The sequence below is a fragment of the Salvia miltiorrhiza genome, chromosome 4 (genome assembly GCF_028751815.1).
Source record: "Salvia miltiorrhiza cultivar Shanhuang (shh) chromosome 4, IMPLAD_Smil_shh, whole genome shotgun sequence".
In the NCBI taxonomy this organism is placed as follows: Eukaryota; Viridiplantae; Streptophyta; class Magnoliopsida; order Lamiales; family Lamiaceae; genus Salvia; species Salvia miltiorrhiza.
The window spans coordinates 53,014,608-53,156,459 of record NC_080390.1 but is presented as its reverse complement, the minus strand read 5'-3'; the positions used below and the strand labels follow the sequence as shown (position 1 = coordinate 53,156,459).

General features: G+C 34.9%; 17 protein-coding genes and 1 non-coding gene across 47 annotated transcripts in view; 9 read left to right on the top strand and 9 right to left on the bottom strand.

Annotated features, from left to right (window-relative positions):
* Positions 1–4,684: 4,684 nt before the first annotated feature.
* Positions 4,685–7,606, bottom strand: LOC131020545 (29 kDa ribonucleoprotein A, chloroplastic-like). 4 transcript variants are annotated; one of them, XM_057949436.1, is made up of 5 exons: positions 7,055–7,606; positions 6,417–6,518; positions 5,766–6,065; positions 5,311–5,409; positions 4,685–5,070 (listed from the first exon to the last, which is right to left on the bottom strand). In XM_057949436.1, the coding sequence occupies exons 1-4, from the start codon at positions 7,406–7,408 to the stop codon at positions 5,347–5,349; spliced, it is 819 nt and encodes a 272-aa protein (XP_057805419.1). In that variant the 5' UTR covers positions 7,409–7,606; the 3' UTR covers positions 4,685–5,070; positions 5,311–5,346. The 4 variants fall into 4 exon arrangements, with proteins under 4 accessions (XP_057805419.1, XP_057805421.1, XP_057805420.1 ...); XM_057949438.1 differs by having other exon boundaries at positions 4,685–5,046; positions 7,055–7,528; XM_057949437.1 differs by having other exon boundaries at positions 4,685–5,409; positions 7,055–7,528.
* Positions 7,607–25,052: 17,446 nt separating this feature from the next.
* Positions 25,053–26,212, top strand: LOC131020544 (uncharacterized). The gene has a single exon (XM_057949434.1). The coding sequence runs from the start codon at positions 25,062–25,064 to the stop codon at positions 26,178–26,180; it is 1,119 nt and encodes a 372-aa protein (XP_057805417.1). The 5' UTR covers positions 25,053–25,061; the 3' UTR covers positions 26,181–26,212.
* A 3,016-nt stretch (positions 26,213–29,228) lies between these two features.
* LOC131020543 (F-box/LRR-repeat/kelch-repeat protein At2g27520-like) lies at positions 29,229–30,687 on the bottom strand. Its single transcript, XM_057949432.1, has one exon. It carries the CDS (start codon positions 30,637–30,639, stop codon positions 29,416–29,418), a length of 1,224 nt encoding a protein of 407 aa, XP_057805415.1. The 5' UTR covers positions 30,640–30,687; the 3' UTR covers positions 29,229–29,415.
* A 6,810-nt stretch (positions 30,688–37,497) lies between these two features.
* Positions 37,498–41,586, top strand: LOC131020542 (synaptotagmin-3-like). 3 transcript variants are annotated; one of them, XM_057949431.1, is made up of 13 exons: positions 37,498–37,751; positions 37,859–38,004; positions 38,326–38,424; positions 38,499–38,549; positions 38,628–38,751; positions 38,895–39,013; positions 39,374–39,475; positions 39,600–39,674; positions 39,980–40,056; positions 40,203–40,452; positions 40,661–41,029; positions 41,110–41,238; positions 41,317–41,586. In XM_057949431.1, exons 2-13 carry the CDS (start codon positions 37,891–37,893, stop codon positions 41,443–41,445), a joined length of 1,638 nt encoding a protein of 545 aa, XP_057805414.1. In that variant the 5' UTR covers positions 37,498–37,751; positions 37,859–37,890; the 3' UTR covers positions 41,446–41,586. The 3 variants fall into 3 exon arrangements, with proteins under 3 accessions (XP_057805414.1, XP_057805413.1, XP_057805412.1); XM_057949430.1 differs by having other exon boundaries at positions 37,499–37,751; positions 37,832–38,004; XM_057949429.1 differs by having other exon boundaries at positions 37,499–38,004.
* An 11,571-nt stretch (positions 41,587–53,157) lies between these two features.
* Positions 53,158–56,343, top strand: LOC131020540 (phenylalanine ammonia-lyase). Its single transcript, XM_057949428.1, has 2 exons — positions 53,158–53,777; positions 54,413–56,343. Exons 1-2 carry the CDS (start codon positions 53,398–53,400, stop codon positions 56,160–56,162), a joined length of 2,130 nt encoding a protein of 709 aa, XP_057805411.1. The 5' UTR covers positions 53,158–53,397; the 3' UTR covers positions 56,163–56,343.
* Positions 56,344–57,759: 1,416 nt separating this feature from the next.
* LOC131020538 (3-isopropylmalate dehydrogenase, chloroplastic-like) lies at positions 57,760–61,335 on the top strand. The gene is made up of 7 exons (XM_057949426.1): positions 57,760–58,108; positions 58,995–59,315; positions 59,401–59,562; positions 59,652–59,726; positions 60,166–60,275; positions 60,347–60,419; positions 60,806–61,335. The coding sequence occupies exons 1-7, from the start codon at positions 57,926–57,928 to the stop codon at positions 60,995–60,997; spliced, it is 1,116 nt and encodes a 371-aa protein (XP_057805409.1). The 5' UTR covers positions 57,760–57,925; the 3' UTR covers positions 60,998–61,335.
* A 1,099-nt stretch (positions 61,336–62,434) lies between these two features.
* On the top strand, positions 62,435–65,581 carry LOC131020539 (adenosine kinase 2). The gene is made up of 12 exons (XM_057949427.1): positions 62,435–62,669; positions 62,946–62,999; positions 63,465–63,511; positions 63,606–63,637; positions 63,717–63,818; positions 64,118–64,182; positions 64,269–64,345; positions 64,421–64,518; positions 64,592–64,662; positions 64,749–64,815; positions 64,934–65,117; positions 65,212–65,581. Exons 1-12 carry the CDS (start codon positions 62,587–62,589, stop codon positions 65,352–65,354), a joined length of 1,023 nt encoding a protein of 340 aa, XP_057805410.1. The 5' UTR covers positions 62,435–62,586; the 3' UTR covers positions 65,355–65,581.
* Positions 65,582–67,236: 1,655 nt separating this feature from the next.
* LOC131020537 (uncharacterized) lies at positions 67,237–69,154 on the top strand. The gene has a single exon (XM_057949425.1). It carries the CDS (start codon positions 67,481–67,483, stop codon positions 68,876–68,878), a length of 1,398 nt encoding a protein of 465 aa, XP_057805408.1. The 5' UTR covers positions 67,237–67,480; the 3' UTR covers positions 68,879–69,154.
* Positions 69,155–69,793: 639 nt separating this feature from the next.
* Positions 69,794–69,865, bottom strand: TRNAH-GUG (transfer RNA histidin (anticodon GUG)). Its single transcript has one exon. It is a non-coding gene; the product is annotated as a tRNA-His (tRNA).
* An 817-nt stretch (positions 69,866–70,682) lies between these two features.
* LOC131020533 (uncharacterized) lies at positions 70,683–76,241 on the bottom strand. 20 transcript variants are annotated; one of them, XM_057949412.1, is made up of 9 exons: positions 76,009–76,234; positions 75,166–75,343; positions 74,259–74,311; positions 73,155–73,242; positions 72,746–73,021; positions 72,258–72,613; positions 71,264–71,767; positions 71,125–71,181; positions 70,683–71,041 (listed from the first exon to the last, which is right to left on the bottom strand). In XM_057949412.1, exons 2-9 carry the CDS (start codon positions 75,329–75,331, stop codon positions 70,832–70,834), a joined length of 1,710 nt encoding a protein of 569 aa, XP_057805395.1. In that variant the 5' UTR covers positions 75,332–75,343; positions 76,009–76,234; the 3' UTR covers positions 70,683–70,831. The 20 variants fall into 20 exon arrangements, with proteins under 20 accessions (XP_057805395.1, XP_057805396.1, XP_057805392.1 ...); XM_057949413.1 differs by having other exon boundaries at positions 75,166–75,334; positions 76,009–76,233; XM_057949409.1 differs by lacking the exon at positions 76,009–76,234 and adding an exon at positions 75,801–75,998.
* A 454-nt stretch (positions 76,242–76,695) lies between these two features.
* On the bottom strand, positions 76,696–80,056 carry LOC131020536 (uncharacterized). The gene is made up of 7 exons (XM_057949424.1): positions 79,687–80,056; positions 79,303–79,399; positions 79,113–79,228; positions 78,307–78,351; positions 77,635–77,660; positions 77,175–77,310; positions 76,696–77,017 (listed from the first exon to the last, which is right to left on the bottom strand). Exons 1-7 carry the CDS (start codon positions 80,030–80,032, stop codon positions 76,902–76,904), a joined length of 882 nt encoding a protein of 293 aa, XP_057805407.1. The 5' UTR covers positions 80,033–80,056; the 3' UTR covers positions 76,696–76,901.
* A 6,638-nt stretch (positions 80,057–86,694) lies between these two features.
* On the top strand, positions 86,695–89,727 carry LOC131020530 (serine/threonine-protein kinase PCRK2-like). Of its 2 annotated transcripts, XM_057949400.1 has the most exons (6): positions 86,695–86,902; positions 87,024–87,107; positions 87,680–88,034; positions 88,604–88,861; positions 88,937–89,059; positions 89,129–89,727. In XM_057949400.1, the coding sequence occupies exons 3-6, from the start codon at positions 87,699–87,701 to the stop codon at positions 89,612–89,614; spliced, it is 1,203 nt and encodes a 400-aa protein (XP_057805383.1). In that variant the 5' UTR covers positions 86,695–86,902; positions 87,024–87,107; positions 87,680–87,698; the 3' UTR covers positions 89,615–89,727. The 2 variants fall into 2 exon arrangements, with proteins under 2 accessions (XP_057805383.1, XP_057805382.1); XM_057949399.1 differs by having other exon boundaries at positions 86,887–87,107.
* A 418-nt stretch (positions 89,728–90,145) lies between these two features.
* Positions 90,146–91,092, bottom strand: LOC131020532 (transcription factor TCP14). The gene has a single exon (XM_057949401.1). It carries the CDS (start codon positions 91,055–91,057, stop codon positions 90,236–90,238), a length of 822 nt encoding a protein of 273 aa, XP_057805384.1. The 5' UTR covers positions 91,058–91,092; the 3' UTR covers positions 90,146–90,235.
* Positions 91,093–95,450: 4,358 nt separating this feature from the next.
* On the bottom strand, positions 95,451–105,405 carry LOC131020529 (actin-related protein 4). Its single transcript, XM_057949398.1, has 20 exons — positions 105,188–105,405; positions 104,978–105,069; positions 103,908–104,054; positions 103,757–103,830; positions 103,479–103,559; positions 103,007–103,067; positions 102,844–102,893; positions 101,587–101,641; positions 100,738–100,815; positions 100,583–100,636; positions 100,066–100,119; positions 99,933–99,993; positions 99,260–99,311; positions 98,604–98,670; positions 97,863–97,925; positions 97,725–97,787; positions 97,294–97,356; positions 96,727–96,791; positions 95,856–95,924; positions 95,451–95,757 (listed from the first exon to the last, which is right to left on the bottom strand). Exons 1-20 carry the CDS (start codon positions 105,198–105,200, stop codon positions 95,712–95,714), a joined length of 1,308 nt encoding a protein of 435 aa, XP_057805381.1. The 5' UTR covers positions 105,201–105,405; the 3' UTR covers positions 95,451–95,711.
* Positions 105,406–106,691: 1,286 nt separating this feature from the next.
* LOC131023611 (salviol synthase-like) lies at positions 106,692–107,548 on the top strand. The gene is made up of 3 exons (XM_057953153.1): positions 106,692–106,850; positions 106,968–107,102; positions 107,297–107,548. The coding sequence occupies exons 1-3, from the start codon at positions 106,692–106,694 to the stop codon at positions 107,546–107,548; spliced, it is 546 nt and encodes a 181-aa protein (XP_057809136.1).
* Positions 107,549–119,931: 12,383 nt separating this feature from the next.
* On the bottom strand, positions 119,932–122,581 carry LOC131020528 (50S ribosomal protein L3-2, mitochondrial-like). Of its 5 annotated transcripts, none has more exons than XM_057949396.1 (4): positions 122,360–122,581; positions 121,566–121,781; positions 120,879–120,979; positions 119,932–120,228 (listed from the first exon to the last, which is right to left on the bottom strand). In XM_057949396.1, exons 2-4 carry the CDS (start codon positions 121,770–121,772, stop codon positions 120,168–120,170), a joined length of 369 nt encoding a protein of 122 aa, XP_057805379.1. In that variant the 5' UTR covers positions 121,773–121,781; positions 122,360–122,581; the 3' UTR covers positions 119,932–120,167. The 5 variants fall into 5 exon arrangements, with proteins under 5 accessions (XP_057805379.1, XP_057805376.1, XP_057805377.1 ...); XM_057949393.1 differs by having other exon boundaries at positions 121,566–121,777; XM_057949394.1 differs by having other exon boundaries at positions 119,932–120,225; positions 121,566–121,777.
* Positions 122,582–126,853: 4,272 nt separating this feature from the next.
* LOC131020527 (small polypeptide DEVIL 16) lies at positions 126,854–127,572 on the top strand. Its single transcript, XM_057949392.1, has one exon. It carries the CDS (start codon positions 127,149–127,151, stop codon positions 127,308–127,310), a length of 162 nt encoding a protein of 53 aa, XP_057805375.1. The 5' UTR covers positions 126,854–127,148; the 3' UTR covers positions 127,311–127,572.
* A 12,180-nt stretch (positions 127,573–139,752) lies between these two features.
* Positions 139,753–141,852, bottom strand: part of LOC131020526 (cell division control protein 48 homolog E) — a 4,625-nt gene continuing 2,525 nt past the window's right edge. Inside the window, exons 4-9 of the mRNA XM_057949390.1 lie at positions 141,618–141,852; positions 141,312–141,533; positions 141,135–141,206; positions 140,745–141,026; positions 140,298–140,657; positions 139,753–140,212 (exon numbers count right to left, since the gene is read on the bottom strand). The exon at positions 141,618–141,852 is cut by the window's right edge and continues 532 nt beyond it. Coding sequence (XP_057805373.1) covers positions 139,913–140,212; positions 140,298–140,657; positions 140,745–141,026; positions 141,135–141,206; positions 141,312–141,533; positions 141,618–141,852 — 1,471 coding nt within the window. The 3' untranslated portion in view covers positions 139,753–139,912. The remainder of the gene's footprint in view (positions 140,213–140,297; positions 140,658–140,744; positions 141,027–141,134; positions 141,207–141,311; positions 141,534–141,617) is intronic.

Genomic DNA, 141,852 nt, shown 5'->3' with positions numbered 1-141,852 from the left:
TTTACAAAATGAATGTCACAAACTAAATCAGTGACAATAAAAAGAAAATCGAGCATGCAATAGTCGTTTACATAAATAAAATAAATATAGCTCATAGGGCTAGTTCAAAATTGAATAAATAATTATCATATATAAATTTTAAAATTTGTAACATTATATGAAAAATATGATTATATTGCTTAATTTTTGCTATAAAAAATTCGTAACTTATGCTCAACTAATTTTATATATACATGGTAATATACACAATAAATTTACAGCCGTTGATCATGATTCTATATATGAAGGATGCAAAAATCCAGAAATGATATAAAGAAACAAATTGTATTAGACAAGACAAGCTATATATATATACAAATCCCACAAACGACACTAGGCAAGCTATATACAAACCACGCAAATCGCACTAACCAACTCAAACAATTGAGTGACTTAACGAACGAACTGCCCTGACCCCAAATATACAATTCATTATCACAAAAATTAATGTGAAATCAATTTCACGGTGAAATCGATTTCACAATGACACTATTTCAACATATAAATGACACTATAACATTTTAAAATGTCATTTATATGTTGAAGTAGTGTCATTGAAAATGTTAAAGTATCATTTATATGTTGAAGTAGTATCATTCGGAAAACTGGTTTCATCGTGAAATCGATTTCACGGGAGACCATCTCATTCATTATAATTCTTTTAAAATGTCCCAACTATATAAACTTATGTTTGTGACTTTATGGGTACGTTACGAGAGATTTGTATTTGATTCAATCATATATATATACACATTATAAATTTTTTATTTAATCTATAAAATAATTGAACTTGATCTATAAATTATTTGCACTTTAGTGGTTTTAGGTTTGAATCCCCAAAATTATAGTGCAATTTAGTATCGCGAAAATACAATTACTTTATACATTAAGTGCAGTAATTCTATATGTTAAATGCAAAGTTTTTAGTTTTTATATTAAATAAATTTATACTGAAACTTAATCCTATATATATGTGTGAGTTCTAATTTGAATTTCTTCTTATATAAACATACACAAAGACAATATCTATAATTATTCTCGAGTAAATTTCATTTTTATTCAATAAAACTACTAACTAGACAAATTATGCATAAGAAGTCATTTGTATCGAAAGAATTACGTAGAACTTGTGCAATATATTAGTGAAAATATTGAAGAGTAAGAGCAACTCCGATGGGGCTTGCTGGGCCGGCTCGAGCTGCGCTCCAGCGAGCCCCCTACCGCTAGAGAGCCACCGAGTTTGAGAGGGAGCTCGATCTGCGAGCCGGGCGCCGACAAAGGAGTTTGAGGTGCGTGTTGTGCACGGTGCACCACCCAATAACGATATTTTTCAGAAATGTAAATCTTTTAAATTCTGTGTTATTTTATTTTTTAATTAATGTTAGGTTGAAATTTAATTTTAATGAATTTTTTGTTATCTTAAAATTCAATATTTATTTTAATCTACAAATACATTTAAATTGGAAAAAAATAGAAATTAATTTTATAGAACTCGATTTCAGAGCTCCCACACATTTTAAAAATAACTCCAGTGTATACAAAATACTAAAACTAGCTAAATCATTTTATATTTCCAACCAAAAAATTTAAATGAATCAAAATCTTTTTCAATTTAGTTAATCTACGACAATTACCTCTTACAACACACGTGGAAGGCAAGGATTGGTGGATGATGAGCAATAATCTAGGAGTAGCATTTGCCCTAATTTTGAATGGTGGGTCGACACGTATAAGGTTGTCGGATATGCATAGCTTTGATCAGGTCTCATAAAGTTGAAACACTAAATTGTGACTGCTTGTCACACCCATACACAAAGCACCATTATTTTCTATTTTTGGACCATAACTTTCCAATTCCATCTTGCTACATTAGGAAATCTATAATCTTATCCTCACTTTTACCCAACTTTTATTTCGCACCATCAATCATGATGATAATTCCGTGTGTTGTTGTTAGGTTTGGTTTTTTTTTTCAACTAAAGCTAAAGTCAAATTAAAATTAGTAACGTTTCAATATGGAATGAGATTAGTCGCATCTTCATTACTACTTCTTACAATGGGCTAAAGTGAACGGACATGGCGCATTTTACCAAAATATGTGTAGTTTAGAAAATATAGTAATTAGTGTACATTTATAGATCATGTAAGTGTGGATGTATATATAGATATGATTATATTGTGCAATCTTATCTTGCCGAATATCAATATTGATGATATTCTAAACACTATTTTTGCATTATTAGACTATGTTTATTCACAACTCCACCAATCGATTATACTAATAAGACAAATAACTTGATAGAGAAAAGAAAAAAAAAAAGATAAAATATTTTATTGTGAATAACCAATTGTAGGAAAAAGATGTGCAACAATGGGAGGAGCTTTGTGTTGGTCTGGACTTTGGGGGGCTCAATTTTAAAGATTTGGGTGATTTTAACTCGGCCCTTATGGCCAAATGGATCTGGAGATTTTTGACAGAGAAAAATCTGTTGTGGGTGAAGGTGTTTAAATCTTGCCATGGGGACTTGGAGAGGGATGGAGAGGGTTTTAGGGCTGAGGGAAATAAATTGATTAAGTCGGCTTGGTGGAGGAAAGTGGTGGGATTGAGTAGGGGCGAGGGTGGAAAAGGGGTGAGAGATAATCTTGAGCGAGTGATTGGAGATGGGAACTCGGTGAGATTTTGGACTCACATTTGGGCGGGGGAAAAATCTCTGGCTGATTTGTTTCCGAGACTTTTTCGTCTCAACTCCAATAAAGAGGGTGTGGTTAGTAGTATGGGGGAATGGATTGAAGGAACTTGGGAGTGGAAATTCGAATGGGAAAGGTCTTTGAGGGAGAGAGATCTGGAGCAGCTTCGTGCTTTGAGGTCTTGTGTTAGCAAGATTCGGCTGAATGCAAGTTCAATAGACGCTTGGAGATGGAAGGCAGCCGGTAGCGGTGTTTTCTCTGTCAAGACAGCTTACGAGACATTTTTTAAAAACAGGAGTTTGTCGAATGTTTGCGGAGTCCAAAAGGAGTTGGCCATGATCTGGAAAGCTCAAGTTCCAGCCAAGGTCATCGCCACAACTTGGAAGGTTCTTAAAGGAAGAATCGCAACGGTGGACAACCTTCGGAGGAGACAAGTGGTGACACACTCAGCGGCTGATTTATGCGCCATTTGCCAGTTGAAAGAAGAAACCATTGAGCATCTCTTCTTCCTTTGCCAAAAAACTGATGAAATCTGGAATGAAATCTTACGTTGGACAGGTAAACAAGCAGTCTTTCATTTTAAATCCAAAGCACATTTCAACGCTTTCGTGAATCTGGGGAGCAAGAAGGATGTGGACTTCTTCCTTGGTGTTTGGTTGTGTGTGATTTGGAGCATTTGGAAGATTCGAAACAATTGTATCTTCAATCAAGAAAGTTGGAACAAAGAAAAAATGATGGCAGAGATTAAGGCGAGATTGTGGGTTTGGTGTTCGGATTTGAATCTACCGACGCAGGAGCAAGAGTTTCGAAGATGGTTTTTTGCTGTTAGAGGTCTTGACTGCTAAAGCTTGGGTTTCAGCTGCTGATCCTGCTCAAGACCGTCCTTGTTCGTTTGTTTTTTATTCAGCTGAGGGTTGGAGATTGGTTTGGAAATTGGGCAGTCCGATTCTTGGAGATCCTTTGTGGTGTTGTACTGATTGGGTTTTTTCCTTTTGCCCAATCCCTTGTTTTTTCACTTATGTTCTGTACACTTGGTACCTCTGGTACCTGGTGTTCCGTTCTGATTTTTCCTGAATGAAATCTCTTTTCTCTGATCAAAAAAAAAAAGGAAAAAGATGTGCACCAACCTATTCCACAACCTACTTTATCAAATAGAAGAATGCCACTTAATTGGCATTTTGTTATTATAAAATAGAATAATAAATAATGATGAAAGAAAATATGTTTAGGTTGTAATGGATCATTGATAAAGTTTAAAATAATATAACTGAATTGAGTTATAGGTTGTATATGTGGAGGAGATAAAATTAAATTTTTTATTAGAAAATTGGATTGGTGAGAGCCAATGATAAACATAGTCTTACCATAGTATAATCGTATCTATTCAAACTTATTTGTCAAATCAATGTTATTGTATTCGTTCATCATGTATCTAAAAATTGCATGTACCTTATTCTTTTGTTTTTCCATTATTGAGAAAGATTGATTTGCTTGGGCTATATAGCCCATAATTGTGTTTTTATTTTTTTTTGAGTTATAACTCACATGCACCCATACTTACGAGTACTAGATAACTCAAACTCATGACCTATTAATAATAAGGAAATATTTATTCAATTTAGATGTACTTCATGGTCGTCGATAATCATATTTAAGCCCTTGTAATACCCAATCCATCAACCTAACATCATCTCACTGAGCATCTTCCTCACCAATCTTAAAAGATGTCACTTTGCTGCAACATTAACTATTTTTTCAATCCAAATTTCATCTTCAATAGTACTACCTAAAAATAACCATATATGAAAAGGCTCATTGCCAAATTATTCTGATTTATTCCATACATTTTATCATTTAAATTAAATATGCTATAGTTAAAAATTTAGAAACGCATTGAGAAACAGTAATTAAAAAAAAAAAAGCGCCAAAAACACAATGTCATCTTTGATTCATCAGGTTTAGAAAGAAAGCATATATATAATACTATTGTTTCAAATTAAGGAATCAGAGGGTTGCCATAAAAAGAATTGAGTTTCATCGTATACAAACTTCTTACAAGGGGAAAGTTGCTTCGTGTCGGAATCTACAAGTAAGCTAACCTGCTTATTCATCACACAGCCACAAAATTTCTCCACAATGCAAAGCCAACTACAGAATCACATTGCAGAAACACACTCAAAACAACATCGATGCAACTCCAGATCCTCTTGGTCTGAATGCAGGAGCCGTATAAGCCTAAACGCCACCACTGCAGATGATGATGCAAGTAACAAGATCTTCTATTTCTTGTCGAGAGCGCTAGAGGACGAGACCTTGGGACTGCAACACATGAGCCTTTACATTCTGATGCAGAATTCGGATAGGAGATTAGGAAAAAAGAAGAAGTCTCCTTTGATTGATATAAACAAAATCAGAATGTTCAAAAACTTGAAAATGGGAGATTGTTCCATTGCTTGAAGATATGATTACCGCTTCAAAAAAAATGTCCAACTACAATTTTAGTGTGCTTAATATAGTAATCCCTCAGAATATAGCTCTTTTATCATGCCAAAATTTGTGAGACGATTAAGTTGAATAGAATACCTCCACATATGCTATCCCAGCTGCAAGATTAAGCCATTAGTATTCACGCTTTGGACGGGCTTCAGCTCTGCTAACTCGAATAGATCTACCATTGAGATCCTGCTCCAACAAATTTCAATGAGAATTCAAGATTCTATAAGAGAATTGAGGGTAAAGTATACTTATGGTGTAGAAAAACAAGGAAGATTTATTTCACAAGGAAAATAAATTGGAAAGGCATATTCCGCTAGTTCCAAATCAGATAAGCTAGATTTTATTGCTAATATTCACCCCCTTACTTTGCAGAAGAGGAAAATAACGAGATAAATATTGCAATTCACACACCAAGTATAGCAGTGAAAATCAACATAGACAAACAAAAAAAATCCGAAGAAAAATAGTACATATAAAAGCACATATTTACATACGTATACGGAAGTATTCACCCGTACGTACATACAAAATAGGGTACTCACCATGCCATCCAGTGATCTAATAGCATTGTCAACCTCTTGAGCCGAACCATACGTCACAAAACCAAAACCCCTTGACCTACCACTGTCTCTGTCATAGACAACTGTTGCTTCCTTAACCTTCCCCTGCTCACTAAACAACGTTTCAAGTGTAAGATTGTCAACACCCCATGCAAGGTTACCCACATAAAGCCTGTTGGTGTTATCGATACTTGACCCTCCCCTGGGTCCTCGTGACGAGAAGTTTTCATCCTTGGGAGGCGGTGGGCCGGAACTCACCCTCAAAGCTCTACCGTGAAATTCCTGCAGAAAACAACAAAGTCAGGCACATATGCTTTCAAGCAGCATAAACAAAGCTAGCAAAAAGTTGACAACAAATCAAGATACAATGCACCACAAAGCTCAGTGACACATAATTCTTAAATACATAGTTTCAAGCAGCCTAAACAACACCAGCAAGAAGTTGATAACAAATCGAGATAGGATCAGCCCAATGCTCAGTGTTATAATTCTCACTAACAAAGCACTGCTATCTACTTAATACCAACATTTGTGTGTGTGTGTGAAAGAGTTATACTTCTCACTAACAAAGCACTGCTATCTACTTAATACCAACATTTGTGTGTGTGTGTGAAAGAGAGAGATGAAGCTTACATAACCATTGAATTGTTGAGCTGCAGCTTCTACTTCCTCCACTGTAGACATAGTCACGAAACCAAAACCTCGGCTTCTTCCTGTAGTCTTATCATAGATAACCTGCAGAAGTTCAAGAACACTGTGTTAACAATGTGAACATTGTATATCGTAACTTTTCAAGATCGACTTCGCCCCCTCTTCAACATTACCTCAAGCATAGAGAGAAAAATGAAATAAACAAATTCAATCCCAAAACAGCATGCAGTCAACTCAACTGAGCAGCAGAAATACATTCATTCATTCACCACAGCTTCCTTAAGCATTTCAAAGTGCAAGTGCATCAACATTCATGAATATGTCCAAACATAAATCACTTCGATTCAAGACCCACAAATAAACGCAAGAAATCACCTAACGCTCGAGGAAAATTCAATAGGAAATAAAGAAAAGGAAAAAAGCCCTTGGGCAATTACAAACCTACCAAACCTAATTAAATACATTTGGATAGTAGTACCTAACAATGTGTATATGCATAGAGAATAATTTATGCTAGCTTTTGAAATCAAACAAAAGCAAAAGCAAAAGCCAAACTAACAAACAGAAACATAAACAATAATTAAAAATTCAAACGAAATCAGGATATAAGTAAGATATACCTCAACCATCTCAACATTTCCGGCTTGTTCGAACAGCCCAGCAAGCCGAGAGCTGTCGACATTGAAAGGCAAATTCCCCACAAAGAGTTTCAACTCCGGCGAGAAATTCGGCTGCGGGGACGTCCCTTCATCCTCTTCCTCCTCCACCTCTTCGCCCAGTTCAGACGAAATCGCGACGTTGCGGACGAATTTCGAAGCCGGGTGGGAGTAGCTGCCGATGGTAGAGAGAGAGAGAAAGTGTCTCGGCATTGCGAGGGGTTTTAGAGAAGAAGGAGCCATAGAAGACGCGGCAACGAAGGATAGGGTCTGCGGAGCGAAGGAGAGGGAAAGGGAGTGGAGCAAAGCAGCAGCCATGGTTAGTGTGTGTAAAGATAAGGTTTTTGCTGAGGTTTCTGTTTTCGGAAATGAGCATATAAGAGAGGAAGAAAAGCAGATATTTTGCTTGTCAAAAACAAAAGAAAAGAAAAGAAAATAATACTAGTAAGATATCTTGTGGTGATAAAATTTAGGGTGGAAATGGTAAGACACTAAATTTCATATTTTATCTATGAAAAATAGAAACATGTTAAATTTATTCAAATAATACGAGATTTAAGGGGGTGTATTCGTTGTGGATTTTCACAGACTTTAAAAAGTCCGTGGAATTTAAATTCCATGGAATTCACATAGATTTCAGACGACTTTCAAAGAATTCGTGATTGGATTTCACCCCGATTTTCAATGATTTTCGAAGAATTTAGGGGATAATTCTGGAATTGAAATCCATGATGCCAACGCCCGCTGAATCCCAGCACCGCTGAAAACCCAGCGACCGCTGGGAATCCAGCGAGCGCTGGAAACCAAGCGAGTATATCCAGGGTAATAGTAGTTTCAGCTTTGAATATTCTCCATGCTGCAAAATCTATATAATCAAAATATTACCAGATATCTCAGTCATAAAGATAACCACCTAAATTGATATCATAAATTGGTATCTACGGAACCTAACAGAAACCTCAGTTGAACAGTGTCAAAATTACTTTTTTGTAGTACTATTCTTACTTGCAATAACAGAACCAACTAGAACATTTCATTCAAACTGAAGATTTTCTAACAGAAAATTAGTAGTTGTCAACAAAAACCAAGCTTCACAGTGAGAACGTGAAAAGCAGTTCTGAAAATCTATCAGACAGCAAAAAAAAAAGCATAATTTACTCATTCAAAGTCCATATACTCTGACAGAGGAATTAAAGTTTTGACACTTCATACACAATATTTTCATGTCAATGATAAATGACCGAGATTACGGAGATGTATTCACGCCCAAAGACATCAGAAAAATTTAACCAGGACAAAGAAATTAAAAAACTCTTCAACTGTCGACTCAAACTATTACTACTCAAAACTACAATCTGTTTTGTCTGCAAGAGCAGCACTCAGGATCAAGCATCAAGGAAATGATGTTAAACTTATTGAAATTTGAAGATAACTTAATCATAGTTGACCTCCACTAGAGAAATTAGTGCCCAATCCAAATAATTGTATAATTCATATAATGCCGATTCAAGTAATATGAAAAGCGGAAAAGTATAAATTAGATCTGAGAAAGTTCAACATCATTTTTCACTCACCCACCAAAATCCCTTCAACTATATGAGTTTGAGGCCGCTATATGAGCAATACTCAATGAGATTTGGGAGATAATCCAGCGCAAAGCAAAAAAGGGAAGGAGATATACTTGCCAGCTACAAAGAAACCCTAGATTTATGGATCCAAAGCTGAAACCCAGCGGCCGCTCAAATCCAGCGTATGCTGGACTCTCTCAACGCTGGCTGAGTTCCAGCGCTCGCTGGTTTCTTGGCCGCGGGCGCTGGAACTCAGCGCTCGCTTAAAACTTCATGGATTTCAATTCTCGAGGTTCTTGGCCGGATTTCGTCGTGTGTATTTTTTGGATGAAATCCATGAAAGTCATTCCGGATTTGAAGTCAATGGAATAACGAATACACCTAGATTTGTATGGATTTTAAAAAGTCTGAAACGAATACACCCAGATTTATATGGACTTTTAAAAGTCTTGAACGAATACACCCAGATTTCTGCAGACTTTTAAAAGTCTGGAACGAATACACCCAAATTTTTAAAATCCATAGAAATCTATTAAACTCCACAGCGAATACACCCCCCTTAATATCTTAATCATATTTATACTTTGCTAAAATATTTCTTATAGTTCTTACACATTTTAAAATACTTATTGTTCATGAAAATGTGAATCTGTGTTGTGAGACTAAAATTAATCATATTAAAAAAGATGATAACTTTAGCTTTTTCAATCTTTCTTCATTTAAATTATTTATTTTTGTGAATCTCTTCATGATGTAATGATCATATTACCATTATTCACTGACTCTGCCGTAAGCGTGAGTTTACCCCTCTTTAAAGTAGATTTTAATTAGTGCAATATAAATAGAATGTGAATGTATGTTATACTTATACACTAATTTTGTAGTTCAAAATGGATTCTTTCTTAATTTGAATATAATTAGATGATTTTATATTTTTATTTTATTTATAATTATCGTTGTGAATTAATGTTACTCGATTTAATTTAATTTATTTTTAATCATTTTGTAAAAAAGAATAGAAATTAAGGAAAAAAAAGAAACATTGGGATTATTGAATATTTACTTTTACCTCTTCTTATAGTCTGGTCAGATTGCCTCCGTCGGCCATCCGTCGGTGATTGAAAATTCCGTCGCTAATCGCCCAATTTCTTGTAGTGATAACTTTAATTACTTTTTACAGATTTGCATTTAACAACATTTTTTTTGATGCGTTAATTTACTTTAAATCCACAATCTATTAGTGAATTTTGGTATTTTTTCAACTATATAAAGTTGTAATATAAATACATAAACTTTAGCCCATTTCGAAATTTGTCCTGAATTTTAATTTCGTTCAAATTAAAAAATATATGACAAAATTAAAGATGATATAATATATACACATCGTATTAGAGCATCCACAGTGGGGGTGACTTGATAGCTGACCAAACCTGATAGAGGAGGGGCCACATTGGGTCAAGGAGACTGCAGTGGGATGACATGATAGCTGACGTGATCTTTTTTAGTTTTGATTTTTGTATTTTTTATTTAATTTTAATTGCACACATTTAAATAACACAAATTACTTCAAATTAAACTTCCTAAAAATTACATTAAAAAAACCTAATGACATAATTTAAAATTACTTAATTAAAACCTAAAAATATAATTCAAAATTACATAATTAAAATCTATCTAGTCTCCACTGCCTCTTCGCCGAGGTAGAATCTCCGCCACCCATTGCTTGTACCATTCTAGCTGCTGCGGTGTCATACTGCATGCAAGAATGGAAAAAAAATTGAAGTTTTTCAAGACTGAAGTTGATCTGCACAATCACATACGTGTGGTGCACAAAGACCATATATGGAGTGGAATGGACGACTACAGGTGTAGGATGTGCGGCACCATCTGCCTAACCAAGGGTGATTTGGAGACACACCGGGAAGACAAGAATACCATCTACAGGTGTGCTACTTTACCAAAAGAACTAAAGGAAGACATGCCGGCTCGTATGGCTAAGGAAAAAATCTGGGCTAAAGAAGTTTTGGAGGAATGGCCAGATTGCTAAAATGGCCAGATTGCCTCCGTCGGCCGTCCGTCGGTGATTGAAAATTTCGTCCCTAATCGCCCAATTTCTTGTAGTGAGAATTTTTAATTACTTTTTACTGATTTGTATTTAACAATATTTTTTTTGATGCGTTAATTTACTGTAAATCCACAATCTATTAGAGAATTTTGGTATTTTTTCAACTATATAAGGTTGTAATATAAATACATAAACTTTAGCCCATTTCGGAATTTGCCCTGAATTTTAATTTCGTTCAAATTAAAAAATATATGACAAAATTAAAGATGATATAATATATACACATCGTATTAGAGCATCCACAGTGGGGGTGACTTGATAGCTGACCAAACCTGATAGAGGAGGGGCCACATTGGGTCAATGAGACTGCAGTGAGATGACATGATAGCTGACGTGATCTTTTTAGTTTTGATTTTTGTATTTTTCATTTAATTTTAATTGCACACATTTAAATAACACAATTTACTTCAAATTAAACTTCCTAAAAATCACATTAAAAAAAACCTAAAGAAATAATTTAAAATTACTTAATTAAAACCTAAAAACATAATTCAAAATTACATAATTAAAATCTATCTAGTCTCCACCCCCTCTTCGCCGAGCTAGAATCTCCGCTTCCCATTGCTTGTACCATTCTAGCTGCTGCGGTGTCATACTACATGCAAGAATGGAAAAAAAATTGAGGTTTTTCAAAACTAAAGCTGATCTGCACAATCACATACGTGTGGTGCACAAAGACCATATATGGAGTGGAATGGACGGCTACATGTGTAGGAGGTGCGGCACCATCTGCCTAACCAAGGGTGATTTGGAGACACACCGGGAAGACAAGAATACCATCTACAGGTGTGCTACTTTACCAAAAGAACTAAAGGAAGACATGCCGGCTCGTATAGCAAAGGAAAAAATCTGGGCTAAAAAAGTTTTGGAGGAATGGCAAGATTGCCTCCGTCGGCCGTCGTCGGTGATTGAAAACTCCGTCCCTAATCGCCCAATTCCTTGTAGTGAGAACTTTTAATTACTTTTTACTGATTTGCATTTAACAACATTTTTTTTTATGCATTAATTGACTGTAAATCCACAATCTATTAGTAAATTTTGGTATTTTTTCAACTATATAAAGTTGTAATATAAATACATAAACTTTAGCCCATTTCGGAATTTGCCCTGAATTTTAATTTCGTTCAAATTAAAAAATATATGACAAAATTAAAGATGATATAATATATACACATCGTATTAGAGCATCCACAGTGGGGGTGACTTGATAGCTGACCAAACCTGATAGAGGAGGGGCCACATTGGGTCAAGGAGACTGCAGTGGGATGACATGATAGCTGACGTGATCTTTTTAGTTTTGATTTTTGTATTCTTCATTTAATTTTAATTGCACACATTTAAATAACACAATTTACTTCAAATTAAACTTCCTAAAAATTACATTAAAAAAAAACCTAATGACATAATTTAAAATTACTTAATTAAAACCTAAAAATATAATTCAAAATTACATAATTAAAATCTATCTAGTCTCCACCGCCTCTTCGCCAAGGTAGAATTTCCGCCACCCATTGCTTGTACCATTCTAGCTGTTGCGATGTCATACTGAAAAAAATTGAGGTTTTTCAAAACTGAAGCTGATCTGCACAATCACATACGTGTGGTGCACAAAGACCATATATGGAGTGGAATTGACGGCTACAAGTGTAGGATGTGCGGCACCATCTGCCTAACCAAGGGTGATTTGGAGACACACCGGGAAGACAAGAATACCATCTACAGGTGTGCTACTTTACCAAAAGAACTAAAGGAAGACATGCCGGCTCGTATAGCTAAGGAAAAAATCTGGGCTAAAAAAGTTTTGGAGGAATGGCCAGATTGCCTCCGTCAGCCATCCGTCCGTGATTGAAAATTCTGTCGCTAATCGCCCAATTTCTTGTAGTGAGAAATTTTAATTACTTTTTACTGATTTTAATTTAACAACATATTTTTTCTGATGCGTTAATTGACTGTAAATCCACAATCTATTAGTGAAATTTGGTATTTTTTTCAACTATATAAAGTTGTAATATGAATACATAAACTTTAGCTCATTTCGAAATTTTCCCTGAATTTTAATTTCGTTCAAATTAAAAAATATATGACAAAATTAAAGATGATATAATATATACACATCGTATTAGAGCATCCACAGTTGGGGTGACTTGATAGCTGACCAAACCTGATAGAGGACGGACCACATTGGGTCAAGGAGACTGCAGTGAGATGACATGATAGCTGACGTGATCTTTTTAGTTTTGATTTTTTTATTTTTCATTTAATTTTAATTGCACACATTTAAATAACACAATTTACTTCAAATTAAACTTTCTAAAAATTACATTAAAAAAAACCTAAATACATAATTTAAAATTACTTAATTAAAACCTAAAAACATAATTCAAAATTACATTATTAAAATCTATCTAGTCTCCACCGCCTCTTCGCCGAGCTAGAATCTCCGCCACCCATTGCTTGTACCATTCTAGCTGCTCTGATGTCATACTACATGCAAGAATGGAAAAAAATTGAGGTTTTTCAAGACTAAAGCTGATCTGTACAATCACATATGTGTGGTGAACAAAGACCATATATGGAGAGGAATGGACGGCTTTAGGTGTAGGATGTGCGGCCCCATCTGCCTAACCTAGGGTGATTTGGAGACACACTGGAAAGAGAAGAATACCATCTACAGGTGTGATACTTTACCAAAAGAACTAAAGGAAGACATGCCGGCTCGTATGGCTAAGGAAAAAATCTGGGCTAAAAAGGTTTTGGAGGAATGGCAAGATTGCTAAAATGGCCAGATTGCTTCCGTCGGCCGTCCGTCGGTGATTGAAATTAACGACGGAAATTTGGCGATTAACGACGGAAAATTCCGATTAGGGGGTTGACACGGTCGACAATCTGTGTCCAATACGCCTCTCCCTTTTGATCGGCCCCATGGATGGCATCGTTGGTCTCCTCCGTCCAAATTTAGACGATGAGGTCCGGCTCCTCGAGGGTGTAGGTATGACGGATAGTCCTTCCTTCCTCTGCCGCCGTCGGCGCCTGCTTGTCATGCTTGATCTTGCAGGCGATTTCCTTCCTCCGATTGCCTTTCTTCGATTTGGCGGCACTATGGGCTGCCGGTGGCTTCAACTCGCTGGTTGGAGGATCATCCCCCAAGTTACATCCCTCCATATCGGGATGATAGTCGCCTGAGAGATCGTGGCACCAATTTAGATCATAGTAGTTTGGGTTGTGTGGATCCATGAAAATTGTAGAGGGAGGAAGAAGATAGAAAGTTGAAGTTGAATGAAGAAAGTGAGGAAGAAGATAGAAAGTTGAAGGAAGAAGATAAGAAAGAAGAAGAAGGAAAAGAATAGATAAAGATGAGAAACAAGAAAAAAAAAATTAAAAATATCAAACGGTCAAAAAAGGACCGCAAATCGAGGCAGTCAAAGCTGCCACATTTTTCAATTTTTTTTAATATGGCTCGTGTAAAACACGTTGGAACATGTAGCCTTCGAGTGACTCAAGGCTGCAACGCCCTACACGATCTCACCCTTACTCGAGTAGGGTGGATCGTGTAGGTGCGTTACCAATACTCTAAAGTATTATTAGTGGTGGAGTAATATCCTAAAATGGATAGAAAGTTATTTGGGGACGTCTCAACAAAACAATATAGAAAGTTATTTAGGGAGGGAGAAAGTAATAATTTCTTTAATTTATTCGAATCAATCCCTAATTTTTTCCTAGGATGATTAATTAGAATATTATTATGATATACTTCCTCCATCCCTGAAATAAGTTCCTCTTTTTCCTTTTTGGGACGTCCCTCAAATAAGTTCCTCTTTCTTTCTTTCCATTTTTGGACAACTACCCCACTACTAATAATACTTTATTTATTCTTACTTTTCACTTTTTCACCACTCTCAATACTAATTACTCCCTCCGTCCACGAAATGAGTATCCATTTGTGGACGGCACGGGTTTTAAGAAATGTATGGAGTGTAGTGTAAATAGTTTAAGGGTCCCACTTTTTGAGTGTATTAATTAAAGAGATGTGTGGGGTACACTTGCCAAAAAGGGAAATGTGTACTCATTTCGTGGACGGACGAAAAAGGAAATATGGGTACTCATTTCGTGGACGGAGGGAGTATAACATTTTTTCACCTTTTCACCACTCCCAATACTAATTATACCCCCTTCATCCCGTTATTCATGGCACGTTTAGTGTTGTTTTAATTAAACTTGAATTACTATTAATTAAATAATCCTTTCTATCTCCCCCATGCTAAATTCAACACAAACAGTGAAGCATCGCCGGAGCCGCCGACTTTCCTTCGTCTCCGGCGCTGCCAACTTCCCAAAATCCAGTACCCCCCTCTCGAATCCACATATCCATAAACCAAAATCCCCCAAATTCCCAAATCCACAAAAGCAAAAAAAAAATCAAGAATAATTCGATCTAAGATCCTCCTCTAAAATAATGACGCTTGAGATCTCAGAGACTGCTCCGGATGCCATTGTGATGAAGGTCTTTTATCCTCGCGGTTGGAGATGAAGGTCTGCCTCGTGAGCCATCTCCTTTGTGTTGTTGTCGTCTGTGATGAAAGGCAACATCTCCAGCGGCGTGGGTGGAAGAGGCGACGGCGTAATAGAGAAGGTAGCGGCGGGGATAGTGCAGGGGCGGTGGAGGTCGGCAACGGATAGATCTGGCTGTGGACGGCGGCGGACAGATCTGGCGGCGGAGAAATTTGGTTGGCCGACGGACGGCGGTGCCACTACTAGGGTTCGGACGGCGGTGGCTGCGAGAGGGAAAGGTGTGAGAGATGAGGAGAAAGAGAGACCGATGGGTGTGGAGAAGGATAAGAGAGAGAGAGAAAGAGAGGTGATGGGTAAGATGGGAGAGAAAGTAAAAGTGTATTGATTAAGAATTTTAATTAAGCCCTAATTATGGCCCAAAAAGGAAACATGCCATGTTACTTGGGACAACTCAAAAAGGAATACAGACCATAAATAATGGGACGGAGGGAGTAACACATTTTTCTCCATTATTAATACACTTTACCACTTTTCCTTAAAACTCGTGTCGTCCCCAAAGAGGAACTTATTTCAGGGACGGAGGGAGTATGTAATTATGTATGGTACACCACACTATTACAACCTTGAATGAAGGGAATACAACGTATCAAAATTCTTATGGCTGCATACGATGTTGTGTTATTTGATGATATTATATATATGCCTCGTGTAATTAACTAATTTGAGTAGCTATCTAGGTGGGTGTTAGTCCTAAGTTTTGATGACCTAAGGACTGAAAATGATTCTTATTTTATATCTTAAGAAGTGTACTTAATTTAGCCCTCCCTTATATATATAGATCTACGGTTGATTCGTAATTCTGTTGGATGAATTTATGGTCCTGAGTTCGAATCCCAAAGGTAGCAAAAATTTATTTTTCACAATTCATACCTTTATACAGCGAATTCATACGTGTTCTACATAAAATTCATACATTAAAAATTGCTCTTATTTCTTATTTTAAGATGTGCTCTCACGGTAGCCCACCCCTATATATATATATATAACCTTTTACCTTAATTAAAACTACACACTTACAATTAAATAAATTGTACAATCTGAAAAGGTGAGCATGAAAAAAGGGCAACAGGGTTGGAATTAGGAAATTATTCTTTAATAAGTTTAGCCATTAATTAATTAAGGGCATTAATTCAGTTATTTCATTATAGGTAAGTTAGTCATGTTATGTTCTTTTATTGGCAAACCCTTAAATATTATTATTATTATTTAGGATTGTGATTACTTTTCTTGTTTGGCAAGAATTAAAATCTAGATGAATATTGGAAGTTTCTTGAGAAGCAAGCCTGCGTTCTTAATTAATGAACATTATTATAAGTGGGCTCTTCCTCTCAAAAGACCTAACCGCAGTAGGTCAGAATGTGGCAGCGTGGTTGATGCTTCCACCGGCGCGGTCAGGGAATACGGCGGCGTACAATTTATACTCCCCCGTGAAGGGACAAGTAGTGAGCTTCAACATCAACGGCAACGACGAGACAGCAGAGGTAATGCAGGACCCCGCAACTAAGTTGGTGGGGTCGTCGCAAGGCTGGCTAGCTCTGTTCAACCCCCGCCGCAGGGCCTTTTTCCTGTCGAATCCCCTCTCCGGCCGCCGCGTAGATCTTCCGCACCCGCCCACCGACTTTATCGTTCCTCCTCTCAAGGTGATCGTCTCGTCCTCTCCCGACGACGACGACTGCCGCGCCTTGATGATGTTTAAATCGAATGCACATTCCTTTGTCTGCAGTCCCGGCCGCAGCGCATGGACTCCCTTGGGCAGATTTTCTTACGCAGATTTCGTCTACTCCGCCGCACGGAAACGATTTCGAGTTTAAAATTATTGAAGGCCATTATCTTAGGGCAATTTGCAAAAATAGGCCACTATTTTACGGACTTGCAAACATAGGCCAATTATTTTAGATTTTGGCATTTTTAGGCCACATTTGAGCTCAAATCAGCATTTATATGCCACTTTTTGGGTCAAAATGTGGCCCAAAATAGCCTGATTGGGTACACATGTGGCCTAAAAATATCAAAAATTAAAATAATTGGCCTATTTTTGCAAGTTCAAAAAATAGTGGCCTATTTTTACAAATCGCCCTAAGATAATGGCCTGAAATAATTTTAAACTCAAACGATTTCTGTGCATGCTGGAAGATCAATTTATGCATGATTCCGACGGGGAGGAGTTGGAGCCGTGGGACTTGGAGTGCTGGAATGTTGTACAAGAGCCGGAACCAACCATCGACTGGAAGGCGAAGTCGTTGGATTTCGAGTTTCTTCATAAGCAAACGATAGAGGTTAGTCTCCGCTACGAGCGCGGACGACCGCGTCGCATGCAGGGGCGTAGCCAGGGGGGGCTAGAGCCCCCAAATTTTGATTTTTTTTTTTTTTTATATAATATGTCTAAAAATGTTGTTATTATTATTATTATTATATTTGTATTTTAGTAAAAAATGTCTAAAATGTATTGAATGCCCCCAAAAAAATTTTAGTAAATGTTTTGAACTATATTATCTATGAAAATGTTGTTGTTATTATTATTATTATATTTGTATTTTAGTAAAAAATGTCTAAAATGTATTGAATGCCCCCAAAAAAATTTTAGTAAATGTTTTGAACTATATTATCTATGAAAATGTTGTTATTATTATCATTATATTTGTATTTTAGTAAAAAAATGTCTAAAATGTATTGAATGCCCCCCAAAAAAAATTTAGTAAATGTTTTGGACTATATTATCTATGAAAATGTTGTTATTATTATTATTATATTTGTATTTTAGTAAAAAATGTCTAAAATGTATTGAATGGCCCCAAAAAAAAAAATTCGCGGGCTACCGCCCCCGAACCCCCGTAACAGTTCAGCCCCCCCAAAAAAATCCTGGCTCCGCCACTAGTCGCATGGGATACCTGGTAGCCGACGACCCCCGCGGCCGCATCTACCTCGTCATGCGCTATTTCAGCTGGTTCGAAAAATTTAAATATGAGAAAACGGTTGGATTTGATGTGCATAAAATCGGCAAGGGAGACATGGAGGGGAGCTTGGATGGGCTCGTGATGTTCGTCGGAGTCAACGAGTCGTTTACGGAGGCGTTCCCGGAGCTGCAGCCGGATTCCATTTACTACACGCACAACACCATGTACGATGATGATGTGTATGGCGGTCACGATCTTGGCGTATTTGACTATCGTAACAAGACTTTCTCTCCTTGCTATTATCCCTGCGACTTTTCAACTTTCAAAAAGAATATTCATCCGCCACCTATATGGTATACTCCCCAACCCACCACTATATAATTAATTTTCATCATTTTGAGTATCGCGCGATTCTAGTACTATGATGTTTTCTAGTTAGTATTTTAATTTTTTATCTTTAGTTGACGTAGCCAGGATTTTGATTCGGGCCCAATTTATAATAATTTTAAAATAATATGTATAATAATTTTAAAATAATATATATATATATATATATAAATTAAAAATAAAATTATTTTTTTTATCAATTTATTTTATGTACAATGCATCGTTTTAGATTAATAGCTAGGCGTAGCTATATTATAACATATAGTATTTTTTTTTACATTTAGTATTCTAAAATTATAATATAAAAACTTCATTGTAATATTTAAAATAAATCTCTTTCGATGTGGAATCAAAAAAATCTCTTTCAATTTGAGGTACTAAGATTAATCAAAATATGTCCTAAAAATTAACTTACATAACAAAATTTAGGATTATTAATAATAATTAATAACTTGATATCTGAAAATAAAAGTAATAATTGGATTCATTCACTAACGCACTACTTCACATAACTAAAGAAATACTAAATCCTCATTTTAATAATGTAAACACGAATAACATATATACAAAAAAGAAATGAAAGCTAATTCACTAGCATATGGTTTGAGCTAATAACTGATATGAACTAGGATTAATTACTTAATATATTAACTATAATATCTAATATTAAATGGGAATTTGAGTATCTAATAATACATAATAAAATCAAGTTATAATTAAAAAATATTATTAATAAAGAAACTAAAACAAACAATCCATAACATAATTTAAAAAGTAAAATAAACATGGAAAGTAAATTGCAAGGTGATTATACAAAAAGTTACATTTAAAATTCAAAATTTACTATTTTCTGTATGATGGTTCATTATAGATAATTCAAAATTCAAATTTACTCTTTCAATAAAAAATAATAACAAACAATATAAAATAACATCGACCTAAATTAAAAAATATTGTGAATTTATGATTGTTTTAAGGAAAAAAAGAGATTTTTTTTTAGAATTAAAAGTACATATATTTAACTAAAAATTTAAATATTACTCCCTCCGTCCGCCAAGATTATGGCACAATTACTATATCGGGCGTCCGCCAAGATTATGTCACTTTCCTTTTATGGCAATGGTCCCACCATTTACTTTTATATTTTATCCTTACAAACACTCTTTATTTACAAAAAACCCACCCTAAATTCAATCTCAACCACACATCTCATAAAGTGGTGGGACCCTTCCTCCACTACATCAAAATCATCATCAATTTTATTAAATGTCGTGCCCAAGCAATTTGCCATAATCTTGGCGGACGGAGGGAGTACTATATACTATACTAGCAATTATTTTGAAATTTTCAGTGGGGCCCAGTGCCCCCACTGGACCCCCCCTCCCTCCGTCACTGTAAATTAGTTTGCGGATTCATAATACTGTTATTTTTCTCATGTTTAGTGTTCGCACTCTCATTTCCTATATATGTTTAGTGTTGCACTCTCATTTCCTGCTTTATGAGTTAGTTTGTGTAAACTTTTAGGCTGAATTTTTTTTTCTTTCTTTTGAGTTGACTTTTCTTTAATTGATCCAACATATTGGCTACAATATTTAGACTGCAATATTTAGATCGATTAGATTTCTCCATCCATCACCCTAAGAAAATATAATTGTTAAAATTATGTAATATTTATAATTTATAATTTTGGGGTAATATTTAATATTTAATTTTGCGGTAATTATCCCTAAATACATAAACTTTCTCCAAATTATGGAATTGCACATCACCTTTAAAATCAAACTCCGGCGAGTTCACGTGTAATTCCGGCGTCCACGTCATTTTCAAATTTGGGGATTTTTTTTGTTAAAAAATCATTAAAGGTATATTTGTACATTTATATTAAAAAAAAATACTAATTTTTTCATATTTTTATTTAGAGGGACACTTTTTCTTTTTCTTATACAAGAAGGGCTAGTTGAGCCATTAACTCAACGGAAAATAAGAGATACCCACGAGACGGCACCAAACAAAAAACGAGGAATGTCGTGCTGAATGGATAACTTGAAATACAGCTACAGACTAGCCATCACCCCGTGCCCAATCATGCCAATGGCACCGCAAATAAAGAGCAACAAATCAAGAGGCTGGAAAGATGAACCACAAATTCCAGCAAAACATCATTGGAATGGTGTGGCGTCCGACGATGAGAATTCCTCGTCATCCATGTTGAACGTGAAGTCGTGAAACTTTGTTTTGAAATCAATATTATTTCATATATATTTCTATTTGAAATTTTTAATTTTCGCTGCGTTTTACGGTTCACATCAATATGATGTTATAACATGATTTAATTGTTGATTATGCTAAATTTGCAAGTGTATTAAAAAATATTTTTGAAGCATTTCATCGAATACATGGTTTGCGTTGAGAGAATGAACTAGTACGACTAAGAGCATCCAAGTCCAGCCATGGACGTTAATGACTCCTTTAAAAAAGTGCATGAGAAATCCAACAGCTATGAAGAAAGAAGTCTGACCTGGACCGACTCGAATTTGTCAACATGGTTGTAAAGGAATGCTTCAGGCTGCATCCATTGTTGGTATGCTAGTGCTAATGGCTACACATACCAAAAGAATCAAGAATAATCATTCACTGGCAGTTGCCAATGGAATTACAAGGGCCAATCATCTCAGGGCAATCCCTACCTTGCCAAATTCTACCATCCTTACATACAGATTACAACTTGAACATAATGTATCGTTGAGCAGAGCAAGATAAGTTCAAAAGCATAGTGAGAAGACATCCCATTTATGATTGCATACTAATCCAATCACTTGTTATTATTTGATTTACTAATAGAAAATAATCGGGACAAAAGGCGTGCAAGAAGTCTTATAGTTTGTTGCTTGAAACAAATAAGAGGCGCCAAATCCGATGGTGATCATGATCTTTGCTGGAAATTTTCTCAGCAAAGTTAATTACTACCTACATACAAATCACGTATGCAAATTTCATCTGTAAATTGATATCAGTGGAAAATTAAATGCTGCAGCACAAGTTTAAGAGCTCACCAAGTATGAGCATAAAAATCATGAGACAGCCTCCAGTTGGACCTATTGAGGAATACAAGAAAAGTTGTTGAGAACTAAATATATCTCTACACTTGTGCTATTCTTCTTACTTAATGTACATGGATCATATCAATTATCTTACCTTTAGGTGGTCGGAAGAATTCCATGATGTAGGCTGCAATTTCCAGAAGTATCAGCAATAGAAATGGAATTCTAAGCTTGTTGGAGCAATGAACTTACCACTTGTAATAAAGATCAGAATGGTACTCGCCACTCGGCAGTTGGATGACAAGTCTTAAACCACAAGGTCAAAAACCATATCATTCACAAACATATAAGAATTTGCTTCCTGAAAACAATCTATGTAGATTGTAGAAGAAAAACGAGACATGCTAAATAAGTGCTGCATGCATCACAAAGCCATGAGAATTATTTCAGATTTAAATTCTACAAGTTCAGGATAGCCTAGAATTCAAAATGAAAGCATAAGTTGTTGATCTGAAATTTATAACCATGCATTCTTCTCCAACTATGTTCAGCACTCAGCAGTCAGTTTATCCAGTCATATAAAGGAGATAGAAAGAAGCATTGATTTGTGGAGCATAAGAGTGTGCAGTTGGCTTGAGGAAAGAGCCAGCACTTGAAGCAACCAGAGTGGCAGTAGAGTTGTTTTTACAAACCAAACACTAAGAGTTACTTGCAAAAAGCATAAAAGAAATCCTATCATCTACCAACAAACTAGGCAATCTCATTCCAACGCGTAGTAGCACGCGACCTGGCCATTGCTGTGGTTGAAGCTCGACACGAAGAAGCCATCCATGTCACTGAACTCGGGCTTTTGCTCCTTGTTGCTCACCTCCGCGGGGGTCATGCCCCTCACATAGGCCAAGCTCTCATCATAAGCGAAAATCTGGAACGTACACCCTTTCCCTTTCTTCAGCTTGCTCACATCAATACGTCTAGTCTTCGTATCTAAGATGAAGAGCTTCCCATCCGTGCAACCACCGAGAATCTTGCCGGAGCTCGAACAATCGAGGCACTGATCCACCTGCAAGGGTCGATTCACCTTGAACCTTCTCTTGATGCTCCATTCACCACCCTCATAACACCAAACATCAATCCCCTGCAACCAGTTGTCATCTTTTTTGGTACAGGAGAGCACAGCAATAGACCCCTCCCAGCTTACAAACGGCCACGGCCCTTGCCCCAATCTGTCAACCCTCGGCAACGACACAACTGTGAATCTCATGTTAGTGGAATCAAATCTCAGCAAAGCTTGAGACACCTCAATCTCACCATTTTCTCTTTCCCTCCCGGCGATGAAGGCGAACCAGTAGGGGTTTCCATTCACAATAACATGATTCTTAGGGTACATGACTGTGAACTTAAACCCCACGTCCTCGATGGTTGTCCATGAACCAGACTTTGAGGAATAAACCTCAACCACAGTCTTCATTTTCCTTCCCTTCATACACGCAATCCTCACCACCTTGAAGTCGTCCCCATCTGGGATATAAAACCTGTGACGAAGACCCCGTTGATGAAGATGCCATGGATTTGTTCTTGGTCTAGTTTCTCAATCTCTCCAACTTCGAATCCTCCCTCCATCTCTCTCGGTTAAATTTGTGTGTAAAAAAACAAAGGAAGACAAGAGAATAGTGAATATATATATATATATAACAACAGAATACATGACAAATAGGAAAAATCGATACAATCGGGCTTTATGTCTATAGAATCAAATTTTTTGGAAAGATACACTCTAGATACAATACAAACATTGGAAACCGATAGGGCTCGGCCACTTTTCGAGTTTTTTGGAAAGATACACTCCCAAATCTAAATACAAACAAAATAAAGTGGTCAATTTTTGACTCAACAAAATAAAGTGGTCAAACCGATAGGGCTCGGTCACTTCCCAAAAAAATGACTCATAATAATAATAAAAAAAAAACTGACTCGGTTGCCCATTAACACTTTAAAATACCACTTCCCAAAAATATACCACCTCATTTTTTAATTTTAACATTGGAAATCTTAACAAAATAGAGTGGTCAATTTTTTGAACCGATAGGGCTCGGTTACATTACAAAGATTTGACTCATAATAAAAAAAAAAAAACTGACTCGGTGCATTTAACACCATTTAAAATAGTGTTAATAGGCAAACAAACATTTTTTAATGCACTTAAAACAATGATATCGGTCAACATCCCTAATTTTTGTAAAAGAATGCATCAAAAGTAGTGGGTGTGGCTGATTGTGTAAGAAGTGTCATATGTTTAATTTTGATGTTGACCCAATTAGGGATAATTTAGTCTTTTAGGGCATAAAATACTTAGTTTTATAACTTAGGGCATTTTTACAAATTAAGTTAAGGATGTGGGCATTTTTGCCCATTAACAATTTCCTTTTTGGTGCGTCAACCAAATGAGTACCCATTTCTTTTTTTTTTTGGTAAGTGTACCCCACATTACTCACTTACAATAAAAGTGAGCCCCTTATTCCACTCACACACTTAATCAATTTCTTAAAATCCGTGCCACCTCCAAATATTTTTAAAATAATAGATATAAGCATGAGACACAATAGTACACATAAAATTGTGGGACACTAAATCTCATCTCAATGAATAGGATCCACTAAAATAAGATTTTAGGTTAAGTATATGATAGAGGGCGAAGGCTAAGCACTCAACAAATGTTGTAAACTTTTATAAAAAAAAAAAAAAAAATTAGAGAAGCTTGTGATTGATTGCTTGTGTGGAAGGGTGTTCGACGGTTTGTGTGTGGAAGGGTGTTTTGACGGATAATTCACGGCTAGTGAGAAAGGAAATTAATAATAATAAATGTAAACACTAGTATGCAATTTTAATAATTTTTTTTTTGAAATCAATAAAATAAAAATATTAAATATGTAATTAGTGTGAGAATTCTTGAGAATAGAAAAAGTAAAATCTACTATAAATCGAGTTGAGACGGAGAAGAGTAAGAATATTAAGAAATATTTTATGTGGAGGTCTCCTGTACAACTGGTTGTATGATATAATCGGGTCACCCAACATCAATATCCTTATCCACTTGAAGGACCTAAACTATCCAAACTCAAATACATATAGCAAGTGAATTGAATCTGGATAGGATAAAAATCGATTTTATTATGCAATGGGTGATTGTATAGAAGATTTTGTGATATTTCATTAGTTTCCGTTATTTTAAAGATTGTAATTACTTTTCTTGTTTGGCAAGAATTAAATCTAAATGAATATTGGAAGCTTCCTTGAGAAGCAAACAAGCGCCCTTAATTAGCATTAACATTATTATTAGTGGGCTCTTCCTCTCATAAGACCTTAGCACAGTCTTTTAATTAGGTCAAAATGTGGCTGAAGCGTGTGATCCCCCTCTCTCTCTCCCACTCCCACCAGCAATCTCGAAGACTCTCCAGCAGCAGCAGGGGCGTCGGAGGAGGGCCATGGTTGATGCTTCCACCGGCGCGGTCAGGGAATACGGCGGCGTACAATTTATACTCTCCCGTGAAGGGACAAGTAGTGAGCTTCAACATCAACGGCAACGATGAGACAGTAGAGGTAATGCAGGACCCCGCAACTAGGTTGGTGGGGTCGTCGCATGGCTGGCTAGCTCTGTTCAACCCCCGCCGCAGGGCCTTTTTCCTGTCGAATCCCCTCTCCGGTCGCCGCATAGATCTTCCGCACCCGCCCACCGACTTTATCGTTCCTCCTCTCAAGGTGATCGTCTCGTCGTCCTCTCCCGACGACGACGACTGTCGTGCCTTGATGATGTTTGACTCTGATGCATATTCCTATGTCTGCCGTCCCGGCCGCAGCGCATGGACTCTCTTCGGCAAATTTGCTTACGAAGATTTCGTCTACTCCGCCGCACGGAAACGATTTCTGTGCGTGCTGCAAGATCAATTTATGCATGATTCCGACGACGAGGAGTTGGAGCCGTGGGACTTGGAGTGCTGGAATGTTGTACAAGAACCGGAACCAACGATCGACTGGAAGGCTGAGACATTGGATTCTGAGTTTCTTCATAAGCAAATGAGAGAGGTTAGTTTCCGCTTCAAGCGGTACATGAGATACCTGGTAGCCGACGCCTTCGTCGTCACGCGCTATTTCAACTGGTACAAAAAATATGAGAAAACGGTTGGATTTGATGTGCATAGAATCGGCAAGGGCGTAGCGTCGCGTTACATGGAGGGCAGCTTGGATGGGCTGGTGATGTTTGTCGGAGTCAACGAGTCGTTTGCGGTGGCGGCGTCGGAGTTCCCGGAGTTGCAGCCGGATTCCATTTACTACACACACAACAGCTTCTACGACGATGGTGATGTGTATGGCGGTCACGATCTTGGCATTTTTTATTATCGTAACAAGACTTGGTCTCCTTGCTATTATCCCTGCGACCCTTCAAGTTTCAAAAACATTCATCCACCACCTATATGGTATACTCCCACCCCCATCCCCACCACTATATAATTAATTAATTTTCATCAATTTTTCTTTATTAATATAATTTATCACATATATATATATTATATATATGGTGGTGTTTTGAGTATCGATTCTAGTACTATGATGTTTTCTAGTATTTTTTTATCTCATAATATTGTATTATTGCTACCATATATATATGATGACTGGCACATATTTATTTTTCTCATGTTTAGTGTATTGAACTCTCATACCTTAGTTTGATTTCTCGGCTGATTTTTTTTTTCTTTTTTCTGCCTTTTAAATATTCAATTGATCCAACATTCATGATCCAATCCAACATTTATGTCGTTTCGCTTCTTGCATTGACTACAATATTTATTTAGATTGATTAGATTTCCCCATCCATATGGAGTAAGTCATAATACTAGTAATATTTAATTAATTTTATAATAAGCTATTTAAAGTAGTAAGTCTTAAAATCAAAAAATCATAATTTATTGAAGAAAAATATTTATTTATAGAGCATCCTATATTGAAGAAAAAACTCTGAAAGAAAAAAGAAAAAAGAAAGAGGGGTGTGAGCAAGGAGGGGCATAGTGGGCTCGATCACTAATATTCTCAGAAGTTGAGACGCGATTTTTGGTAGCAGGGCACAAAGCTAACCCAGTCGGATTTTTCTGCACACCCAAACAATTTGGTTTTGGTCCGCTGCAATCAACATTCACAATTAATTACATATATATGATTAGGATTATAGTAATCTAAATACAATGTTGTGAAAGAAAATATAAAAACCCGTTATTAATATAGGGTTATTGTAACCGATGGAGATTTTAAATTGTCCTAATTATTGGGATTGAAGATTAGCATTAAAATGAACAAAAACGTTTGTTCATCTTCACTTATATAATAATCTTCATAAATCTGTTTTTTCTACTCATTTCCTGTTGATTTTGCATTCCTGATATTAAGTATAGAGAGAAGTAGCGATCTACTCTACACTAGATTTGTTATTTAAGTGTGGAAAACTTTTGGATCCCTGCGAGTGAAGGACTGTCTTCTATCTTGCACATCATGTTGAACGTGAAGTCGGGAAACTTTGTTTTGAAATACATATTATTTCATATATATTTCTATTCGAAAATTTTAATTTTCGTTGCGTTTTATGGCTCACATCAATATGATGTTTATAAATGTTATGACATGGTTTAATTGTTGATTATGCTAAAATTTGCAAGTGTAGTAAAAAAAATATCATTGAAGCATTTCATCGAATACTTGGTTTGCGTTGAGAGAATGAACTAGTATGGCTAATAGCATCCAAATCCCGCCAAGGCCACCATGGACGTTAATGACTCCTTTAAAAGGTTTGAAATTCTCATCGCACCGAGACTTGGTTCGATGAAATACTTGTGCCCATAGCAGCAATTAGTTGCTGCTTGCCTGCTATGTCTACTAGATGTTCCGTGTTCGACAGAATGTCGCAAAGAACATATGGTGTTGTAGCAAGTGTGATAAAAAGGGAAACAAAGTATAAATAACTATGATTATAGTGCTGAATTTAAGGTGTCACCAGGATGTCTAAAAAAGGAAGCAGAACAGATATTTGGGATAAATTTAAACAGAGGACTATCTTTGTACAGCTAAATTTATTGATCATAATCACATTTTTGGGGCAATTTTGGGGCAAAGCTCAATTTTGGGACGTGGATTCTTACAAAGCCGATGCTGCCAGTTAAGACTGAATGGCAGATAGATTCAGCATGATCAATACCAAGATTTTTAAAGAGCCTAAACCTATGTAACCCTTCTATCAAGATGAATTGCAGATAAATAATTACATAGTCTACATGTCAAAGCTAGTTTATACCTTTGGTTAATTAGTGTTCTTAATCTTGAAGCCTTGAATGCAGGCAATGTGAGCTTGTCTCGGAACAACGGATTTGCCTCCATAAGCTTTTTAAGTTCAACTAGCATAATGTTCCGTGCAGACTTTGTGTCTCCATCATCATACAAAAAAGTGTATGAGAAATCCAACAGCTATGAAGAATGAAGTCTGACCTGGACCGACTCGAATTTCTCAACATGGTTGTAAAGGAAAGCTTCAGGCTGCATCCATTGTTGATTCCTCAGTATATGTGCTAGTGCTAATGGCTACAACATACCAAAAGAATCATGAATAATCATTCACTAGCAGTTGCCAAATGATATGTCACCAATGGAATTACAAGGGCCAATCATCTCAGGGCAATCCTTACCTTGCCAAATTCTACCATCCTTATACAGTTTTGATGTTTATACAGATGACAACTTGAAATATTGAAGCATAATGTATCGTTCAGCAGTGGGGCGGGCACCTACCTGCATGATTGCAAAATAAGTTCAAAAGCAGAGTGAGAACACATCCCATTTATGATTTGCCTACTAATCCAATCACTTGTTATTATTTGATTTACTAACACAAAATAATCGGGACAAAAGGTGTGCAAGAAGTCTTATAGTTTGTTGCTTGAAACAAATAAGAGGCACCAAATCCGATGGTGATCATGCTCTTTGCTGGAAATTTTCTCAGCAAAGTTAATTACTGCCTACATACAAGTCACTTATGCAAATTTCATATATCACTGGAAAATTAACTACTGCAGCACAAGTTTAAGAGATCACCAAGTATGAGCATAAAAATCATGAGACAGCCTCCAGTTGGACCTATTGAGGAATACAAGAAAAGTTGTTGAGAACTATATATATCTCAACACTTGCTGCTATTCTTCTTACTTTATGTACATGGATCATATCAATTATCTTACCTTTAGGTGGTCGGAAGGATTCCATGATGTTGGCTGCAATTTCCAGAAGTATCAGCAATAGAAATGGAATTCTAAACTTGTTGGAGCAATGAACTTACCCACCTGTAATAAAGATCACGATGGTACTCGGCAGTTGGATGAGAAGTCTTAAACCACAAGGTCAAAAACCATATAATTCACAAACATATAAGAATTTGCTTCCTGAAAACAATCTATGTAGATTGTAGAACAAAAACAAGACATGCTAAATAAGTGCTGAATGCATCACAAAGCCATGAAGATAACAAAATTAGCCATATCAAAGTTAAGAAACCGTGAGTTATAATGGCTACTCTGCAGCGCATACAATAGGAAATATCCAGCACTTGAAGCAACCAGAGTGGCAGTAGAATTGTTTGACAAACTAAACACTAGAGTTACTTGCAAAAGCATAAAAGAAATCCTATCATCTACCAACAAACTCGGCAATCTCATTCCAACGCGTAGTAGCAAGCGACCTGGCCATTGCTGTGGTTGAAGCTCGACACGAAGAAGCCATCCATGTCATTGAACTCGGGCTTTTGCTCCTTGTTGCTCACACTCACACCCGCGGGGGTCATGCCCGTCACATAGGACAAGCTCTCATCATAAGCGAAAATCTGGAACGTACGCCCTTTCCCTTTCTTCAGCTTGCTCACATCAATACGTCTCGTCTTCGTATCTAAGATGAAGAGCTTCCCATCCGTGCAACCACCGAGAATCTTGCCTGAACTCGAACAATCGAGGCACTGATCCACCTGCAAGCGTCGATTCACCCTGAACCTCCTCTTCATGTTCCATTCACCACCACCCTCATAACACCACACATCAATCTCCTGCAACCAGTTGTCATCTTTTTTGATACAGGAGAGCACAGCAATAGACCCCTCCCAGCTCACAAACGGCCACGGCCCTTGCCCCAATCTGTCAACCCTCGGCAACGCCACAACTGTGAATCTCATGTTAGTGGCATCAAATCTCAGCAAATCAAACTCACCATTTTCGCTTTCTCTCCCGACGGTGCAGGCGAACCAGTAGGGGTCTCCATTCACAATAACATGATTCATAGGGTACATGACTGTGAACTTAAACCCCACGTCCTCAATGGTTGTCCATGAACCAGACTTTGAGGAATAAACCTCAACCTCAGTCTTCATTTTCCTTCCCTTCATACACGCAATTCTCACCACCTTGAAGTCGTCCCCATCTGCATTGCAACCAAACCCTAGCGAGACCATCTGCGCAGCCCCAAACCTAGCACTGGAATCCGGAAGAATTTTCCACAAATTAGTAGCAGGGTTCCAGAGAACAATTTTTTGGGTGTAGGAAGGGCGGGTCATGCAAACCATGCCGTTGCAGTGATCTAACCAGAGGTCTGGTGCATCACTTGGGGCAACCCTGTTGGGGTGGACGCTTAAAACAGGGCAGTTGAGGAGATGGGTTAGAGCAGCTCTCGGCCTCGGGGATTCTAGAGAGAGAGTGGTGTGGAGCTTTATGAAGCTCGGGTTGAAGACGAGGCAGCTCCAGGGCTTGCAGACACACCTGAATCGGAAGAGAGACTTGACGGGCAGTCGCGTCAAAATGGCGATCATAATGTCGTGAGGAAACAAGCAGTCAGCCATGGCGTTAATCTCCACCGCTTCTTTGGAGCGATTGGGGTTTCTTTTCGGAGGCATTTTTGATTTTGTGAACAAGCCAACTAGCCAAGTGTGGAGGGAGGAGGGTTTTGGGAGGGTTTGGAGGGAAAGGAATTACAGAAGAGCACAGAGGAAGCGTGGTGAAGACGAAAGAAGTAGAGTCTAATTTGATGAAACACGTTTTTAAAGAAATTGCTATGCGCTTTTAAAATCGAGTATATGATGTATGATACTCAATAGTTAGACTTGACTGAGAACAGGCTACATTTTACGTACATCAAAAGGTTTATATTTTTCAATGTTACGAATTATAATCACAAAAGAATTGTGATTCCACGCCATATATATGATCACGAGCATGGTTGGATTTCATTTGATTGAATTCAATGGGTGTTTTCTTTTGAGAATTAACTTAATACATAAAAATGATACGTATCAATTCATTGTTTATTAAAATTAAATAGATTGAAACTTTGAAATTGAAAATGAAGAAATCTTAATAATGAAGATAAAAATATTCAATTGTATATTTTATCAATCATGAAAGGTAAACTTCTCCGCCATTTTAACGATGAAACTCAAGTGATTTCATTTGATTTAACCTCAATTAATAGTCACATGAAAAAACTCGAGTTTGTTGTCAATAAAGTCATGTATACTAAAGCTTGAGATAATATATGTGTATGAATTTGTGAATTCTGAAAGTCTATCAAACTTTTGGTTGGCGATAGAAAATGTCTGGTTTATTATTATGTTATGAAATATGTGTATTTTGGTGTGCATTGGTTTTAAAACTGCATATATAGGGAGGGATGGAAACCCGTACGTATTTAGTTATAATGATGGAGAATTCTTTTTGATAAATTAACATATTAAATAAAGAAATTTAAAGTCCAGTTTCCAAAAACACAAAATTGTACTAAAAAATATAATGATGGGGATTTTTTTTAATAAATTAATATTAAAAAATGCCTAATATGTATGAAATGCTAAAAAAATTATAATGTATTGAAACTAATTTGTAATATATAGAAAATATATAATCTATGAACATGTTGTTTATTATGCTTGCCTTTTAATAAAAAATATCTTAAATATACGGAATGTCCAAAAAAAGTTTTGTGATATATTAAACTATATAATCTATGAAAATATTGTTCGTTATTATTAGTATTATGCTCGTATTTTAATAAAAAAAATACCTTAAATATACAAAATGCCCAAAATTTTTTCTCGGGGGCTGCCGCCCCCGAACCCCAGCACAAGTTCAGCCCCCCCGAACTTAATTCCTGGCTCCGTCCTGCCAGCGGTTATAAGTTGTTAACGAAGGAATCGGTTTTGAGTTATTTATTTTCTGTTATTATTATAGAATATGGAAAACTAATTTATCGTACAATATTTATAATTCTTATTAAAGTGGAAGATGAATTAAATTAACACGAAGATATTTTTCTACCACCTATAAACAAAGGAAAATTGGCGCAAAAACACACGTGTGCATGCATGTGTGTGCATGTGGAGAAATCCTGATAACTCGTTTGAATCGAATTTTTAATCAATTATTTTATCCAATCTTATTATTTATTTTACTTGAAAAAAGTATGCAAATCTCAGATTTCATATCCAAATTGCCTATTTTTAATTAAACTTTTATTTAGTCGGTGAGGGAAAAAATAATCGTAAGAGATCTAGTATTGAACTTTGATATTCAGAATTTAAATAATTTCAGTATATTAAATAGAGTAGTTTGTTAAGGGACGAATTGTGAAACTTGTGCTAGAAGATATCTAAATAATACTCCTACCTATCTTTTTTATTTGGTCCGTCATCAGTTAATCTTAACCACATGCAAGGTAATTATAAAAATGGTTAATTATGAGCTTTTAGAATCTATATTCATTTTATCAATTTTATTTCATCTTTTAAAACTTAATAAAATTTATCTCAATCACTTCAATTTAATTTTTTTTTTTGAACCAATTTAAATTAATTTTATCATTAAAACTCATCTTCAGCGATTAAATTGTATTGTGGCGTGTTGAAGGATATCAAAGCTTATCTTCAGCGATTAAAGTATATTGTGGCACATTTTATTTTAAAAAAATAAAGTATATATATAAAATAGCATGTCATTATCACGAGTCAATCGTCAAATAAAAGTTTCAATGATAAAATTGTGATAACTTTGATAAGTTTTTAAACATTGAGATATAAATTCCATAATAATAAACTCTTATAACAATCGTAGTTCCTACGTGTCCCAGTGTGGGGGCACGTGCCCCCACATTTTTTTTATTAAGTATATATATATTTATATACTTGTATATATTTAATTAAAATATATAATAAATAAGTAATCTTTAAACTCTCAATCCTTAATACATTACGTATTATGTACATAAGAGTTTTATTTACCCATTTTTATTTGTCTACGAAAAAATTCACTTCAGTACTACTTTTTAAACTATTAAGTATATCTTATATCTATAAATTGTACTTTTATTCCAATTTTTAACTAATAATATACATTTATTCTATTTTTTGTATTAGTGCTACCCCTATAAATTTTACACTTATTTTATATTTCTACTTACAATAACTTTAACAATTTAATTAAAATTTGTGCCCAACACACAATGAAACTCTTTTCCGTGGACAATAAATAATTTTTTAACATAATTTATATTTATAGTTATTTTGTGCCTCCATAATAAAAAAATTCTAGATCCGTCCCTGTTCTTACTACGATTGATCTCTTATAATTTATTGGTTTTTATTATATTTTCATCCGAACAACGTAACGACTTAACGAAATTTTAAGTAAAACTAGTGCGTAACCCGTCGAAATTCGACGGGAAATTATTTTAAATTATTAGTATTTAAATTGTATAATATTATTTTTGTATAAACAAATATTTATATATAAATTATTTTTAAATTTATTTAATTTGAGGTAATATAGTTGAAATTATATTAATCTGAATCATATTCCTCAATTAAATGTTAACTTTTTGTTAGAATAATAAATGTTCTTTTTATATAAATTTTTATTTATTAATGTTTTGGAAAAGGTCGATATTGAAGATTTTATTTCATCTAAGCATCATCTCGTCTGAACCTATAGGATCATATTATCATCTAGACTTTTGAGCATCATATCGTCTAGACCTTAAAATACAAAAAATGAACTTTTATGCGTCAATTTTTTTAACATCACTATTTGGAGTTTTAAAAATCAAAGTTGACTTGTGGAGATTGTATGATTTGGAGCTTCTAACATCATAACTAACTTGTAAACATCATTTTGTATGGAACTTGAAAAAATCTTGACAAACTTTTATGCATTATTAGCTTCAAATATTATAATTGGGTTCCAAGAATCATCTCATTTGGAGTTTGAAAGAACAAATTTAACTTGTGAGTATCATCATTAAATTGGGTTCCAAAAATCATTTCGTTTGGAGCAATTCAAATTGTATTAGTCTCAATCATTCCGCCAACTAAATGTAGCTTTTTTATTTGGAGAGCAAGAGCTTCTTCTTGTATAAGTTTTATTTTGGAGAAATCTTATAAAAAAAAAAATCAATGTGAAATGAGGTGATTTATATGAATTCTTCACTCGATTGAGATTATTATAAGTTTGATACATGATTAAAGATTTCTAATATATTTTAACATCATATCCTCTATTGTTCTTTATCTAAATTCTTCATTTATGCATTACTAATTTCATAATTTGTCTATTATTATTATTATTATTATTATTATTATTATTATTATTATTATTATGGACGGAACTGAAACAAATAAAGTTTTTAAATATGAAAAATATATTTTTCTTCCCTATACAAATAAAATGTACGAATATATTTTATAAAAAATAAAAATAAAATTTTAATTATTTTGATAGACGTAAAATAAGATTTTATTTTAAAGTAATCAGTTTATAGAATTTGTGCCTTATTATGCAAACATGTAAATCAATGACCGAATCCGTTTATAATATTATATATATATATATTCATACAGTATAATATACTGCAACATATACATATAATATATACGCTTTTTGAGAAATATAAAATTAATAACTGATTTATGCCTTAGTGCTATTAATTTTGGGGATTTAAAGTTATATTTTGGAATCAAATTTTACTAGACTATGAGTATTTGTGACATATGTTTGACATTTTGCAGGAGAATGTGAATTGGAGGAGAATTCTATTTTTAGGGAATTAAGAGAAAAAGGGGAAATAAAGAAGAAAATAAATAAGGATCGGCCGAGCCTTGCTCCCCCTAGCCGAGCTACCTACCCTGTCGAGCCAAGCATCCCATCGCTCCCAAAACACAGCTCGCCGAGCCTTCAGCAACTCCTCGCCAATCTTCCCAAGCAGCTCGCCGAGCTCAGCACTTCTCCCATGCACAAGCCATCGCCGAGCCCAGCAAGGCCCCTCGCAGCTCCAGCTCTCCACCTTGCCCGAGCTCCAAGCTGCCCTCGCCGATCTAAAGCTCCACTCGCCGAGCTCACCTTTCCCTCACCATGCTCCATCGCCGAGGCAGCCCCTCAGCTCGCCGAGCTCTTTCTTCCCAAGGCCGAGGCATCGCCGAGCTCCAGTCCCTCCTTGCCGAGCTGCGCCTGCCTCCGTGCTCGAGCAGAACGTCGAGCCCCAACTTCTTTGCCAGAGCAGCTCGCCGAGCTCCCACAATTCACCTCGCCGATCTCTATCACTCCATAGGCGAGCCATCGCCGATCCTCTCTCTCGCCCAGCCAAGATCCAAGATGTCTCACACTTCAATCGCCGAGCTCCTCCTCACCTCGCCACAAGCCTAGGCCGAGCTCTTGCCTTCTCTCCTTGCCAACTCCATTTCACCGACCTCTCTATCTCGCCGAGGCAACCCAAGTACTAGCCGAGCTCACCATGGCCCTCGCCATCTCCCATCGTCGAGTCACACTTCCCACGCCAAGTATTCTCAAGTTTCTGCTCCAATTATAATTCGCCACGTGTCACAGTTCGGGAATTAAGAAGCTAAAGGCGTGTTTTATTTTTGGAGTATAAAAGGAGCAGAACTTCTAATTTTCTAGGGTAACACGCACACACAGTCTCAGATTTCTAGTTTCGGAGGCGCAGTTCCAGTTCCAGCGCCATAATTAGGGTTTATCGTTTTCTTTAGATAGATTTACTGTTTTCCATTTCCATTTCTTCGCCTAGATAAACATTAGTTAGAGATTTAATTTTCAGCATCGTCATTACTGTAAGTTCTATTTCTTGCCTAGTTATTTGATTTATGGTTTTACAGTATTTATTCTTCATCGCCTCCGCTATAGATAGATTTATTCTGCGTAATCATTTCATTCTCTGCCTAGATAGTAATTTCGTTCACTGCTTAGTTAATCATTTAATTCTCCGCCTAGAAAATAATTTGATTCCAGCCTAGATAATTTTATGTTCTTTAATTCACGACTAGATAAATTTACATGCTTTCTGTTAATTCCTCGTTAGATAATTTTTACATGCTTAATTTAATTCACGCCTAGGTAAATTTACAAGCTTTATTTAATTATGCCTAGATAGAGAGAGCCAGCCCATATCCGATTAGAGTGTTTAAGTTTTAATTCTGTTTTTGTGCGTAACACGAGAGAACACCCTGCTAAGTCTTTCTTAAGAGACGACTTGGGTTAACTTAATCCGCTACAATTGACCTCGTACGATTGCGAGTCAATCTAGCTAGTGTTTAGGTTGAGTCAATAACAAATATACATCTAATCACTAACATTCAATTAAAATCATTTATCGTATATAAATTATAGTAATTTTTTTCTTGTCAGACATGTAAATCTAATTTTTATCGAGATAAAATAAATAATAAAATTTATTAATTTAGATTATATGTAAGTTAACATTATTATTAATTATATATATATACATTTATTATTAATTATATTTATTAAGATTAATGAATCTTTATATGGAATGTAATAGTTAATTAATTAATAAATGATGAAGATTATATATGGTAAATTATTGAAATGGAACAATTCTAAGCATGCCACATAGGTTAAGTCATAATCCTATTATAAAGAAGATGGGTAGAGTTGTAATGAGCTTTTAAGTTATACCCATTTAATTTTGAGATGGTCTATGGTAAAATCAGTTTTTTTGTAAAACCAAGTTTCACAGGATCCATATAGGATCAGGGTCATTGAATACGGATCAGGTAGGGCAGGGTCATTGGATACGGACAACCTCATAATTCCATCACCACTTGCACAATATACAATAGTTATATTTTGTTGTTTGTTGTATTTAAATTTTAATATTAATAATATTATTTCGACGTGCAACGTAATATATTACTCCCTCCGTCCCGTGAAGCTTGAGCAGTATTCTTTTTCGGGTGTCCCGCGAAACTTGAGCACTTTTCTTATATAGCAAAAGTTTTTCTCTTCATTCATTTTTTTTCACTTTTTTACCTATCACATTTAACACATAAAATACTAACTCTTTAAAACCCGTGTCAAAAAGAAATTGCTAAAGTTTGAAATTATTCAAGTTTCGCAGGATGGAGGTAGTAATATATATGGACTAAAAATAAACGAAATAAGATTGAACTGCTGTTAAGTTGCACCAATACACTATACGAGCACCGACTATTATATATAATCATATCAAACAATATTATTATAAATAAATACACATTACATATATCGATGAAATTAAATAGGAAAACAAGCATAAAAGTATAAGGAAAGAATCAAAGCCTTTGCAAATCCAGCTCGTGCATTGAAGTAGTAAAATGTCATCGATCAATAAAATAAATATTTCAATTTTCAAACCCCGCCACCTGTCTTAAGTCTTAACTTCTCAATGCAAGATTTTCAAACCCAAATCAAAGATTTTGGACCAATTCTTGCAAGCGATCAATCAACCATATTTGTGGCATATTCTTGCGCAATCCAACCACCAACGCTCAAAACATAAAACAAAAAAAAATCCCTCAAACTAAACCTCCATTGCTCGCCACGTTCGAGTTCGTTGTCGCCATCAACAAGCTTCCAAATTCTTGAAACCAGTTAACGTCAACACCCGCCTATGAAAAACATCGCCGCTACGCCAGCTGGGAGGTGGAAAAATCCAGTCTTTTGATCAAACGTATAATCCAAATTAAGGATTTTCCTTCTTCTTGCTGTTAAATTAAGTTCTTGATTTTCACAATTTTCTTTCTGGTTAAGGATTCTCGATGACCATTGAAACAGTAGTTTTCCTTCTGATGTTTCGATGATTCGAGAAGATGGGATTTCTTGATAGTTTGTTGGGTGTGATAGGATTTGGGTTTGGGATTCCGATAGGAATTGTTGTGGGATTCTTGGTGTTCATATACTTCGAGCCCACAGATGTAACCAAGGTACAAATGCAAACTCCTATGTTGCCTACTGCATTATGCATACTTTGATGACTTTGTGGAAATATTTCTTATGTATCAGTATGGCCATTTTCCAGTTCAAGATTTTTTTTTGTGTGTGTGTGTGTGTCCCATTTGGTTATTTCTAATTAGAAATTGCTATCAAGTGTACATATGTTAGAATATATCTGATTCTAGTTACTGTGTGATTTGCTGATTGTTCAAAGCTATGTGGTAAGGATATGGTAGAATGAATCTTTGTTCAACTGATATTCGACTAGAAAATGTTGCTTATATATACGCATTTCGTGTTTGACTTTGCAGGAGCTTGTAATTCAGTCGGTCAATGAATTTGATTCGAACTCTATAGTTGATATCGTGCCTAAGCTTCCACTATGGGTGATGAATCCAGATTATGAGAGAGTGAGCTACTTGGAATGTGTTTGTTTGAACCAAGTTTTTGGTTTCCCAAATGATTTATGCTTTAATTCATGCAGGTTGAATGGTTAAACAAAGTAATCCTTGAAGCATGGCCATATTTTGATAAGGTTACACTATATATGTTCATATAAGTTGTATCAGTTTTCTTCCTCCTTGGCCTTTCTGATTTCGGGTGTTGCCTTCAGGCAGCGTGTGGGATTATTAAGAGCACGGCAGAAGCTATCTTTGCTGAGTATATTGGGAAGTTTCAGATAAAATCGATCAATTTTGAACGCCTTACTCTTGGAAGCCTTCCTCCCAAGATTCATGGTAATATGAGAACAGAGTGGTAATTGTTTCAAACAATGAAATACCTTGCTATTGTTTGTGAACATGTAATTATAAGCAATCCAATGATATTTATTTATTCTATATGATTCAATGTTGTTCTGCAATCCGACCTTTTACAACAGGTCTGAAGCCCCAAGATTCTAATGAGAACGAACTAGTTCTTGATCTCGCACTGAGATGGGCTGGGGATGCTGACATTGTTCTGGCAATAAAACTATCGTCTCTCCAACTAGCTATCCAGGTTAGACGAACATCCCTATCTCTGCACTTTTTCGGTTGATGTGAATAGGTTTGCACCGATATTAGCAAACTCAAGATCAGAATTGTAGTTTGTTGTCTTCTGTTGGTATAATCACATAACCATGCCTTTCTGTCCTGCATTTGCTCACCTTCATTCAGATTGAAACGAACAACTGAATTCCGTGAGGTCAATGAAGATTGTCTTCATTTTAACAAGATCTTGCATTAAGAAGTTTCAGAAATGGATTTCTAGAAACGTAATGTAGACTGCACAAGCGATGCCATAGCTTTTATCTGGTTTAGTTTTTTCAATGTATCATTGCACTGATTCTGAGATCAGACAACGTTGTTTTAAGGCCAGGTTGTAGACATTCAAATATCATCAGCAACGAGGGTCGTTTTGAGACCTTTTGTACCATCATTCCCTTGTTTTTCAAGCATTGCCGTTTCCCTGATGGAGAAGGTAAGCAACCTGAATCTTGCCATTCTCAAGTTTCAGGGGTTCTTTTTTTCTATATAGACTTTCAGTTCTCAAGTTTTGTAGAATTATTTCGAACTCACTCGACGCATTCGTTGCAAGATTGCAGCCAAAGATAGACTTTGGACTTCGAATCATGGGAGGCGATATCATGTCAGTACCCGGTGTGTACCAGATCGTACAGGTGCTGCTATAGCTTTGAACCCGTCTGCGTATGAAAAAAACACGATATATGCATGATATGATGAATGCATGTCTGTGATGCTACTCGGCATTGAGCCTCATCTTAGAAGAGTATATGCAAAGATTATAAGATGGCCCATCATATTGAGATTTTTTATAGCATTGCTTAATTGCAAGAAGTTTAAAATTAATAGCTCAACTTAGCTGATCAATCAATAGTTTCACCAGCACTGAATATATTAGTACTGAATTCCAACAAATACGTTTCTTAATTTATCGTGATGTCTGAACTTTGGTTTCTTGCAGGAAGTTGTGGCGAGACAAGTTGCTAAGCTTTATCTCTGGCCCCAAACGTACGAAATAGATATCCTTGATAGTTCAATGTAAGTTTGAAAGTTGATCTTCAATGCAAACTATCACGATGCATTTAATTTCTTGCTCTCACCCTCTCAGAAACTAATAAATGTGCTTCGAATTATTCGTTTACCGAAATCTTTGATTCTGATTAATTGTAATATTAAATTGTCAGAGGAGCTACAAAGAAGCCTGTGGGAATACTGCATGTCAAGGTTGTAAGAGCACACAATCTCTTAAACATGGATTTCCTGAGCACCTCTGATCCCTATGTTAAACTCAGCCTCACAGGGGAAAGGCTCCCTCTAAAGAAGACGACGGTCAAGAAGAATAATCTTAATCCCGAATGGAACGAGGCCTTCAAGCTGACCGTGAAGGACCCCGTGTCCCAAGTTCTACAGCTGCAACTCTATGACTGGGAAAAGGTATCCATTACTAACAAGGTGTTCATTTAGCTATGTGCTCGTTGAGTTCGTATCAGATTATGTTGTCTGAAACCACATGTTTGCTCAAGCATAATCTGTACTCTTCACACAATCAGAGTACTGCTGCTTCTTCGGTGTCTCAGAAGTCGTTCATTCCAAACTGATGTTCCAACGAAAAATGATATTCCTTTTCCTATTCGAATGACAGGTTGGAGCTCATGATTATCTAGGAATGCAGGTTGTTCCACTGAATACGCTCGTTCCATATGAGAAGAAAGACATCACTCTTGATTTGCAGAACAGCATGGACCCGAACGACCCTCATAACAAGAGGCCACACGGCCAGATTACATTAGAGACGACCTTTGTTCCTTTCCTCGAAGACAGCAAGAAATTCAGTGCATCATCCGGTTCTTCAGGAAACGGAAGTTCAAGAACCGGCCATGAAAGCATGTCGTTGAGTGGAACGGGCCTGCTCCTCGTTAACGTCGTGGAGGCTAAGGATGTCGAAGGGAAGAGCAACCCGAGCAACCCTTATGCCACAGTCCTCTTCAGAGGCGACAAACGGAGAACTAAGGTGAGATTTTTCACTAATCCCACTTCAATACTTGTTTTAGCTCAACTTAGACATAACATTCAAATGTGCATCATCTGCAGACTGTCAAGAAAACTCGGAACCCTTATTGGAACGAAGAATTCCAGTTCGTGCTAGACGAGGCTCCCGTGAAAGATTACATTAAGATTGAGGTTGTGAGCAAGAGACGGCGCATGGGAGTCGCGTTTAAGGTACAACCATCACTCCCATCTCTTGATCTTGTCTGTATTGATGATGATGTTGATGCTTGATCATGATGTTCGACGTAGGAATCGTTGGGGTACGTAGAGATTCACCTGGCCGACGTAGTCGAGAATGAGCATATCAACAACAAGTACCATCTGATCGATTCAAGAGACGGAATCATGCATTTGGACATAAGGTGGAAAGTTATATAACTGTTTTGTTGATTCCATATGGAGATTTTTGTTTTCTTTGAATACATACATACATGTGTAAGTTATCACAAAGCCTCTGAAATCTATATATATAGATATAGATATATATAAAAGCTCAACCAAGTGCAAATATTTCTTCCATATCACTATTATCAATTTCTCTATCACCATCTCCGTTCATTCATTCTCAAAATTCTGGGATTTCGTTTATAAAATTATATCGGAGTAATCGTTCTTCAATTTTTATTAAAGTTTTCTCTGGCGTTTTCTGTATATTTATTGCAAAGACCCTATTTTTACGGACATATTTTTATTGTTATAACATATAACTAATAAAATATTACTATAATTGTATTATACTATTGAATTTTGTCTTCGTATTTGAAAGTTTTAGTTTTTCTTTTTTACCTTTTTTGAGCGGATCGTGATGGTTTCTCATTAGTCTGTGATGACTCGAACCTCCGATTTATTGATTGAAAATGAAGCGTTTTATTATTTGACATATGCTTCATCGTCATTTAAAACTTCTACTTGTTGCTTTTAATATTATTAATTGGCCCTCCAATAAGTTTTGGGCTATGTCACTGCTCTTAATTATATATATTTGTTCCATACTATTTATGTAGATTTGTTGTATGTAAAACATATATAGAAACAAAGCTTGTCACAGATTATTTATTTTCATCGTAGCAGTAACTACTATAGTAAAATAGAAAAATGAGAAGCGAATCACGGAGTAACTAGAGGATATAATTAATAATTTGAGCATGAATTATATTCAATTAGGCCAAATAATGTTACGATTATTAATTATTACTATTATTATCATCATTAATTTTTCAAAGGATTGTCTTTGTCCATTATGTTTACGAACACGATTGATAATCAATAATGATTTTACGTAACGTAACTAAAGTTGTTAATTCACACAAATATTAGTATTTTTCTTGTTAGCAAGTTGTCAATTCACACAAATATTAGTATTTTTCTTGTTAGCAAGTTGTCAATTCACAAGTTTCAGAAAATAAAATCTTGTTTCGAAATTGTGATTAGGACATAGTTTCTTGATTAGGACATAGTTTCTTGTTAGGACATAGTATTTTTCGGAGTATTTTTCTTGTTAGAATCAAAGTTGTCAAACCAAATCTTGTTTCGAAATTGTGATTAGGACATAATAATGCGATGGGATTATAAGCGAATTGATTGTAAACATAGTTTCAGAAAATAAAATAAAAGAAAAAAAAGAAAATATGAAACACAAGTTTTTTATGTTCTTTTGGTAGGTAGGTAGGTACAAGTAAGTTTTCACCAGTGATTGGGCCATGAAATTAAATTAAAAATCAAAATTAATATTAAAATACTATTGATATGAAACTTTTTGTAGAAAAAAATAGATATAAAGCTCTCTTATCCAGTCGAGCTAGTTTATGCATAAATCGGTAAATAATTAGGAACGCCATATATAATAAAATGAATTAATCTTACTAAGTATTTGCTGGTTTATATATTACATTTTCCTAATGAGGCACATTTATGTGAAAAATCTTAATCCTAATTGAGATATTACATTTTCCTAATGAATCTTCATTAGTATTTGCTAGTTTATGTCTAACTAATTAATTAAATCTTAGTTATGACTAAAAAATTACAGTAAAAAAAAATCCTAATAACTAATAATCACGGCAGTCTGCAGAACACGGTATAAGGCCATACAAACATTTAATATTTTTGAATGGTCGCATTAGAGCACCCGCAATGGGGCTCATTTTAGGGCTCGAGCCCCCCAATTGCGCGCCTCCCTCCCACTGCCAAGCCCTGCGCGTCTGGCTCTTCCTAGTGCATCGGGCGCTCACAGCCCGCATGTCACTACACCGCGCAATTAAAATGCTTTGGGCATTAAAAAAAAAAAAATTTAGAGCCAAGGGTTAGCTCTCCCATTGTGAAGGTGGGCTCAAAAATGACGGGGACCATATTTTTGAGTCAACCCCTTAGCTATGCATTGTGGATGCTCTTATATATTTTTTTTTCAAGACTAAGAGAAGAAAAAATATTTGAAAACATTATACTACCTCCCCCTCTTGGGGAGACTTAGAAAGCAATTTCCCACTAATAAAGTTATATATCAAGTCCAAGTTCTTTAAAGTGAATTACAAAGAAATTTAGTGGAAATTATTAGACAAATATTGTCAAGTCTACCGAGAAAAGAAGTGGAAACTCTTGACTCGTTTGGTCAAAGCAGCCCATTTTGGCCACTCACTCATTTTTATTATACTCTATGATTGGTTGCGAAGTTGCCATGTAAAGTTGGTGATAGTACAAATTTTGTATGCATTGTTCCATTTCACAAAATTCATGATGAAAAATGCCGTGTTTTATATGTATTTATTGATAATGTAATTACTCATCTAACGGAAAGAATGTAACTAACCATATTATAAATTTGATATAAAACATACAAAATGAAATGCCATTTTATAATAGAATGCATATACAAAAACTTTGAGGCAGAAGCGAGGAATATAGTAGACTTCAAAGCATAATAATGATTATTTTCTTTAGTATTTTCAGATAGATAGTGAGGTGAATTTACTGCACATGCTCCTCTAATAGCTCCACAAAATGTGGCTTGTAACCATTGTGCCCTTGGATTTTTTTATTTATTTTTTATAAATTACAAGAGGTGTCTACTTATATAATGATGGGAAAACTATCCGCCACCGTTGAATTTTAGCTGTGATGGTGTTATCAAAAAAAATTATTTATGATGGTATTTAAAGAAATGGAATGTGCAAACTTTCATAAAACGTGTTATAAAAAATAGGGTAATTGGTGTATAAATACATAAACTTTACTCATTTTTTGGTATTTAACATGAACTTTAAATCCTAATTATAAATGCATGAACTTTACTTTCTTTTGGTATTTAACATGAACTTTAAAATATAGTTATAAATACACGAACTTTAAATTTATTAAATTTTTGACTCGCTTTTCATTTTTCCCCAAATTAAAGCTGACTTGGAATGCCTGAATTTTGACATAGACAATTTCTCGCTATAAAAATTAGTCTTCACCGTTCAATTTTTGATCTATTTTTTATATTCCGGATTTCTGAAATTGGCTTCTAAACGATGAAATTGGCTTTTTGAAATCCCCAAATCTTAAAGACGAAATTTGCTTTATGAATTTGTGAAATTTGTAGACAAATTTTATCGTTCACTCTCATATTTTAGTTTTGGGTTATTTTCCTTTAATAAAAAATGACGACGCCGTATCTTAGCGCCAAATTGACCACATTAAGATTCAAGCTTTTCAAGTTAGCTTTAATTTGAGAAAAATGAAAATGTGTCAAAAATTGAATAAATTTAAAGTTCATGTATTTATAACTATGTTTTAAAGTTTATGTTAAATACCAAAAATGAGTAAAATTAATGTATTTATAACTAAAATTTAAAGTTCATGTTAAATACCAAAAAGTGAATAAAGTTCATATATTCATACACCAATTACCCTAAAAAATATTATAGTTTTTTAAAGAGGGAATGAATATTATAGTAGTGCACTTGTCTTATTGCGTTAGACTGAAAACGATATTTTATGAGGGAGTGGTCCGAAACATTTGAGATAAAAGTTTGTATTAATAGCCAAATATGCCGTATTTCTTAAATTGTATGTAAAAAATGTTATATTTTATAAATTTAAGTATTTTATGTTCAAATTTGAATGATCGAATTTATTTTAACTTTTGATGTTAATAGTTTTATTTGATTTTTGTGAAAAAATTACAAATTTGATCGATTTGACAACTATCGGTCAGAAATGTGTAAGAAAAAATTGAATATAATAACGATTTGACAACTATCATTCAAGAGTTCATCTAATCACTCGAGCAGCAGGATCATTTCACCGGACGACCAGATCGTTTTACCTGGTGGCTAGATAATATGATCGCCCGATGAAATGATCTTGTTTTCAAGCGGCTAGATGATCTAGTCATCTATTGATTAAATGAATTATTAACTGATAGTTGTCAAATCATTTTTTTTCATTCTCTTTTAGTTTTTTGTTACATAATTTTGATTGATAGCTATCAAATCGATCAAATATGTAATATATTCACAAAAAATCAAACAAATTCATAAACATCAAAATATTTAAATCTCGGACATAAAATAATTTTATTTATAAAAAATGACATTTTTCATATATAACTTGAAGAAGTAAGACATTATAAATTTTCACTCTAAAAGTTTTATCTCTGTTATTTATTTAATGATTAATGGCAATATTTTCCTCAATTATGTTTTTATCAATATGGATTTTATTAAAATCAAATCATACAAGCGAGATTATTTACGGACCACACCTTAATTTTATTTTACTTGGTTCTATTTTTAGTCAAACCACGTTTACAACTATAAGTTGCTTTGTGTAGGATTTCTATTTTATGATTCACTTAATTTATTATTATCATCCTACATATGACATCCTTACCATCTATAAATAAAAATAAAATTATTTGTAAACAAAATCAATTTTTAAAAGTAAATTAGAATTACAAACTTTGTAGAAAATAAAAAATAATATTTTTTTCTTTCCCCTAAATCCGCGCCCCACTTCGTTATTTTCCCTAACGACAAGGACAAAAACTTGGGTACAACATGTTGCACCATGCAACATGATCAATCCGCGGCATGGAGCTCTGATCTGGACCTTTTACTCCATTATATTGTATGATGCAACATGTTACATCCAATACCATCTCAAAAATACGATGCAAAAAATGAAGGTGGGGGGGGGGGGGGAGATTTATTCGACTTATTAAAAATGTATTCAATTGTCCGTCGGTAAACTAAGCTCCAATTTCGTCGAAAGTCAAATTTAAATGAAAATTACAATAAAAATATAAATTCATGTATATTTTTTTAACTTAATCGAAAGTTCAAATAAAAATTATATTTTTTTCTAAAATTCATGTATTTTTTAGTCATAACCTCTCTTTTTCTAAATATGTAATAAATGTTTGCAGCGTTGGTCCAACACTACTAATTGCAATATCTGAATAATACTATATTTTTTTAGAATAATAATAATAATAGTAGTAATTACTACACTGGATATCTAGTTTGTGGATTGGAGCCAACCCAACAATCATTGTTGAACTTTTAGAATGATGTGTTTCATAGGTTGGCTTGTAGCTGGCTTCTAATGCATTTAGTTTTTCAACAATTTTTAATATTTATTTTTACAAGAGACGTAGGTTACACATTAACTCAAGCAAATAACACCGGAAGTGATAAATTTAGAGCCATATCATCGGATGCATATCTAGATTTGATCTATTTTAGTAACTTTTATTTATTAAACTTTAATAATGACATCACTTTTGAAGTTTTGATCATAATAAGTACTATATCATTTTATCTGAAACACTGTAATTTTCATTTATAATAACTACTCCTCCTGTCTCCTAAGAAATTATTATATTTTCTATTTTCATTCGTTCCATAAAAAAATATCATTTCCATTTTGAAACATGATCCAACTTACTCTTTTTAACCACAATCACTTATTTTTACATAATCTTACAATCAATTCAACCACAATCATTCATTTTCATTCAACACATTATCTACTAACTTTTTTTTAAAATCCGTATCATCACATATGTGATATTCTCTTACGGAATGGAGGAAGTATTACTTTTACATTTGTTACTTTTAAGCATAAAAGTTATTACTTTTATTTGAAATACATTATTATTTCTATTTATAACAATTACGTCTTTTAATTATTTCAAATGCTAATTTTATTCGTGACAAATGTTACTATTATATAACAGGTCATCAGTTGAGTTGAGTTCGAGCTGATTTTGGGTCGATCCGACCCAAGCGCATTGCGCGCACAAATACATAATAGTATATAATTTGTCTAAATCTCATGTGTCTTCATTAATTTTATTAGGTTCGTGACATTCGAAAACGGAAATAAGTACAAATAAATTGAAGTTATCGTGAATGTCGATGTGATTTTCTTACATAATATAAGTTCAATAATCAATTTTCAAAATCATATTAAATACAAATTTTTATAAATGCTCATAAGATGAACCCCATCTCTACATAATAATTTCAAGCTTTTATTAGCTCTTTATATTATTAGGCAGGCCAGATAGAGATAGAGATAGAGATAGAGAGAGAAGAGTGCGATTAATATTAGAGAGTATAATTAATTGCTGATGTGTAGCAATTCTGGCCGGCCAATTCAACTACCCTATTTTGAGTCAATCTTTTATCGAATACTGAGTAAATTTTTCAGTTCCGAATTTTATTCACGTAATACTTACATAAAAGGTGGAATCCTTTTTTCATTTTAATTATTTTAACACTCACATAAAATGTGTGACCCTTATTCCATTTATAATACTTTCAATCACTTTATTAAAATTTGTATCACTTCTAATTGGATACTTAAATGTCTAATTGGTTATCGGGTTTTGGATAATCCGTTAACCGAACCGAAATTTCCGGGTTTAGGTATCCAATAACCGAATATTTTGGGTATCGGTTTGGTTTCGGGTATCATTTTTAGAAAAATTTCGGGTATCGGTTAACCCAATAACCGTAACGGGTTAACCGAAATAACCGAAAATTATTTAATATATATATATATTATATTTTGATTATTAATTCATTAATTTATTTATTTTTTATTTAAAAATCGAGTCTTAGCTAAAATAAAATTATGATATGTTTAAAGTTTAAGAATAAGCTTTAGTCTAGTGGATAAGTTGCTTTGTGTATTTTCTAGAGACTAAGGTTCAAATCCTCTATTTAACAAATTATTTGAATTTTAATTTTTTAAAATAGGTATTTCGGATACCCAAATAACCGAATCGGGTAACCGAAGCGGTTATTGGGTAACCGAACACTTAAAACGGTTCGGGAACGGTTAGTGAAATATGACAATTTCGGGTTCGGATAACCGAAAATTCGGGTATGGGTAACCGAACCCGAACCGATCGACAGCCCTACTTAAAATTGAGATGCAGATATATGGAGTAATATTAATGGTAAAAAACAAAAACGCGTTTATGTTGTTTTTGGTCAATAGTATACATTTCAGATTTGTGAAAACCGAAGGAAACAGCCTTGTAACGTCCCTAGATATTAATCAAACCTAACACACATAACAACTATATACCATCTCACTCGCTCTAATCCATCTACCCAATATTTTATGAAAATATTATAATACCACTTACCTTCTCGTCAAATAGAAAAATAAAACAAACATGTGAACAGCGTACCCTACAAAATTACAGTCACAAACAAACATATATACATATACATGATATATAAAAACACATGGTTAAGTTCACTTCGGAATTCTAAAGCATCTTTTCAAAAATGACCCGATCTTTTATTATTTTTTAAAAGTTTGAACCTTGCAAAAAAAAATTTAATTAAATTAGCTTGTACGGCATTATCCTTGAACACAAAAACTTCTGTGAAACCGGCTTCATAATATGACATTACTTCAACATACAAATGACATTTTATCATTTTAAAGTATCATTTGTAGGTTGAAGTAGTGTCATTGTGAAGTTGATTTCACCATAAAATCGATTTAACAGGAGATTACCTCATCCTTGAATATCCTTATCATATTCACTTATCTCGAATGAATTTGTCTTAAACATGTCAAGGATATTCCACACGAAAATATGACCAATTAATTCAACTTTTTGATATCCTAGTTGGCTTATAGATATGGTTCATCAAAATTCAATTTTCTGATATTCGATTCTTGTCAAAATCGATACATCATTCAAAATTTGAGGTTTTAAAGATACCAAGAGTTTAGATAATTTCAAAAAAATATTGTTCTGAAATTCAGTTCACAGTCTATGTTTAATCCAAAAACATTTAAATACAGTAGTTTTTATAACTTGATGCTTGTTGTAAATTAGTACTCCCGAATCAGTTTATACTTTAATTCTATTTACATTCAAATTCAGTACCTCTATGATTTTATCACTGCATTAAGAATATATTTAATTTATTGATCATTACTAAATTGATTATTTATAAGCTTTTATTAATTATTTAGATTTTTTTTTTTTTTGATCAGAGAAAAGAGATTTCATTCATAAAAGAACGGAACGGATCACCAGGTACCAGAGGTACCAGGTGTACAGAACAAATGTGAAAAAGAACGAGTGAATGGGCAAAAGAAAGAAGCCCAACCAGAACATCATCAAAGAGTATCTCCAGAGTTCGGACTACCCAAACTCCACACCAATCTCCAACCCTCAACTGAAACAAACAGCAAAAGAACAGAGGAAGGTCTTGAGCAGGATCAGGATCATCAGTTGAAACTCAAACTTTAGCAGTCCAAACCACCAACAGCCATAAACCATCTTCTAAACTCTTGCTCCTGCTTTGGTTGATTTAAATCCGAGCTCCAAACCCACAATCTCGCCTTAATCTCTGCCATCATTCTTTCTTTATTCCAGCTTTCTTGTTTGAAAATACAGTTGTTTCGAAACTTCCAAATACTCCAAATCACACACAACCAAACACCAAGGAAGAAATCCACATCCTTCTTGCTCCCCAAATTCACAAAGGCGTTGAAATGATCTTTGGAATTAAAATGAAAGACTGCTTGTTTACCTGTCCAACGTAAAATTTCTTTCCAGATTTCTTCAGTTTTTTGGCAAAGGAAGAAGAGATGCTCAATGGTTTCTTCTTTCAACTGGCAAAAGGCGCATAAATCAGCCGCCGCGTGTGTCACCACTTGTCTCCTTCGAAGATTGTCCACCGTTGCCATTCTTCCGATAAGAACCTTCCAAGCTGTGGCAATGACCTTGGCTGGAACTTGAGCTTTCCAGATCATGGCCAACTCCTTTTGAACTCCACAAACATTCGACAAACTCCTGTTTTTAAAGAAAATCTCATAGGCAGTCTTGACCGAGAAAACACCGCTACCTGCTGCCTTCCATCTCCACGCGTCCATTGTACCTGCATTCAGCCGAATCTTGCTCACACAAGACCTTAAAGCCCGAATCTGTTCCAGATCTCTCTCCCTCAAAGTCCTTTCCCATTCGAATTTCCACTCCCAAATTCCCTCATTCCATTCCCCCATACTACTAACAACACCCTCTTTATTTGAGTTGAGACGATACAGTCTCGGAAACAGATCAGCCAGAGGTTTCTCCCCCGCCCAAGTGTGAGTCCAAAACCTCACCGAGTTCCCATCTCCAATCTCTCGCTCAAAATTTTCTCTCAACCCTTTTCCACCCTCGCCCTTACTCAGTCCCACCACTTTCCTCCACCAAGCCGACTTAATCGATTTGTTTCCCTCAGCCCTAAAACCCTCTCCATCCCTCACCAAATCCCCATGGCAAGATTTAAACACCTTCACCCACAACAGATTTTTTTTCTGTCAAAAATCTCCAGATCCATTTGGCCATTAGAGCCGAGTTAAAACCACCCAAATCTTTAAAATTGAGCCCCCCAAAATCCAGACCAACACAAAGCTGCTCCCATTTTACCCAATGGATCTTCCTCTCTCCTAATCCCCCCCCTCCACAAAAAATTACTCAAACAGGACCGCATTTCAGCTAACACACCTTTAGGAATAAGAGAAAATGATAGATGATATACCGGAATGGATAGAAGAACTGATCTAATCAGGGTGATTCTACCAGCAAACGAGAACTTCCGTTTTTCCCAGCCCTTGATTTTGCTCTTGATATTATCCACCACGTACTGCCATTCCGATTTCCGAGAAAGCCTTGTCCCAATCTTAATTCCCAGATATTTAGTGGGTAATGCACCCACTTTACATTTGAGTATGCCCGCCAGATCATCACTTCTGCACGCTGGAATCCCCACACCAATGAGGCAACTCTTGTCGAAATTCACTGTTAAACCCGAAATTAGTTCAAAAGCTTGAGAACATACTTTAAAGCTCTGACACTCTCCGCCTCATTTGTTAAGACGAACATAGTATCGTCGGCATACTGGAGATGCGAAATATGAATGTCTTCTTTCCCAATCTTAAACGCTTCAATCAGATTCTTTTGAACAGCTTTTTCCATCAGAAGGTTCAGGCCTTCAGCCGCAATCAAGAAAAGGAAAGGTGATAACGGATCACCCTGTCTAAGACCTCTACCAAGTTTAAACTCACCAGAGGGGCTGCCATTGACGAGGACGTTTGAAGATGCCGAGGTGAGACATCCTTTTACCCATGTCCTCCACCTAACACTGAAATTCATCTTCTGAAGCATACCGTCAATAAAGCCCCAATCAACAGTGTCGTAGGCCTTTGCGAAATCTGCTTTGAATAAGACTAGGCCTTTTTTCTTCCTCTTGCTTTCATCAACAATTTCATTAAGGATAACAACTCCGTCTAAAATGTACCTCCCCTCGATAAAAGCACTCTGACACTCTGAAATAACACAATTCAGAACCTGTTTCATTCTGGCTGCCAAGACCTTCGCGATCACCTTATAAAGGCAGTTGATAAGGGAGATCGGCCTATAATCCTTGAGCTCTGTCGCCCCTTCCTTCTTTGGAATAAGAACCACGAAAGAAGTATTACATCCTCTTGCAATTATCCCAAATTTGTGAAACTCTTTCATTAGTTTGCACAAGTCTTCTTTGATGATTTCCCAACACCTTTTCAAGAACTGGAAGTTAAAACCGTCTGGTCCGGGACTTTTATCTCCATCGCACTGCCACACCGCCGATTTGATCTCCTCATCTGAAAAAGGAGCATCAAGGCTATCCCTAATGTCATCCGGAAGCTTCTTTTGGCCAAACTCGTCCGGAATGACCGAACTTCTTCTGTAAGTTTTCTGGAACTGAGATTGGAAATGGATTCTAATGGCCTGTTTCACCACCCTCAGATCGTTCGACCAGCTATCTTCCACCATAAGCCCTGAGATACCGTTATTGATTCTTCTGGATTTGATTGCTTTATGAAAGAATTTACTGTTGATATCTCCCTCCTTCGCCCATTTACTCTTCGCCTTTTGAGCCAACAAACTATCTCTGTCTTTAAGATGTGTCATTAACGAAGCTTCGGCCTCACATCTTTCAATGACTTATTCCTCCTCAAGCCCCAAAGAATCATCAATGAAGTCCCATTGTTGGATTTTGTCCCTCAGCGTATCAATTTTCTCCTCAATTCTACCAAACGAGGTTTTATTCCAGATCTTCAAGTCCTCTTTCAACCTTTTCAGTTTTTCTTTAAACACAAAGCAACCCCAACCTGAAATACCTCCCTTAATTATTTAGATAATAATCTATAAAATTAATCATGGCCGTACTTGAAGATAGAAGAAATCTTCCTCTTCCACAATTATTAGAAATAGTTCGATCCTTGACTTATCAAAGATACATGAAATATAAAAAAATGAACGTTTCAATTTTCACATGTATAGATTAATTTAATATATACCGTATAATAAAAAAATAAGAGACATTATATTCAACCAATCTCATTCGCCATTCCCACCAACCCGCTCCTCCCAAAAAGAAATAAAAATAAAATAAAAAAGGAAGATGGAGTCATGTTCCACGTCCGCAGATCTGGGCCGTCCGATCAGTCCATAATCAACGGCCGAGATCAATCCTCAACCAACTCCCGCTCATGGGGCGACTGGTCTGAATCTATCCTCCACTCCTACAAACCTACCAAAAAATGTATACGTACACATCTCTCTGTATCTATAGCCACACCAACATTTCCTCTCTCTATTTAAACCCCCTCTCTCTCCTCCACCAGTTCAAGAAACACACACACACACACACACCAAAAAGAAAAGGAAAGTTGGGAAATTTACAACATCAGCAAACTAATTAATCCTTTTCTTTTGTTGTGTGTGAGCGACTTTCTCTCTCATCTCCGATCACCGCTTTAAACCAATCATTCATTCCGATCATGGCGGCGGAGAACGGGCACAGCGAGAACGGGTTCTGCGTGAAGCAGAGCGACCCGCTGAACTGGGCGGCGGCGGCGGAGGCGCTGCAGGGGAGCCACCTGGACGCGGTGAAGAGGATGGTGGAGGAGTTCAGGAAGCCGGCGGTGAAGCTCGGCGGCGAGACCCTCACCATAGCCCAGGTGGCGGCGATCGCCTCCCGGGATAATGCGGTGGCGGTGGAGCTGGCGGAGTCCGCCAGGGCCGGCGTCAAGGCCAGCAGCGACTGGGTCATGGACAGCATGAGCAAGGGCACCGACAGCTACGGTGTCACCACCGGCTTCGGCGCCACCTCTCACCGCCGGACTAAGCAAGGCGGCGCTCTGCAGAAGGAGCTCATTAGGTAAGAAGCGCCGGTTATTCTCTTCCACTTCTTTTCTTAGTAATGGATTGTCATTTTCGGACAGTTATCATTTCTGGTAGTATTTTCCATAATGGGGAAGTTACTGTTTACTATATTATTTAGTAAAAAAAATGATTAAACAGAATTTTAGAAGTTACAATTTTAGCCTAGGTTTGAATCAACTTACCATAAATAGTGTTGTTGTACGGTCTAACTAATCTTTTTTGCTAGTGAATTATTGCAGTAACATTTATTTCGGCATGTATGTAGTAAACAAATTACAGTACAAAGCTTGTTACCTATTTGTATATACTTATAACTACGCCTGAATGAAGTTGAGTCATATTCTTTGTCGTAGTGTCTTAACAAAATTGAGTTGTTTTCTTTTTTGAAATAAATTAAAATTATTAATTACACCTTATTTACTCTATCTTTTATTTTAATTTTTTATTCAATTCTTTATTTCTTTTTTTCACTAAACACTAGTAGTTACTTAAGTTCCATGTACAAAAAAAAAACAAATCTTAATGGAGGGAGTAGTAATAATTATGTGATTTGACTTTAATCTCCAAATTATTACTTGTAGCCTACAATCTTTAATTGATGAATTAATTAATTTGATTTTGTACGTGCAGGTTTCTGAATGCTGGAATCTTCGGCAACGGCACGGAATCAAACCACACTCTACCGCACTCATCAACAAGAGCAGCAATGCTAGTGAGAATCAACACTCTTATGCAAGGATATTCCGGCATCAGATTCGAAATCTTGGAAGCCCTCGCCAAATTCCTCAACCACAACGTCACTCCTTGCCTCCCTCTCCGCGGCACCATCACCGCCTCCGGCGATCTCGTGCCCCTCTCCTACATCGCCGGCCTCCTCACCGGCCGCCCCAACTCCAAGGCCGTCGGCCCCGCCGGCGAGCCCCTCACCGCCGAGGCCGCCTTCAAGCTCGCCGGCGTAGCCGGCGGCTTCTTCGAGCTGCAGCCCAAGGAAGGCCTCGCCCTCGTGAACGGCACCGCCGTGGGCTCCGGGCTGGCCTCCATCGCCCTCTACGAGGCCAACATCCTCGCCCTCCTCGCCGAGGTCATGTCCGCCATCTTCGCCGAGGTCATGAACGGCAAGCCCGAGTTCACCGACCACCTCACCCACAAGCTGAAGCACCACCCTGGCCAGATCGAGGCGGCGGCGATCATGGAGCACATCCTCGACGGCAGCGCCTACGTGAAGGCCGCGCAGAAGCTCCACGAGATGGACCCGCTCCAGAAGCCGAAGCAGGACCGCTACGCCCTCCGCACCTCCCCCCAGTGGCTCGGCCCGCAGGTGGAGGTGATCCGCACCGCCACCAAGATGATCGAGCGCGAGATCAACTCCGTCAACGACAACCCCTTGATCGATGTTTCTAGAAACAAGGCCCTCCACGGCGGGAACTTCCAAGGCACTCCCATCGGCGTCTCCATGGACAATTCCAGACTAGCAATCGCTTCAATCGGGAAACTCATGTTCGCTCAATTCTCGGAGCTGGTTAACGACTTCTACAACAATGGCTTGCCCTCCAACCTCTCCGGCGGGAGGAACCCTAGCCTCGACTACGGCTTCAAGGGAGCCGAGATCGCCATGGCCTCCTACTGCTCGGAGCTACAGTTCCTGGCCAACCCGGTCACCAACCACGTGCAGAGCGCGGAGCAGCACAACCAGGACGTGAACTCGCTCGGCCTCATCTCGTCGCGGAAGACCGTCGAGGCGCTGGACATTCTCAAGCTCATGTCGTCGACGTTCCTGGTGGCCCTCTGCCAGGCCATCGACCTCCGCCACCTGGAGGAGAATCTGCGCCTCGCCGTGAAGAACACGGTGAGCCAGGTGGCGAAGCGGACCCTGACGATGGGGGCCAACGGGGAGCTCCACCCGTCGAGGTTCTGCGAGAAGGACCTCCTACGGGTGGTCGACCGCGAGTACGTCTTCGCCTACGTGGACGACCCCTGCCTCGCCACGTACCCGCTCATGCAGAAGCTGAGGCAGGTGCTGGTCGACCACGCCCTCAAGAACGGGGACGGGGAGAAGAACCCCAGCACCTCGATCTTCCAGAAGATCGAGGCGTTCGAGGCCGAGCTCGAGGTGCTCCTCCCCAAGGAGGTGGAGGGCGCCAGGAGCGCCCTCGAGGCGGGGAACCCCGCGATCGGGAACAGGATCAAGGAGTGCCGGTCGTACCCGTTGTACAAGTTCGTTAGGGAGGAGCTCGGGGCGGAGTTCTTGACGGGGGAGAAGGCGGCGTCGCCCGGGGAGGAAGGGGAGAAGGTGTTCACGGCGTTGAGCAATGGTTTGCTCGTTGATCCTTTGTTGAAATGCCTTGAATCGTGGAATGGAGAGCCGCTGCCCATCTGCTAGCTAGCTGTTTTCTCGCCATCTTGTTAATTAATTTTTGTTTAATTGAGTTCTCTTATTTTTGTGTGTGTAATTTCTTATGTATGGATTATTGTATTGTAAGGAGCTCTGGGAATTTCTGGGCTGCCTTTGTATTTAGTATGTATTACAGCATTACTACAATCTAAGTCTATGTTGTTTGCAATCGGACCTCGATTGTGTGAATCACTTGAACAACTAAATTCGGTTATTCATCCTACTTTTTTTTGTTTTTTTTTGTTCAAGGTTTGGTTATTGAGTTTTTATAATTAACACTATAAAGTATTGTCAATAATCATATATAGCGTTCATCATAATCATAACTGTTTAAATCATATGATGGGACAAAACTATATTATATTATAGTGGTATGCAATTTATGTGATTATTTGATAACAAATTATATTGCATTTCGTAGCAAGAGTATCGTAAAATAAATATAAGTACAAACTGTGAAGAAAGTTTTGTTGCATGATATACATTTATGTATTGGTTAATAGGGTTAAACGATAAAATAAATCATTAACTTTGACTATATTTTATTTTTCAATATGATTTGTTATAATAATAACATTACCTTTTAAGTTGTAGCAAAATATATGCTTGCAATATATTCGGTAATGTAATTTTGATCTTCCGTAAAGTGGCATGTGCATGGCGAATGCAGACCAGATTTATAGACTAATCAAGTCACATCATTTTCTCAATTGTTGAAAATATTAAAATGTGTTTATTTTGCAATAGATTAAAAGTGATATTATTATTATATTATTATTATTATGTACAAAATATATTAAAAATCTAAATCAAACCAAAGCTTCTAAATTTTAAACTATTAAGCCTAATTAATACTACTACAATATACTAATATTATAGTGGGAGATTGAAGATTACTGGATAACAAAAATGATCACCTACCCATCGTGGACATGCATAACGTGCCCACCATAATGTAGCAATTGTAATTATAGTAAGATAATTTTAATTAGAGTAAGATTATTTAATTCACTTTTCTAATTAAAATTGTCATATTAATGATGGGCACGTTATGCTTGGTATAGTGAGTAGGTGATCTGTACTAGTCAGTGTGGTGGTGCATATGTTTCAAAAATAGAACATGTCCACAAATTGTAACTCATGGAAATATTATTTTGCAGGAAACCAAATAAGCTGAACTGAGCCCAGCTTCGAAAGCGGTCCAAGTTGAATTGGAGCTTTCGATTTATAAATCTCTCTAATCTCTACCTTTATTTATAAGTTTATTATAACTTCAATTTAGAAGTCACTTTTTTTTTTCCCTTTTCTTGAAACTTTAGAATTCAATTTCAATTGTAGTAATAAATAATTTATGAGCCTAGATACTTCTAGTCTTATTTTAGTACTTTTCCACACAACTTCTCATATCTTTTATGGTCCAAATTAATAGAATATCATTATTTGCTGAATATAGAAATTATTGATTCACCATTACATAATAATTCTCAAACTTAAAACATATGTAATCTAATATTTATTCTCTAACTACATCAATAATTACACAAAAAGATATCACAATTCACAATCAACGAAAAAAATAGTATATGTATAAACTTTACAGCCGCTGACTCGACCTCTCAATTGTTCAAAAAGACGCACGCCTCTTTTCAAACTCCTTTTGTTTTTCATTAACACACTGAAAATCAATCAAAATCGGCTAATTGAAGGAGCTTCGGAAATTCGAGTTCGTTAACCACAATCTCTATCAATCAATGGCATCGCAGATCGTGAGACGACTTGCTCGGAGCCGAGCCTCTGGTTTCTTCTCCTCCGCGAACCCTAGTTTCTTGGGTCGGAGTTTCTCATCGACGGCGGCATCCGAATCCAACCTGATCCGCGCCACTCTCTTCCCCGGAGATGGAATTGGTCCGGAGATCGCCGATTCGGTGAAACAGGTTCGCGAATGTTTCAAGCCGATTCTTATATGCCTATTTATGTTGATATGCAACGCTAGATTTGTGGTGCTCGAGTCGTGCTGGTGGAATTGTGCGGGAATATGACCTTTCATGCGTTGTTTATTTGATGTTTGTTGTTTGTCTATTAGTTTAGTGATGAAATTTGAAGTTGTTTTAATTTTTTTTTCTATAGCTAGAATCTAGAATCTGATGGTTATTTAGGATGACAAAGGCTAATGGTGGTCATGAATCATGTTGGTTCGTTTATTATATTCTCAAAATTGGTTGGGCAAAGTGTTATGAATTACGCCTAATGATTTCCTCGGATTCCTCCTGTGCGAGCAACACAATCCTTGCAAAAATATTTATGATTCTGCAAGTTCCATGCATACTGTATCAGTCCCATGTGAATATACTTAAAACTGGTCCTGGATGTGGGTGCATTATTATAGACCATGATCTTGAGTTTACAAACATTTAATGATTGTTTTCAATTGGTATGTACTTTGGTTCTATCAAAGTATGTTGTTCGTTGTCCTACAACTTCTGGAGACAAGATTTTATGTGCTTAATTTGAAATAGCTAGTAATAATATATTTCCAGTTTAGCATTAGAAACCTGAATTTCATGGTGTCCGATGTATTTATATCTTCCTGTGGACCAACTTAGAACACATGAGAATTGAGAACTAATAAACTATGAAATGTTGGGCCATCTTTAAGGCTATCTTAGTTTAGATTTTTAACTGTCATGTCATTTGTTCCTGGCATGATGTTGTGTAGTCTATCATAGTATCTTTGTGTATTAAGGAATGTCATGAAAGTGGAAGATTTTTAAGTTTTACAAGATCTAATGCTAATCACATGCAATATTTGGTGGAACTCAGATATTTAAAGTTGCTGACTGTCCAATTGAATGGGAAGAACACTTTGTGGGGACGGAGATAGATCCTAGAACCCAGAGCTTCCTAACATGGGAAAGTCTTGAATCTGTTAGAAGAAACAAAGTTGGTCTGAAAGGCCCTATGGCTACACCAATTGGGAAAGGACATCGGTCTCTTAACCTTACCTTGAGGAAAGAGCTCAATCTCTATGCCAATGTGAGACCGTGTTACAGCCTACCCGGATACAAGACTAAATATGATGATGTTGATCTCATTACCATCCGTGAAAACACAGAAGGAGAATATAGTGGACTTGAACATCAGGTATGTTGTTATATGGAAAGTACCTTTATCATGAAGCCACTCATATTTAGTCAATTTGGTTTATTCCATTCTCTTTTCTACTTAGGTGGTGAGGGGTGTTGTTGAAAGTCTCAAGATCATCACACGTCAAGCAAGTTTGAGAGTTGCTGAATATGCTTTCTACTACGCTAAGACTCATGGACGACAAAGAGTTTCTGCTATACATAAGGCCAACATCATGCAGAAAACTGATGGTCTTTTCCTTAAGGTCTGCGGCGTCTGCCATCATTAATTTCATTGAGGTTTAATGTTTATTTTAACTGCTTCAACTGTTAAGTTTAATCTTTTGCACTGCAGTGTTGTCGAGAGGTAGCGGAAAAGTACCCAGAGATCACATATGAAGAAGTTGTCATTGACAATTGCTGCATGATGGTATGATATTTTGCCTTCTATGGATATGAATCTGTGGGTACATGTCCAGGAATCTGACCTTTTGTTTTTTGAAATTTAAGATTTGTGGATACGGGTGAAAAGGATCCATAATTAGGATACAAGTACTGGGATATAGCCGTATGTACAATATAAAAATATGAATATATAAGTAGTTATGTAAGTTATACATTGGATATGAAACAATGAAAGTATTGACAAAACATAAACATTGCACATTGACTTTTCATTGAACTGACTTGTTAGAAGTACTAATTTTTTCTAGTAAATATGAGAAATCAGAAATCAATGGAATTACCGTTGTCCCTATCTGGAGGACACACAATTTTCATTTTGAAATGTTATCATATGGGATCTGCTATCACAAGAAAACTTTTGAGAAGCTTTTGTATCTTTTCAATTCACTTTTTTCCATGTGCAGCTTGTGAAGAATCCGGCTCTTTTCGATGTGTTGGTGATGCCTAATCTTTATGGTGACATTATCAGTGACCTTTGTGCTGGCTTGATTGGAGGTTTAGGCTTAACTCCAAGGTATATCCTTTTGGTCCCATTTCTTAAAGATGTTAACTTAACTTTCTCGTCTAATCAGCTATCTTTTACAGCTGTAATATTGGTGAGGGAGGCATTGCGCTCGCTGAAGCAGTACATGGTTCTGCACCTGATATTGCTGGAAAGGTACGAAACAACTAGACACGTTCGTCTACTCATTTAATCTGCATATTTTGTTAAACTTACTTTCTTTTACATGTGGAAATCTCTTTTGAGCCTTCCTCCCCTTTAATTAAAGTGTCAATAGATAAATACGAAAATAATTCCATCTGTAAATAATAAAATTAATTTGAGCTAGATTTGTTACCGCTTTAATAGTATCATTATATCATATTGGCAATATACTCATATGAGTTATAGTTCAGTTCATATTTGTTTTATCATGTTTGGGCCCTGTATTAGAGGATATACATCAGTGTACAGTTGTGGATTATGTTTGTTGTTGCCATACTATCTAGTCGCCATACAGCAGCTGCTTGAATACTTAGCTAAAACCTTCTTCATTGATGCAGAATTTGGCAAATCCGACAGCATTGCTCCTGAGTTCCGTGACTATGTTGCGGCATTTGGACCTCCATGATAAAGCCGACAGAATTCAGGATGCTGTGCTGAAGACGATAGCAGAAGGGAAGTACAGGACAGGTGATCTCGGTGGTAAATCAACGACAACTGAGTTCACCAATGCAATCTGCGATCACCTCTGAACCAACCCCCCCGGCGCTTGTACATTTTGATTCTTTTCCGCAGCAGTTCAACATGAGCCTGTTGACGTATGTTTTCTTTCAGCAATTCTAGATAATAGCCGCAAAGCAATTAGTTTGTGAAGCATAACACCTCTCTCTCCACTTACTAGGATTTGCATCAATTTTGCTCCTAAGAAGCAAATAAAGCCCATGCCCCCCCTTCCCTTCAAGTGAATTTCTGGGGTAAATATAACCTTATCGTGTGATTTTCCCCAACTTCTTAAGAATCTTTTCTCTACTGAGGGTTTTGTTACTCAGAAATAATTCTTCCTCTTGTGAATGAAATGACCTTTCACCAATATTTGAATGCATGATTCATTATAGAATATTTATTGTTTTTCAATATCGGTTGCGTTCAGTTTTCGATATTGTGGATTTTTATATATAGTGTCGGTGCTCAGAAAAGATAATAAAAATTCGAAACAGGGGGTGTGGGTGGGGCCGTTTAGGTATATTAACTTAAACGCAGCACTATAATCATAAGTTCATCACCGATGATGCCCCTCTATTTTATATCTCAATTGGTACCATTACCATTAAATTGAATTATGCGTTAATGTATATATACTTAAATCATGATGATTATATAAAATAGGGTTAGGGTATCTATATAGTGAATTCGTTAAATCTATTTCTAGGCGACCTAAATTAGCTAGTTTAAACGATGGGATTATGTTTGAGACTTGAGAGTATTTCCACTAATTCTTGGTGTAAAAGTCAGCAAGGTATAATTGGTGGATAGGACGGCCTCAGATTCAACCCACCAACTATTCACCATTTTTTATGAGAATGAAATAACTGTAGTTGCTAAAAATTTACAGTAGATATATTTTATATTTTTTACGTTAAATTTTACTACTATCTACTTTCCACATTCTATTCATAATTTTAACTCAATTTTTTTGATTTGGTATAAAATCACTTTCGTAATGCGGACATTAGTGTTTCTATATCTCCTATATAAATATAAAAATTAATATTGAACTAATGTAACACAAAGTCCACTAATTATCTCCACTATTATACAATGTTCACCCTCCTCTTGAATTCTACGGTGTTTAATTAATACAATAAATAAAAATCTAGTCTGTTTAGTAATCAGAAAAAGAAAAAGAAAAAAAACTACAATACCTATTCGAGCCATGCATGAGAAGAAAACGAATTGGTTTTAATTAACATTTTGAAATGTGAAATAGTTTGTTATTGTGTATTACCGTTTATAGACTCTGGTACAACACCCTACTGCACACATATCTAGGTATGACAAAATCTCAGCCGCACAAAATCTTCCACCAACAACATCGCGCCTTCAACCTTCCACCCAATAAAAAAACAAAAAAACAAGTTAATAAATAAATTAATTAATAAATTAATAAAATAAATAATAATACTCCACCAACCCACTCTTTTTCCCCAAATTCTATTATACTTTTAGCAGCTATATATATGTTCACCCCGAGCAACAACTTCACAGTGAGCTCATTCATTCACCCCTCTCAATTCTCTAAATTATTTTCACACGCATTTTTTATTTGAAATCGGGAGTTGAGATGGAGACCGATGGAATTCTGCTTGGAATGGGGAATCCTCTGTTGGATATATCCGCCGTCGTTGATCAAGGGTTCTTAGACAAGTAATTTCTCTAAATTTTTTCCACTTGGTGATATCACATTGCATTATGCGTTTTCAGCTTGAGATCTGGTGTCTTGGTGTAATTTTTTATTGTTTCTTTTGACGGATCTATGCGCGTCTTGGTTGTTTTGCTTGTTAATTATGTCCATTGAGTGTAAGAGTGCGTGATGGTGTGGTTTCAGCTCGGTTTAATAGATCTCGGATTTGGAATTTGTAGATGTGTATGGAATGATTTATTGGCTTATGATGAATCTAATTCGCTTCCTTTCGTTGATAGGTACGATGTTAAATTGAACAATGCGATCCTGGCTGAGGATAAGCATTTGCCGATGTGAGTAGTTCGATATTTGTTTTTTTTTTTTTTCGTTATTTTCTGTAGTGAAATCTGCTATTCCAAATATGTAGTTGATTTAATGAATTCCTTGAATACTGTTTTTAATCTGAATATCTTATGTTGAATGTCATGTCCGGTTCAATGTATTAAATGCATGCTGAAGCTCGTACTTTGCTTGTCTTACAAAATGTTCCTGTTTAGAAATAAGTTCCTAAAAAATCATGCTTCATAAATTCCAATATGATTTCCCAGTCTAATGAATATGTTAAATGTATGAAGTTATTGGATAATGTTACTTGACTTTAGATAATTGATAAGGGAAAGAATTAGGACTCTAACTATAACATAAAAATATTAGATCGTAGAGCACTAGACATTTTTTGTAGAGCACTAGACATTTGTTCTCTCAAAATGATTGATGTCTTGAGGTCAGAATGTAACTCTTCATTAATGGATTATCAGGTATGAAGAAATGACATCCAAGTACAAAGTGGATTTTATTGCTGGAGGTAATATAGCATAAGCAACAGTTGATTTTCTCTGTAAATTTCCACAAATTATTATCAGTTTTTACAAGTGGCTTGAATGGTTTTTGGGATGCAGGGGCTACTCAAAATTCAATAAGAGTTGCCCAGGTATATAATTGGTTATGGCCTCATCATTGCTAACCGTATTAGTTACCAAGTATCTAACCTTTCAAGTTGTCATCTACAGTGGATGCTACAAATTCCTGGTGCAACCAGCTACATGGGTTCCATTGGAAAGGACAAATTTGGGGAGGAAATGAAGAAACATGCAAAGCTGGCAGGTGTTAATGTAAGTATATTATTAGTTCAATCTCTTTTACCTTATGACCATCCTCTTCATGATCATAATTTGATTTTGCATTATTATGACATAATATCTGCTAATCAAGTTGAAGCATGGAGTAATTGTTTAATTTTGTAATCCATGATCATATGTTCTAAAATGCAATAGTCATGTTATCTTCTGCACATAAGTTATCATTTTTTTACTATTGTTTTAGTTATTTTTACAAATAATGGAAATCTTAATTAGTACTACTATATAACCACTATCATAGTAATATTTTATCTTGTCACTGGGTTGAACAGGTTCATTACTATGAAGATGAATTGCCTACAGGAACTTGTGCTGTATGTGTGCTTGGTGGTGAGAGGTCAGTGTACTTTTAGAAATTATTGGTTTGCTTTGCTTATATTTTCTGGAAAAAAACAGTTTATTCAATTGAAAAATATATTTCAGGTCATTGATTGCCAACTTGTCAGCTGCCAATTGCTACAAACCTGATCATTTGAAGAAACCGGAAAACTGGGCTTTGGGTACTCTATCACAATACCACTCTTTGATCAATATCACATAATTCTCCAAACCTAACTTGTTTAATCATTTGACAGTGGAGAAGGCCAAATACTACTATATGGCTGGTTTTTTCCTCACTGTTTCCCCAGAATCTATCTTGCTTGTTGCTGAGCATGCAGCTGCTAAGAACAAGGTCAGACTTCTAACTATCCATCTGTTGTCTACTTCATTGTCGTGCTTTCTCCTAACCCTTCATGAACATGTAGATCTTTGCAACAAACCTGTCTGCTCCATTCATCTGCGAGTTCTTCAAGGATGCACAAGAGAAAGTATTACCGTAAGTTTGATTTCCCGTGTTTTCTGATTATTTTGATGATTGAGAAGTGGATATGGATTAAGGGCGTGCTATTATTCAAATTCCAGGTACACAGACTTTGTGTTTGGAAATGAAACAGAAGCATTAACTTTCTCCCGAGTTCATGGCTACGAGGTAATGATTTCTTTACACCAGATTCAGTCATTAGAGTTCATGATTTCTTTACACCAGATTCAGTCATTAGAGTTCATCGCTACAGGCTAAGACTATGACGCTGTTTTTCTTTGTGCAGACTGAAAACATTCAAGAAATAGCCTTGAAGATCTCCCAATTGCCAAAGGCATCTGGAACACACAAAAGAATTACCGTTATCACACAAGGTGCTGACCCCGTAGTGGTTGCAGAGGATGGAAAGGTGAAGTTGATCCCAGTCATTCCATTGCCAAAAGAGAAACTTATCGACACCAACGGTGCAGGTATGTTATATTTTGCTTCATTTTCACTTCCGATAAACTCACAATGAATTGAGCTATGCGTTACTTGAAACTCTTCAATGTAACATTCTTGTAGGGGATGCATTTGTTGGGGGCTTTCTGTCTCAGTTGGTTCTTGAAAAGCCGATTGAAGAGTGCGTCAGAGCAGGTTGCTATGCAGCTAATGTCATTATTCAGAGGTCGGGTTGCACGTACCCAGAGAAGCCAGATTTCAAATAAGCCATTCTCTAATTTCACATGGATATTATTCCTTCCTAATCTTAGTTGAATTTTGAAATATGAATAGTGCTCGTATTTTACACATTGGTATTTGGCCTCACACTTTGCTGTAGCGCCACATCTATGAGCTCTATATTGTTGCGTGTTAGGGATCAATCATATTTTGATGAACTTATGTATCACTATCTATCTACATTGTTTTTTGGGGAAACCTATATTTGAGACAATCCGAGTGTTGTATCTAGTTTCCATTTGTTGCTCTATTTTTATATGATCTAAATCAAATGTACCATCTTTGAATAAGTGGGTTGCGATAGGTTGCTTGTTTGCTGTCTTGGAATATTAGATTTTATGAAATTTTTACCTAACTTCTTTTCGGCATGTAGTTGAAAGTCGTTTCAAGGCATCTTAGGTTGCATCTATTTTAACTAAATATAATTAAGATTTATTAAAATCTAATTAAGTTGTACATTCAGATGCATCCGATTTGTGTGAATTGTTGGGTGATAATATTGATGGGGCAAAGTCAAGTTATGAAAATATTGAGCAGTAATGCTTCAGTATTTCATAGTCCTAATAGCCTAATCACTCCAATCTTGTAGTATTACTATTACATTGTTTGTATTTAGTCAATAATACAAAATTATGGATAATTTGATATTTGAGCGAGAATTAGCTCATGCGACTGCCACATAGAAGATGGAAAATTTCTTCACATTTTTTTTTTTAAAGAAAACTGTGTTTTCTTTCTTTTAAATGCATGCGTCTGCCACCTAACTTAACAGTACTGGATATTTTGGCCATTAGTTCAAACAGAACACGGCTAAATTGATAGTTTCATAAAGAGTTTCTAAATAGTCTCAGATGATGGATTTAAACCCAAAAAAAAAAAAAAAAAACTATGAGGCTATTTTATACGTGACTTACTTGTTCAGTTAAAATAGTATTTTTTCAGTATAAAACTTCACATCAGATCATTAAATCCACTATGCAGTATAAAACTTCACATCAGCTATTGGATTATTTCAATTATTTCACCAAGGCAAAAGTAACAAACAGTATACAAACTATATATCTCCAAAATGTATCATCGTCTGATATCGTAATAATTTTTGAATAGTATACTATAATGTGTACGAATTTTGGAATATTGTGATAGTGGTCCATAGTATTCATAAGTCGAATATTGCTGTTGTTAGTAATAGAGAAGAAACACGAACAAAAATAAAATAAAATAAAAATAAAAGAGGAAACATTAGTTATAGTGAACTACTGTCGCAGGAATCTAAAAATAGTATTAAAGGTACATTTCCTTTCGAGGTGAAATATAATGGAAAATTTTGAGATATCTCAAAGCTCAAAATGGAATTTATCAAAAAGCCCATTTACCACTATTTATCAATTATCAGTTCACTCTAGACCCTATAACAATAAAAAAAAAAAATCTTACACAAAACTATAAATTATTTTTATATATCACATTAATACTTTTTATGATTATAGTAGATTATACAAAAATCAATCATTTCGATTTCTTTAATTAACACGTAATATTTTTTATTTAATCATCTTTCTATATATGCACATACATATTTGGAATATAAAATCCTTATAATTTAGGTCTCAATTACTTCAAGTTGAATTAGTTGTCTTGCTGTATGAAATTTGCCAGCAGGACTTCTACCTCATTATTAATGTATAATAATAACAACAATTAACAGTCAAAACCCTGCTATATTCCTATTTTTATTTTTTCTAGCGAAATTGAGACCCCAATATGTATTGTCAAACCATTAATTTTTAACAGCTAAATTATTAAAAATAAGCAACTATGTTGGTATACACATCCCAATAATCACTTATTGTCGCATTTAATATAAATCACCATATATTATCTCACAAAAATAAAAAAGAAACATATCACCATATATATAGTCATTAAATCATGTCATCTACTATAGGCGCGCACACACATTTATATAACATTCCAATTAAAGCAAATCAACCTTCTGGAGAGAGCTTCGTTTTCTTTTCTTTTCATTTTATTTTAATTTCCACAATTTCAAGATCCAAAATTTCCACAAACCCCAAATCCCCAAATCCACCATCTCTTCAAACCCTCCGCCATGGACCGCCACCGCGATCCGCCGCCCCCGCCGCCCAACCTCCGCCACACCACCACCGCCCAAATCCTCCGGCACACGACATCATTGTTCTATTCCCATCTCCTGACCTTCGTCTTCCTCTCGTCTCTCCTCCTCACCTTCCGCTCCAATGTCCAGAGCGCCTCCTATTACCTCTCCTCCCTCATCGACAGCGACCCCTCATTGAAATCCCTCCTCTCCCGCCTCGATTTCTCCGCCTCCTCTCATTTCCACCAGCGCCACCTCCACCGCCACCCCCCCTTCCGCCGCCGCCGCCGCGCCTTCCTCCACCTCTCCCGCGTTGGAACCCTCGACGACGACTTTTTCTCCGGCGATTCCGATTTCGATCGCTCCTTGTTCCATCCTTCCTCCAGAAAGCACGTCGCCAATTCCACCTTGGTCATTCTCTCCGATTTCAATCCGGATTACGGATTCTCAGATTCGGTCATGGATAACGGAATTTCTTTCCCCAAAATGGTTAAACCCGGCGTAGTCAGTTTCAAGCCTGAATTTAGGAAGAATGTCACTCTATTGGAGGAAGAGGATACCAAATTTGTCGAGAGCAGGGTGGATGATAGTAAGGCGGTATTGGATTTGGATTTCTTGATCAAGGGTTTCGAATTGGGGAATCGCGATGTATCATCGCTCTTCTTCTTAGCTGGTGTTCTATCCGCCGCCTACGCTTATGTTGTGCTGGCTTTCATTGTTACATACACTTGGGCGAACGGGATCATCTTCCTCAAAGTGGTGGATCATTTGGTGGGGAAACAGAGATCCTTCTTTCGCACAGTTTGGGACGGATCGAACATCGGATTGAAGCGGCTTTCAGGGTTTGTGCTGATGAAATGGGCTGTAAGGGATGCTCTAGCACAGCTAATGGGGATATTCTTCTTTGGGGAGATTGAGGATCAGTATGTGTTCTTCAAGGTATTCTTGAGGATGAAGTTCATGCCGTTTGCCAATGTTGCACCGTGGGTGATTGGGCACGAGTGGGAGAGCGCAGGGTTCATGGTGGTTTGGTTCTTGAGCGACTTGGTGCTTGGCTTGTTGTTTGCTGTGGGTTCTTGGGTAGCCATTGTCGACTCCAGGAGGGGTGGGAGGGAGATTGTGAGAGAAGGGTGCCACATGCTGGTTGCTTTGTTTTACCCTGCATTTGAGATGAGGTGGTTAGAAGTTATTGTTTGTGGATCAGTTGGGAAGTGGGCGTTGAGGCGGGTATTTGGGGATTTCGTTGTACTGGTTTTCCAGTCTTCGATGGAGGTTTATTTCATGGTGGCGTGGTTGGTGTTCTACCTTGCAGCAAGGCACAAGGATGACACTTCACTTGGGAGGACGTTTGGGCAGCGAGAATTGGAAGGTTTTCTTGAGGTTGCTACGTGATTGATACTGATCAGTTGTTGATAATTTGGTAGAAAAATCTGTGTGTCTCGTACCAAAAACTAGTTGTAACTTGCTCAGTTGCGATGCTGAAATAGAGGTAAAATCTTTGGTGCTTTTGTTGTTGAATTTGCAACAAAAAAAAATTGAATGAGCACTGCCATTGTTTTGGTGATTATTATGCTTTGTATGTACGATGATGAGGTCATATGTTGTAAATCTTCTCCACATAAATTCCATGATGTATATACACCTTTGCAGCCTCTGCTTTGTTTCTTAGGTCTTGAAGAATTTCTTGTTTCTTTATTTAGCTTCTTTGATCATTATACTATAGTTTTCTTCTCTGCAAGTTAATGATGTTGGCATTTAGTTTGTAATTAACATAAGGTCAGAAAATTTGAACTAGTGGATGCAGGAGTTGAGGCCGATGAGTCTTGTGTTACATTGTTGTTTAGTAGGAGTAATAGTTTGTATATTAATATTCTAACTTTTGTGAGCTATAGTGTTGATTGGGATGTGTTGATTCTTGATTGAATTTGAGTTTAGCTTTACTTGTTATGTTGGTTTGTGCTGAAAATTGCGTGGATTTCGAATTCATTAAAATCAGTGACAAGTTAACTCAAGGATTTATGGTTCATCACATTCTTAATCCATACAAGCCACATCAGTGGAATCAAGTGTTTGAGAGATGATGATGTTTTCATGGAGTGAGATTGAAGGCCGTTTCTTGCACATGTTATGTTAATGCTTCCTTGCCATAATCTTTTTATGTCCGAAACCATTGATATCTTACGCACCCTAAAATTGCCAAATGTTTGGGAGTGCCCTTTTATAAACGAGAAAAGGGAAGACAGACAGGTCACATTGAGGAAATAGTAGTGCAACAAGAATGAAAAAATAAAGTATAAAAAAATGATGTGTGGCTGCTGGGATTCGAGCCCAGGTCTCCACGGCCACAACGTGGAATTCTTACCACTAAACTACAGCCACATCTTGTTGTTAAAGGTGCGAAAACAATTTACTTATACTCTAATTTTTACCTATTTGTTTAGATAATTTAAAATCACTACGCTCCAAAAGTTGATCACACATTGCAATACGCGTCACCGTTTCAATCTCCGTATTTTAGAAATAAATATTAATTAAACGCACAAAATAGAGTTCGTTGTTCAAATCATATTTACTTGAGGCGCCAATTACATGAAAATACGACGGGTAAATAGTTACCAACAGCAAGCAGTGGGAATATAGTTTTGGCACAAGACTTAATAATAATGATAATGGAAAAATAGCCTAGTTTTGGCACAAGACTTAGTAATAATGATCATGGAAAAATAGCAATTGAGCCCCTATTATAGACACCCCTATGACCTTTTGCACATTATACTAAAGATTCGATCAATTAGGCCCCCGGGTGTAATTATGTCCCTCCGTGTGATGGCTGTCTGATGTCGTTTGTAATATCTTTTTATTACTGTGAGATTGGCGTCAAAAATGGCGAGCATGAAATGAATGGCCGTTTGCAGAGGTTGGAATCATGAGGGTTCTTGTTTGAGAATGTCGAGAAGGGCGAGCTCGGTGTTGGCGATGGGGAGGGGAGAAGGGAGTTGTGTGAGACAGAGCGGCGGCCAAGGTGGTAGAAATTGAGGGCTAGTGGTCTATATGGGGGAATTCCTTCCAACAGTTGGACCCTAATATCAAGTTTGGATTGATTATGGTGATGGAGTCTTGGGCATCACAATGGCACATGTGCGTGTAACGAGGCCATATGGTTGTCTATCGTAGGGGATAAAAATGCTATTAGTAATTGAGAGCGGAAAGTAACACAGATATTATGTAAGAAGCAAGCGTAGCAACACTGGTTAAAAATCAATCAAAAACTCCCACACAGTTGAGATCAGAATCAACATCCCATGTTAGCTGAAGGATGTACAAAATGCCTTCTCATTGTAAGGCTCAATTCCCATTAATACTACGTAGGATTCTTCTGTAGTCACTCAACGTTATATCTGTACTTCTGTCCGGCGAATCATGTCCTATACGCGCAGTACCGACATTCGCCCCCCTCTCACCTTTCGGATAGGGGTGCATAGTCGCCAGTTCACAGACGCGGCGCAGGATGGACTTTGGCAGAGGCCGCCACGCCAGATTGCGCTTCTTCTCTCCCTGTTTAAAACCCAACTTTCAATAAAAAAAAATGTTGTGTGGGCCATTACAATTGTTGGAGATGATAAATAAAAATGCATAACCTGCTGACTCCCTTGTTCCTGCATACCGCTGGCTTTCAAAAGATTCCGCCATTTGTCCTGCACGAATTGACAAGCAACAAAGATATTGAACGACGTATAAGGAATCAGAAGGCCGGGATTGAAAGAGAGAGTAATTGACCTTGAGATCTACAGACGTGCGATGAGCAGATGCAGAAAAGAAGAGCTTCTTTATTCGACTCCATCTTCCAACTCCATATTGAGAAACACCTTCAATTAATTTTCTGACCTCAGAAATAGTCCATAGCCTATGATGCTTCCTCCGACCACTAGCTTCCTCAGTGCTCTCAGCTATTAAAGCATCGTCTCTTTTCATTTGATGCACTACTGCGCGACTGTTATCCCTCTTATTTGGAGTCTCTGTTGTAAAACAGTCATCCCTTTTTTTCCGAATTACAGAAATGGTGAAATCATTTCGTTTCTTCTGATTTTTGGCTGCAGCATGGCCATCCTTTTTCTTAGATGCAGCTTCTGTAACACAACTGTCTGTTTTTTTTGGACCCGTTCCACAATCACCTCTTATCTTTAAGTCAACTGTCATGACACTTTTGTCCAATGTATTGTTTAAAGTAACATACTTCCCTTTCAACTTGGTCATTGAATTTCTACATTCCATACGCTGCACCTGCTCAAATCATATTTGAGTTCAACAGCTTGTCAGCTACATAAATATTTAAATCTCAGAGGGTGGTTGGTTTGATGTTTGTGAGATAAAATTAATTCATGATAATAGGTTAACGGAAATGAGAATAGGAATGTCGAAAGTATTCTGATTTCCCATTTTAGGGGGGAATAAACATAAAAGTGATTCCCCCAACTACCCAAGCCCTCATAAATCTAACATTGAGTACCAAAAATTTAATTTGATCCTAATAGTACTCTACTAAAAGTGGTTCACTAACCACACTTGTATCCATACAATAATGAATAATGAAAAGAAAAAAACAATTGATCAGGATAAATCATTCAAACCTCTTGAACAAGTATATGGACAGAAAAGATAACATCAACCATAACAAAAGGAAAGAGATTGATAAAGAAACATATAGTAGGGGGTAAAACAGTTGTGACCATATCATTTCAGTAACAAAGTATTAGTAGGTTTAAGAACTTACCATATCACATGCTTGACTCTCTGAGCATTCTTTGTTAGCTAAAGAACCAAAGGGCACTTGAATTGCTATGACAGAGGACTCCTCAGGATCCTCAGGCGGTACTTTAATTGCTTTAGGTCCCACATGACACTTCCTATGATCTTTGTTTCCACGAGATTTGTCCTTGATGGAAGAAGAAGAAGAAACCTCTCGTCTTCTATTAGAATGAGTTGAAATGGGGTCAACTAATGCATCAATGTACCTCTGTGTAGGCTTGCGTGATCTCTTTTGTGTAAGGACATTAGAGCTGCTTGCTTGAACTGACGCTGTTACTAATGTCTCCTGCCCCTCATTTGCATTAGTTGCACCATTTTGGCCTGTCAGCTCAAAATCATAATTTCTTTTAGTCTTTGGACTGAAAAACATCTCACCAGCCCGGGAGAATCTTCCATCATTCTCATCGGACAAAACATCTAGAAAGGAAGAGCTTGAACTGTTCTGAGACTTGCCAGATTTTCGTAAAGTACACGATCTAGGTGAAACTGTAGGATTCTCCCCATCCAATGTTCCACACTCACGGCGACTAGGAGTATCACCGAATTTGGAGCTCCCAACGCTATGGCTATTTTGGCACTTCCGCAAATCACCTGTTCTGTATAGATCCGATCTGCAGCCAGTGTCAGAACCATCAGTAGACACTTGAATTTGACAGTCTGAGGCTGAAGCCTGCAAGCCTTCACTTGAACCATAATCTAAATTTGTAATACTTTCTGCAAATTCAACACCTGAACCCAGTAATGCAATTCCAATTATTTATAGTTAAAGAGTGGTAATGGGGGTGAGAGAAAGTGACATCACACAATACTTGATACTCGTCACAATCAAGTAACAATAGCAAGTAGAAATAACAGAGCCTACCTAGAAGGTACTCATCACCCATGTTACAAAAATCATTCTCCAATTGGAAATATCCATCTTCAGCTTCAATGGGCATTGCATTAAGTACCTACATGTGAATCATATATATTAAAAATAAAAATTATACAAAAGCAGATACATCGAAAGACAATCAGTTTATTCACCATATCCAAATTGAGAGATCTTACATAGCAAAGCATATTGGTAAACAAACTTGCTAAAATTATAGTCTCCAACGGTGGAGACAAAGGGCAGGAATTCGACCACCAACTCCCTCCCCTTCAACTTTTCACTAGAGTTATACATTTATTAATATTCATTAATAAGTTCTCCGCATGAACAATTAATATGTGCATTACATCCTATAAACTTATCGATTCAGGATTATTTTGTGGTTTATATGTTATTCACTTGATTTGTAATACATCTCCTTTTCTTATGTGAGTGTCTCAGATGTGTAGTTGTATTTTCCTTGGATGTACTTGAACATGATCACTTGATAGTTAATACCTATTTTAAATAAGTCCACAAGTAGAATATCTTAATTTTGATTTCCATTTTGGAATGCTATACATCCACATTTTTAGATTTTTTTGCTATTTAAGTTACAATATTTATTTTTTCTTCCTTGGCCTCTATAGACTAATACTTTAAAATTTCAAATTTTCCTGGCTGCGCCTCCGGAACTTCCGTTTAATTGGATATAAGCACTTTCAACGAAAGGACAGTCACGACACATGGCTAATAACCCATCTATACAATGCATGCACTGTTCATAAACCACATACGCACAGCACATTCAAGGGTGATATTCAACGAGCAAGAGCAAAACCACTCTAGGGTCCTAAACCATATAATAAGACAAGCGTAAAACATATGCTAGAGCCAATGGCATAAGATAAGTCAACACATTAACAAAAATATGAAAAATAACTGAGAAACATGTAATTTAGTTATCTAAAACAAGCATTTGATATTCATTACATTAACAGTTGAAGACTTTAGATCACAAAAACCAAGCAAGAAGATATGAATAAATTATAACACGCTTTAAAGGATATGGGTCAACCATTAGTTAAGGACGAATAACCAATTATGACATACTTCTCCATTGAGAATATCTTTCCCTTCCTGAGCAATACCAGTATCTGACCCACCTGCATAAAGCCGCACAGTTACATGCAATGGCATGTGACATCCCAGCGAATACTCATGCAGACAGTAAGAAGCAGGTCACAATGTATTCGGCATGACAAGGATGACTGGCATTCACATCAATTAACTTCACTGAATAGTCCAAAATATATTCCAGTACAGTAATTTCTAGAAGAAAACAGAAGAAATAGCTTCCATAACTAAATATGGAAACCGAGAGGGATATCTTCTGACTGCTGATGGGTACAAGATAGCTCATTATGGAATCTACTGAGAGCAGATTAATTGTGGCCATGAGAATATTCATATTCTTATCCTAGATAAAGATGGCAATCAACTACATTAGTAGTTACTAATAATAAAAATTTGTAAAAACAATTACTTGACTTCAGAAAGTACGGAAAACATTTCATTACTACTTTTAGTACTTGCTATGTCACTTACACTTGGGTGGGTATCCTATACATATTACTTTTAAAATTTTAGGATAGAGAGACAACTGTAAAAAGGATCCAAAACAAATAAACCATCACGAGGAGGCATCTAAACATACACATAAAAAATGTATTTTTTAACTGCTAGATCAAGTTCTGACATTTAACTACTCGATCAAAGTCAAAACCCGTATCTTGACAGCTTCCTGTGTAGCATCTCCCTTCCCCAATTTTGTTAAGTATAAAATGCATCCTAAGGATCCTTCCCCAATTTTGTAAAGTATAAAATGCATCCTAAGGATCTTTTCAATTCACTCATGCTATCCTAAACCAGTACAAGGATGACATTCAATTACTTAATAATTTTATTAATCAGCGAGAGAGGAAAGATGAGTTTCACACTGCTAATTCTTAAGCTATACCAGAACTGCGGGAAACATGTCCTATTCCCATTGCATTATTTGGGATCTTCTCATCGAAACATATTACACTATCCATCGACAGATGCCCGCCTTGGGGTTCTACAAGCAGATCCTCAACATCAATCGGCCCATCTTCCAACCCCAGAGACGGATGTCCATTCTCCATGACCTGATGATACTGTTGATAATGAGAAAATAAGTTTCACTAGTACAACAGAAAACTATAGTACACAGCTCTTCGGGGATCAGCATGCAAGAAAGCTGATAGATGGGGAAGAAAAACAGCAAGAACAACGACTCCCATATACAATCGCAGGCCATATGATGGAAAAAGCACCTGATCTAGCAATGCATGCGACTCCCATATACAAAATTCCACAAATTCAGAATAAGAAACAATTTTACACTAAACATAATCAAGAATCTTTAACTACTCTAGATCCTTGTTTCGTTTCAAGGGATGAAAGTAAATCCCTAGCTAATTTTTTTATGAAATACGTAAACCACTCTTCCGGATCATAAACACCAAATTATATGCGTTACGCGCATTCGATACAAAACCACCACACTCGGGGACCGTGTTATCTGTCAATGCCCAACGTAATCAATAAAATGTCAGCACCACAAAATTCAACCTCCATTTATCCAGCTCTAGCAAATGGCATCCAAATAGCATCACCACGAGAAATCGTCGATCCATTCTCCGCATCCACACATTGCAATAACCACAACACACAAAATGCAGAAATCCAAGCATAGGCAGTCCACATTACATGTTATGCACACCAAAAACAAACAAAAAAGAAAGCATAGAGTGCATGAAGATGATAAAAGAGGACTGACTCGAAACCGCCTGAATCCCTGAGCGGTTCCTCGGCGCGGGTGCGGAGGAGAGAGAAAGGCGGAGAGGAGAGAAAAAGCAAAAGGGAATGGGGAAAAGTGAGTGCAGCGGAGGTGGTGTGAGAGTTAGTAGAGTGACGCAATATATTCGACGGAACCGAAAGTAGGGGCACAAAGCTGTAATGGAATATGGGGTTTGGGGTCCGCCGTGGCGAGGCGCAGTTATTGCTTTTCTCGCTAACTGTTTCTCATTGTTTAATGATATGCTAATTCCGTCTTAATCTTATTATGTATTGTCGCGACTCTTATGATAAAGCGTACTAGGTTGTTTTTTATGAAATTGACCATAACAAGATTGAAAAGTCTCCAACTTGTTTTATATGAGGATGTGAAATGGTTGCATATGACTGGGGTGTAAAATATAGCTTCAATTAATTAATGGATTCGTTGCTATCAACTTTCCTCATATTTATGCTTTTCCTTTCTTAGTCGTCGATAACAATGTAAGCAGCGTTATACTTGGAGAATGAGCACATGTAATTTACAAAACCCAAAAACATATGGTGGAAGTGCATTTATTCATTATTCTTGAAGACTGATAGCAGCAGAGTTTGTGTCGGGTAACAAGAAAAAGTAGTAATTATTAAAAAAGTCCCATTTGCACCACGCAGCCCCTAAAAACATCATGGATGGAGGTCAATTAATGTATTCAAAATGAAACCGAAATACCTAATAGTGTGATGACTTGCCTCCTTCCATGAAGGGCCTTCTTTTGCTTTGCCTACAGTTTCTGTACTTTAAATCGAGTTGCATCTAACAAAAAGATGTCTCCAAACATGCATATGACATAGAAAAGCAGAGTACAAAAGGGGCTAAAAATCAAGCCGATTTATAATTCATGATTTTTCTCCATCTGCTTGCTCTTCCCCCTTTGAGTTCCCATTTGTTGCCAATCCTCTGATTTTCACATCGTAGTGAACTTCTTCAACTTTTCTTAGGTCATACTTCATTCCTGGTCCAGTGACGAAAGACACATACGTCAGGTTTAATGCAAGTTAACGACTACATATGAAACACAAACTTATATAGTTGGAGTAGCAAGTGCTAGAAAAGCACTGGGCCCTTAGACGCCCAAGATTGCATTAGGTAGACCAAAGTGATTGGCTTACCATCAAATTTCTTGCGCAAAAAGTCATTCCGGAGGTTGAGCATCCGAAATGCGGCATGCAAATCTGTCAAAAACATCAATACTTTTCTCGGACAGTCATAATCTCCAGCAGTCACCCGGTTTACCACATACCTAGGCTGCAAATAAGCCAAGACACTTATTAAGGCCGCAAACAGCAATACACAACTTGATCAACTTTTGATCTAGTATTTTTCATTCAGGTAAGCCTAGCATTTAGCTGTTCCTTCTTCATAGAGAAATCGATGCCTCTACGGCATCTGAATGCTACAGCCATTTTTCCAGGGCGTATTGAAATTCATTACAGAATCAGCAAATGGGTGATTCATGATTCCAGTGTTCTCGTAAGTATGCCAAACTTATAGAAACAAATTCTTAAACCACTGTTGCGTTTATGCAATATTGAAATGACCAAAAAAGGCTTATTTTATGCCAGTACGTACCAAATCATTGGACATAAAACAAATTCCTGCAAAAGGACACAAACCAATATTAATAACCAGGAAAGAAACAAAAGACAACAGGAGTAGAGTCCGTATGTAAGAAAAATTGGTAGTTCCTCGACTCCAGATAACACCTTGCTCAGAAACAAGAGCGCTATTATTTGTGATTGTGAGGTATGAAAGGGATAGCTTTACAAAGTCATAAATTTTATGAGATTCAAATATACAATGATATAGAAGCCAAGTTGAAGCAAAGTTAGAAATCTCAAATTCCTAAGCAGTCGTAGCCAAGCAATTCCAGAAACACATACTCCCTCCGCCCTAAAATTTACGCAATAAAAGTAAGACAAAAGGTTCTAAAAATAGTTTGAGGTTTTAGTAATACATTCAGCGACAGACTAATCCATGCATACAAGTGAGCTCCTATAGCAGGATGAGGATGGATGAGTTTCTAAGCACTTAAATTGTTCTAAGCTAAAATACAGTAGCTACCATATACGAGAACAAATTTGTAAGGTGGTTCAACCAACATTATATTTGTTTTCTATTTGTTAGTGAACTGATGATTACTTCCAGAATCCGAATAAATGATGGAAATAGAACGTGAAAAGATGCACAACATACTTTCAGCCTGCAGCCTATTAGACAACACAGTCATTATGTAATGCTTACCAGTGAGATAGTCTTCAGTATCCAGGCCAAACTCTGAAGGATTTACTGTATAAATGATAAATAAACAGGATTTCAGAAATTATCATTGTCTTTGGTGATAAACTGATAATATTAAGTTTTAAGGTCAGACATGAAAGTTCCAAGAATATCAACACTTAAAACACCAGATTTTTTGGGCCTAAAGAATATCTTCACAAAATCTGACATGAAAATGCAAAAGAGATTAGCTTGAATACAAAAGTTATGAAATAAGTTGAACTTTGTTGCTAATGGAAGAGAAATGCAAATATATGGGTTCTTAAAGTAGAAGACAATCGAAGCATACTTATAAAGCTAAGATCTAATGGCCTAAGTAGATAATGAGACAAATCAACAGGAATAGATAATTTTTTTAGTAAGAAAGACTCTCTACTGAGCAGCTTCATTCACAAATTCCACTTCTACTAAGATAGTCCCCACCTATCATACGGAGATCACACTCAAGGAACATAGATTTGGTTGTGTGAAGTGGGAAAAATCAAAAAAATCTTCTCGAAGGAATAAACTATAAGACTAGTTAGCATCAATGTCAACCACAGCTCAAGCTCATCTAAAAAATGTTATGCAGAACTTGCTTGATTTTCCACAACCACTTCAAGTAACTTATAAGAAAGCACTACCCCTCCCATGATTCCTCCAAATTGATACTATGCCTGAATTTGCAAAGAAAAGGGGGAGAAAGTTGCATGTGAAGTACACCAAAGTCATTCAATGAAGTTTTGAGTTCTCTCTTTTAGTTAAAAAGATACGAGGTGTCAGGAACATACACCCAAGTTTTTCCTCAGCTTCTGCATGCAAAAGAAGACTCTCAGTTTCTAACCAATGCATGAAAGCAAGAACAGATACAACAGCCTGAGTTTCACTCCTCCAATCACCATGGTACCTACAGATCAGCAAAGATAAATGTTAGGTTCCGAAAAGAAAGCATTTCACAAGCACGATAGATCTCCTTCTCACCTATAATATTGGCCAGGGCATTCACGCATAATTTCTGCAAGCTTACTAAATAGTTCCCTCAGCACGTCAATCTGCCCCTTTGCCTTCTCCAACACCTCTATTTAACAAATCAGCTTTCAACAACAATAGTTCTAAAACAACAATAAGAACACTTCAGAAGTTTCTTTCCGATTCCGCTTTTTTTTTTATCAGCCACATTAGAATAGCCATTAGGGCTGCGAGTGTACACTTCAATTTGACAAACAAATAAACCTAATAATTTCTTCAAAAAAAATAGAGATTTCAACGCTACTACCTTATTCCAATCAAACCTAAGCTCACTGAAAATCCGAAATCCGGAAGAGGAAAAATGCATAGTTAAAGCTGGAAATAACAAAATCGCACCAGGTATAGGGCGAGATTGATGAACAAGCATAAGGCTCGAATGCATGAGCCTGGTGGCGGACTCAATTTCGAAAGACACGCTCCGAATACGATCGCGCAAGCTGCCGGAATCATCGAGCTGGTGGCGGAACTCCTCGAACTGCTTTTCCAGCACGTGGATGGTGGATGAGAGAGCAGCGTCGGAGCCGTCGCCGCTTGCCATTGAAGTGAAAGGAGAAGGAATAGCCGGAAAAACAGAGGCGCGGCGGTGGAGGAGAATGAGAGAGTCGCGGTGGTGGGTAGGGTTTAGGGAGCGGGAGGAAAATGCGAGTGTAGCACAGATGGCGCTTCGAAACGCCGTTTTCATGTTTGCTACAGAAACCGCCTTCTTTTGGAAGATTTATTTGTTTGATTTTTTATTTTATTTTATTTTTTTGAGAAAAATTGTTTGATTATCACGATATGATTAAAGGAAACCGAAACATGTACAATTATTAATTGGCCCCTAAATACATAAAGTTTCTCTATTTTTTAAAATTGCACAACATCTTTAAAATTCATTTTATAATATACTTCCTCCGTTCATGAAAGAACTTCCTAAGAGAGTGACACGAGTTTTAAGAAAAAAGTTGTTGAGTGTATTGAAAGTAGAGAAAAAGTTGTTGAGTGTATTGAGAGTGGTGAAAAGGTGTTATAATTAATATTGAGAATTGTGAAAAAGTGAAAAGTAAGTAATTATAAGTGGTGGGGTATAGTCCAAAAATAGATAGGGAGTTTTTTTTGTGGACGTCCCGAAAAAGAAAGATATGAAGTTCTTTCGTGGACGGATGAAGTATAATCGTTCACTTTTTTTTAGAATTTCCTACGGCCACCCAACCACCCAAACGTGAAAATGACGTAGACGTCGAAAACGCCACATATACATGCCAAAAATTTTAATTAATTGACGTGACGGTCATGTAGGAAATTGCACTTTAATTTATTTATTTTCTCCTAAATTTGAATTTTTCCAGAGTTTAATCTCACTAAGCCCTAATTTTCCCCCTTAATTGGAAATTCTAATTTTTTGCACATTTCAGAACTGAAGCCCAAAGGCAATTGCACACCAAGGCACTCCATCGGCCAGCGACTACACAGCATTCCATCATTTGGTGGAATGTAAGCATTTGCTTGAAAATATTATTGTGTTTGATGAGATGAGATGAGATGAGATGAGATGAGATGAGATGAGATGATCATGGCTGCATTAGGTTTGTAAAATGAAAATATGCAGGTGGAAGAATTTGACGACAAGCTGGAGGCGTTTTTGGACAAGCAATTGAAATATACTGATAAAGCATGAGTCTTTACTGTAAGAGATGTATGTTTGTGTTATCATCAATGCTTAGTTCTGTTAATATCAATTAAGCAAATTAAAGGAAAAAGGAGGTTAAGACATGCTTGCAAGCTCGACACATTTAATTTCTTGTTTTACCGATTGAAATTAGGAGAAAAAAAATTAAATCACAATTTCCTACATGGTTGTCTTGTCACCTCAATTAATTAAATTTTTTGGCGTGTATAACGTGGCATTTCTGACGTCCACATCATTTTCACGTTTAAATGGTTTGGTGGCCATGGAAAATTCCAGAGAAAAAAAAAAAAAAAAGATTATGTATTATGAGGCGGATTTTAAAGATGATATGCAATTCCAAAAAAATAGGAAAACTTTATGTATTTAGGGGCAATTACCCCTCTTATTAATTCTATTATTATTTATTATTGTTATTATTAAACATTAAACATTAAATTAAACATAATAACAATAGCTCAATATCTATACTTGTCTCACTTAAATTCTTGTGTTTTCATCATTAAAATTAATTAATAATACTATAATATTTTAGAATTATCTTAAAATAATCATTTATAAATTTAAGTATCGAAAATATCACCTTAAAATGTAATTGTAAACATGCAGCGCAAATGGAATTTGCCAAAATAAAGTATTGTATCACAAAATACAATTCAAATTGATATTAGTGAAATTTAAAAATATGTTTTTTGATTCTTTTTTAATAAATTAATAGTATTAAATAAAAAATATTTGTATCACAAAATACAACTCAAATTGATATTAGTGAAATTTAAAAATATACTTTGATTAAAACCTTACCAGTGGACCAACACATGCAATGATTCTTCTTTTTTGTGTTATCTTCTTTATGTGAATGAACAACATAAACCGACATGCAAACAATGAAGACGTATAAAAACAGGACATTGACTAGGGTAGTCAATATTTGTTAAATTTCCTCGTTTGACTTAAGCAATGACCAGGTAACTAGGTTAACAAGGGCGTAGCCAGGGGGCTAGAGCCCCCCAAGTTTTCAAGAAAATAAAAACAAAATAAATTATAAATAATATAAATATTATTTATAATTATATATATATATATATATATATATATATATATATATAAAACAAAGGAATCGTGTACATTGAAAATGATATTTTCTCAACAATCGAGAAGATATTAAAACATTTTCAATCGATAAGTACACGTCGCAATCAGTTGTCATCGTTTTTTCGAACAGAAACAACTAGCTCACCAATTATTTTTAGGTTATTTGTAGTGCATTGAAACTTTTTTAGCTATGTTATTTGTAATGTATTAGAACTATATTATCTATGAAAATATCGTTATTATTATTATTATTATTATTATTATTATATTTGTATTTTAGTAAAAAAAATGTTTAAAATACATTGAATGCCCCAAAAAACAAATTGGGGGCTACCGCCTCCGAACCGCGTAGAAGTTCACCCCCTCCCCCCCCAAAAAAAGAATTCCTAGCTCCGCCACTGACTAGGTATATATATTTCCTAATATTTTAATTCTGCTCCTTCAATTTCCCAATCAATAACTCTGGTAAAAAGGTTTGATTTTGTGCTTTTTAAAATTAGGTTAGTTACAAATAAAATCATTAGGTTACTTTCGAGTTATGACCTAATTTACAATTACAATACCACTTCTAAAATGCTATAAAATAATAATCAATTTATTATTTTTTTGTAATTGGGTCACCTTCAAATTTTGAGGGGATCAAAATTATGACATGTCTTTTCCTAATTCATGTGGATCAATTATTGAGGTGGTCTTGAGTATAATCGAGTGTATAGTATAATTGGGTTGATCCGCATTTAGACCATGATCTGTATTTTAATCTATACTTGCATTCTAACTCAAAACGTGTAAATGACATTATTCAATTATACAAATGATACTGTCTGTATTTGACATTATTCTGTTATATAAATGATACTATTCAGAAAAATAAATGACACTTTCAGTAATTGACACTATTAAAATGTTACGGTGTCATTTATATAACTGAATCGTGCCAATTATAAGCAGTGTCATTTGTATAACCGAATAGTGTTATTTACATTATTTGAGCTAAGATGTGCATTTAGATCAGGATACGGGTTAAGGTTTGGATATGAGTCAATGCGATTGTACGGTACACCCAATTATACTCAAGTTTTAGTGTTAATTATTTTGATGTGGATATACTATTGCAACGTCATGTAGAAGAAACTATATCACATTTTCAATCATTGGAAAATTGAGAGTGTCTCAGTTGCAACAAATCAATAGATTATAGTATATATTTTTAATAACACTTTTAAAATGGTGTTGTAATTACAAATTAAATTGATTACAGGTGGTGATTTTATCTGCAATTAACTTTTTTACTTCCAACTGTTTAATCTATATATATATGAAATAGGAGTTTCTAACGGTAAAATATTGCCGCCAAATTTTAAAATTTATCTCAATCAATTGAAATTAGCAGAATTTCCATTAAATATGTTTGTGTTGAGTTTGTTGCGGTTATTTGTTGTACTAGAACAATAAACTAAAATTGCATCCAAATTAACTACTCCCTCCGTCCACAATTTAATGCCCTGTTTTGCTTTTTGTACCCTTTTACTCTCCTACTTTTTCTATATTTACTACCCTTTGCCACTAATGGACCCACCTTCAAACACCTTTTTCACTTTTATATTCTATATTTACTACACTTTATCACTTTATCACTTTAGTCAACTACTTTATCATTTTAGTCAACTACCCTTATATTTCATCCACATCACCTTTTTCAGCTTTCTTAGTCTCCGTGCCGGGACCCAAGTAGGGCATTAATTTATGGACGGAGGGAGTATTAAAGTAAGGAAGAATTTACCTAACCCATTGATTGGACATTTGGACATAAAAATGATTTTTGTGGGAATATATAAAAGTACCCAACTGTTTCAAAGTTAATTTTTATTTTACCCACTTTTTCAAATTGATTCACTCCATGGCCATTTCATTTCAAATTCATCCACATCAATTAAATATTGTCTAGCACTAGGACGTTTATTTGTTTATTTATTTTTTGTTTCTTTAAATACAATAGGAAATTTTATAATTGTTATTTTAATTTTAGGTCAACTAATAATATAATAAAGAAAATTCTTATATAATATAAAAGAAGAGTTTTTTTCCTTCAAATTTTCTATTTCCTCTCATTTTTTCTCTCCTAATTTTCTTTCTTCTTTTTTCTCTTTTCTATTTTAATTATTTTCAAAAATTTATTAATTTCAATTTATGAAAAAATATTTAATATGAATATTAAATTAAAGATAACGAGAAAATCTTTAGTTTGATTTAAAACTATAAATAATAAATTTAAAATGAATAAGTTATGATCATTCAAAGTATCAAATTGTTGTTGTATTTTACCTTTTGTATTATTCGTATTTTTCTTAATTTTTTTAATTAGTTTTTGACTGTTTTAAATATGAACTTTTAATAATAATACAATTTGAATTTTTAAGAGCCCAAAATTGTTATATTAAATCATAACTATTAATTTTGTTATATTGGTGATTTAGTGTTATTTGTTCAAAATGAGATTGACTTAAATTATTTGCTTTAAAATCTATAAATTAAATTATTGTTATTCGTATTTAGTTATTATAATACAATACTCATTAAATTTAATATTATACTAAGTAAGTTGATAATATTGTTATTATACATTATTTTAAATCAAATACTAACATATACTATAAATTAACATAATTTTTTATACCAATTTATCTAATCATAAATAATGACATTTTAACATTTTTTTATAATTTAAAATTTTAAAAATAAATAAATATATCGTGGCTCGTGCATCGCACGGGAGCGCGTACTAGTTCTATATATAATGCAATTATATTATTGAAAATCCACAGTATCTTTGCCATAATTTCAACAAAAAAGCTTTGTATTTATAAAGCTCTCCATTGTTCAAGATTACTGTGAAAATTAGGTGTCCCTTATTTCATATTTCATCTTCTCACTTATGTATTGATTATATATTATGTCGAACATTCTATATATTAAATAATAAATCAATATTCTGTATGTTTCAAAATAAACGGAATAAAGTTTAACAAGTATAAATACGATACAAGTAAGACATATTATGTAGGGTTACTAAAATTAGTTCAACATATTATATCAAATACTTACCTTTATTGATAAATAAATTAATGGGATGGCTTGAAGTAATCAATTGTTTTAGATGAAATTGATTTAGGTGAGACGTATCTAATAAAGGTTGGATATGAGTATAATATATCTATCTTCTTTCTGCGTGATGTATTAATTAATTTATCATTACTAACATTCAATGCGTTAAATAATTGATCAATCAAATTCCAAATATTAAAAAACAAGCCCTTAACGCTAAACATAATGGGTTTAATGCGTAAAAGGCCTAAACATTTTTAAGAAAGCAATTTTTTTTTTTTTTAAGTACTCTTACTTCATCTTATCAAAAGAAAGATTAAAAAAAGTATGATTTTTATTTTTTTGAAAAGGGAGAAATATTATAAATCAAGGCAAATCATCAAGAACAATAGATCCTAATCAGTTAGGAAAATTCTCAGTCCAACATATAGGACTTTCAATAGTTCTAACAAACTGCGTTAGACAATAGACAACTATATTAGCCAAGCGATACATACAGGGGCGTAGCCAGGGGGGCTGAAGCCCCGCCCAAATTTTGAGTTTTTTAAATTTTATTTTAAATATATATAGATATATGTTTATATTATAAAAGAAATTTGTTTTACAAAAGTTGATTAGCTTGTTATATTCTTCCATTTATAATTAATTTAAGGATAATTGTGTTAATTAAAACTATATAATCTATAAAAATATTATACATTATTATCACTATTATGCTTGTCTTTTAATAGAAAATGCCTAAAATAAATGCAATGCCTAAAAAAAATTTGTTTGCTATTATTACTATGCTTGTCTTTTATTATTATTGATTCTAGCTTGTAATTTATTGAAAATATATAATTTATGAAAATATTGTTCGTTATTATTGTTATTATGCTTGTCTATTAATAAAAAATGCCTAAAATGTACGAAATGACAAAAAAAAGTTTGTAATGTATTGAAATTAATTTGTAATATATTGAAACTATATAGTATATGAAAATGTTGTTCTTTATAATTACTATTATGCTCGTCTTTTAATTAAAAATGCTTTAAAAATACAGAATGTTCCAAAAAAAATTGTAATGTATTGAAACTAATTTGTTATATATTTAAATTATATAATCTATGAAAATGTTGTTCTTTATTATTACTATTATGCTTGTCTTTTAATAAAATAATACCTTAAATATACGGAATGTCCAAAAAAAATTTATGGGGACTGCCGCCCCCGAACCCCGTGTAAGTTCAACCTCCTCCCAAATTAATTTCTGGCTCCGCCGCTGGATTCATATGATGCGATTAACCCGATCAAGGAAGTTTCCTCATGCCACACTATGAATGTCACATATATCAAGTACAAAGTTAACACTTTTTTTTATTTACATATAGACATCATAAATACGTGATATAAACATATACCAAAGTATTGATTTTCTTAGAAGACTTGGTAAAAATATTAAATGCCCAACTGCACAACCACACCGCCTTCATTTTCCACTGAAACCAAAAATGAAAACGGTGACTTTCAACTAAAAAAAATTAAATAAAAATATTATGGTGATGTATCTCCTTCAATTTCCCTCTCTCTCTCTCTCAATTCTCACAGAAAAGAAAGTTGAAGAATTACTATTACTCTGAAAAAAAAAAATTAGAACATGAAATTATCCCTCCGTACATAACATGACACCATTCCATTCCATGCTAGTGAGATTCTCTCTCTCTCTCTCTCACACACACACACACACACTATCAGTTTTAAGTTTCGTACATTGACTTCTCTCTTTAAGTCATACAGTCAACACGTTGGATTTATTTCTTGCAACAGTCTTTCTCCTCCTCTCCTCTTCAAGATTGGATTTTCTTGGTGTAATCGTCAAATTTCCGCAACAAAGTCCAGCAAAGAAAAGAGGTACACATTCGTGCTACAGTTGTATGATATTGAGAATTTTGATTTGGGCTTCTTCAATTCTTGTTGATTTTAATTATTTCTTCAGCTCTCATAAGTGATTCGCCCTCTCCCCTCTAAATTGTGGAAGCTTGTTTCCGGTTATTTTGGTTATGATCATATCAACAATTCTATTTTTTGCTGTTTTAGATACAGAGAGCCTCTGTTTAGAATAAACTGAATCGATAGAATGGATCATTTTCAATAAGTTTACGTAATTAATTATTATGCAAATTAAGCCTGCATTCTGTGTATTGCTATGTTTATTATAACTTGCACAAATGCTATATTGAAATCAAAGTGCTGTAAATTAGCTCGATCAATTTCAAAGTTTACTTTTTTTAGAAATGTAATGTATTGCAATGTGGATAACAACTTAGACAAATGCTCTACTGAAATTCTATACATTATCTTGATCAATTTTAGAGCTTTGTATTTTGCTAGTGGGATTGAATTTTTATATGATGGCTATGACCTTTCTCTTCACTTTCGATGAGATCTGATTTAATGGAATGTTTTGTTTCTACATACTGCAGCAATAAATTCTAGGAGGCAATGAGGTGTTTCCATTTCTACATTGGAGAGAGAAAGGAAGAGCCAAAGACCCGAAAGCCTAATCCAGCGCGTCCCTCAGTTACTGGTCGTGAACCGGGGGAATCTGGCCTTGAGTCGAGCGGACACAGCCGGACCCCTAATTTGCACGAGAGACCTAGTAATCTCAAGGTTTTTACCCTCTTGGAGCTTAAGCAAATAACTAGAAATTTTAGCAATAGTGCTAAGCTTGGGGAGGGTGGATTCGGGTGTGTTTTTAAGGGCGTTATCAAGAGCTCGGAAGATCCGGCCAAGAAGATTAACGCGGCTATAAAACAACTCGGTAAACAAGGACAACAGGTGCAATCTCCCTCTCGTGCATTCATTAGGAGTCCGATAAGTCTTGTGCATTCATTCCTCGTTTCTCATTTAGCATCTCTTTCTTTATCTTTGGCATTATGATCTTCGAATGTCTTTGTGGGGTGTGATTGGTGTATGTGACGTTGTTTTAGGCTATTTTCAGCGAGATGGTGTTGAGATATCATGAGAATGTATCGACTAGCTAGGGACTTGTTTCGGCTCACTTTTACCTATATATAATGTCGTAGCATCAAATTTACTTCGTGTGTACGTGGTGCTTATACTCTTTTACCTAATATATAATGTCGTAGCATCTAATTTACTTCGTGTGTACGTGGTGCTTCGTGTAGGAAGTCGATACAAAATTAAAATGGATAATTTATTCTGCTCTACATCTGTTCACATGTGAAAAATTAGAATTTGTGCAGATGACTGAGGATACATGTGATATAATATCTAGGAAATAGTCAAGCTGTAATATAATATGAAAATGATTCCTTTTCTGGCAACAGTTGTAGAATCTTACTCTTTCTGATTCCTTTGCAACTTGTGGACTTCCACGGCTGCAGGGTCACAAAGAGTGGATCACGGAGGTGAACCTTCTCGGTGTTGTTGACCATCCGAATCTCGTGAAACTGATTGGATACTGCGCGGAGGATGACGAGAGGGGAATTGAACGGCTTCTCATTTACGAGTATATGCCTAATGGAAGCGTGTTCGACCATCTATCAAGATCCACCGAGTCTCTCCCCTGGGCTACGAGGCTGAGGGTTGCCCTAGACGCTGCTCGTGGCCTGGCCTACTTGCACGAGGAAATGGATTTTCAGGTCAGTTTCGTTGCCTTTGCAGCTTGCTCACTTTTGCATTATTAGGCTTATGTGTTTTGGTATCTGCAATGCTAGATCATCTTCAGGGACTTCAAATCGTCGAACATTCTCCTAGACGAGGAGTGGAACGCCAAGCTCTCGGACTTTGGATTAGCCCGGTTGGGCCCTCCGGAAGGACGAACACACGTCTCAACCGCGGTATGATGCAACAAGTTAATTCATGATCTCGAAAATCTGTTGTTTGATGCGATGCGTGTATGTTACTAGGTGGTCGGAACTATGGGGTACGCCGCGCCTGAATACGTCAGGACCGGCCATCTCACGTCGAAGAGCGATGTGTGGAGCTACGGGGTGTTCCTATACGAGCTCATCACGGGGAGGCGGCCGTTGGAACGGAACCGCCCCAAGAAAGAGCAGAAGCTCTTGGAGTGGATCAGACCACACCTATCCGATGCCAGGAAGTTCGAGCAGATATTGGATCCAAGGCTTGATGGGAAGCTGATCCTTAAATCGGCTATGAAGCTCTCGATAGTCGCGAACCGTTGCTTGCTCCGTGCCGCGAAAACACGGCCCAAGATGAGCGACGTCACGGAAATGGTCCGTGAAGTCGTCGAGGCAAGCATAGCCGATGTTCCACCAACTTTCAAGCTTAATTTGCCGACGAGAAGCGTCGCAGGCACCGTTACTATGAGAACGCGCGACCGGGCTCGTCCCACCCGACCCCGGTCGCGGAATCTGGTCAAGACTTATTAATCCAACTCTCAAACTTACATAACATAAAAAATTGTGTAAGATCGTCAAGATTGATCAGATATATAATATTTTTTATATTTATAATATTTGAATTCGAATTTTGACCGGTTAAATATTGATTCATGTGGGATTATCCCAAATTGTAAATTAGGATGGTCCCATGGTTGGATTCGATCCTTGAATAGCCATATCAAAATTCACCTGAGCTGGTCCCACGCTCTGAACGTAAAGCTCAATCATTGTGTCATGGTAAATAATGAAAAGGAAATTTTCATTTAAAGTTTGTACTATCTCAGAATTTATTTATTTCCCACATTCAACGTCAGAGTTTTTTTAACCTTATGCTGATACAGTAAAACAGTACAAATCTTGTTTCATAGATTTGATTCCTAATAGTAAATAATTTCGTATTTCTCCTTCTCATTATTTTCTACTGTTTTTTGATATGGTATTGGATTTCCAATGGTCGAAATAAGAAGGCAAGTTGGTGACAGATTTTTTGTATTTTTTTTGTTTGGAGAAGAAAAAGGAGACGCAAATCCAATAAAAAGATTTTATTAAAATAAAAACATAATTAATGATAGGATCAGTTAATTACTCCTACTAGTTGGATGTACAAATCTAGTGATTATCTCCGGCTAAACCGCGGTAACCGTCGACGTCGTCCGCGGCGGCGGTGGCCGGTTGCAACAGCAATGCCATGAACGGCATGTGGCGGTACCCGTTCATCGGGAACCCCAGCGCCATGGCCTGCGGCGGCGCCGCCGACTGGAAGAGGTTTAGCCGGCAGGCGGTCTCCGGCGCCGGCGGCGCGGCCACGGTCACCTGCTGCAGCGAGCTGCTCAGCGGCGACTGAACGGTGGCGGAGGGGCGCGACGGCGGGAGCGCGCGGGAGGAGCTGGAGACGGACTCCGCCGGGACGGTGCCGGTGCCGGTGGCGGCGATGATCGACGGCTCGGCGTGGCGGAGGAGCCACTCGATCGTCTCGCCGTCGGAGCGGTGGCCGAGCTCGCGCGTCAGCTGGAAGATGCGCGCCGCGCTGAGCGCCGGAATCCTGACGCGGCGGCCGCGGCCGTTGACCTTGGTGTGGCGGTCCTTCACCGAGGTCCGGGCGACGGCGGCGCCTCGCTTCGCAGAATTGTCCGCGGGGGGATGCGGCGCGGCAGCGGAAGGCGGGGAAGCGGGGCGGTAGGCGTCGTCTTCGTCGGGGAATTTGGTGAGGATCATATCTGAGAAGGACATTTTTTTTAGGGTTTGGACGACGGCGGCGGCAGTGTGTCGCGGCGGAGGAGACGGAGACGGAGACGGAGACTGTGACTGTGAGAGAGAGTGAAGGAAATTGACCCCACTTTTTATAATAGAAAAAACGGGTCGGGCCTCGCGATGAGAGTTTGTGTGCGGGCTTTCGGGCCAGATTGCTGGTGTTTGGGCTTGTTCTGGCATTAAGTGGGGCCAGTGAGGATCTTTGTCTTTACCCAGTCACTATGGGTCCCACTAAAAAAAAGAACATTTTGCCAAACTGTATTTATTATTGCTCTTCTAATTTTCAAGGTTGAAAAATAAAAATAAAAAGAAAAATGGAAAAATGGCGAGGTATGTTTATTGCCATACATATACTCGCTTCGTGCGTGTTGACCTAACGGTAAGGGATTAATGTTCAAGACTTGAAGTTTTAAGTTTGTTCAATACCTGAAGTTTTAAATTTAAGTTTTTTATTGCACATTTTTTTAATTTTTTTTATTTATATAATTTATTAAAAAAAGAGAGAGTGTGGCATGAGTTAATGGACGGAGAAACTAACCTATATGTTAGTGAGTGAAAAAATAGATCCATAAATTAAGAGAAACTAGCCTACATATTAGTGAGTGGAAAAATAAATTCACAAATTATTATTAAAAATAGATTATGATATTTTTTTATGAACGAATTTAAATGATAAATAAGATAATCTATTCCTGAACAGAGGGAGTATTACTGTATTAGTTTTCTTTAAATTATATGCAATATGAGTCGTCAATTCTATCACGATTTTCAAGTTATTTTCTAGTTTAAAAATTATGTAAATCAAGAGAAATCTCATGTTATATGTGGTCTGATTCGGGCATAAAAATTGTTAAATAATTTTAATAGTAATAGTTGTGTGTGAAATACAGCGGGAATTCGATGACTTTACATTTTTTTATAAGTCAAATAATTTTACATATGTATTAAAACAAATGTGAAACAATTTCATATATACTATACGAAAAATGCAATAGCCATATAAACAAAGATACGCCTAAAATATTATTGGGAAGTAGTATAGATATCTGCTCGAAGAAAAATGAAGTTATACTTATAATCTTGTTCCATTGCTATATTCATTCGCATCAATTCGTTTTGTTTCTCATATATGGTTTAATAAGGATAAATGAATAATATTGCGATTTTTTTTCTCGAAAAATTATTATTAAAGAAAATACAAAATAACTCACACACTCATACACTCACACACATACTAATTCTTTTTCTTTTTTTTGAGACGAACATACTAATCCTTTTAAATGATTTAGTTATAATTATTTTTATTGAATAATCTACTTGTGCATCTATTAAACTAAACCAACGGTCAAGGAATTGAATTTCGATGATAAATAATTACTATTCTCTCTATTCCTCTTTGCTTGGCCTAATTTTTTTTTTTTTTTTTCGTATTGTCCCACTCACCCGATTTGACTTATTTCCATTTTGACTAATAAATTTGCACTATAATAAATATGGGTCCATATAATTTATTTTATTTTATATTATAATCTTACTCTACTTAATAATTTTGTCGAAAAGAATTAAGTCAAGTAAGATGAGACACATAAAGTATCTCTTACCACTAGACTAGACAACGCCAAATGAAGCAGAAAATGGAGAATAAAAATGTTGCAGTATTTGCCACCAACTCCTTTGTCTTTTCCAATATTGTGTTTTCAGTTACGAAAAGTACTCAGAAATCAGTGAGAAATCAGTTGAAATTCTCAATTTTCAAAAAATCAAAATTTCAGTACGACCTCTGCAACCCACTCCAAAGTCTTTTGTTCTCTTCTTCTTGGGTTAATTCATTTTGGAAATTTCTGATCAAAAAAAAAAAAATCATTTTGGAAATTGAATGTCACGTACAATTAAAACTAAGATATGATATAAATTAGAGGGTTCCAAAGAACTAAAACTAGGATATGATATAAAATAGAGGGTTCCAATGAAATAAAACTCGTCAATACTATTTGAGTAAATATTATTTTTTGGTTCATCGTTTGAACGTTTTTTCGAAAATATTTCACCACATGCAAGGCTAATTGTAAGATAGTACCCATCGTTGCAATTTTTATTATTTATGGTCCACCAAAAAAATTTGGCGACTGAAAGTTGACGTGTTCCAACGAGTATTCACTTTGTCAACACGTATTGTGTATTTTAGATGAGGTGGTTGTTCTATTGAAAAATTAAATTCACCTAATATTTGCACGACGATGTTTCTTAAACCCAATTTACAAATACTACAAGTTTTCCAACTTTTTCTAATCAAAATCTCTAAAACTTTATGGTTTTCTTTTTCTGAGGCTAACAATTTTGTTGCTTCAACATGGCCAAGGAAACCAAGAAAATAGCGACAACATACGCAGTTGAGGAGGTGGCGGTGATCGACGTGTCGGTGGCGGAGAAGACCACTGTCGTGCATAAGAAGGTGTCCCCACAGCCACAACGGAGCTCGAGCCAGAGAAGGCGGTGGTGCCAGCGGAGAAGAAGGAGAAAGATGAAATGACAATCGTGACGAAAGAAGAAGAAGGAAGACGCAAAAGTAATGACCACCTCATCTAAAACATGTCACGTGTATTGACAAATTGGATACTCATTGAACATGTCAACTTTCAGTCGTTAGATTTTTTTTGCGAGCCACAAACAAGAAAAAAATTGCAACAATTAGTATTGTCTCATAATTAGCTTTAGGATGATACATTTTTGAAAAATGCTCAAATAATAGGCCAAAAAATGATATTTACACTTGGTATTTTACACACTAAATCTGCTATTACATTTTTTTGTGTCCCATCAGTACAATACTATTAATTTTTATAGCTTTTTCTTCATTTTTTTTTTGTCTTCAATTCCAATCTACATTGCTTTAGTTCAATTTTTTAAATATTAAGTAGAACTCATTAACCCAATTACGATCTATGTTTCTTTTAATACATTTAATTTGCACTTATTTAGTTAATAATTGATTATTAGAATGCACTATTTTATAATTGGAGCATATAATTGTTAATCTTCGGTTTTTAATAGTAAGTGCTAATTTATACCTAGTCCCTAGAGCAGAGCTCATTACATGTATGAGAACAAATTTTAATTTTGTACTAAATATTAGTATTAAAATAGTAAAATTAATATTATCCTATGGGATAGATGTCCGAACCAAATATTATGCTTTTTACAGCTGGACTAATATTTCTTGTGTTTCCTTTAAACAGACTACATAGTGGTGAAAACACTGTAACATTTACTATTAATAAAAAATTTGGTATGTTAATCATGATTAGTGTAAATGGATGCCAACCCCAAATTAATCCGGTGGTTGTATTTTATGTTTAATTAAAAGGGGAAAATGAGATGGCATGCATTTCAACTAGTTACTCATTAATTATCATCTTATCCGATAGAAAAGAGTAATAGTAAATAAGTTTAAAAGAATTAGTGTGTTTTTTAGCTCCGATGATATTATGATTTGGTTTTTGCATTTTATTTGGGTATATCACATGGGGAAGCACGGTTGATAAGCTTTATTTTATTCTTAATTTAAAATATAATGTTATCGGTTTACTCATTAAAATGTCGAATAAATACAATGGATTAAAAAAAATTGATTATTTGTAATGAAATTTAATTTTCGAACAGAAAATGTATTTGCACAGTCGGAAAAATATTTGCACTATCAAGGCTGTCATTTTACTCATGCGGTAATTTGATTGTCATTTTATTTACTTTTTCCGTCCATAAAAAATGACCCTAATTTTTTTTTTGGGTGTTCACAAAAAATAATTATATTCTATTTATGGACACTACCCACAACATATTACATTCAATATGTGAACTTATTACCTATTCTATTACATGGTGGATCTCACTTTCCTCTCACAATACAAATAATTATCATTATTAAGACTCTCCACAAACAATATACTTAACCATAATTAAAAACCATCACTCCTTTTTAGGACTATTTTTGTGGACGAAGGGGATATTTACTAATTTATTTATTTATTTCTCCTTTCTTCCGTGTCATTTTTATTTAATTTTATTTTTCTTTTCTTTTTTAACAATTGCAAATAGGGTTCGAATAATACAAGATTCATACCAATTCTCATTCTCCACAATTTATCCATCATTTACCAGTCCTTATAAATTTCTACTATGCTCAAAATATCCACATTCCCTTTAACTATGTCGATTTTCGTTTTCTAGATATGCCACAAATTTACACCTTTCGAATCAATTTGATGAAGGCTCCTACTCCTACAACTTCAAGAAAATCAATCTTCGAGTTCGTCACAAGTGTTCTAATATTTATTCAAACTAATTACCCGCGTAGGATATCAATAGCAACATATTCAACTATTACCGAGTAAAAAGTACTTTTGTCAAAAAAAATTGGATCATTTTCATTTTGGACATATTTTTGCATTCATAAAGTTTTGGAGTGTTGATTGCAACTAACTGATTTAATTGGAACGTTATTAAGGAAAGAAGAATTTACCTCACGCAAAACATTGAATCACAAACATAACAATTAAAAAAGCCCAAATTCAAATGCTGCTGAAATATAAACTTTAAAATAAACATGAATTGCAAGGTCAACTAGGGCTCTTGGATACACATCTCTACAGTTAACCGTCAGTTACAATGACGCAGAAACTCGGATAAATACATACAAATATCTCGGTTTAAGTAAGGTACTATTCTTGAAGCACAAAGTACTAGCAAATGATGCAGAACTTGGATCCATGCTACCAGTCAAATTGACTAAGCCTAATTAAGAAGCAATGATTAAATATGCAGAAATCATGGCATTTCAAGGGCATTTCCGTTGAATGTACGAAGCTCCGTGCTCATCAAACCTATCGTTGGACAGGAGGCGGCGCAGTTGAGATAACAGCAATAATAGAGATAATATGAAGCATGAAGATTGCTGTGTTAGAGAAGAAAGAGAGCTTACTCAGACTTGGAGAACCACATCTGCTGAAAGGAACCAAGTGATGCCAATATACTGCCTCCTATCCAAACACTGTAACCGCTATAGTCAGTAAATGGTATCGACTCAAACGAGTTTTGTTTCTATACCTAGAGAAAAAGTACCATCTAGCCCTCCTAACTTGGTACAATAGAGAACATATAACATGCTCTAGAGGCATATGAATGGGAATACAAATAAAATAAGCACAAAAACTATATTTCTCATATGAAACATTGAACACCAAGGGTACTTCGTTGGCGCATGAATATTGGTTTATATCCTTGGCATAGATACATAGATACAAAATTTACCAAGTTAAAGAACTTAATTTTCTGCTTCTTATTAACAATTTAACATCTCTTATTTCACTTTTTATCATATACCACAAATAGAGATAATACTATAAAGATAGATAACATCTCGTCAAATTTCTAAATTTTGATATATGGTTCACTATTGGTACTTGTGTAAGGTAATCTGTTTTTAAACCAACCAAGAATTGTTCCAAATTCAGATATATTTGTTCATTATTGAGATATGTTCTTTCTCACTTTCAATCAGTTATTCTATTTAGTTTTATTCTTTCTTTCACTCGAGCTCAATCTTCAAAGTTTAGGTGAGCAATCAGCAAAGCTTGAGCTGCTCTCAATTTCCAAAAGAACAACCTAATAAATTACTACATCACAACATTTATGGTTAAACTATAAAAGCTACCCTTGAGGTTTATCACCCAATAAAACTTAAAAATTGGAAGAAAAACAACAAAGATCATTTGAAAGTGGATCAATAAATGTGGGGAGCTTTACATACATTCAAAACCAATGAGAAATAGAAATAAGCAGATAAATCCAACCTGAATCTCCGTTCTGTTGCATTTCCACTTGCTAGCACTTTCACCCTAGCCGCTTGAGGAGATTCCTAGGAACAATATCACTCGTTGTCAGGATGTGGCTCATCAATAACTATAAGCAAATGCACTTATATGACCATCATTATGACCACATAATCAAGAAACATGCAAGGACTACTCAAACGTCTCTAATCTTACAAATTCATCAAATATCAATCTGAAATGTAGAAATGGTTCAAGAATGCCAAGGTAAAGCAAACACAAAGATAGGGCAAGAGGTGATACAAGTAATGTGTTGATTTGTTTTTTACAATAACATCAAGAACTGTGTATGTTTGTGCCTGAGATGAAAAGTACAGTTGACTAAACTACTTAAAATTGCTCAGCAAAAAATTGTAATCTCAGCCACAATGGAATGGACATCTCCCAAAATTCATTTCTTTATTTCCCTCTCCTTCCCGGTCCTCTTTATGACACACGGGCGGGGGGTTAAAACATATTCTGCTAGAAGAAAAAATGACATGAAATTGGTATTTTCATCACAACAAGCCATATAACATAATGGACAACCTCCAGTAAATCTTTCTCAAGACGTTCTTTCAGCTGTTGCATTGATGCCGTTCCACCAGAAAGCTGAAAAATAAAAAACAAGCAACATGGTATAAGAACTGTAAAGCTTTTAAGTACCATGAAATCTGGTTAATATGCCATAAACTTATTCAAACATGAAAGAACTATAGTGACTTTATTCGAACAAACTGCTAAAAAAGGGAGGTATATACCTACATACAAGCAAAAGAGACTGCAAAAACAATTCCTCAACAGATCATTGAAACGATTGATGTAACCTACGTTAATTAGTTCAAGTAGTGACTGCACAATATCCTGGTACGAGCATGTAGTTTTTAACATATACACAGGGTAACATCCCCATAAATCCCATGGCTGGGAGAAGGCATGTTTATTTGGTAAAGTTATATTAGATGAAGTAATCATCTTACCAATATGCTGCTATAAAGTTCTCTTCGGATGTCAACATCACACTTGCTTATGCTCTCAATAACCTGGATAGGTTGAACAAAAGGGTAAACATAGAATCAGCTAAGCAGAAAGCCCATATTTGAATGTAATATACTCACCATTTGCGGCAGACCATGAGCAGATGAAGTTGTCTCTGTAGAATTTTCCATACCAGGTATAGTCTGTGATGGACATCAAATTGTGGATGAATTAGCTTATGATACAATTTAAAACATAGACTCATATTATGTTGAGCACTGGGCAGATCAGTAAATTGGCCAAGTGGATGTCTCACAAGCCATGAAAAATGATCTTAACTAACATAAATCCATCAAAAGTATCAGGCGAGAGATAAGTCACAGAGGATAATGAATACTGGTTCTTCTGCACTTTGAGATGCAAAATAAGAACATATATATATATATATATATATATATATATAACTAGTTAAAATCAGGCAGGGACAAAGTTCAGAGACAAATGTTTCAACAAAACATGGCACTAACCATAATCTATGACTTCCAACACCAATAATGAATGAAATTATGCAAAACATAATCCAGATTATTTTATAGTTTAACTAAAGACACATATATGAAGAAATGTCTCATAAACATGAAAGGGCTACTAATCTACGGATACAGAAAGATGCCCCTAATAAGGCATCAAGGTCATCTTATTGACAAGAAAGGCATAAAAAGGAAACTTACAGGCCCAAACAGGGGAACTAATAGCAACAAATACCTTGTATTGGTGAAAAGTTAGGACGGAAGAAGCGAGCAAGAATAGTTAGAATTATTAAATAGCCCATGATGCATCAAAGAAAAATAGTACTGGAACTGATCAGAAATGACACGCACCAGAGCTAAAGATGGATTAAACAATATATCAGGAATCTTGAATCTGTCGGCACCGATCTCAATAGTCCTACACAGTACATTAGAAAAAGATATCAAATTAGAAATCTCATGTTTGCATATATTCTAATGATGGTCAATGACAAATAACGTCTAGCTGACCCAGCATAGAATATATATATATATATATATATATATATATATATATAGGGTTAATGGAGAACACCAAATATTCAAAGAACAGAGAACATTGAACATGTCAGTAATTCCCGTTGAACGTTCGTACAAATAATTTTATTGAACGTTTGGGTTTATGGGGTTCGAACCCTGATATAAATCCGTTTAACGTTCAATAAAATTACTTGTACGAACGTTTAACGTTCAACGAGAATTACTGACATGTTCAATGTTCTCTTGTTCAATGTTCTCTGTTCTTTCTTCTTTGAATATTTAGTGTTTTCCATTGAACTCTTCCCTCTATATATATATTATATGCATTAAAGTTAACTTGTGTTCAACAAGGTACATCTTCAAAAAGGGTCAACACTGGGGCAACCAGATGTGGTCACAAAAGTTGAACAAATTTTGGATGTATCAAAGATATGTTTTGGAAATATTAATAAAAGAAAGGCACAAAAGTAGCTTGACAATAAACTTACTGTCCGTCAGGAAGCTCATAAGGTGTCATTGGGATATTGGAGTACGATGTATCTAACCAGAGGAAACAATGTTAGCATATATGGGGCAATAGCATTAGCTCGATCATAAAACCAAATGAAACATAAAATTCTACATCAAACACTGTGCAGTGGAATTAATAAATGACTTTTTCTATAGAAGAACAAAAAAATTAACATGCAAGAGGAACCAATCCTTGCAATATTGGCACATAGTCTAAAATTAGAGAACAAGTATTCTTGTTGAAATCAAATAATATTTACAATACTTATTCAAGCTAATGAGCTTATGGCATATCAATTTCAATCAGGTTTCCCATACTTGTCAGATTTGATGTCCCAGATATACTTATCGTTCCTATTTTCACCCAAACTTCCACATTTAATCACCACATGAACCAACACGAGAACAACTTAGTTAAATATATAGATTGGTCATGCAGATAGCAAACTTCAAAGAAACATTCAAATCTGCATGAAATAGCCATGTAAGTAGTTAATTTTATAGGGTGGGGAAGAATCTTGTAAGTCACTTTAGTGCACTTCAAGTGTACCATCAAAAAACAGGAAGACTCTTACATTCTAACTCAAAAGCATACAATATTAGTCAAATAATCATGAAGACATCTAAAAGTTGTCTATAAAGTGTACAAACCATCATATGGAGTGTCTGGTGCTCGACACACACATTCTTTAATATCACTAACAATCACCCGCTGCAAGAAAGGATGAAGTCTTAGTAACAGAATAGGAGCTAAAAATTAATGAATTCTGACAAATGAAATGACCTGAGAATAAAGTCTGTAACTTTCTGTAGTATTGGGGAGGTCAAGGTCCACAATCTGTTGAAACCAAGAACAATGGTTATGATGTTATCAGAAAAAGAAACCATAAATTTAAATCAAGCTGTAGACCTTAAATTTGCTAAGAAATAAATCAGGAAATAGCAGCAAGAAGAAGACGATATTGTATTTTCATATGTAACATTTGAGTTAAAAAATGATTTTGTGTACATTTTCATGAGAAGAAGGTGCAATGTGTTCAGCCAGGCAACAAAGATTTTGATTTCAAAGATGGGAGTAAGAGTATATTTGCAAAACAGCGAATACAGGTTCTACACCATCCTCATATTGCCACACAATGATAGTGCAGACTATACTTTTTCCTGATTTCCATAGGTTCTCCTATAACTCATAAGAAGAGTACCACTAATCAAGCATACACTAAAGCTCAAATGGCATACCACATTTTCTAAACAATAGAGGAAATACTTGGTTATTAAACATCGGATGAAGGACTAATGACCTGAAATTCTCCCGGACGAACTTCCTTCCGCTTAAATGCATAACGAGGCTTTATCTGCAATTGTGGATATAAATGAGGGGAAATGGAAGAACCAGATTAATTAAAGTTCAATCTTTGCTGAAAGAAAATTATAGAGGGAGATTTCATGAACTCACAGAATGTCCTTTGCTTTCCAGGCTTTTTAACAAGCAATCGCTAAGGAAATCTCCTCCAATAGGAGATGTTGATACAGCCTACAACCAACAGAAAAAATTAAGATGGGAAATTGAAATAATAGGTTACATCTATTTATTATTGAAATCGTGATTTTGACAATGCCATGAATTGAACAGAGCATGACATTAGCCGATCAGAGCACCTCTACTTTCAACCTTTGCATCATCAAAAATAGATATATGATATTGTGGAAGAGAGCAATCATAATCCATACCAAACCATGACGGGTTACATAGGTAAATGTAGGTCTCCTTAAAATTCAAAGATGATACTTAACCAATTAATTATTGATAGCATTTGGAAGAAAAGAACTCTATGCTATTTGATTTATCAAACAGACATCAAAATTATACCTAAGATCCTATGCCTGAAAATCAGACTTAGCAGATGCCCTTTCAGCATGCTTAGCCTTATTGTATAAAGTACCATCCTAGATGCCAGGAACAATATTTGCAAACATTATTGAAACAGGTAAAAAAAAGGATAATGGTGTCATACATTTACTTTCTTTTTGTTTTTTCCGCAAGACTAAATTTTAGAAGAAGAGGAATGGGGACAGGGACAGGAAGACACCAGAAAACAGGCAGAACTAAAACACCAACATGAACTAGAGTATCTAGCATGTGAAGAGAAGTAACCATATAGTACAAGAAAAATGTAAAGTACTGTAAAAAGTTGTAGGATATGTTGCAAAGAGAAAGAAGGGCATGCACTTCAGTTAATACATCTATACATATGGATGAACCGAAAATATCTTAAAACCAATTTCCACAGTAAACCATGAGTACCTTCTGAAGAACATAACCGTCATGTACTGGAGCCACAGTAGTAGATCCTCCACCACTGAATCAAGGAGCCAATGGGCTAATTTAGCTTGATGGTATGCATTTTCACCAATCAGATAAACAAAAAACAAGCGCAAAAGGAAAGTATTACAAGGTTCTAGAGTTGCTAATTGTGTTAGCTTACAGAAGTTTCAAAACTCATAAGAGGAAGGCTTAATGGCGAAACAAATTCAACCTTCTGCATGATTTTCTATTTCAGAAAATTCTTTAAAAATTGTCAATTTAGCCATAAATAATTTTGGCAATGAATTGTGGCTTTAGCCAATTTGGCATTTTGAGGGAGGCGCACACTATGAAAGAAGATGTTGCTAGATAAAGGCAGAATTCAGTCAAAACCAGAAACCTAAAGCATATCACATACTCATAGACTAGTAACGAGACTTGGTCAAGTCAATTAATAATGACTATTTCACAAATTGGCCAAAATAACAACGAATGGCTGTAATCATGGTTCAATTGAAAGTTTATAAGGAAGTGGCCAAAAACAAATTCAAGCAACAGTTTAGATTCTTTTTGGCTATTAGGCCTAGGAAAAAAATTGAGGGTATGAGGGATTGAAGAACGGAGAAAAACCTGCAATCTCTAGTTTCCAGAACTCTGGCAATAGTAGATACTCTAAGGGTCATGTTTCTACTTTACCATCATTGACTGAAGCTCTGGATACATTATTCACTATTTTTCTACAGATTTTAAGAATGTAACCAAAACATGCTGTTAAAGCAATGAAAAATGTGACGATGGCAGTAGAGAACCACATTTCATACTAAACGGGAAGGGAGAGATTAATAAAATCCAAACTTCATCAGAGGTTGTTCGGGGGAGAAAAGAAGCACTAAAGTCTACTTAAGTTCAAATGCACAAAATATAAAACAAAAAGTATCTAACCCAACTTAGAATCATAATACAATTTGGATATATGGGATGTACATAGATGATATCACATTTTTTAAAACCTCTTAATGCACAAAAACTAAAAAGTCGCTGTTTGTTGGATGAAGTGAGTTTATATGAGTAAGAAGAGCGATTTCCTTACACTAGCCATAACAAGGGAAGTTTTTCATTTGTTATATATGCAAAGCAAGTGAAACAGCTTAAATACAGAAAAGAAAATGTTGAGCGTCATATAGGAAAGTTGAGCTTCATGCAAAACATAAGTTTAAAGCAAAAGAAGTATTGATAACACCGAGTCTGAGCCCCTACCAGTCAACAACTAAAGAGGTGGCACGTCCTGATGCAAAAGAAGTAAGAACCTGGAATAAATAAACAACCTACAATTAGGAAATGGCAAAATAAAAGGCCCTCAGATAAAGAACAAACAGGGCATTGCTTCCAATCATTACTCAGATCAGAAATGGGAGCTCACAGCGTTTTTGGCCAAAAATAACGCAGGAACTTGATATTTTTCAAACATAATCTCAGCAGTCCTGTTAGACAAGTAAACTTCTCAATCAGCTTAAAACCAACCATAAATATCCACAAGGCATACTGCACAATCACAATCTTCATGTAGCCTTAGAGCAAAGAAGATAATAGTCAAGACCTATCAGTTAACACTTAACATGGCTCACTGCTTATTCATAGAAGTACAATTCAGAGTAAATTGCAGCAATCTCCATATTATGCAATAAACCAAAATGAACTAATTCAAGAAATGCTAGCCAATTTTGAAATAATAGTTGCAATTTCAAAAGAACCTACATTAAGAAATTGTCTTCACTATTCTGCTCTAAATGATTTATAACTAACTTCTCGTTTGTTAAAACCGAGATATAAAATGCCTGTATAGTTGCCTCAGAAAATGTATATATATACCATAACATAGACATTCAACTCACTTTTCCCTCTGCTGTTGAGAATTAGAACATGATTCGGCAAAGAGCATTGGATGTTCCTTTGGATCAATCAACAGGCATTTCCTGTGATAAACATCATGCAAATTGTGAAAAATTTAATGTGCAGTACTAAGATTATAGAACCCATGGAAAAACCAGGAAAAAAAAATCACGAAATAGGGAAAGAAATGACTGCTTGAGAAAGTAAACAATCCTCCACTTGTTTACAAGAAGGCCTAACAACATTGAGGCGGAAAGTTTAAAGTTTACAAGTCAGCTACCTCAGAGCATGGTCCCATATGTTTTCAACCATATCCCAGTCAACAACTACTCCATCTTTCATAGGTGATAATACCTGAAATTAAATTACCGCTATGGTCAACAAAATTATTGAGCAGCCATAGCTTAGAACAACGCATGGAAATTTCTCACCTCCATGTGATCCCTGCGAAACCCCAAGTCCTGTGATCCAACAAAATATTTGCTCTTGCCCTTTGATTTAGAATCTGGGGCAGATCCTGAGTTCTTGTTTGCATTATCAGCATCATCAATTTCCATTTCATCAATTGACCCGACAACCTAAGTAGACACACATTCAAAATTTGTTTTTGTTTCTCTCAGAATACAGTTAATTCTGTAATGAGAGGAGTCGATGCAATAACAATATTATGCTAATAAATTAAGTAGTTAAGGCCAAAATTCCAACTTTTTAAAAGTGCAAAAGGTGACTTTCTTCCTAGTGTAGAATTCATGTACAAGAAAAAAAACACGTAATAATTCATCATCTTATGTTTCCTTGGCAACCTTGTATAAAAGTAAGCTTTGGGCTTCCATGTCAGAAGGATCATTGTCATCAACTCCTTGTTAGTAGGCCATAATGATAAGGCTATTAAGTTGATTGAAAATGTATGGAAACTATTTAAAAGATAGTAAGTGAAATTACAATGTTCAACTAAACAGAAATTTATGCATATTTCTATATGGCCATTACATCACACTGAGGTAAGTCCATGAGCATATTAACCCTACATCAAATAGCACAGGAATGATCTATGCAGCCCAATTTCTCAAAAAGATGCTTCAAATAGTTTTGAACTATCCAGGATTAACCGATTGTCAAGGTAAAGATGAACAGCACTACTCCAAATTAGGGGTGACAAGTTACTAGTGCTCATCATGTATGCTTATTCTCATGTGCTCCCCTCGACAATTCTCATTTTGCTTCAACCTTGACAAATTCAACTAATTAAACTGTACGCATTACGCCTAAATTTCAAAGAACTCATACTCTCGGGGCAATCATTTTAAGTTTTAAACTGAGAAATTGCTGCAAATGCATGATAAGTCCTAAATTTGGAACCAAAAATAGCAACACAGACAGCACTCACTCTCTGGCAACTAACTACAGCCACATTGTATGATAAAATAGAAATCTAAAACAGAACAAATCAGAAGATGCTTCATAAAGAGACAGCAAGAGGAAGGGTTGAGCTGGCTCTCACAGATGGGAAAACAGCTTTCGGCGCATCTTCGCCAGCATAACCAGCTTTGCAGGTATGGGAACCCAAGTCGACGACAATTGCCGATACTTCATCTGAATCAAATAACAAAAAGCAGAAAATGCACCAATTACACATGTAAACCAGGAAAGAACATACGAAATTCAATTTACTAAAGTAAACTGAGAGAATAATCGAGCATGGTATACGCACCTCCTCCATACATGATGATTCGACGACGGCTTGGATAGTGGCGGTTCGATTACGAGAGTAGGAAGCTGGAATCGGGTGTAGCAGGTCTCCTTACTTCCAATTATTCGAGATTTGAGCGCGCGAATTAGGGTTTATGAAGGGGATTACAGTTCCCTTCCACGAGACTTCACTGCGCGCGGGAGAGAGAGAGAGAAGTGGAGTTGCGGCTTAGGGGTTTTGTTTTGTTTTTTTAAGTTTACTAGCTTTCGAAATTTTAGATAAATTCCCTCAAAAAAAAATTAGATAAATTATTGGGCTAAAAGGAGTAACTTGGAAAAAAATATTTAAATAAAATAAATATTTGAATCCTTTAATAAATGATAGTAATTGTGTAATTCTTTTTTTTTTTGGTGAAAGGTTAGGCAGACCCTCAATCTATAGATAAATCATCAATCAGCGTTCCATACAAGACGCTGCCCAAAAATAACAATGTCCAGCGAAAACAATAAAGGATAAACAGAAAACAGACCGAACAAGAACCTAAAGAGACCTAACCCAAAAATGGCTACATTCACAAGACAAATGAAACGAAAACAGAAAGGAAACAAGCCAAAACAAACTAGCTATCAACATGGACACTGAATCTAAAATTAGGATAGCCAAGCTAATTCATCCTAACCAGAGCACGAAACTGTTGAGGAGCAGAAGAGCAGTCAAAAGTAGTCAACGTCAGAACCCGATGCCCTCTCCTCGCAATAAAATCAGCAGGTCGATTTCTCTCGCGGGAATGTGAGTGAAACGGACTCGCCGAAACTGAGTAAACAGTTGGATCCAAGAAACAATATAACAAATACTAGCATAACCGTAACACCCAGCAGACATGCGCAATACAATCGACGATCTTAAAATAAAAAGATGGGTTAATAATACTATTTGGTCTGATATATAATATATAATATTTGTCCGAATTTTGAAAGTGGTCTACCTTTCAAAAAATGCAAATAAGAAAATCATGATCTTTAACGAAAATAGCATTTACACTCGTGCCTTACTCAAAAAATAATTATATATTTTTTATAAATAAAAAATTAATATAAATTAAAAGAAAATAGATTTATTTACAAAAAAAAAGAGGATCGAGATTTTTTTAAAGTTTTAATCTTTCGATAAATATAATTTTTACATTTTAAATTCAATATTTACATAAAATATTTCAAAATTAAACTCTTATGGTAATCTTTTAATTTGATATGCGTATCAAATATTTTATATTTAAACAAATCTCACAATTTTAGAAAAATAAAAATAAAAAAATGAGAAGATAAGAAAAAGAATCTAAAAAAAACATTTTAAAATTTATTTTATATTGAAAAATATCTTTTTCATATATTATAGATTTGTGAAAAATAGTAACAGAATGATATTTTGCTACTGTAAAATTTTGAAACGAAGTAATGCATATCTTTTTTTTTTAGTGAGGAGTATTACACATCTAAGCGCAAAACGCGTGGAGTCGTTCCGGTCAATGAGAGAAGAGGTGTTTGTTGATCTTATCAAGAGGTTTGCATCCATGGAGGGATCAGAGATCAATTTCTTGGAGATGTTAAGCGAAACCACGTACGTTGTGATTGCGATGGCGGCCATAAGGGATGTGAATAAGCAATATGTGGCTTTCGTCGATAAGGTGAAGGAGTTGACAGATTTATCGTCGGGGTTTGATATTGCATAATTGTTTCCTTCCAACAAATTACTCAAGATGATGAGTGGATTGAGGAAAAAGCTTACGGTTATACACAAACAGCTAGATGAGACACTTGAGAATGTCATCCGCCAGCATAGAATTGCCGATTCTCACAACCATGAAGATCTCCTCGATGTTCTTCTCAAGTATCACCAAGATGGACTTACAATTGACAACATCAAGTCTGTCGTCTTGGTTAGTGGCCTATCTTTCATTCATTACACTCACTTTCAACCCTTAATCGCGGATTCGAATCTCATATGAAGCAAAAATTTCATTGTTTGAAATCCACGAACATGACTGTATATACTAGTTGAATGTCATGTTGGTGGATTTCATGGATTACTCTACAAATTTTATTGATTTATTCATGTATAATCCATTAAAAGGACTTGTTGGCTGCTGGAAGTGACACATCATCCACACTAGTGGAATGGACCATGTCTGAACTCCTCAAAAATCCAAGAATACTTGAAAGGACACAACAAGAGTTTAGGAAGGTTTTTGATGAAGAGGGACACGTGGACGAGTCGCACATTCCGCAGCTCAAGTACTTGAAGTCTGTTGTGAAAGAGACTTTGCGGATGCATCCGCCAGCACCTTTGTTGGTTCCTAGATTATGCGAAAAAACATATAATTAAAAACTACCCACTTTTTGTATGAAGAGATATTTTTTCCCTTAATGAATAAAAGATATAAAATAAAACTACTCATCATCTACCTCACTAGAGGTGGCAATTGGGCCGAGTGGATCGGGCTAGCATAAAGGTGAAAAATATACTACACCGCACACAGATGAGATTAAACCCAAGACCTCTTGCAACAGAGAGTCTCTGGGTGCCTCAATTTTGCTATTTGAGCTAGGCCTCATTAACTTGTAAATATATTTTCGTTATGCAACATTTTGAAGTTTTTTTAAGGGTGTGCTCTGTTTGGTTGTTAAATTTTTCATAAGAAAAAAATGAATAACAAAATTTCTCCCTTTAAATGCCTCATTTATTTCCCCTCATTTTCTACAAAAGATAATTTCATCATTTGTATTCATTCCTTTCACTCCAACAAGAGATAATAATATCATCTCTCTATTTTATTGTGTGATAATATTATTCATCCTGAAGTAAAAACGATGAATGAGAGAGGTTGAAATTGTCTTTTATATAAAATGAGGGAAAAAAAGAAATTTAAATAGATAAACTTTTGTTATCTTTTTTTTTCCATGATAAATTTATAACCAATGAGAATAGACTCTAAGTGCGTGTTTGCTTTTTATCCCTCTAAATGGAGGGATAACAAAAATTTATGCCTTTAAATGTTTGCTTTCTTAACCGACATTTCACACAAACACCATTTTTCCTTCCTTATTTTCACTTCGATGAGGGATAATATTATCACACAAAAAATGGAGGGATAATATTATCCCTCCTTGAAGTGAAAATAAGGAATAAAAAATAGTGTTTGTGTAAAATGTGGGATAAGAAAATAAATATTTAAAGGCACAAATTTTTGTTATCCCTCATTTTAGAGGGATAAAAAGCAAACACACCCTTAATAAAGTGTTCGGTATTCTATAACACTTATGTGGACGGCCCTGCGATATGTGTAGGCCCTGAGCTAAAAATCCGGATTACGCAGGATAATTAATACCGCCTCCCCCCTCGAATTACGCAGGATAATTAATACGGCCCTGCAATTGTGTCCATTTTTAAGCTTATCTAACCTAGAAATATGGATACCAAACGAAAATCATGATTAATTAACCATAATAACATACAACCAACCAATATTAATAACACATATTTATCCATGCTAATAATCTAATTTACTAACTATACTGACTAATCCCTTACCCAAAACCAAACACGCCCTTATTTTACTAAAATAATCTTACCCTAATGATTGTAAAAATGATCCGTGAAGTAATAAACAAGGGTTAAAATAGTTTAATTACATGGTATAAATTATGGTTCACAGATAAAATTAAATGCATTTTCTTAATTTATGTAAAAATTGAAGATACTATAAAATTATCTAGTAACGCCACAATTTTAGTGACATTAAGAGATGTGTGATAAATATTTTTATATCTTTAAGTGTAACAAAATTTAGGTAGCTACATCTACACATGTAATTATATACTTTAGTTACACATAAAAATGTAAGTAAATTTTGTTATATTAAAAAATGCAATAAATTTTATAACATCTATCCACGTAACAAATTTCACTACTAAAAAAATAGATTATTATGACACTTGAAAATGTCATCAGAAAGATATTTTCGTGACACTTTACCTATAATCGCACTTGGTGCAGATGTCATATTAGTAAACGTAATAATAGGTTAAGTGTAATGATAGAATTTCTATTACTACACTAAAAAACGTCATAAAAATTACATATGATGTCACTGAAAAGTGTGCTGAAATGTTGTATAATAATTTACCAGGACATAAAATTATAAAATGCCCCCCACAAATATTTTTAATTATGCAATTTCCCCATAAATATCTATTATTTACATTTTTTACCTATAAATATCTATATTTTATATTTTTCTCCTTCAAATATTTGTAAATTATTTTTTATCCTTCAAATATTTTAAATTTATATTTTCTTCCTTCAAATAATAAATATAATTACATTTTCACTGCTAATATACTACAATTATTTAAAAAAATATATTTGGATATAATGTTTAATACTAAAATTTTAAAATTACATTGATAGTAACATAAGTATGAAATTCATATTAAACTATTAAAAATCATCCAACAAAAACTAATGGACAACCCATTAAAAAAATACGCAAATTAAACTAAGTGACTAGTGTGTTGATTGAGTATCTATAATGACACTTTTATAAAGTGTCATAAATTTAGTGTAGTAATAGGCAATTATTCTAGTAGTATTTGGTGACATTTTGTTCACATAAATTCACACACACATATACAAAAGGTCATTATATTAATTACTTTATTGTTAATGAAATTATATTTTTAAAGAATTGATGAGGAGTGATATATGCAGAGCAGAGGAATGGGCTTGGACGGAGGAATCACTCGGGTAAGAGGAATCGCTGAGGACAGAGGAATCACTCGGGTCAGAGGAATCGCTGAGGACAGAGAAATCACTCGGGTCAGAGGAATTGCTGAGGACAAAGGAATCACTCGGGTCAGAGGAATCGCTCAACGGCAGAAATGACCACGTCACCCGGGAAGCGTCAGAGCAGAGGAATCATCTGTTCGCAGAGGAATCCAAAACTCTCGACACACACGGTTCTGGGCAAAGGAATGAGCGAAGGCAGGCAAAATTACCACAGTACCCCTGACCACGCGGGGAACATGACTCCAAGGCTGAAATTACTATTTTGCCCCTCAAATGTATTCTATAAATACCCATGCACTTGTATCATGTATTTTCACGTGCTTTCTCTCAATACAATAGCAAACTCACTTTCTCTCAGCAATTCAACTCTACTCTCTCGATTTTCACGTTCAACGCTAGGTAAAACTTACACCGATTATGATTCCCCACGTAAAAACATCACCCACTCAATCACGATTCACCAAGAATTAATTACAAAACATATTATCATAAAAATAGCTATATTTCATATGTAACAATAATAATTATACCTTCAAATATCATTATATTACTTTAAATTTAGCGACGCCTTTATTTTTTTGACACACATAATAGCAGAGATAAAATTAATCTCATGCATGTTCGAATGTTAACTTATACCGTTGGGTTTTAGTAGGAACTATGCCAATTAAGTAACTATGAATCAATCTATAATCGTACAAAAATCAACAAATTCAAATTGATTCCTATATGTCATGGTGATTTTTTTTTTGAATTAGAATTACAAAATATATCTAAATATAATTAAATAAGTAATCCAAGTGAGACTTCTACACCACACAACAATGAGAAAATAACTACATGCAGATGAGATCACTATTTATCCACACAAAAATTGAAAAATTACACCGCATGCATGCGAGATTAAACCTAAGACCTCTCACAGAGTGATCAGGGCCGTTTTTGACAAAAAATGGGTCCAGGGCGAAACGATAAAAATGGGCCCTTTATTCACCATCATAAAAACACACAAAAAAAAACACTTTTTTAAAAATCATATATAAAATTTCGGTAAAAAAATATTAATAATTTTTTTAAAAAAATGACTTATTCTCGCCTTTTTTACTTGCATAGTCATCTATAGGAACATTTGTTTCAATTTTTTTAAGATATCTTTTTCAATACAAAAAATTGCTAAACTATTTAATCTTTTTTGCCATATCAATGTTTTTAAATATGTCTTCAACAATTTTAATTTCCATAAACTCTTCTCGGCCGAAGCTACGGTTACAGACATATATATATAGTCAACAATATTGCAACATTTGGATAACAATTTGTGATTTCATAAATTCAAGAATTTCAATAGTTGAAGTTATTTTATTTGGTAATTTCATTTGTAATATTTTTAATTCAATAAATAAATCATCTAACTCGTATCATGAGTAAAAGTAGATTTCAAATTAACACATTAAATGTCTTAATTTTTCACTATCCAAATATTTTAAAGTTTTCGAATCAAACGAAAAACTAAATATATGATCAAACGATTTCATTTCTTTAAATCTACATTTTAAAGAAGCAATCGTTATTTCCACAACAACTACAAAATATTCAAATTCTAAATGACATTTTATTGAAAATATTGGCTCCATATTCATATTAGATGCAAAACTCTTAGCAATAGTCAAACTTGTATTAGATATTAGATCTTCTTCTAATTGTTTCATGACAGAGTCAATGCCCATAGTATACACAAAAAATGATATTAGACCTTAGTATATATAAGAGAATATAAAAATTTTTGGGCCCCCGAAAATGATGGGCTCTGAGCGATCGCCCATGCTGGCCCGTCCTCAAAGACAGCCCTGAGAGTGATAGATGAGAAATTTTGAGTGTCTTAACTTTATCACTTGAGCTAGCTAGGCCTCGTTGATATATGTGATTGAAGTTTTTATTTGATCATTTTGGTAATATTTTGTTTGAGAGATGATCCTTCTCGCGACTTGTAAACCTATAGTCCACTAATAATGCATATCGTATTGAAGTGTCAACATACTTTAACTCATCTGTTATTCCTCAAAGTTGAAACCTTTTTCCTAAAATAAATTTTTTTTAATCATTATTAATATTTGCACCAAACAATTACAGCGCATCCTCGTTTGATGTTTGGTACTAGGTTGTCTGCCACTGCCGCGGCGCATACCTCCTCGATTTCTGCTAAAGTTCAAGTATTTAGTAGCTAGCTAGATCTGCAATACTTGACCATATTTAATTATGTGGGATTAAATTTAAATTATCTAACAGATTAGTTATAATTAAAAATTATCAACCAAATATCAATAAAGAAATATACGAGTAGTAGATAACAAGGTCTCATATTTACAAAGACAAACCTAAGAGAATAAAATTTCGTCTTTATTGTTGACAATAAAGTGCAAGACACCTCTCATCATCTGTATAGTTATCGGCTCTATTGGAATTAATTAATCTCATGAGTTAAAAAGAACAAAGAATTAATTCATCTAAAGTAATTTTAACTTTTATTTGATTGAAAATATTTAATGAAAATGATCAAGTTTGAGATAGTATTCGACTATATATAAGAATTAATATAAAGTCATTTTAAGTTTTATTTGTATCTAATTTAATTTGTATTATTAAGTTTTGAAATAAATTTAGCATGACATAGGGGGTGTTTGGATGAGCGTATAATTAGCTTCTTAGGGGGGTGTATTCGTTGTGGATTTCCACAGACTTTAAAAAGTCCATGAAATTTAAATTCCATTGAATTCACATAGATTCCAGACGACTTTCAAAGAATTCCTGGTTGGATTTCACCCCGATTTTCACTGATTTTCGAAGACTTTACGAGATAATTTTGGAATTGAATTCCATGAAACCAACGCCCGCGGAGTCCTAGCACCGCTGGGAATAAGTGGAATAAGTGGGTTTCAGTGAGTGCTGAGTTCCGGCGCTCGCTGGCTTCTTGGCCGCGGGCGCTGGAACTCAGCGCTCGCTTAAAACTTCATGGATTTCAATTCTCGTGGTTCTTGGCCGGATTTCGTCGTGTGTATTTTTTGGATGAAATCCATGAAAGTCATTCCGGATTTTAAGTCAATGGAATAACGAATACACCTAGATTTGTATGGATTTTAAAAAGTCTTGAACGAATACACCCAGATTTATATGGACTTTTAAAAGTCTTGAACGAATACACCCAGACTTTTAAAATCCATAGAAATCCATCAAATTCCACAACGAATACACCCCCCTTAAACTTATAAAATTCTTGAAAATGTTTGTCCCAAAAAAAAGTTGTGAACCACAACTTATTTTTCTCTCTTTAGTTTATTTTTTCCAACATATATATATATTCCCCTTCAATTTTCTCTCTCTAATTAGGATTTTTTGTTTTTTATTTATTATTTGTAAGTTCAATTATTCGAATATTTTAACCAAATTTTCATGAAATTGTATTATCCTAGGCTCTATTAATGGTAAGTTTGAGAATTAAATTCATTTTCATCTTTTAATTGTATCATCATGGTGCATAATTGCAAAATCCCTTTTCACACTTTGTTGGAAGCACTGTTTTTTTTGGGGAGGGGGGGGGGGGGTTATTTAGAGTAATTAATTATTGGAAGCACTGTTAAAATGTTTAAAGTTTAAACCCCCATGAATATAGATCTTTCAAAATTTTGATCCAACTCTCTTCTATGAAATATGCATACAGCATACCGTTCAATTTATGCGTTATTCTCGCATTTATATCCTAATCATTTTTGGGTCCTCCATATTATATTGATTGTTTTAGATATTAATTTAAAGTCTCCTTTAAAAATCAATTATTGGTACAAATATATGAGTAACGCACCATAAACAATCCATCAGGAAAGATAAAAGACCGTTCATATATACAATATAAAACGATAAACGAAAATGTGAAAAATTAAAATGATCAGTAAAGAAAAAGAGAGAGAGAGAGAGAGCATAGTGGTATATGCTGAATCCCAGGTTTAGCGTCGCAAATAATCATACAAATTAGAGCAAAGTAATAATATGTTAATTTTGTACCTAACAAGTAGTAGTATTTTATTTTATAACTGAAAAACAAAATAAAAATACGAAACATTACCTCATAAGAGAGAGGAAAAGCAGTAGTTGTGCAGTTGCAGGAAATAGATCTAGAGAGAGAAAGGCAGAGATTGAGTCGATAATTGCTAATGCAGCATCATCAGGATTCACCAATATACACAATTAATGTGCAGAGTGAGAATCCTGATGGCGCTGCATTTGCCATATAACGACTTTTGCTGTATCTAATCTTAAACAAACCCTAATTTCACCTCTCTCTCTCTCTCTGCCCCCAAATTAACTTTTGCACAGAATCTGACTGCTGACAACAGGATCTTGATGGACAAATGAGATCAACATATGATGATATGAATCTAAATTATAAACTATTAATTGATTCCGATTAAGAGAAACCAATTAAACCCTGTGTTGAAAGAGATGTGTGTGTGTGTGTGAGAGAGAGAGAGAGAGAACAGAAAGTACATGAAGGTATGGATAGATGCCAACGCTTAGCTTCGACGTCCTAGGTTTTATACTAGGTTTTCGGCTTATTTGGGGTGGTTTTGGCATCTACCTTCATCCAATAAATGTACCAAAATATTCCCTTTTTAATTCAATTTTAGTTGAGTAGTATATACATGCTTAATAGTCGTTGATGTACCAAAAAAAGGTATGGATAGATGCCAGGTTAGCGGAGCGCGGTATGTTGGTGAGACACTTCTGTTTTAATTAATAAGTCGAAGATTCAAGTCGTCTAGAGAATTGAAGTGTGAGTGTGGTTTTCCTTTCTTATACGTATGGATTACTACGTCACAACATTACAAAATAATCAATAAAAATATTTTTTTCTTAACAAATTAATTACCTAATAGAATAGCTAGATGTAGTGAGCGAGATCTTTTTTTAACTATACCAAAGAAATATAAAACACTCACACACTAATTCTAGCTTATTCGAATTTTGATTTATTAGTTAAAGGAAAAACGTATAATTAATAGGCTGTGATTTATAGTCACTAGTGAGCAAGATCTATGATACTGGAAGATTCTTCGATTACTGAAAAAGAAATAAAAAAGAAACCTTATTGAAAAGAAAATTGGTATTTTCATGTAAACTCGCATTAAGTATATATATAATTCTTTAATAAAATGTCATTTCGTATGTAAAAATATACGTGCGAGTGACGATAAGTGACACACAAATAACAATATAACACATATTACCTAACAACTAAAGTTTTACCAATGAAATGATACTAGCTAGCTAGTCGTATCCAATAATTGGAGGTTATTTATTTGACTATATATAAAAGATATATATAATGATTGCTTAAACCTTCTATATTTTATGAACTTATTTATTTGTCAAATCATTACACAGAAATCTGCATACGTACACATGGCTTGGACTTTAGAGTTCAATTAAATTGCAGCCCGTTTGATGATTAAAAAACGTGCATGTGTCTTAGGAATTTTATCACGACGTCTACATCAAATTAATACTAATAAACCAAATATTAAGTTTTTTTTTTTTTTTTTGAAGAATCAAATGTGTATATATATATGTCCGTACATCTAGATCTGAACTTAAATAATAGTAGTATATGATAGTAGGGTTTATACTTGATGATAATTAAAACTGATTTTTTGAATAACTAATTCAATTTATTTCAGTTTTATCGCAATAATGAAAATATTAGTTAATAGTAATAAGTATTTAATGTTTTTTAACAAATTTTGTTGTTTGGTCTGATGATGTAATAATTTGGAAGTTAGACTTTCCGGTCTTGTTCACATATATTGTTCATCGTGATCTAATAGTATAGATAATGTTCCGTATTTTTCCTAAAACAAATATTTGGTGATGATAAAACCCTAGATAATATGTGCGCGCACACACAATTGTCGCTCCATTAATTAGTTTTTTTCATGGAAGATAGACTTTATCACTTAATTGCACCACTCTCTCGTAACATTAATCTTTTCATGGAAGAATCAAAACTAAAATAAATTCTTACACACTTAGTTAGGAAAATGAGATGATATATCCATGTGCACGGATTATTGAAATTTGTTGTGCAAAAAGACAAGAAAATACATGAGACTTCGATCTCACATGATTTTGTTTCATTTATTGGAGTCTAATGCATTTCTTAGCAGCTAAGTTAGGCATAATCACATGCCCCAAACCACATTGCACAAAGTTTTTTAGATATATTTCGGATTCTCTGATTTGTGTATTCAGGCAAAATCTTTGCTTTCACACACCTTGACTCTTTCAACTTGGAACTATTTTATTTCAAACGATAATTCATGTTTCTTAATTAGAATCCAGGCAACAATTCTTGGATCTATTAGCTTAATTTGATATTGATATTTTATAAAGTAATATTTAGTTAAATGTATATAATTTATGGCCCAGATTTTGGAATATTTTTCTAGAAAAATGACAATAACTTTTGTTTATTTTCTTTTTAAATCTCAAACTTTTTAAGAAATATACAAATTTTGTTATCGTGTTGAGTCTACAATAAGTTAATTAATGAATGCAATTTACAATATAAATTCGAAATAGAATAGTTAATTATAAGTTTTTTGATGCCGAATTCTCGATTGAGGGTCAAAATTAAAACTTTTTGCTAACAAATAATTAAACCATTAAGAATTTTAAGATTTACGCCAAAGAGACATAGTTCAAATGACATAACTGAGGCACCACATGATTCTCTTTTACGCTTGTGTACGGTGTATTATATTTCTCAATTTTGTGTGATGTAAAGGTCCATGTATGATGTAGAGCCGGCGTAGAGGTCTCGCATATATCCCGTCTGTGTGTGGTGTATTATATTTCTCACCTTAATTTGTGTGGCAGGTCATGCCTGCATATGGTGTAGTACACTTTTCTACCTTTGTGTGGTGTAGAGGTCCTGCATATTTAGTAGTATATATTTTTTACCTTTGTGTGATGAGTCCCACATATTTTTCACACATTTGTGTGATATAAGCGTCTCATTTGTATGTGATGTAATGGCTTATTTATATATATACCTTATGTAATTAAAAAAAAAAAAGAATTTTAAGACTTACGACCCAAAGAATTATACTCCTTCTGTCCCCCAAATAATTTCCTAACTTTTCTTTTGGTCATCCCTCAAATAATTTTTCTTTCTATTTTAAGACACTGCTCATCACTAATAAATAATTACCCACTCCGTCTCACGAAGCATGACCCAGTTTCCTTTTTGGTCCGTCCCATGAAGCTTGACATGTTTCCTTTTTTGGCAAAAAAATTACCTTTTATTCACCTTTTCACTTTCTCACCTACCACACTTAACACACAAAATGTCAATTTATTAATTTCTGTGCCGAAAAAAACTAGGTCATGTTTAACGGGACGAAGGGAATAATAATTTTATTTTAAAACTCGTGTTCCTCTCTCTTAAGAAGTTATTCAGGGGATTGAGGGTGTACTAGATTATAATAGGAAATTAAAACTCCATTTCAGCAATGTGACAGTGACACTTGCTAACTTTTGTGCACTAAGCTTAACTTTCAATTTTTGTCTTATTTAATTTGATTCAGTTTAATGTCAAATTAATTAAGATCCAGTTGAAGCCACACCAGTTAGTATTTTGATGACTCGACCATTTTTTTAAAGATGACCCAATATGCTTACCATTTTTTAATGGATGACCTATATGCAGCAGCCTACATATTTAAGTACGAGATTTTATACTAGATTTTATGAAAAGTACGAGTTTTTTTTTTTTTTAATTCACAAAATAGTCTGTATATATTATATATAGGCTTATAGCTCAACTCTAATAGAGCAAAGCCTAAAATAGTCAAAATAAAGGAGCCCTTTGGCAACACTTGTATTAATGGACTTGTTTTTATGAAAGCTTGAAACCTTCTCTAATAATGTGAAATGAAGTCTAAAAGGCCCAAAATAACACCAGCCTTGTTTGCCTTTTTTATCTTATTTTAGGGTTGACTATAATCTCTATCAAAATCTTTGTCCATTTCTCAATTATATTCAAATACTTAAGTTTTATCAATTTTATCCCGATTTTTAATACATGTATTATAAATTCTATCATCACGATTCACGAACAACAAATTACTGCAAAAGGTCTCACGAAATTCAGATATTGATCAAAAGCTTTATGTGTGAATTGTCGATCCATATCCTAAACTTTATCGTCGGATGTTTATTTTTTCGTTGTCAACTTTCCGACTAAATTACTTCGTCACCTGACATGCGGCGACAAAATTAAAAATATGACCAATTATACAATCCGTAGCCCTAACCCACCTTTTTTCGGGTTAAAGGTTTTAAGCCATAACCCACCTTTTTTATCGGTCTATTCGAGTCGACCCGTCAGTTTCAGATTATTTTGATATCCATAGCTAAAATTATACAATCCATACCAATTTATCATTATAATTAATTAATAAACCTTTTATTTTGTATAGATATTAGTATTAGCTGTTTTGAATGACAGTTAGTAACAATCAATACCAATTTCTCATTAATTTTGCAAGATCCCAAAAATTATTATACCAATAAGTAAATTACTAATTAGGTTACTGGATAAGGCAAAATGTGGCCAAAGTTAAGTTTATTTTACCGACAAAATTAGACTCCATATTTTAAAAACATTGAAACTTGGTGCAATATTAATTAATGTTCTAACCCGCAATTTTATAGTGAATTAAATACAAAAGTGTCGAAGACTCAAAGTTAGTGGAAACACAGTAAATTTGTTAAGTTTTAATACAAATATGACATTAATAAATGATGTAATGAAGCTAGAGAAAGGATCAATGAAGAATGCTAAGTATTGAACGAAACAACGAAAACTAAATAAATCAATAAATTTACTGAATACGCCAATAATTTTACTGAACGGACAATGTGCGTGTTTATTCAGTAAATGTCTATTTGTGCGGTCACGTGATTTATTCGATAAAATTATTAACTTATTCAGAATGAAATATATTTACTTCTTCGTAGATCTCTATCCTATAATAATTCCGCATGGATGCATGCACGCACTCTTTCTTTTATCCATCAATAAATAAACGAAACAAACTCTCTAATTTGCCCTAAATATCTCATGTATTTATTAGAGAAACTCGCAAAACAAGATAATCCAGGATTGAGTTCTAAGAGCACTCCCAGCAGAAATCCCAAAATTATGCTCCTATATTCCTCCCTAAAGCTTCCCTATTTAATTTTAGGATCTGGATTTTATAAATGCATACACCAGATCTCCTATTTTCTACATAAAAACAATAATTATGTGTGGGCCCTATTAATTATAAGCTTAAAATAAATTTAGGGTGGGTGTAAATTTAAGATTGAATTTAGGTAGGTGTAAAATTTTTTGTGGGCCCCATCCAATTTAAGGGATCTGCTGGATGCATTTTTTTATCTCATTTTCAATTGTTTTAGCCTAAATTTAGAGTTAGTGATGCATTTAGGTGATCTGCTGGGAGTGCTCTAATACAACTATCCCAACCCTTGGATCTCCTATTTTAATCTTGTATCCTTAAACCAGATACAATTCATAAAAAGGTTAATAATGTTTTATGTCCCGAACTTTCAGCGTTTTCCATAAAATATCCCGAACTTTCATTTTCTCCTAATAAACTCCGAAGTTTCAATTTTTTTCCATAAAATGTCCCGATATATAAAATTCGATGACGAAAAGATGATTTGTCTCGCCGAATGAAATACTTTAGGGATTGTTATTGTTGGAAAATCATATTAGGAACCAGCATTGTTGGAAAACGTTGAAAGTTCGGAGTTTTTTGTCATCTTTTCGTCTTTGAATTTTGTATAACGGGACATTTTATGGAAAAAACTAAAAGTTCGGTGTTTATTAGGAGAAAATAAAAGTTCGAAACATTTTATAGAAAATGCTGAAAGTTCTCGACATAAAACACTATTAACCCTTCATAAAACCACCATTTCAAAATGGCCCTCTTCATTGAAGCTTGCTCTCATTCTTCAAAAGTCCAAACCGAATCAAAAAATCACATGCACCAAAGCTTGCCCTCAATCTGCTGCCATGAAGGGGTCTATATCACCATAATCAGCTACTATAGGTTCCAATTGTGTTGGGTCCTCGTCCTCGTCCTCGTCCTCGTCTTCTGCTGCAAAAAAAGCAAAGATAGAACCTTTTTGCTGGCCACCACATACTAGTACTTCCAATAGTCATATCTAAATAGCTCAGTGATTGCAAAGGACATTCAATAAATGGTGATAATTATCAACCAGTGCATCAGACATTAGCAAAAGAGCAGCTTAAAACCTTTCAAAACATGTCCCTTTCACAAGGAAAAAAAACTCTCAAATATGTCTTCTAGAGAGCACCCCGTGCATGAACAGATCATCAAACGCTCCATAAAAATAAATGAACAATGTATAAGGAATGCCAAACACACCAACCTAAAGCATAATCAAATCATCTATGATCTTTTTCCCTTTTTTCTAAACCATATCTCTGTATATTGCACCTTTACTAAGGATACTTGCCAACTTCTTATCGATTAAAAGACAGTTTGCTTCTTTCTTACAGTCTAGCCAAATCTCTTATGATGCAACAAAGCACCCCGAAAAAATTGTAGTGATTTTGACCAATTGATGAAAGGAATAAGATGATCCAAGTAGGATCTAAAAGTTCAATATAATAACATAAGGAAAGGGATTATGGAGCAGGCATATGCTGCTAAAATTTAGAAAAGCAAATAAATTTTTAGATTCAATAAAGCTAGCCTAACATTCAATGAGAGACAACACATACCTTTTCCCTGCCCTATTACCAGTAGAGCCAATACTTGGGTGTGATAATGATTGACCATGTGATGCAGGCATACCTTTGAATCCCCACCTTTTCATGCCACCCTATAAACAGAATAAAGCTAATTTATTGTTGTTCAGGTCATGGAGAAAGGTCATTTTTCAAAAGACTGACATGCATTTCTCAGCATATATTACTTAAGCAAGCCAGGACAAAGACGAGAAAAATAATCAACTTCAAGATTTTCCAATACATGACAGGTATTATTTCATAGGAACATTCTCTGTGTTCTTGATGGAGCACAGTAATTACCTTGCCTCAGGTAAAGAGATGCAAATAGATTCTTCTGTCTAAAAATAAAAATGCATTATTTTAGTTCATTTTGATGAACTAAACATTGTATCTCGTTATACAAATAGCAATACATATTAACACACACAAACAGATAGATCAAAGAATGTTGCATCTGACTTGTTGGAGCCCTGAATTACCTCAAAGTAAACAGTTTCTTTCAGTAGAGATTCGACAAGTTAATCAATTTATACAGATAGTTAAGCACATTACAGAAGTACTGTTCACCATTCAATCATCCCTGAAGTTTCCATCAATCAAATTAAACAAAATGCAGAGAAGAAATACTATGAATGAAACAGATAAAGATTACAGGTGAAAAAAAGAATTCACTGTCACCTGAAACCCCTTCCCTTTTGTAATTCCGGTTACATCAACATGTTTGCCTGGAACAAAATGGCGGATATCTAGTGTCGTTCCGACAGGAAGAAGAGCATCCTCAGTCACTGGAAACTCCCTGAGCTTCCTTTTCATGGGCACACCTTGGGCTCTAAAATGACCTACTTCAGGCTCTCTCAAATGCTTCTCTTTTTTTTTTGTCCACATCCAATCTAGCTACCACCATACGACTAAATGTTAAACCCATTGAGGAGTTGAAATCACATAAATAAATAAAAAAGCATTGTCCAGAGACATTTAGAATATATTAAGCCAATTTTGACTGATCATAAACTGCACATTCCACATTACTAGTGTTCCCACATACTAGATAAGGACCGAGAAGTTCCAAAAATCAACTTTATCAACTTAGCACCTTGGGAAAATGATGTAAGAGCAAGAAAATAGGACCCTTTGAACTGGAAATGCAAACAACTCAGGCTGATGTTCAAAATAGAAACACTTTAAAGGCCATTTGTTCTTGTGTGCCAACCATTCCTTTACTTACACAAACAATCAGCTGAATTAAGACATTTACTGAAACAACCATTCCCCATGCCACTAGGTGAGGATCCAACCCCTAAACAGGAGTTCCAAACATCAATTTGATCAACTTAAGCACAGCAACAAAACAAATGCCCAGGCTGATGTTCAAGATAGAAATTGTAAATGCTTTATAAGAAGACCCAGAAACAATTATATATATTGTATTGAACAAGTAGAAAGAAAAAGGAAATTTCTGTGCGAATATGAACCTGAAGCGCACAAAGGCCTAATCTCTCTCTCTCTCTCTCTCTCTCTCTCTCTCTCTCTCATGTCACCGGCGCTTCAAGATTTTCCAAAATAATCAATTAAGACAACTCTAAATTTCAAGATTAAGTGAACTTAAGGTTAAGGTCTCTGAAAACTCTGAGTTTGCTAAGACATTAATTTCAATATTCAAAGATTCCGTTTTTGACCAACCATGAAGCGAAGAATAACACTCCACTCTACTCTACATCCCATTTATATTAGCATGTTTTTCTTTTTCTCATATCTAAGATAATGTGTTTTTACTCATATTTATTAATACACTATTATTTAATTCTTTAATTTTCTCAAACTTTAATTCATCATTAAATAATAAATATGAACATATTAAAAAATTTACTTGTATATTTTTAATTTAAATTAATTTTCTTAATTTCTGTGCAAATCACAGCCTAGCTATATAAATAAGACGGAAGAAATATAGGCAGATCCAATTAGATGACTTAAATTATATTTTAAATAAAAAAATTAAATAAATATATTTTTTAATATATATTTAATTTATCTAAACATATTTTATTCAAATACTACTACTACTACCCTTTTTAATTTAAATCTCCGTCTTAAATTATGGAAAAACAAATAAAGTGGCATTCTTTATCTATGTGTGTGTGTGTGCGTGCAATGTGCAATAATTGCAATTTCGAATCGGGTCCAAATGATTGAGTTTTGGCCCAAAACATTGCTCTCTGACATAAAAGTCCAGTATGTGACCCAACCACCAGTCATGCACAAATAATCATGATTTTTTAAAACTTTTAAAATATGCCCAATAATAATAATTAGTACTCCCTCCGTCCGTGAATTAAAGCCCCATTTACTGTTGGGCACGGAGACTAAGAAAGCTGAAAAAGGTGTTGTAGGTAAAAGATAAGGGTAGTGGTTAAAATATTAAATTACTTTTACTAATCTATGATTATGAGATACTTTTGCTTTATTAAATTATTCTCTTTTTTCCCCTCCTCTCTCTGTTCTCATTGAACAAATCAAACAAATCGAAAAAATGAACAAATCGAAAAACCCAACTTCAGTGAACAAATCGAACAAATCGAAAAAATGAAATTCAGTGAACAAATCGAAAAACCCAACTGTTCTCATAAATGAAATTCAGTGAACAAATCGAACAAATCGAAAAACCCAACAAATCGAACAATCGGCAACAACTGCTCCGATTCAGAGAAGAGGAAGGCCGCCGCCTTGGATTCCGGCAACAACCGCTCCGATCCAATGAAGGGGAAGGCCGCCGCCGAGAACCACCTCTGGTCGTTGTCCGATTCAGAGAGATCGAAGCCCGGTGCTTCGGATTCCGGCGAGATCTGCTCCGATTCAGAGATAGGAAGGTGCGGCGGCTCGGTTTCAGCCATCAACCACGGCGCCAATTCACAGAGATCAGAGGTCGGGGTTTCCGGCACAATCGATTCAATTTCAAAGGGATGATCCATGGAGTAACACAACAATGGTAGATTTAGGAAGAACAAGAGAGAGACGATGCAAAGAGAGAAGAACCCGATGAAAAAGCCACAGGCTGCCACTACCCATGCGGCGCCGGCCGCCGCAGCATCGTCAGCCCAACTTCTGGCCTCTGACAACCTCCCCCTCTCCTCGTCACTCATCCCCAAAACCAAAGGTAAACAAAAGAATTTCACAAATGGGCTCCAATTCAGAGATTTCGAAGCCCGACGCTTCGGATTCCGGCCGGAACATGTCCGATTCAGAGAGATCGAAGCCCGTTGCTTCGGATTCCGCCAAGAACGACGCCGATTCAGAGAGATCGAAGCCCGCTGCTTCTAATTCCGGCATCGTCGACTCCAACTCAGAGAGATTGAAGGTCGGGAATTCGGCCGGACACTCAAAATGAAGACGAGAGAGAGAGAGTTTCATGGAATTCGGCCGAACACTCAAAATGAAGACGAGAGAGAGAGAGTTTAATGAAGACGAGAGAGAGAGAGTTTCATGGATAATTAGGGGAATGATTAGTTAGTTAATTAAATGGGGTAAAAAATGAGGTGGGATAATTAATGGCAAAGGGTAGTAATTTAAAGTAAAGAGGGAGGGTAAAATGGTACAAAAAGGCAAATGGGGCTTTAATTCGCGGACAAATATTTAGAGGCAAATGGGGCTTTAATTCGCGGACGGAGGGAGTATAACAAATCACGGGAATTTTTATGAATATAAAATAAAATCGTACAAAACAAAATAGTGGCTTAAATGGGTTGAGTATATTATTTATATACGAAATACAATTAACAAAGTTTACAGTATTATTTTTTAAAGTGGTGGAATGAATGTTATTTATATACTCTGTTATTTATGCGAGTATAAAAAAAGAAAATATGTAGTGATTTATGCGAGTATACAAAAGAAAATATGCGAGTATAGAAAAACAAAATCGTGATTTGCGCGAGTATAAAAAAAGAAAATATGACAAGAAACTTACAGTTATTTATATACTCTGTTTGTCTATGAAAATTGTAGTGTAGTTTGAAGGCATGATTTAAATAAATAATTGAGAAATGTATATAAACTATAAAGCGAAGAAAATAATCCTTCAATTTTTTTTGTGTTAAATGATAGAGTTTTTATAAATATATTAAGTAGTGTGAATGAGGTTTAAAATAGGGTTAATTGTCAATAAAATACTAAACTTTCATTCAATTTTGGTTTTGCACACAAACTTTGAACTATGGCGTGATAATTACTAAACTTTTAATGTTATCTGATTTTGCAACTAATCCAAATTTCGGCCAAATACCAAGTTAATATGAAATATGGTGTGCCAATTTTGGCGTAGCGTATTTATTCTTGCGTGACAATTAGTTGGTAAAATAATATTTTTTATTTAATTTTCTTATCAATAAAAAAAGAACACAAAGCAAATAACTCAAATTGTCAATAATTTAAAATATCAAATCAAATAATAGTAGTATTTTTTTAGTTGAATTAATTAATTGAATAAATTCAATAATAGTAAGGGGTTCTTCGAATTTAGGTGTGTCAACTAAAGAATATTTTAATTATCAATAACTTAATATATCTACATGATAAATTTTATTAAATTTTCATTATCTAAAGATTAATTTTTTATATACTATATATTTATAATATTTGAATGACTTCTATTGTATATATTGGAGTAATAAGTTTTGTAATAATGAACTAAAAAAAGTAGATTTAAACGTGTGAATTACCACTTATTTAATTTGATATATTAAGTTATTGAAAATTTAGGTTATTTGCTTTGTGTTTCTTTTTTAATTGATAATTTATTATCAATAAATACGCCACGTCAAATGTTGGTACGCCATATTAGTCTCATATTTGGCCGGAATTTAAATTAATAGCAAAATCAGATAAAATCAAAAGTTTAGCAATTATCACGCTATAGTTCAAAATTTGTGTGCAAAATCAGGATTGGACAAAAGTTCAGTATTTTATGGGCAATTAACCCTTTAAAATATAAGTGGTATTTTGAAAAAAAAAAAGACTATAATTTTCATTGACATACAAAAGCACTAAAGAGAGTAATTATTAACGTGCTTTCAATAAATTATACTCTCTTCGTCCACAAAAGATAGTCATTTTTATCATTTTGGGATATCCACAAAAATTAGTCTATTTCCATTTCTGAAAACTATCAATCACATGGTGGACCATATTCTTCACTCGCAATACAATTAATTATCATTATAAACACTACTTTTTAAGTGAGACCATTTATCCGCTCATAATACAATATCTATTTTTTTATTAAAGTCTGTGTCGTCTAGAACTAATCTTTGTGAAGCTTGGTAACTTCATAATTCCAACATAAGGTAAGTTCTATACACAAGCTGTCTTTACCTTAAGGTAAGGATGTGTTCCATTTAGTTATAAATTTACCATAAAAAAAAAAAGGAATACAAAAAATTCTCTATTTAAAATTTCTTCATCGTTTTTTCTCATTTTATACAAAAGAGAGTTTCATCCTTTCTCATTCCTTATTTTATTCTAAAAAGAGATAATATGTGTCCTCTATTTTTAATGTGATAATGTTATCATTTATTTCTTTGACTGAAAAGAATGAATGAGAAATAGTGAAATTATCATTTTTTAAGAGGAAAAAGAAAGGAGGATAGAGAGAGAGAGAAATTCTTAAATGTGGTAAAAAAAAAAAAAAGGATGAATTCAAATCCTACGACTGATATTCAGTTAAGGGACGGAAATTTGATCTGTATAGTGTATTTGAATGATGGAGGGAATAAAATTTTGACCACATTATTTATATTTTTTTTTTTTGAGGAAACCACATTATTTATATTGATTATATATATAGATATGGAATTAAACATAGACATAAATCTACGGTAGATGGAAGGGCTGAATGTCCAGATGTAAGCATCTAAAATGCCAAGACCCCAAATCAGGTGTTGAAGATTTTGTCTTTCATGGCTACTGCCAGTTAATTAACATTCTGACTGCTTTCAATTTTTTTCTTTTTACCACACACACACACACAGTCAGAGGGAACAGAAATGAAAAAAGCAACCACTTTTCTCTGTGCAATGCTCCACTCTCAATTATTCATCTCTCTCATCGCCCAATTCTACTCGTACTAGATTCTTCCTATTTAAAAAGAAAAAAAAAGCACTAAACTAGAAAACCTATACAGTCTCACAATCAAGAAAGCACATATGTTAACATATATATGGTAATAACAATAATAATATTATATATATTTAATTTCCAGTATCGTTGATGGCGGATGCAGAAAAGGAGAGCGAATATTCTCAGTCATTCGGCGAGAAATGCAGCCATTTGGCGAAGAAGCAGCGCGCCAAGTTCTACATCCTCCGCCGCTGCATCGCCATGCTCCTCTGCTGGCACGACAAGCACGACGATGCTAAAGACCACGACTAGTTTATGTCGTCGTCTGAGACGGGATGAATTTCATCCCGTCTCCTTCAACTAATTCTCGGACCGGTAAGTACCGCAGCACTTTTTTTTTTTGGGATATTTTTGTTAGGAAATTAATTAGTGGTATGTTATTAGTGGAGATGATCATTGTATTATTATTTTGAACGGTGGAGATTGATTTTGTGAGGAGTACTAAGTGCTCTATTACGTTATGTTTCTTTCTATGTATGGATTATTCATAGATATATGGTTTGGATTAAATTTATTTGTTGTGGTGGGCATGTGATGAACTAACTAGCTATATAGTTCTTTGTTATTATCGATCGTCATCTTCCTGCAAGTTTGGTGTTGGCAGATGATATTAATTAACATTAAAAAAAAAAAAAAAACTTTTACTGTGACTGCATCTGAAATATCTGTCTGAAACTGTTTTCATGTAAGAATATCTATAAATATATTGTTGTTTTCATGTAAGAATGGCAAGCTCTCCATGCTGATATTATTATTATTATTATTATTATTATTATTATTATTATTATTATTATTATTATTATTATGAGGAGGAGAAATTAGATTGCGGTATTTTGGTGGGTATAGGAAGGAAGGGTGACGTTTATTTTGATAATAGCAAAATTCCAATCGGTTAGTTGGATGAAGAATTTAGGGCTAAATTCCTATTACAAATTTCCCCTTTTTTTTATTTTCTTAAAATAATACTAAAACGTTTGGTCCAAATTTGGAATAGGCTTCGGTCCACGCTGGCCCTCGTGGATTCGTAGAGGGTGGTTGGAGTTGGGGCTGAGAAAATGGATCTGCATTTATTATTTATATTTATATTTATATTTATGCCCTCCTTAAATATTCAGAATGTTGAATATAAATGATGAGTTGGATTGAGATTCAAACTCGTTAATTCAATTATTAAGCGTTCGACATAGTAATCTGTATATTGAACAGATCAAATAAATCAGCGTGCTTTTTTTTTTGACTTGGGGAAGTTGGGAAGGGGGAGGAGGTTTGAACCCGGGACCTCATTGTTCACACACAGGAGGTCGCACCGCTTGATGTCCCCTTGGAGATAAATCAGCGTGCTTTTAAAAAACTACATACATGGAATTAGCCGTGTAGGATTGTCGAGAATTCGATGACGGTGAAAAAAATATCATTATATTTTATTTCATTTTTATCATATGTTTACTAAAGATGAAAAAAATAAAAAAATATTAGAAAATATTTTCGCACCACTACCCAATATATAATGATATTATTCAATATTAATGAGAAAATGAATGAAAATGAGTTGTCTGATAAAGTATTTCATCTTGTCTGATTTTTTTTTATCATAATGAAAATAATGAAAAAATAGTGAAAATATACTATATATTATCTATTTTTTAATGAAAAATAGATAAACTATTAAAGTTTAATAGTTTATCATAAAATTTAAAATGTAGAGAGAGTTTTATTTGATTAGTACATGAGAAGGTGGAAAAGTGAGGCTTGGCTCAAACTGCTGTCCAATCACATAATGGTAGAGACATATAAAATGCTCAGAAACTCATTGCATCTTCGATGTGACAAATTTAGGACTAACTATGTATTAGTGTAGAAAACAAAATTTTATTTTTCACATGAAAAACATATCTCCATTATTGGTGATGTCTCATTGAGGGCAACCAGATGTGAGGAGGACCAAAGGTCAAATACACACACATATATATATGTGGCTAACCACCATTAATAAATCAAACAAAAAATATATACAGCTATTATAATGCTTTCAAGGAAGATAAGGTATATAGTCAATAATCTATTACTACCAAAAGATCTTATCACTAACTCACCTTTTCGTACATTTGAATTGTGATACTTCTAAAGTTCTACTGTTTTTGTGTTGGCTTTTGGGAGCAAATCATGTGACGTCCCTTCTAATTAATTAATTTGTATGTATATATTATGCACTATAACAAAATTATCCATTAACCGATACAATTTTAGTGACATCAAAATTTGTGTTATAAAATTTGTTACACTTTTAAATGTAATAAAGTTTAATTAATTACATCAACATGTATATTTATATTTTCTCCGTCCGCGATATCGTTTCCATATTGTGGACAACACGAATTTTAAGAAAAGTGGTGGATAGTAGTGGATAGAGATGTCAAAAAAGCCCGAAACCGACGGGTCGACCCGAATAGACCGATAAAAAAGGTGGGTTAGGGCTGAAAATTTTTAGCCCGAAATTTTTTTAGCCCGAATGGCCCGAACCGAAAATAGCCCGAGCCCGATAGGGTTGGCCCGAAAACCGAGTGGGTTAGCCCGATTAACCGAACACTTTCTTAATAATTGATTTCTAAACTTTAATACTTTACTTTTTAATTTGATAGTAACATTTTGATGCTTGTATAATATGTTTTGATTTTTTCTAACGATCAATAATAAATATTTATGATATAAAAGTCAAAGAAAGATACTAGTAATTTATGTTATATCTATATACAATTTTTATTGGAAACAAAGTTAAAATTAGATATTATGTAAATTTACATTAAAATAACACTAATTTTTGTATCTAAAATAAGGCGAAATGTTTTGATTTAAAAAGCACGACATATTTTTATTACAATAATATGATTATCCATATAAAAAATTATACATATAAAAAAATCGTAAATTTGTGGGCCCGAACGGGCTAGCCCGAAACCGAGTGGGTTAGGGTTAGGGTCGAAAAATTTTAGCCCGAAAAATAAAAAAACTTACTAGCCCGAATCGAAAATAACCCGAAACCGAGTGGGTTGGCCCGATTGACATTCCTAGTAGTGGATATGTAATGAGTGGAGTTTGAGTCCCACTATTATTGTGAGTGGAAGTTTGTGGATCCTACTTCTATAAATGAAAGTGGAATGTGAGTATATTTTAGCTACATATATAAATATATAAGTAAATATTAAATTTAAAAATATAATTGATTTTGTGACATTCAAAACTATCACACACATTCACAAATATTATTATAGTACTTTTTAATTATCAATAAAATTATTTGTTCTCAAATAACTAATTAATTATAAATTATATCATCAGAAAAGAAATAGTTGTACTTTCACATATCACAAAAATAACTACACTTTTACGTGTCACAAAAATAGTTACGCATTCAAATGTTGCTAAATTTAAAGACATGTTTTTATTTTTTTTGACACGCACAATAACACTACCGAACTATACAACATATCACAATTTTAATTAGTTATATTTATAAGCGTCGCTATTTGACAAAAAATATGCCACTGCTAAAGCATTTTGTTGTAAGTGTACTACACCATAAGTTTTTTTTTTTTTTTTTTTAACTTTTTCAAAAAAAAGTTTTGTTTTTTTACACAAATTTACTAGATGGTCTAAAGCCCCTTAATTTAATTTATTAAGATTTGCAATTATATATGGATTTTTAATATTGAATATATTATAATTATATTATTGATTTAATTAAGTGTTTTTATTAAAATATAGTATTATACAAATGATATAATATTTATTTACGATTTATACAAAATAGTTGTACCAAAAAAAAAATAGTGTGGTTCCTCTGCTGGAGCATGCAGTTGGTATTCTATTCTTCCGCACACGTGCGGGCCCATGGCCCGATTATTAACTATCGGGCCCCCGATTTGGTGCTCTTGCCCCTACCACTTCTGCACTGCACTTGGATCAGTTTTAACTTTTACTATATACTACACTATTTTATTATATTGTAATAATACATGTATCAAATATAAAATTTTCATCTCGTAATAAATAAATTTAATTTAAAATTTTTATTTTTTTAATGATTTATAATTATTATAGAAATTATATTATTGCATGTATAAATAATTTAAAATGCATTAACCAAAATTCACACTTAAGAAATAATATTATAAGATTTTTTTTAATAAGGAAAAAAGGGCAAATGTGAATGGTGATAACATAAAAATGTGAGTGGTGATAGCTTTCACTCACCACACCATGAATTATTTTCCACTCGATCCAAAAAATCCTTATTTTTGTTACTTATTTATTTGTGAATTATTTTTACTTATTTATTTCTATCGTGCTAGATTTCGTAGATACTATACTTAAATTTGTTATTTATATATGCACATGTATATACGGAAACATATAGATGGAGCAGATTGGATAATAATTTTTTTTAATCATTAAAGGTTTTTGGAGAGTAGCAAAATTCATCATGTTCTTATTTAATTTATAGGTAAATGTATATAAATATACTATTATCTCCATCCATAAAAAAATGTCATAAGGAAGGGTAACACGACTTTTAAGAAAATTTGCATTTTTTATTTAAAAATTGGAGAAAGGGTCCGACAAATTAAGAAAATTGAAAAAAAAAATTAATTAAATTAATGAGTGAAGAAATAGACTCACAAATAATTACTAAAAATAAATTATGCCGTTTTTTATGGACGTATCAAAATGACAAATTATGACATCTTTCGTGGACGGAAGAATATTATTATGAAAAAAAAGATTTGGGGCCACCCTCATGGAAACCCCCCTAGTTATTTTTCGCAGCGGCTATTTTCTATGTGTATTGGATAAATTTACGTTAATATCCGATAGTATGTAAATTATATAAAATGGGTAAACATATTTGAAAAATGAAGTGCGACAAACTTCCCCTAGTTATTTTTCGCAACGACTATATTCTACGTGTAATGGATAAATTTACATTAATATGCGATAGTCTGTAAATTACATAAAATGGGTGAACATATTTGAAAAATGAAGTGCGACAAACTTAAAATTATATAAGCATTATAATTTATTCTTGTTTGACTTCGGGGAGTTAGGGAAGGAGAGCAGTGGGGTTTAAACTCGGAATCTCACTGTTCACACGCAGGAGGTCGCACTGCATATAAGCATTATAATAAGATTCAAATAGGTGATATTTGAGGTTTATATAAGCCGGGAGACTTGAAAATCTCAAAAATGCACCCAACCACGTAGGCCCCACATTCTGGTTAAGATGGGACGTGTAATAGAAAATTTCAATCAATTATACAATATTGAACATATAAATTAGATGCCATAATAATGGAATACCGACTAATTTCACGTGATGTTTTTTGTGCCACAGTTAAATTGTTTTGTACTAACTTTCAATTTTCACAGTAAAAGAAAGAATACTGTGAGAAAAGAGAGAAAAACAGATAATCTAAAACCAGTAAGTGGTAGTTTTTTTATTTTTTCTTTTTCTGTTTTCTCCTTTGCGTTTTTCTTCATCTAACTTGTTAGCATATTCAAAATTTGCCCTTTATTTTAAATTTTCTTGATGCTTATTAAAAATCGCAGTTTTCCTTGAGTACTAGCTCGAGCTAATTTATCTTGATTTTTGTTGTATTCAATTTTTTTTATCTGTGTTTCATTTGTCATTGCTGGCATTATGATGAATTATATATCAATTCTCATGCAATTTCTTATATTATTATTATTTGAAATGGATGACGAAACAATGTCCAATTCGGAAATTACAAACTTTAAATGTGCATTATCAAAGGTTTGTTATTTCATGTGAAACACTACAAGTCTACAATTTTCTGACTTTTGCAATTTTTGGATCAACAACCTTTTTACAATTGTCTATTTAAACGTTTCATTTGCCTTCTCAAACACATTTTATTTGGTAGGTACTTGCATCAATGGAAATGGCCTTTGTCACATATCTTTTCGAATATGAACCTAATTGCTTGACTGTGTTGTGGGGCAGTATATATATATCCCAAATGAAAAATAAGCCTTTATTTAATTTCAACTTTTATCTAAATTTTACTTAAAACCTAGAATGTCAAACTAAATTGAAATTGAAGAACGGATCCGAATATATCGAGATAACCGGAGGGTTACGATAAAAAAAATTAGTCCAAACAATATGTGTGTAATTCAATTATGACATAAATTGAATAATCTGATAGTTAAATAGAGGTCACTACAATATTCTGTTCGGATACCGACAGAATATATTACGTCGGTAAAAGCACATACGTACTCCGTCGCAAATTGGGTTTACCGATGAATGAACGATGGATCAACGAAGTCAGCGCACAATTGGTCGGTAAAGGAATATATTATCGAGGGAATTTGTTGTCCATCGGTAAATCACCGATGCCGTCATCGACAGATCTCGTCGGCGGACAGTCGGCCGACGAGAATCAACGATGGAATCGGCGACGGAAATTTTTATTGACTACAATCACTACACCATGTCACCTTTAGTTCTTTATGCAATATATGTTAAGCTTAAATTATGTTTATCAATGGACCTCGACAACTCAATCTTTTAAGAAAAAAATATTTTACTCGCTTTTCATATGTTCAACTCAATTTTTATACTTTATCAATAACCCATTACAACCTACACATTTTTTATTTTTCTATTATATATGAATAATTTTTTTAATAATCAAATGCCAAATGACACTTTTCCATTTACTTAAGAATGTTATTGCACATGTTGGTCTGCAGGAATGCAGCAATAATCGGTTGTAATTTTCAAAATGTTTTTTCTTATTATCATAACCGGATTGTCAAGGTTATGAATAAAGATAGTCTCTTGCTCTCATTCGATGAAATGGTACTTGACTTTTAGTCTTTTATGTATAAACATAGTCAAAATAATTACAATAATGACTTTTTGATTTAGAAAGATTTATGCTAATTAAGGAGGTAGAGTTTTTTAGGGAAAAGGTATTAAGGAGGTAGATTAGGATCAGATAAATTTCACTATCTATATAAATAAATAGCTGGACAGGGTTATTCAATGCACACTCAGTAACATAAATGAAGGTTTATTCAATGCGCATTTCGTTAGCGCATGTGAATTTAATTCCCATCAAAATTATTAAAGGACATGATAGAAATATACATATTTTAAAGTAAAATTTCAAACACGTTTAACAAAAATAAAAGGATTAAGTATTATAAAAAATACGCATCATGATGTAATAATACAATCACAATATTTTTAGGATGTAATAATCTGAAAGCGTGATTTCCCATCATAGCTTTGAAACACGCAATTTCTCTAAAAAAAAGTTATATATGAACATTCGTTTATTTTTAAAAATTCTTGAACTTTATAAGAAGTTTGAAGTTTGAATTTGGTTCGCGCGAATATACAATAAATGAGGTGGTAAAAGGAATTTTTATCTCACCCAGGAATGTTACCGTGTATGCTATATTCACTGCAAGAAGTTTGAATTAATTCAATTTTTCGACGCCAAATTTTTGATCAAAGGCAAAAGTTTAAATTATCTCTTTAATTATTTCTCTAATTTATAAGTTCAATTATCCAAACATTTCGATAATTTATAAGCTCTTAAAAAAATATACTTTCTTATAAATTTTTGAAATATCTTACTATAAGTTATTGAAAGTTATAAGCTCTTTAAAATAAATTTAGTCAAACATTCTCAAAGTTTTCACTTCCAGTGTACAACTTTTGAAGCCCTGCAAAATAGGAATGTGACATAAAATTATTACAATCAAATGCCGCAAGAATAAGATGAAAAATAAAAACAAAAAAACATAAAAGAAATAATCCCTTCGTCCCATTAATCTTGTCATGTTTTTATATTTGGTAATGATTTTACGCTATAAATAATATGATTAAAAGAAACGAGACAAGCCTAGGAGTAGTATGAATTAGATGAAAAAAATAATAATAACAATAAAAACATAAAATAAATAGTAACACGTGCAATTCTGACAACACTTGAAACAATTGTTTTGGTAGTCATAGATTTGTGTAGGTGGTGGTGTCTTATCCCTTTGAAATTTTGAAGCTTTCCACACACGTGTGGGGGCGCCACACCTATTCTCTTTATCAATGCCATTAATTATTTTCTGTAAGAAAAAAATGTACATAAAGTTTCGAAATTATATAAAATAAATCTCAGAATGTGTCTCAATTCATTCATGCGGCGATAATTGCCATTTCTTTTTTTCTTCACTGGCACAGTCATGACTCATGGGGCTCGCTGATTTATTCAACTATGCTATGATTTGTGTTGGGTAAAAAATAACATAAAAAAATTGCACAATTATGAATCTTAGATTTAGGTGGGATGATATCTAATTTTAATTTTATAAATATGACTGTGTAAGAGTTATAAGTGAAATTATTGTTCAATAATTACTGGATTCTCAAACTTGTTTGGATCAATTAATTTGACCAAAAGTGTGAAATGATTATGTATTACAATTAAGTTTTTTGCAATATTCGTAAATCATATTAAGATGATTATCAATCATGTAAATTGATTTTCACTTAATAAAATAAAGAAATATTTTATTTGACCAGACATTCACCAATAGTGTGAAGGTGCATTAATAATTCAGTCGATGATCTAATGGAATATATACATGTACACGAATTAAATCTATGATCATGTAAATGTATGCCTCAAAGTGAGATGGAGCAATAATTTTGGTCATATTTTAATAATGTCAGTGGTGACAAATTAACTCCAATTCTTCATCTGGACAAACATCAACCATGTGATGAATGTTCAAAGCCTGCCTAACTCTCGTTATGAGTCTTATAAATATATATATTTTTTTTGCATCTTATTTCTGTCATAATTCATGCTGCTTGCTTCTAAAAATGGGGGTGCCTCCAAACATATATTTAAAATATTTATATTCATGGATCAAGATTTCCTCGACCATATATGGGACCCTGGTTGTTGGTATTTATAAAATTTCACGTGAGAAAATGTGACAATGTGTTGTGGGTTTGTATGTTTGAAATTAATCATCATAAGCGTATTCGTTTTAAATATTTTTTTTAGACAAAATTTAGGGTGCTGTTTTTATAATCTTACAAAATGAAAAATTGAATTGCCATAAAAAAGATTCTTATTTAGTCCAGCTACAAATTTGATTCGACCTTTTTCAAAAAATTTAGTGATGTGAATATGAAACTCGATGTTTTTGGATTTTTTTTTTCCGTAAAATTAATGATCAGGTCACGACAGACTAGGAGAGACAAGTTATGGTAGCGGATGAAAATTGAGTACCTAATAGTTGGACATAACTATGTGTATGCATAAGAGCCTTATAAAAATTAATGGAAATAAAATATTAAAATAGTACACACTAAAATGGATAATTGGGTACCTAATATTTTTTAAAACAAAATTTAGGGTATCGGTTGTAAATCTTACAAAATGAAAAATTAAATTGCCATGAAAAAGATTCTTAATTATTTGGGCCCAACTACAAATTTGATTCAACGTTTTTTTAAAATTTCAGTGATGTAAATATGAAATTTGACGCTCTAAAATCTTTTTTTTCCCCGTAAAATTAATGATTAGGTCACGATAGACTAGAGGAGACAAGTTAAGGTAGCGGATGAAAATTGGGTACCTAAGAGCACCGGCAACGCCTTACTCGATAGGCTACTCGAGTAAGGCGTTGCCTTCGAGTAGGTGCGTTGCGGGGGGGCGGTACTCGAGCAATACTCGAGTATGCTCGAAGGGGGGGGAGAGGGAAGGCGCGTGCAATGCACGTGCCCTAATTAAAAAAAAAAAGATAAATTTGAATTTAAATTCGAATTTTGACTGCTTTGCCTCGATATGCATGCTTTGACCGACCGTTTCCAATTTATTATTATTTTTTTCTTCTTCTCCTCTTTAAAAAACCCCAACTTCTCCATTTTTCTTCACACCTCTTCTTCTCCTCCATTTCTCTACAAGATTTTTCTTCCGTCATGGATTCACACAACCCTTTCTACGATCCAAATTGGTGCCCCGATCTCTCCTCCGATTATCATCCCGATATGGGAGGAATCAACTTGGAGGAGACCCCGCCCGAGGAGGAACCGGTCAGTGCACAACAGAGTGCCTCCCAACCAAAGAAGGGCGGCCGGAGGAAGGAAATGGCCACCAAAATCAAGCACGACAAGGAAGGAAGGATCCGTCATACTTACCTTCCCGAGCATACGGATCTCATCGTCCAAATTTGGGCGGAGGAGACCAACGACGCACATGACAGACGCACAAAGGGCATTGCACGCGTCCGTGGTCGCCGACGTGCTCAGGCGTCGTGGTCTAGACTAGGATTTTAATTATGTGATTTTAACGATGGGGTAATATGATGTTTTAGGTGTTTTTAATTTTTATGTTATTTTTTTTTATGTTTTAGGTGTTATTAAATTTTTATGTAATTTTTTTTTATGTTTTAGGTGTTTTTAAATTTTATGTTTAATGGCGTATTTAACTATTACAAAAATATGTTATTTAAATTATGCAATAAAATTTAAATGAAAAATATAAAATCAAAACTAATGTTATCAAGTAGGCTATCAAGTAACCCCAATGCAACACTACCTACTCAATAACACAACCACTATCAAGTAACCCCATTGCGGATGCTCCAATAGTTGGACATAACTATGTGTATGCATAAGAGCCTTATAAAAATGGAAATAAAATATCAAAATACTACTAGTACATACTAAAATGGATAATATGCAATTAACCAAAAGCTGTCATGTTCACAAGGTGGTGTCCTTGTATCTTGTTAAAATGTACTATATATTGTCTAATGTCTTGTGATTTGATTTGAAGTGTTGCAGTTTCCATTGATCCATATACATAGACCACACAATATTGTAGTTGCCAGCTCGCCATGTTCCCTTTATCTATTGGTTGAATGATTTTGATGAATATTTGACATGGGGTTGGCTTAAGGTGAAATATTAACTCTCATATGTTAATTATACACTAAGTTAAATGATATTTAGAAACCTTTTTAATATATTCAATTAATCAGGATATAAACTTATAGCACGTATCTTGTTCTAAAAAAAAGAATGGTATTGATATATATACTAGTAAAAGTTCAATGAGTTGGTCTCCTGTGAGATCGCTCTCATCCATAAGACCGATTCTCATCAGGAGAGGGCGCGGCTGCGGAGTGCAGAGCGCGAGGGCCGCTTTGGCGAAGCCACGACCGCGGCCTAGGGCGCAAAGTGCATGTGTACTGAAACATTACTTCTTTTTTTTTTTATATATATATATATCAATGATTGCTTTTTATTATGACAATAATTCTCGATAAATAAACGAAAAATATAAGTTCTCGTGAATAAACATAACAATTACCGTAAAAAAAAAAAAAACAGCGTTTGGCAAACTTTATTTTCTTTGTGTCAATTATTACTTTTCATCACAACAATAATTACTTTGAATTATTTGGCATTTGACCCACGCCCCGGCCCACCCCGACCCGTCTTATCCATACACTCCATCTCACCCAAGTTTTCGTCAAATTCAATATATAAATACTATTTATAGAATAAACTCTATATGGTAATGAAAAATTTGAGACCAATTATATTTAGAAATAAACTCTATATTATAATAAGGTCATATTTTTTTTGTCCCCATATGCATCTATATAGGAATAAATTATAGTATTATCTTTTTTTATTTAGAGGGTGAAGAGTGAGATTTTAACCCTAAACTCAGCTATTTACAAAATGAAGTCCGCATAGGAACAATAAATGACATTATTTAATTATATACATTTTATATATATACGTAATACATTAGTCTAAGTTGGCCTAAAATATTCTATAGTTGATTGCTAGTTGCGACAACAACTTAATTTTATGGTTTCACTAAATCTTTTAGCTTATGTATACTTAATAACTAGTTTCATCGATATTTTGTTATGGAACTAAAATGGTTCCAACTTATCAAGTATGCTTAAAACTATAAATAGGGGTGATAAATCAGGTTCGTTTAATCAGCTATAACCATAATCGAACCGAAATTTCGACCTTAGTAGATTAGCGGTTAGTAGATTCTGCCTTCGATTCTGGTTAATCGAAAAATCGATTCGCTTATAACCGAACCGATTCCCATCCTAACTATAACCATATTGGACTAAATATACAAGCAAGAACTAAAAATTAGTCGTAGGCACATGATTAGTACAAACATCCATTTTATATGCTAGTATTAAAAGGTGCTTTAAGTGAGGGTAAAAAGTAATATTACCCATTTAACAATAACCTTCCTAAATAATTATATATATAAAAAAAACAATAACCTTCCTAAAAGAAAATATTTTTCCTCGGGCCTGATAATACATCTGTATAAAGTTTTTAGTGTGAAAAAAATATATCATGCTTATTATACAATATATGAACAAATATAATATTCTAGGAGACTACACCACATATAATGTATAAATATTGTAAATAAAATTGTCTCCTGAAATATGATCAAGGGACACGACTTAGCATTCACATACATTTTGACATGACATTGCTGTCTTCAGTTGAGGAACAACCATCCTTTCTCAACATGCCTCATTTCACATGACATGTAGAAGAGGGCAGGATTAAATGCTGAAATATCATAAACATATCATGTCAAAGTAAAATAGTTTTTAATTATTTACAGACAGTAAATATTACCCAAATGTGCATATCAGAATATCTCATGATATGAAAAAGGTGTAAACACAGATGTGTAGTCTTGAGTTTTCAAGTAAGAAAGCGATAACAGAAAACATTCAACACTAGCAGAGCTTTAACTGTAGAGGTCATCATCATCAGCTGCAGCTGAGGCTGCTGCAAAAGGGTCGGCGGCCGCTGCGGCGGTGCCGGCGCCGCTCTGCTCAGCAAACCGGAACTCCGCACCGAATCCCCTCGACTGCTGCAGGGTCTGCGCAAACGCCTGGTACTTGCGTATGTCGGCGTCGCTCACGCTCCTCCGAGCAAACTTCATCGATTCTTCGAAGTGTGCAGGTTTGATCTCTGCTACCTCTTCCTCGACATCTTCCTCCATAGCCTCGGGGTTCTCGCCTCTTCGCCTCTCCCTCTCGATATCCTGAGAGAAATAGTCAAAATATATTTGTGCGATAAATTAGATTGACAATACACAGCATATTACAAGTCGTGTTAAAGGGACTTACTTTTTCGATGTTTTCTCTGATGGCATACTTGACTGCACGTTGGCATATCTCAGTAATGTCAGCACCACTGAATCCTTGAGTGTACTTAGCAAGGGCTCTTAGGTCGACGTCTTTGGAGACGGGCGACTTCCTCAAGCACGACTTGAAGATTTGATAGCGCGATTCCTCATCAGGAAGAGGGATGTAGATGAGTTGATCAAGACGGCCAGGGCGGAGGAGGGCCGGATCGATGATGTCGGGCCTGTTGGTTGCACCGATGATGAAGACAGTCTTCTTTGCATTCATTCCGTCCATTTCTGTGAGGAGTTGATTCAACACACGATCAGCAGCGCCACCGGCATCTCCTACACTGCTTCCTCTCTGCAAAAGGCAAACGTGTGAGCCACTTAAAACATCAAAAGCATCGTCTATTTCAAGTACGAATACAAAGAACCGTGTAAAACACACCTGAGTAGCAATGGAATCCAGTTCATCAAAAAATAGGACGCAAGGAGCAGACTGGCGAGCCTTGTCGAAAATCTCTCTGACGTTCGCCTCACTCTCTCCAAACCACATAGTGAGCAGTTCAGGCCCCTTGACACTGATGAAGTTTGCCTGGCACTCGTTCGCGATAGCCTTGGCTAGCAAAGTTTTTCCACATCCAGGAGGACCATAGAAAAGAACTCCTTTCGAGGGCGACATTCCAAATTTCTCAAACTTCTCGGGATGCTCAACCGGATATTGAACCGTCTAAATCATTGGGACAATATCAAAAGATTAGTATGGAAGACAATACTCAAATTGGAACATAAATTTTGCACATTCAGAATTATCAGATGTTTTATGAACAAGGCATACCTCTTGAAGCTCACGCTTGACATTCTCAAGGCCTCCGATGTCTTCCCAGCTGACATTGGGCACTTCAACAACCTATAATATCCAATTACGCACATTAGTAGGAGAGAAAAATATTACACGACCATTTGAATCAATATTTTGAAAATGTAAACTGGAAGAATCAAAATGAAACCCCACCGTTTCACGCAGAGCAGAGGGGTTGCTCGTTCCAAGAGCCGTCTGGAAGTGCTCATTACTGACAGCCATGGAGTTCAGGATCTCTGCATCAATGGAATCATCTTCCAAGTCGATGACATCCATCTTCTCCCTAATGCATTGAAGGGCAGCTTCAGTGCACAAAGCAGCTAAATCGGCACCAACATAGCCATGTGTATCCTTGGCAATTCTTTCCAAATCAACCTGCAGTATTAGACAGATGTTAATCATTCACTCAAGAGTCCATCAAAGTAGGAGATCATATGAACTAAAGTTGTCTGAGCTTACATCTTCAGCAAGTTTCATGTTCTTTGTGTGGATACGAAGTACCTCAAGGCGCCCTACTTCATCAGGAACGCCTATGTCTATTTCCCTATCAAACCTCCCAAACCTTCTTAGAGCAGGGTCGATGCTATTGGGACGGTTTGTAGCGCCCATCACAATAACATGGGCACGAGCCTTGAGTCCATCCATCAATGTCAGAAGTTGGGATACGATTCTCCTTTCTACTTCTCCATGGGTT

Excerpts from the sequence above, each read along its gene's own strand:
- LOC131020545 (XM_057949435.1), bottom strand. The coding sequence starts at position 7,408 with ATGGCTGCTGCTTTGCTCCACTCCCTTTCCCTCTCCTTCGCTCCGCAG. Across the intron at positions 6,519-7,054 it reads GAAATGTTGAGATGGTTGAG|GTTATCTATGATAAGACTAC; the intron begins GTATATCTTACT and ends GAACTTCTGCAG. Across the intron at positions 6,066-6,416 it reads CTCAACAATTCAATGGTTAT|GAATTTCACGGTAGAGCTTT; the intron begins GTAAGCTTCATC and ends TGTTTTCTGCAG.
- LOC131020544 (XM_057949434.1), top strand. The coding sequence starts at position 25,062 with ATGTGGCTGAAGCGTGTGATCCCCCTCTCTCTCTCCCACTCCCACCAG.
- LOC131020543 (XM_057949432.1), bottom strand. The coding sequence starts at position 30,639 with ATGCCTCCGAAAAGAAACCCCAATCGCTCCAAAGAAGCGGTGGAGATT.
- LOC131020542 (XM_057949431.1), top strand. The coding sequence starts at position 37,891 with ATGGGATTTCTTGATAGTTTGTTGGGTGTGATAGGATTTGGGTTTGGG. Across the intron at positions 39,014-39,373 it reads CTCTCCAACTAGCTATCCAG|GTTGTAGACATTCAAATATC; the intron begins GTTAGACGAACA and ends TTTTAAGGCCAG. Across the intron at positions 41,030-41,109 it reads GCGACAAACGGAGAACTAAG|ACTGTCAAGAAAACTCGGAA; the intron begins GTGAGATTTTTC and ends CATCATCTGCAG.
- LOC131020540 (XM_057949428.1), top strand. The coding sequence starts at position 53,398 with ATGGCGGCGGAGAACGGGCACAGCGAGAACGGGTTCTGCGTGAAGCAG. Across the intron at positions 53,778-54,412 it reads CTGCAGAAGGAGCTCATTAG|GTTTCTGAATGCTGGAATCT; the intron begins GTAAGAAGCGCC and ends TTGTACGTGCAG.
- LOC131020538 (XM_057949426.1), top strand. The coding sequence starts at position 57,926 with ATGGCATCGCAGATCGTGAGACGACTTGCTCGGAGCCGAGCCTCTGGT. Across the intron at positions 59,316-59,400 it reads ATAGTGGACTTGAACATCAG|GTGGTGAGGGGTGTTGTTGA; the intron begins GTATGTTGTTAT and ends TTTTCTACTTAG. Across the intron at positions 60,276-60,346 it reads GGTTTAGGCTTAACTCCAAG|CTGTAATATTGGTGAGGGAG; the intron begins GTATATCCTTTT and ends TATCTTTTACAG.
- LOC131020539 (XM_057949427.1), top strand. The coding sequence starts at position 62,587 with ATGGAGACCGATGGAATTCTGCTTGGAATGGGGAATCCTCTGTTGGAT. Across the intron at positions 64,183-64,268 it reads TGTGTGCTTGGTGGTGAGAG|GTCATTGATTGCCAACTTGT; the intron begins GTCAGTGTACTT and ends AATATATTTCAG. Across the intron at positions 64,346-64,420 it reads ACCGGAAAACTGGGCTTTGG|TGGAGAAGGCCAAATACTAC; the intron begins GTACTCTATCAC and ends ATCATTTGACAG.
- LOC131020537 (XM_057949425.1), top strand. The coding sequence starts at position 67,481 with ATGGACCGCCACCGCGATCCGCCGCCCCCGCCGCCCAACCTCCGCCAC.
- LOC131020533 (XM_057949402.1), bottom strand. Across the intron at positions 73,243-74,258 it reads AAGATATTCTCAATGGAGAA|GTACTTAATGCAATGCCCAT; the intron begins GTATGTCATAAT and ends ATTCACATGTAG. Across the intron at positions 71,042-71,124 it reads AGGAACAAGGGAGTCAGCAG|GGAGAGAAGAAGCGCAATCT; the intron begins GTTATGCATTTT and ends GGTTTTAAACAG.
- LOC131020536 (XM_057949424.1), bottom strand. The coding sequence starts at position 80,032 with ATGAAAACGGCGTTTCGAAGCGCCATCTGTGCTACACTCGCATTTTCC. Across the intron at positions 78,352-79,112 it reads AGCTGAGGAAAAACTTGGGT|TAAATCCTTCAGAGTTTGGC; the intron begins GTATGTTCCTGA and ends TCATTTATACAG. Across the intron at positions 77,311-77,634 it reads GTTTTATGTCCAATGATTTG|CCTAGGTATGTGGTAAACCG; the intron begins GTACGTACTGGC and ends GCTTATTTGCAG.
- LOC131020530 (XM_057949400.1), top strand. The coding sequence starts at position 87,699 with ATGAGGTGTTTCCATTTCTACATTGGAGAGAGAAAGGAAGAGCCAAAG. Across the intron at positions 88,035-88,603 it reads TCGGTAAACAAGGACAACAG|GGTCACAAAGAGTGGATCAC; the intron begins GTGCAATCTCCC and ends CCACGGCTGCAG. Across the intron at positions 88,862-88,936 it reads ACGAGGAAATGGATTTTCAG|ATCATCTTCAGGGACTTCAA; the intron begins GTCAGTTTCGTT and ends CTGCAATGCTAG.
- LOC131020532 (XM_057949401.1), bottom strand. The coding sequence starts at position 91,057 with ATGCCAGAACAAGCCCAAACACCAGCAATCTGGCCCGAAAGCCCGCAC.
- LOC131020529 (XM_057949398.1), bottom strand. Across the intron at positions 102,894-103,006 it reads TATTTTTGGCCAAAAACGCT|GTTCTTACTTCTTTTGCATC; the intron begins GTGAGCTCCCAT and ends TATTTATTCCAG. Across the intron at positions 95,925-96,726 it reads GCAACAGAACGGAGATTCAG|TGTTTGGATAGGAGGCAGTA; the intron begins GTTGGATTTATC and ends TAGCGGTTACAG.
- LOC131023611 (XM_057953153.1), top strand. The coding sequence starts at position 106,692 with ATGAGAGAAGAGGTGTTTGTTGATCTTATCAAGAGGTTTGCATCCATG. Across the intron at positions 106,851-106,967 it reads ATGTGGCTTTCGTCGATAAG|CTAGATGAGACACTTGAGAA; the intron begins GTGAAGGAGTTG and ends ATACACAAACAG. Across the intron at positions 107,103-107,296 it reads ACATCAAGTCTGTCGTCTTG|GACTTGTTGGCTGCTGGAAG; the intron begins GTTAGTGGCCTA and ends ATCCATTAAAAG.
- LOC131020528 (XM_057949393.1), bottom strand. The coding sequence starts at position 122,420 with ATGAGAGAGAGAGAGAGAGAGAGAGAGAGAGAGAGAGAGATTAGGCCT. Across the intron at positions 120,980-121,565 it reads CAAAAGGGAAGGGGTTTCAG|GGTGGCATGAAAAGGTGGGG; the intron begins GTGACAGTGAAT and ends TTCTGTTTATAG. Across the intron at positions 120,229-120,878 it reads GGTAATAGGGCAGGGAAAAG|CAGAAGACGAGGACGAGGAC; the intron begins GTATGTGTTGTC and ends CTTTTTTTGCAG.
- LOC131020527 (XM_057949392.1), top strand. The coding sequence starts at position 127,149 with ATGGCGGATGCAGAAAAGGAGAGCGAATATTCTCAGTCATTCGGCGAG.